This window comes from Dunckerocampus dactyliophorus, chromosome 13 (genome assembly GCF_027744805.1).
Source record: "Dunckerocampus dactyliophorus isolate RoL2022-P2 chromosome 13, RoL_Ddac_1.1, whole genome shotgun sequence".
Taxonomy (NCBI): domain Eukaryota; kingdom Metazoa; phylum Chordata; class Actinopteri; order Syngnathiformes; family Syngnathidae; genus Dunckerocampus; species Dunckerocampus dactyliophorus.
In genome coordinates this window covers 19550865-19695043 of record NC_072831.1, presented here as the reverse complement: position 1 = coordinate 19695043, position 144179 = coordinate 19550865, and the positions used below count along the sequence as shown (strand labels likewise).

General features: G+C 40.0%; 5 protein-coding genes and 2 long non-coding RNA genes across 17 annotated transcripts in view; 1 reads left to right on the top strand and 6 right to left on the bottom strand.

The window, feature by feature from the left end:
- LOC129192012 (uncharacterized) overlaps window positions 1–5433 on the top strand; it is a 7569-nt gene extending 2136 nt beyond the window's left edge. The window contains exon 3 of the long non-coding RNA XR_008573303.1: window positions 1–5433. This exon is cut by the window's left edge and continues 59 nt beyond it. This is a non-coding gene — a long non-coding RNA (uncharacterized LOC129192012).
- rab3gap2 (RAB3 GTPase activating protein subunit 2 (non-catalytic)) overlaps window positions 1–9444 on the bottom strand; it is an 18412-nt gene extending 8968 nt beyond the window's left edge. For all 4 annotated transcript variants that reach the window (XM_054795403.1, XM_054795405.1, XM_054795404.1 and 1 more), the window contains exons 1-19: window positions 9054–9444; window positions 8780–8859; window positions 8445–8559; window positions 8299–8380; window positions 7125–7172; window positions 6955–7030; window positions 6705–6806; window positions 6451–6550; window positions 6006–6104; window positions 3462–3610; window positions 2952–3031; window positions 2602–2694; window positions 2341–2480; window positions 1570–1771; window positions 818–961; window positions 497–579; window positions 320–384; window positions 157–247; window positions 1–58 (exon numbers count right to left, since the gene is read on the bottom strand). The exon at window positions 1–58 is cut by the window's left edge and continues 61 nt beyond it. In XM_054795403.1, the coding sequence (XP_054651378.1) occupies window positions 1–58; window positions 157–247; window positions 320–384; window positions 497–579; window positions 818–961; window positions 1570–1771; window positions 2341–2480; window positions 2602–2694; window positions 2952–3031; window positions 3462–3610; window positions 6006–6104; window positions 6451–6550; window positions 6705–6806; window positions 6955–7030; window positions 7125–7172; window positions 8299–8380; window positions 8445–8559; window positions 8780–8859; window positions 9054–9159 (1913 nt within the window). In that variant the 5' untranslated portion in view covers window positions 9160–9444. The remainder of the gene's footprint in view (window positions 59–156; window positions 248–319; window positions 385–496; window positions 580–817; window positions 962–1569; window positions 1772–2340; window positions 2481–2601; window positions 2695–2951; window positions 3032–3461; window positions 3611–6005; window positions 6105–6450; window positions 6551–6704; window positions 6807–6954; window positions 7031–7124; window positions 7173–8298; window positions 8381–8444; window positions 8560–8779; window positions 8860–9053) is intronic.
- Window positions 9445–14630: 5186 nt separating this feature from the next.
- Window positions 14631–30303, bottom strand: kcnk5a (potassium channel, subfamily K, member 5a). The gene is made up of 5 exons (XM_054797558.1): window positions 29871–30303; window positions 20311–20422; window positions 19833–19999; window positions 19576–19744; window positions 14631–18030 (listed from the first exon to the last, which is right to left on the bottom strand). The coding sequence occupies exons 1-5, from the start codon at window positions 30054–30056 to the stop codon at window positions 17093–17095; spliced, it is 1572 nt and encodes a 523-aa protein (XP_054653533.1). The 5' UTR covers window positions 30057–30303; the 3' UTR covers window positions 14631–17092.
- Window positions 30304–58714: 28411 nt separating this feature from the next.
- On the bottom strand, window positions 58715–67372 carry kcnk17 (potassium channel, subfamily K, member 17). The gene is made up of 5 exons (XM_054797375.1): window positions 67157–67372; window positions 61967–62081; window positions 59298–59464; window positions 59049–59217; window positions 58715–58965 (listed from the first exon to the last, which is right to left on the bottom strand). Exons 1-5 carry the CDS (start codon window positions 67370–67372, stop codon window positions 58715–58717), a joined length of 918 nt encoding a protein of 305 aa, XP_054653350.1.
- A 3144-nt stretch (window positions 67373–70516) lies between these two features.
- On the bottom strand, window positions 70517–75148 carry LOC129192660 (potassium channel subfamily K member 16-like). Its single transcript, XM_054796905.1, has 5 exons — window positions 74921–75148; window positions 74277–74391; window positions 74030–74196; window positions 73777–73933; window positions 70517–71112 (listed from the first exon to the last, which is right to left on the bottom strand). Exons 1-5 carry the CDS (start codon window positions 75131–75133, stop codon window positions 70904–70906), a joined length of 861 nt encoding a protein of 286 aa, XP_054652880.1. The 5' UTR covers window positions 75134–75148; the 3' UTR covers window positions 70517–70903.
- Window positions 75149–78737: 3589 nt separating this feature from the next.
- On the bottom strand, window positions 78738–138293 carry kif6 (kinesin family member 6). Of its 8 annotated transcripts, none has more exons than XM_054796472.1 (22): window positions 138152–138293; window positions 135399–135508; window positions 132455–132529; window positions 126893–127040; window positions 125358–125467; window positions 121886–122015; window positions 117772–117978; window positions 117170–117313; window positions 116532–116618; window positions 111354–111457; window positions 108307–108412; window positions 106180–106336; window positions 103887–104084; window positions 95946–96048; window positions 95626–95681; window positions 86786–86836; window positions 85657–85744; window positions 85421–85556; window positions 84629–84705; window positions 83629–83718; window positions 82125–82240; window positions 78738–80692 (listed from the first exon to the last, which is right to left on the bottom strand). In XM_054796472.1, the coding sequence occupies exons 1-22, from the start codon at window positions 138209–138211 to the stop codon at window positions 80676–80678; spliced, it is 2370 nt and encodes a 789-aa protein (XP_054652447.1). In that variant the 5' UTR covers window positions 138212–138293; the 3' UTR covers window positions 78738–80675. The 8 variants fall into 8 exon arrangements, 6 of the variants coding, with proteins under 6 accessions (XP_054652447.1, XP_054652452.1, XP_054652451.1 ...); XM_054796473.1 differs by lacking the exon at window positions 78738–80692 and adding an exon at window positions 83462–83543; XM_054796477.1 differs by lacking the exons at window positions 132455–132529; window positions 135399–135508; window positions 138152–138293 and adding exons at window positions 126495–126564; window positions 129559–129636.
- Window positions 138294–139515: 1222 nt separating this feature from the next.
- LOC129193107 (uncharacterized) lies at window positions 139516–142241 on the bottom strand. Its single transcript, XR_008573546.1, has 3 exons — window positions 142126–142241; window positions 140026–140145; window positions 139516–139918 (listed from the first exon to the last, which is right to left on the bottom strand). It is a non-coding gene; the product is annotated as an uncharacterized LOC129193107 (long non-coding RNA).
- Window positions 142242–144179: the final 1938 nt, after the last annotated feature.

Sequence of the window (144179 nt, the reverse complement as noted above, 5' to 3'; positions counted from 1 at the left end):
AGCAGTTTCAGCTGGGAGGAGCATTGCTGCAGTAAAACTGGATCCACTTGTTGAGGGTCTAGTACACAAACATTTGGCACACAAAAACAACCAAATCAAAACATGATGTTCTCTTCAGTAAACATGGTGTCTTTTAGTTGTAGAAAGTTGTTCCACCTTGCTGCCGCAGAGCACTGAATAAAGCGCATATGATGTTTTTGAGACACAAGACGGGAATGTTCTTACTGGACAGCAGGGACTCTAAAGCCTAAAAGTAAAACTAGAATTAGAAACGGTATGAGTGTGAGTGTTGTTATTTGTAAGACATTTGTGATCGTACCTCTTTTTTAATGGAGGAGTGTTTGATATCCAGCAGCACGCTTTTGGCTTCATTCTCTAAAATATCTGAAAGGAGAAGAAAGCATGCATGAGGACATATCGTCAAACCAAATAATACCGATATTATATGTTAAAGATTAAAGCAGCACAATGAGTCATATGGTTTTTGGTCTCTTACCAGGTTCCAACTCTGTGGTCTTGAGTATTGTTGTTAGTCTCTTTAATAAATGCATATCTTTCGCTCCTTCACTTTTTTTGTCACTGAAATGAAGATGACCATAAGGTAAGGTTTGGTCAATGGTCAAGGTCAATCTTAATTTGTTTTATGTAATACACATGTCATCCATACACCTGAGTAAGACATATTTCTGTGACTTCTTAGTGAGAATATTATGTATGATTGTTAGAATATAATAAATGAGGCAATCCTCAAGTACCAGTTACATATTACAAAATGAAGAAGTGATCAGTGTATGCAAATGAAACTCTGTGGGACAACCTGAGAGCCAGATGGAAGGGAACAGTCACAGTCCTCAGTGCTCCTGTGATGGGATCTAGCAAACACACTTGTTGGGTGTGGAGCTGCCAGCCCTGACTGGTCACACTGTTCACCCCTAGCAGACGGTAGCCAGCATACAGCAACCTGGAGGTAAACACATATACAAATTGTAGGATCTTAAACAAAGTGTTAGCTGCGGTGTCCGTGAAATGCTATTTGGTTTTAGACTGTTAAACTGGGTTTATACTTGCACGCATTTTGTCCTCACAGTGGCACTCAATTTTGTGTGCTAGTGGCTTGCCCGTAAACAGGTGTGATACATGTGTAAACTGTGCAGGGGTTGCGTGACAGTGTGCAAAGAAAATATTGAAATGTTCAATATTTGTGGCATGCATGATTTCCATTGTAAACGCACCGTGAACGCACCGCAACGTATGCCTAAATAATGCAGGCAGTGCGTATCAAAACATGTCTCATTCAGATGAATGCGCTTCGAGGTGTAACAAAGTTGTGCGGTATCGAGGTTATTTTGTGCCAATGTGCAACATTTTCCGTCACGAACTGCGTGCCAAATGCGTAATTTATGCGTCAACAGAACGCAAACAGTGTGCAAACTAGTCTTCACGCTTTTCAGGCGTGCCACAAGATAAGTAAATAAATGACACGCATTGCCACTGCAAATTGCGGGACAATGCCGAAGCAAAATGAGTGCAAGTGTAAACATTGCCTTAGTCATGGCTTTGTGTGTGTACCTGCAGTGTTTTCCAACAGTGAAGGCACCAACTCGAGGCCCATGCTGCATTGCCCATATCTCCAGGATCCCCCTGCGGGGGGCATAGATGACCAAGAACAGCGCATGGCGTCTGGGGAGGGAAGCTGAGGCTGAGGTTGAGCTTTCCCGACTAATTCGCTCCTCTGGAACATGCAGCCAACCCAGCTGGGCATCTCTGTAACCTTTCAGTAAATACACAGATATACTTGCATGAAAAAAAAAAAACAGTCAAAGTTATCAAGCGGGGCGGGAAAATTATGAATGAGTCAATTTCCCCTGGACACAACAGCTCCAGCCACTGTCATCTGGCAGGCACTACCAGGAAAAACAAACACTAAATTCAACATCACGCTCTTAAAACAGATGACTCATCTGAACATTATGTTCCTTTATCCCCATTTTGAACAGTAATGTTTGTATCAGTTACTATAACTCAGTTGCTGTTTTTCTACTGACCTATAACACTTGGTACTTGATACTTGTTGTTAAGATGTTTTTGAACGTTTATAAATCATGTCTTAGTGTTTATGTAGCACATATTGTACTCAATGAACTAGTACGGGAGTGACACATTTGGAAACAAATTGTATACTTAAAAAATATACTTGGCCAAAAATATGATTCTGATTGCAGTAATTTTCAAGAATGTTATTCAATAATAGGTAACTCCAATGCTGTTTATCAAATGTTTGTAGCTTGAAACTATGGTATTAACTACATTTTACCATGTTTGGCCTTGCTTTCTCCTCACCTTTCCACATGCGAATGGCAATCCCTCTGGTCAAGTCCAGCAATGTAACTCGACCAAAGTCATCAGTCACTCCAGCCAGTGTGTTGCAAGGGGACAGGCAAATGGATTCACCATGCCGACGAGAATCTGGGAGACCAAACCTGAAGAGGGGTGAAGATGAAAATCGGATATCAACTAGGTCATGTTAATATTCCAGTATTAATCAAGCCAAAAATGCGAGTGCGACTTTTCTTTTCTTTTGCGTTATATTATGATTGGCACCTGATCCCCAAGGGTGTTGCAGGTTCCACCTTGGGCCTGTGTTTCTGGACAGTCTCATCTTCATTTTTACTCTTGCTCCATCCTAGCCACCCACTGGGGACAAAGACAACAAGGACAAAATTCAGAAAGTGAGAGAAGTCACACGCTAAAGAATAAAATGGTACCCACAGTTGCTTCAGTTTTTGTGTTTAGTACAACAGAGGAGTACTGCAAGCAGAATTATTCCACAGTATATCTGTATAAGCAGACATTCGTGCAATGTTATATTGCTCATTCAGGCAACCTTTTTTCCAATTAAGTTCTTTGATTTACTTTTCTTTGTTGTCATATGCATGGAAAGGCATTCACACCTGGCTGCACTAAACAGTGCTGATGTAAGTTTACTGGCCACGGCAAGCGCCACATGGGAGAGAAGAGGCTGGGAGCTTCCCTGGGGTAAAAAAAAAAAAAAGGATAATTATGAGATGAAAATTTTAAAAATACCTTAAATTCCGATGTATATGCCACACAAGCTTGGGTTGACCAGCTCGTTTTGAGTGCACTGATAGCTTGTGATTGGCTCCTGCCAAAGAAAGAGCTACTGTTTCCTCACTGACTCGTGAGCGGCACAGTATTTAAACAATTAGTAGTAGTTCTCAAGTATAGAAGATGTCACGAGATTAGAATTTAACCATAGATCAGCCGCAACGCTGTATAAGCCGCAGGGTTCAAAGTTTAAGAAAAAATTAGTGGCCTATACACCCGAATTTACAGTATGTTCATCTCAGTCAAGTCGTAAATATTTTCCACACTTGTATAATGCATTGATCCTTGTGTCTTGACTGCCAGTTCAGTCTGTGTGACAGTTCTCACAAGCTCACCTCGACTGCATAGTAAAACCCAGTGTACGGGCCACCTCCTACGGTGACGTACTGGCTCATGGCAGGGGGGCTGCCTTTGACTGAAGCTTTGAACCCCCCCAAAATGGAGGCATTCTTCATCTGATCAAACACGTTCAGTGTCATGACACCTACAGAGGGAGAGGGGTGGACAAAAACAGAGTAGTAATGTAGAGTAAGTAATGTCACTGTGTAATGTCAAACATTTTTATTTACAGCAATTAACAATCACCATGTTTCTTTAGGGTGCAATTTTCATTGAGGCTGTTGTAAAGGTCATTCTATCACAGGAATCCATCCTTTGGGAGTTGTGAATGCCCATTTAATATACAATTCTTTCAGAGGTCTTTTTAGTGTCACTTTTCAAGCGTACTCTACACAAAAATTACACAAACCCACATCCCTACCCCCAGTCAACGTGGGTATTTGACATAAATGTCCCAGGGTATCTTCAACAGCTAAAAAAAAAAAAATAATAATAATTAACTTTAAGTTTAAGTTCAGTCTGACAATGATGCAGCCGTAATGTCTTGATCAATAAGAATCAACATCACCTTGCAACTTAAATTCAGATATTGATTCAGATGGGAGCAGCATGATCAGCACTGGAATGTCCTTATAAAATAAATAAATAACTACATAAATAATAATGGCAGCCAGACTAAACTCTGTTTAAGGAAATTCAAAAATGATATGAAAACGCAGTTGAAGTGCAAAGACAATGTAGGATTCCATTGCTTCGTGTTGTCAGCAGTGTCTGGACCAGAACGGACGTCAGTTTGAGAACAGGTGGTGACAAAGCAATAAAATTATAATTCTAATTCTATTAGATTTTGAAATTGAATGAACTACAATAAAGACCTAGTTAACAATTATTAAAGTGTGAATATGCTTATACACACACACATACATACAAACCTGATGAAAATCGAATTTGCATTTTGCACATTTGGATCTTAATGAGGTTTTAAGTATAGCTACACTATGCAAAAACAAGAAGGGGGAGTGAGACAAAAAACATTTGGAACATGTAATTTAAACAAACAAAAAAAAAACTGAAATAGGTTGGTTATCACCTAATCAAAAGTTTAAGACCACAGGCTATAAAAGCCAAAATCTGCTTCACACTGCCATGCCCTCCTGATGGCTAAAGCTAAGAAGCTTTCTCAATCACTAGGTTTGGAATGTAGGTTTGGAATTTTTTCCTCCCTTATTAATGAAAAGTTTCAAAAGTGCATTTGTGTTTAGTTGTGTTGTCAATGACTAATATTTACATTTGTTTGATGGTCTGAAACATTTAAGTCTGACAAACCTGCAAAAAAAAAAAAAAAAAATCAGGAAGGGGCAAACCCCTTTTTCACACCACTGTATGTAAAAGCCTCATAGAAGTACTAGAGGCAATGTTGTGTGGATTTTCAAAGCAATACATTTAACAAATGAGATCATCTGATAATCACAAGCTTACATGACTGGAAGTAATATTCTCCTTTGAAAATAGTTCATTATTTCAAAGACCAACATGTCTTTCCCGTGTGTGGCTAAAAACACGGGACATTCCTTGTTATTTTTAGTCATTAATAAAGCATCTCCAGCTCACTTGTTAATAATAAATAAAATATTAATAAAAGGTGTGTTGCAAATTTCATTTGCTTAAACTTCTCAGAGATTATTCTTTCATCCAAGCAAGAACCTCAGACAATATTCACCCAGGTTTCCTGGTAAAAGCAGTCAGGTTCTATGGCATTGTGATTGTGTTGGGTGCGGTCCCGTCAGGTCACGCCACAGATTTTATATTGTATTTAGGTGTCAACTATGCTGAGAAATGTCTAAATCTTCATGTGATAATGCAATTCTTACGTTGATTTGGATTTATGCTTGGGGACATTGTCATGGTGGAAGGAAAATTCTGCTTCATTCTAAGCTTTCTGATGGTTTGGAGCCAACATGGATTGGTATTTGGAATTGTTTGTAAGTCCCTTCACCATAACAACTACTTTCAATTGAAGACAAATAACCCTCTCTCTACTCTCTCTCTCTTCTCTCTTTACCACACAGGCTGGATGACAAGAGGGTCCACCCTGCATTTTTCTGGGCGTGTTGGGTTCTCTATTGGAATCATTTTTATTTAAGTGCAATTGTTGCTAAAAGAGACAGAGTCCATTTTATTTTCATTGGGGATTTTTTAGTCTTTTTTTTGTTTAATTTATTATGTTGTTTAATTTATTTTACTGAAAAAGCTCTTGACATTCCAATTACAATGTTAAATGCTCTTGAGAAGTTGAAGTTTATTGCTTTTGATACGACGTACTCGTATTATGTCAGATAATCATTCAATTATTAGGCTTTTTCTCTGACAGTGAAATAATAATCAGTGAAAGTTTCATAAGTACAAAACTGGGCCCAGTAGGGAGCTGGAAATTTTGTGAAAGTACTCATTTGGGATGTGGTGGGTGTAGCCAAGTCTTGTGTAGCTTATTCCACTAGTTTTCTTGATTTGATATGTTTGTATTCCTGTGATTAACTTACCCACACTGCAGTGGTCTACAATAGTGTCCATTTCCTGCAGACCCCACTTCTTGTAGGCCAGAGGAGGAGGCTGAACCACATCACTACCTGCAGCTGCAGCTAGATGCACAAGAATACAAAAAGGACTTCAAAGAAGGATGGTGTTATCTCTGATATCCAATGACGTAGGAAAGACATTTCATGAAAGATAGCTTTAAAAGAATTTGAAACAGTGATTTCATTATCCATTTAGCCAAGAGGCATGACTTGTATTTAAACTGTCAGTAAAGCTGAAATCCTTGAATGCATGCAGTAAAACCCCCACACACAGCACTGAAGAAGCTGAACTGTAGTGGTTAACACCGTCTCCCTGACTAGCCAGAAAAAAACTCAATTCACCAAAACACAACGTAACCCCATGCTACTGAACTTTCCAACTACAGAAGAGTGGCACATGCAGCAGTACCTCTTGCCACCTGGTTACGGCAAGCACGCAGAGACTGAAAGAGGCTGAAGCCATCTATGGTAACCAGAGCAGCAGGGTACAGGATGCTCAACTCTTCATGCTGTGATAAAAAAAAAAAAATGATAATGGTGATGTGTGCAATGAAGAATGTTTTATTATCCATCCATCCATTTTCTATTCCACTTGTCCTCACTAGAGTTGCGAGAATGTTTCATTATTTCAAAGTAAATACAAATATTTTACTCATCTGCTACCTGCTCAGTTACACCAGGATGACGAGGGATCTCATATGTGCGACACTTCAGCCTTAAAACTGGGTCCTCGTGAAGCAGCTGGGCCAGAAGAAGAACCCCATTCTAATGAAAAACGGCATCATAATGTTTATTAATTCCATAATAAAAATTAAAAAACACAAATCCATGGAAAAACTACATTTATTTCCATGCATGTAATAGTTTCGCAGTGCAGCTAGAGATACTGAATGAAGATAAGCCTGAGAAGTACCTCTGTATAAAAGCGGACAGTACCAGAAGTGAAACCCACAACAACACACGTCCAGTCGGGCCGTCCTGTGGAGCTCCTAAAAATATAAACACAAAACCATGCTGTTTAAGACACTTTTCATTACTCGTATACAAGAAATTAGCAATTCTTAAGAACTCAAACAAACTCACCTTTTCTGACTTGCCAGTGGTACACAGATGGCGCTGCTCACACACTCTCTGCAGGAATTTACAGACAAACATTGTATCTTTTAATTACGTTCAGTATTTCTACTATATTCTGTCACAATATCACTAACGTACTATCACTATTCCACAATGATTTTGTACAATTTTAAACCAGATTTCACTGTAGACCTACAGTACATGTAGCCCACTGACTTACTCAATAGACTCAAATGCACAGAATTTGATTAAAACATTTGGGGGGGAAATAGATGTTTAAAATAGCACAAAGCATATGAGATCAAACCACTGCTGTGGAAAACATAATGTCAGCAAATCTCACAAGTCCTCAGCACAGCAAGCATCAATGGACTGATCATACAAAGTTAAAAAAAAATCCCTGTGAAGTAGGTTAATAATCAAGGTTTTAAGATTGGCAACATTTTCACCTTCCTATACCATTAATGCCCATTAAGTCATTGTTTTTCTTAAAACTCCAACCTATCAACAGGTCCCGGCATAGACTCTGTTCCATTGAAATTCTACAGCCCTGATTCACATGTCAATGTTTTCACTAACATCATATTAATTTAAGTTGATTGTATTTTTTTACAGCGCCATATCACGAGTTAAGTCATTAAATGATGCTGTAACAGTCTGGTTGTGTTGTACGAATACTGGCGTTCAAGAATACACCTTGGCGTGAGTGGGTATTTGGTGGATAAGGATGAAGTGTGGTTGCTGATGGAGTTGAGAGCTGCGTGCAAGCCTGCAAATATGGCGTTGGAATAGAACACTGCTGTTGGCGTGTTAAGGTTGGCAATAAAGCTTTAAAAGAGCATCGATATCTCAATGTGTCTCAGTCAGGATGCTACAATACCTTCTTTGCTGTTTTATTCATCAAATTAAATATCTTATTCACATGATGACAGCATGTCATTTCAGTCTTTACATGATTTGATCGCATTAATTAAATGGCATGTCTTAATTCTGACTTTGTGGACTCATTTGGAGTCTTTGTAGTGCTTTCTATCATGAGAGTTTGTGAAGTTTGTGTGTGGAGGAGATTGCAATACAGTTGGCTACACATGTACACACACGTGCAGGTGCTCGAGCCCCCTCAAAGCTGTCAACTTAGGGGAAACACTGTATGAATGCCTGTTTTTGTTGTCAAACTCACCCTTCATCCGTGCTGAGCGTTCCACTCCATGACACATCCAAGGTCATCTCATCTTTGCCACCACTATCTGTTCGCCACTTAGCTGTAAGAATCAGGAGTTTAAACAGTGAAATACAACTAATCTGTTTACTGTGTCCACATCTGACCGGAAAGAAAGACAGCCTTTTGTTCGTGGGCCACCACCAGCAGGTCTGAGCAGGGTGACAGAGACACAACGCAGTCTTGCAGCCAGGGTCCACTTAACTCTGTGGCCTCCTCCACCTGTAGGTGTGTTACATAGGTATCTTCAATAATAAACTAACACAAGTTCATGTGAATAGCCACATAAAAATTCAATTGCCGCTAGGTATTTAATCAAACTGACAAATATGCGTAATTGTCAAATTTAATCAACTCAAATTTCATAAACTTAGTGCATCTGCTGCTAAATTTGGCAGGGACCATAATCTGATTCAAAAATAATGCAAGACGTCTGACAAACCGATGAGGCTTCTTGCTCTTTGCTGTTGTCACCTTCCCATGCTGACTCCCAATCAGAGGTGTCCCATGACAACTCATTTTCTGCCAGAGGAGGAAGAGAAATTCCAGTGGACTGAGCACTCATACTGACAGCTATAAAAAGCAGTTTGTATGTACAGTACGTACGCATGTATGTATGTATGTATGTAAGCATAAAGTCAAGAAAATACATCTGTTATTTAGGTTTTCCATGCCCGTGCAAACAGGGATTTGCCATGTCTGTCGATGATGGTTACCTGTTTGATTCTTCTGCTGCAAGGGCTCAGTCTGACCGCGGAACAAATAGTCCCTGACCGTCTTGAGCTCTTGGAGACGACAAAACTCCAACAAGCCACAGGACATGTCGTTCCCGTCCCGCCAAGACCCAAACTAACATCAAAAGTCTCCAGTTAGCTTGCCTGCTAACAGTCCACTTGTAGAAGACCAACGTAGCCTAGCAGTTCGAGGTTCTTACTTCTGCTGTCGCGCTAACGTTATGCCAGTACGTGTACAGTACCACTTTATTGTTATTAGCGTAAGAAGATATGTACTGAACAAAAACTAATACGAGTCTATCACCCGATATTTGCTGTTCAGGTGTGTCGATGTCAATTCACTAGCATAACATTGGTTTGCTTCCGGGTTACGTTGCAGTCGGATTTTTCAAAATAAAAGCCAAAGGTCGCTGAACCGTTAGGAAACACTATAAATAACGGGAGTAAAGTCAAGTTGAAGCTGAATGTAGCCACGCTATAGCCATTTCTCAATTAGTAGGCAAAATTGGCCAATGATTTATTGCATCAATAAACGCAATAAAAAAGCACACACTCTATGCTGGTAAAATAAGTGGAACAGGTAAAAAAAAAACAGAATTCTAAAAAATGTAAATGGGAAAAACAGAATTTGGGAAAAAAATAATACCAATTTTTTATGGCCCTACATTACCATAGTCAGCGTCTTTCTTTCCATCCTTTCATCCAGCAGGCACGCTACCAGTGTACATTCTGAATCTTCACTAACAATTATACCACAACTTACTGTACTGCAAAAAAGATCGGTGAAGATACTTCATAATGCCAAGTATAGAGAACATACAAACCCTTTATTTTTTTTAAAGCACAGATATCTTCACTAGCAATTATACCACAACCTTCATCCAAAGCACACACAAGCGCACAGTACAGTGAGTGTGCATATAAATAAACATCTACAAATTGTCCTCTGGGGACTGCCCAAAAGTTTCTGCAGTTGATAAGACCTCAAACACTTACAGGCTTGTTTTCTTCTGGGGGTGTTTAGCCTTGTTAACCATTTATGGAAATTATTCAATTATGTTAGAAGCCATTTAATGCCACATCTATTTCTATTCGACTGGATTCCACTACATGCATAAAAGGAATTTAGCCCCCGCTGTGTGTACATTTATATACAGTTATGTTGGGAAAGTAAATGTACAGAGCACTGCCATGTGATTTTACCATCTGAAAGGACTTTGGGGGCATAATCTCTTCACAGGTACACACTATCCCTGTGCAACACAAACTGTCAAAACGTACTGCAGTGTGAAAACCCACGGTGGGTTTAAGCACTAACTGTAAAGTCTTCATGTCCATATAAACCTTTTATGGGCCACATTACCATATTTAATATTTAAGTCAATAAGCATGTACTCTCCTCCAGACAGTCAACAAAGAAATAGTAAAAAAAAATAGTAAAAAAAAAAAAAAAAATCACCAAAAAGCAAGTATTAAACTGATATTTTTGGATAATACATACTTTCTAAAGATAATGTTAATGTACATTTTTAATGTTTAATCTTCAAGTATCTCTATACACCATAAAGGGTTAAGCATTCCAAGCTTCTACTGTATAATGGAAGTATAGTGTAGGAAAGAGGAGGGGTAGGTGAGATGAGAGGTGGGTAGGTGTTGCATCCAAGTGAACAAAAATAAATTAAATCAATTTCTCTATCATCTCTTTTTTTATGGTCAAATCTTTACCTTTGTCCCATGATTTTCACCATTCAGCATATCTGTGTAAAATTTCAGCAGCTCATCACACCAAGGGTCCATTTTCCACGGATATTCTTTACAGTCAACAGAGATCACAACACTTTTATATAATTTTCTGTACATATTGTCAGTTTGTACATGTACAATGTGTATACATAATAATGGTCCCTTCATTGTTCATTGAGGGTCATAAAGAAACATTAAAATGTATTAAACTGAAGATGCTAATCACAAGTCTACCTTGACAAAGATAATAATGTTCAATTTAGAGAGTTATAAATGTATGTACTGTATGTCTTATGCGTATATTTTTAGTTTGTGGTGTCAAACTACTCTGCATCATTGTGAGATCTGTTTCTAATATTTTGTTCGCCTTATTTATATTGGTGATAGGGTCAAAGTATGGAAACATACCAACATACTTTTTAAAATGATCCATCCATCCATTTTCTATGCTGCTAATTAGGGTCGCGGGGTATGCTGGAGTCTATCCTGAGAGGCGGGGTACACCAGCCAATGGCAGGGCACGTATAGGCAAACAACCATTCACACTCACATTCATACCTATGGACTATATAGAGCTGCCAATTAATGCATGTTTTTGTGGGTGGAAAGCGGAGTACCCACACACGCACGGGGAGAACATGCAAACTCCCCTCAGAGATGCCCAAGCGGAGATTCGAACCGAGGTCTTCCACCGTGCAGGCTTTTTAAAATGATATATTTTGCATTTCGAACCACACAACAACATCTGTAAGACCTAGTATGGATCCAAACAAAAAACGGCCCTGACAAATATAATGTTTTTTTCTGTTGCTCGGTGATCAACAGCAAATACATATTCTTATTAAAGACTGGCATAACGCTTTCGTTGTTCAAAAATGGAACAGTTGGGTATATGTAAAGTACAAAATCGGCACACTTTCCTGAGGGTCTCTTGATCTCTTATCCACATCTGATCTCATGTTGGCCTTCAAATTTCCCAGCTATAGAAAATCATCAGTGCTTTCATTATGGTAAAGTTTAAATGGTGTGAAACCAAAGGCACAAGACTTTCTTCTCTTCACGTACCTGCGACCATTGATAAATGAGCATGAGGCTAAAACCATGAAACAAGTGCTTACTGTTGCCGCCATCTTAGAACTAAACAGCAGGCAAGATTGGTTCGGAATTGTCACTTTGACAATCACAGAAGGAAGTCAGATCTCAAACACTAGTGGTTCACACATTGTCTCCCTGAATGGAATTATTTTGAAAATGAGGGCTTTCATTTGTCCTTTATAGTTTTAGCTCAGATTGAGACGCTGTTCACCCTTGAAGGCAAATAATGTTCAAAGAAGATGTTCCCAAGCGCAGTAATTGATCCAGTTCCTCAAGTAACATCTAAGGTCAAACACAATCCTGCAACTTGTTCATATTTTCAAGCATTTTTCCAGTAGGAAATAATGTAAAAACTATTTTCAGATCAAACCATCTGCGCCAAAAATGAATAACTTGAAATGCATGTACCGTAATTTCCGGTGTATAAACTGCTACGTTTTTCAACCTTGAACCCTGCATCTTATACAGCAGTGCAGCTAATTTATGGCTAAATTCTAATCTGGTGACATCTCGTTTACTTCAGAACTACTACGAATTGTTTTAATACCGTGCTGTACTGTGCTAAACTCATCACACAGCAGCTTAATACTCAAAAAGTATACCGGAGAAATATACAAACATGTACCAATTTGTTTTTAAATTGAAGTAAAAAACAACTCTTTTAAAGTTTTCCCGTAATGCATTGCGACTGAGCAATACATTTATTGGTGCCTGCCGGGGCACTGCAATGATGTCAGGCTGTTATATTGAATAATGACCTTCTGCTATTTCCAACGGGTTGACAAGCTTGTCGTGAGTTTTTTCATAGTTTGTGATTGGCTCCTGTCAAACAAACAGCTGCCTGGTCCTCACGGACTCGTGCACGCCACAATATGCAATTTTATGACGTGGACATGTGCGTCATATAGTCCGGTGTGGCTTATATATGTACAAATCTGTTTTTTCATCTAAATTTAGTAGGTGTGGCTTATACACCGGTGCAGCCTATACACCAGAATAACAGTTTCTAAAGGCCTGCTACTTTGGTTGGATTCCCGTGATGAGGAACGTACTTCTGCTTAGTTGCTGGGTCATTTAAGTAGAGGGTTTCGCTTCTCAAAACAATATGCGTTCAAAAGTAATAATACATTTGCATCATAAAAATGCCTGCTCAAAAAAATCAGACCTTACAAATCGCTTGGTGTTATATTTGTCTCCTGCCGTGTCCATGCGCACCGTCGCAACTAAGCAGAACTATGTTCCTCGTCGCGGAAATCTGACCAGAACTGGACTCGCAGGACCAAATGGGTGGGTAAGTCACTGTTGATATAGTCCCCTGCTGATAGGGGTGTCATACAACTTCGTGTCAAAAAATCCAAACTATCCCTTTAAAAACATGAGCTAATTACAAGCATTATAAGCCATCAGTGGCATCTTGTTTGACTCTGTGCTACACTCATCACACCATGGTGACCCATGACTTCCTTATTCAAGCATCACAAGCTGGAAGTGCGGCTCAGGTGGAGGTGTAGTCAGCTGAAAAGGTACTACGTATAACATCTCCAGGACCTCGTTCAATTGCTCGCTAATGCTCAACATCTTATAACTACAGATGACTTTCTGTACTCAGTCACCTGTACAACCTGTATTTATAAGGCAAGGACCTTGAAGATGTAAACAGATTGTGTTGTGCATGGAATCCCACATCAACAGGAGACTGTTTTCCACATGGTTCAGCACATTTTCAACCATCATGAAGCCTCAGCATGGAACATTTATGTAGGCAAAGGCGTCACTCTTACTTTTTTGTATGCAAATTTAAGCAAATGTTATGTATTTTTCGCCTAAATTAAGCATTTTCAAGGATAAAAATGGCTAAACAAACTAGAATACAAATGCAAGGCATCAAGAGGACACATTCAATATACAATATTCTACACTGGTCACTCAGTGTCAATAGGCGATACATACAAACACTATACTTGATTGCCGCAACAACAACTTTTATTGCAGGTTTGAATTATGTCCCAACAGGCACAATAACAACATAATACTAATCAGAATAATAACACGACCTACTGTTGTGGCTGTAATCCAGCTCTGAACCCTCAACATCACTTCCTGTCTACAGGAGTACATTTATTGCAACACAGATGGGCACAAGTTTTATTTACTGTATATCTACTACATTATGTAATTTATATTATGTAACACATGGCTGTTATTTCTTTTCAAGTGGCTTCTAATTAATGTCAAAACCTGTATTTAGAAGGTTGTAAACATTCACTGTGAAAATATTCCATATATAAAGAAGTTTTAATTAACCGCAATAAACGAGGGATTACTGTCCTGTAGTATAGTATCTGAATACTTGATTGTTAACTGTGACTGTAGTTGGATTATGAAACAAAAATGACCATGGAATTTACCACGAGGTGTTGCATCCTTTCAGACTGAATACAGTCATTTCATTGTTTTGGGATTTGATTCCATCCATCTTCAACCTAAATATCTAATTACGTATGCTTGAAAAGGCGTCAAAGAGCCGAACAATAAATCTGTCGTGATAAAATTACAGACCGCTCATTGTGAAGAATGTTGTTGCCTGCAGAAGGGGATCCACTGCAAAAATTTGTTGCACAGCAAAACACAGGAAAGAGATGGCAGGAGCCTACGGGGCCTCTGAAAAGACATTAGTCTTTGTTACAGAACAAAAATGTTTGCATAAGTAGCAAGAAGTACAAGAAGTATAATCATCAAGCCAAGTTTCAATGTTTATTTTACATGAAGTATACAGTATCGTTTGGTATTCATATACAAACATTTGCAAGCAATAACTTAATCATAAAAAAGTTAATACATGGCCATAGTGGAGTTCTTACACGATGGAAAATGTAGACCGATGGGTTTAACCTGAAAGAAGTACCGTAAATAATGTCAGGACATGTACTTGGACTGCATGACAACGCTGCACTAAACATCCACCATAATTATGAAAAGGACAAATGCACATAAAATGCTACCCAGAAATGTTGAGGGAAAAAAACGTACATATAAAAAGACCTTGTGTGAAACATTTCACAATTTGAGTGAATTACTACAATGCGAAACTGTGCTGTACATTGTTTCTTCAACGATGCAGTAAATTTAAGGCAGTAAAAGGCAGAAGGTGATCCATGTGCCACAAAAACTTCAAACATTACCCAATATTTATCATACATTAACTTGAAATAACTTGAGACTTCAAAATCGACAACAAACCCTGTGTGGCACTGCGATCGCAGGTATTTTCCTATTCATAGTAACACTGTTTCAAGTTTTTCAAGGTGTGTGCGCATGTTAGCGAGTGCAAAAGGCAGTAGGTGAGCAAGTAAAGGCCGTTGACAGGAGTTTTAACTGCTCCACTCAACAGTTTCGATTTACGTGAACAGAGAGGAGTATTTCTGCTGACTTTGGCTCAGGGCTGATACACACACGTCACGAGAGCATTGATCTGCTGCATGTTAACCTTGCTGGCTGTCATTTGCAGTACTACAGTCATTTGTGTCAATGTGAGCCCCCAAAGGCAAACAAGTAGCAAGGCCGTGCCCTCGAGAGAGGTGTGTTTGTGGCTCCTGATGGGCTTTCCGCCAATATTTACACGATAAACACAATGCAATGAATTGGGGCTGGAGAGAAAAAAGTAAAAATATCTTCGTGAAATGTCAAATCATTTTGCCACATTAAAAGGGCCCAAAAAGTTCCACTTGATGGTGTCAGCAACATAACATACTAAACAAATAAAGTGACTAACTTTTAATATCACATTCTGTTGTCTCCTCAGGTGGATATTTCCATTAGTGATGTGTGAAATAATGATACTCCCGATACCACACGTTCACGCTCTAAAATCGATGCTCAAAGCAAACATAGATACTTTTGATACTTCTGTCATTTGAGGCCATGTTTGTCTGAAACTTTGTCTGTTGAAGCCATGACTGATGACAGAGCCATGCGTGAATTGTGAATACATTCTTCCTTCTTATGTAGTTCTTAGTAATTAATCATTTATTTGAATGGTTTTATTATTTTATTTATTTGTTTTTTTGTGTTTACAACACCCTTTTCACATATTTGATATGATTTTGTCCTGTTTTTTCTGTTGTTGTATATTTGCTTGGCTACATTGTAAATCACCCTGCAGCCCTGCAGGGTTTAAAATAAGTAACTTCAATTATTACATTATGAATTTATTTTAATTCATCATTTAAATTAATTTATTTATTAAATAAATGACGTAAATATCTTGTATTCTTTATGGTATGGTATGAAATACACACACTTTTCATATTTTACCAGACACATTAGGTGAATTTGCACAAAGTATCGGTATCACATCAGTATCGCTGATACCAGCCTGAATTTTATTCGGTATGGGAAACGAAATCAGTGGTATCGCACATCACTAATTTCCATTAACCAGCAATGCTTTCCTGCTCACGTGTTTTTTCTCCTTTAACATTGTACCTCGGGCTGACTGTAGGTCTTTATAAGTCACTAGTGTAGACTTGCTGACCTTAGGGGAGCCGCTTGTTCGTTGTGTATAGTCAAAACAGAAAGCAATCTCCGAATAGACAGCTATTCATCAAGGACTGAGGAACCAAAGGGGAAAAAAAGGTTGCCCTAAGGACAAATGTTTGGTACAGGTTAAAAAATAACAACAATCTGCACTGGAATGGACTTTGCTCTGTCCTCATTGGGTGGAATTGTGCAATGAGAGACACATAAACCCACACCAGCTACTGAAGACTACCATGCCCATCTTCTTAAATATTGTAACACCAATATGGTGTGTGTGAAAGCTAATATGTTTCAACATACATATGATCCCAGATTAGACTACGCACAGAAAAGAATAGGAAATCATCAATTTCATCATGATTTAGGTATTTGGAAAACATCTCTACAAAGGACATAAATAGAGCTGATAATGAAACATTGAGTTCATAGGAAGTGAGGTGGTAAGAAAACATGATTCCAGGAAGCACCACTAGCTCAAACGATAGATTTTCATTTGTCACAAAAGAAAGGAAACAATCATTCTGCTAGGCCTTTTTTCCTTTTCCTACCCCAAAGTGCAATGGGCTGTCCAGTTTTTCGAAGACTTCACATTAGAAAAACTTCAACACCGTCACAGTTAATAAGGGAGTCCGTTTTGACTTCTTTCAAGGTTCTGTATTGTCTTCCTTTGCATATTCCTCTACAAGCTTCTCATAAGAGTGGCTGTGTTCAGAAACATCACTGCTAAAAACAGAGTCGTCCGACACTGAACACTCTTCCTCCTTGGAGTTGGTTTCAATGTTTTCATCACAAGTTGTTATCGACAGTTTTGCTTTGGAATCATCATCCTCGTCCTCCTCCAGATTATTACTAAGAAAGTTTTCCTCATCAATGAAGGTAATGTTTGCATTTTGGAACATAAGGGGATGGTAGTCTTTAGAATCCCACGTCCTTCGACCACTTCTTCCACAATCTCCCAATCCTGGATTCTCCAGGTCCACATCTTTGTCAAGCTGGTTCTCATATATTTGGCTTTGGTCAAGTTCGGCGTCCCTGTCAACATGATCCTCTGTTAGCAGCAAACCGTTGTCAGAGCCCAGGAGGTAGTTCTTCGACTTTGAGAAAGCAACAGTGACACGGTCACTGAAGCTGTATCGTCTCTTGTGCCGTGGTGAACGCTCTAAACTGAGAATAGTGTGGCCATTAAACATGGGAGTATCATTGCAGCTCTTGGACCGAGACTTGTCTTTGGTACTGCTGATGACCTTCCCCGCGCTGCCGTTGTCTCGCTCATCGCTTTTCGTGCCAATCTGCTTGATGAGGTCATTGTAGCCTTCTTGCTTCTTAGACAGGAAGCTGAAGATGTTGACATCCTTGGGAGTGGGCGGCATGTGAAGTGCAGCTTTGTGAGACTCTTTGTAGTGCCGCAGCTCATCTAGAGATAGTTTGCGGAGCTTGCGTCGTTTCTTCAGCGCTTTGTGGGCTTCGATCACCATTCGCACTTTCCAGTTGAAGAACAAGGAAAGCCAGGCCAACCCGAGATAAATCCAAACCTCCACAAAGTAACGGTATAGAGTGGGGTAATCTTTGTTGGGTTCCACACCTAACAGGGCAAAACAATACAGTTTATATGAACATTATGACTTTTAAATCCAATCAATGCTTTAATGAAACTGGGTATGCTGGGCCTTACTATATCTACCATGTCTTGTTCTTTAAAAAGGTACTGCCTGCCTAGGTACTGCACGGGGGCGCTAACACTCCAGTGGTACACCCCCGCCCTCTTCCTGCTCTGCCATTGAAAGCTATACCCCATGTAACACACATGCACGCGCATTAGTTATGTTTCATTAAAATGTATAGCTTATCATAGCAACACATTGACTCGAAATTGTCGGTGGCTTCTCTGTGACTGTTTGTGTACAGTATGTGCACGTGCTAAACGCAAGTATGTGAATACCAGACAGTGGCGAATGAAAGCCTTGAACGCGAGACATCTTATTCGAGCCGCAAAACAATTGAGTTATTTTACAAAGTTTAAATTTGAATTGTGACAAATAGACATTTGTTTGTTCAATCTCTTCCTTTAAACCACTACTGGTAACATATGCTAGCCGGTGGTGGTGTTTTTATTTAAAAAGATGTACTTTGGAGCTGAAGAGGGACAGCACCTTCAACTATGATGTCAAGCCTGACGATATTATATCGTTGCTGTCTAACGTCAAGGTTTTTTTTCCACAATAAATTATTCAAGTTCGGTTGTCCCTCGTTACATCACTCTATCATGGCTTTTCAAAAATGTTTGAATTAATAAATGAGCCCTGTTTCGTGGTCGAATATGGGCTATTATTAGTTTTTAAAAAAAGCAAATTTCAAGTATTCTTGGCCTAAATAAAGCCTTTTGAAGCATAAAAATGGTTAAATGAACGAAAATACAAATACATGGCGTTCAGAAGACATGAAGAAGTGTAATATCTGTGACTTTTTGTGTGCGTCTTTAAGGAGCGGGGCCTGGGAAGTGACGTGTGACGTCAGCTAGCTAGATTTGACTGTGTTTAGCAAAACGTTTAGCTAAGTGTTAGCCGTGTGGAGAGCGTAGTGACTGGTGTGAGTTGTGGCCGTCAGCAGCTCCTGTGTGAATATTCACTTCATGTGTTCTCTGCTTGTTAATAAAGCGATTGAAGTGCATCTTGAGTCTCTTCTTAACCACAAACAGTATTCTACACTGGTCACTAGGTGTCAGTCACGTTACAGTGATGGAACAGTAGCCACTGCAGAAGTATGCTGCAAATTCTAACATGAGTTATGTCCTATTCATGTCTAAGATGTCATATTTTCTATTATTATGTCTTTAAAGTATTTATAAGGTCATAAACAGGTTTTTATGCTCTAACTACAAAAGTATTCCATTTATGAAGAAGGAATCCTACTTCGCGGAGACTGACCTATCGCGGTTGGGTCTGGAACCATTTAAACAGTTGAACAGGATAGGCTTCATTATGCTCCAGCACAGTCACTAGGCTGGCCCTTTGAAGGTATCGTGATCGAAAAACAATAGGGGGAGTGTTTTCCTGAGAGCAAGCAAACACAACTCTCATCGATTTTCTAATCAGAAGTAATTAAAACAAGTTCCCCCCCCACAATTTACCTGCTACCAAGTCACCAAAACCAATTGTCGTCAAGGTGACAAAGGAGAAGTACAAGCCTTCGACGTATGTCCAACCCTCCTGGGACATAAAAACAAAAGGTGGAAGGACTAAATGGATCAGCACCCCCCAGAGAAGAAAAATAGCTGTGCAGGTAAACTGAGCCTTTCTCTGAAATAGAAAAAACAAAACATCAGTTCAGATGAGTTTTTGTCCATTCTTTCCTCCCAACATCGTAATGAAGCCAATATGAAATTACCAGTGAAAATCCTTTCTTGGTTAGATATTGGCCAAAGTGCTTGGCTCGTCCACCAAAGAACTTCCCAAGCTCGCTGATCCAGGTAAGACACAAAGGCACACCAAAGAGCCCATAGAAGATACAAAATACACGTCCAGTTGATGTTTTGGGGGCAATGTTTCCATATCCTTAAAAACAAGAGTAAAAGAAGGTGAACAAACCACTCATCTCAACTTGACAGTGTGGATTCATTATCTCAGTTGAAACCCTTTATAGCAGGGGTCCCCAACCACTAAGCTAGGAAACTTTCAAATACACATACAAAATATACATATAAATGTGTAAAATGCTATAAGTAAATTTGTAAATAACCATATCAAATTTTATGTAAGGCCTGCGGAGGTTTGTGAGAACACGAGCTGGTCCGTGGGTCCAAAAAGGTTGACCACTGCTTTATGGTATTCTCCAATCAAATGACAGTCACCTCTAAAGTACTTACCAATAGTAGTTATGACAGTAGCAGCAAAGATGACAGCATTTGGCCAGTTCCAGTTGTTGAAGGTCTTGTTGCCTGTGATGGTGACTCCTTGGCCAGCAGCATCGGAGACTATCTGAAATCAACCAAGACGGAAAGATCTAAGGCAGGGGTGTCAAACTCAATCGCACAGGGGAGCAAAACTCAAAGTCTACTTTAGGTTGTGGGGTGAACTGGACATGACCCCCCACCCACATGGACATTTTATTACATCAGAGTGGGGGAAATGTGCATTTTTTGTGCCCATTCATTCCTGCTTGAAATGTCTACTTTCTGACAGTTTGCGGATAAACGACTATGGTTGTTTTGGTGTAGTTCATTTCAATAAACTGACTGTTGATTGACCACCTCTTCATCATTCTCTCAATGCCTGGCAAAAGCTACAGTATTTTATATCAACACAAAAACCCGGAAGGGTTTGTATCTGTGGAATGGGCAGAGTACGCATTGCCCAGCATGTGTTGCTGTATACTTTTACTTGTTGTTTTGTTTTTTCTATTTATTTAGACCACACATACACACACAATAGACATTTCTGTGATGTCCAGAGTGTTCCTGAATGCACCTTGCGGTCGTCTAGAGCAGTGGTCCCCAACCCCCGGGCCGCGGCCCAGTACCGGGCCGTGGATCATTTGGTACCGGGCCACACAGAAACAAAAAATAATTTCCATTATTTAATTTTTTAAATGTTTTATTTTGAAAAGTGGCCGGATTCTCTCTGTTACATCCGTCTGACTTGACGCATGTCCATTGTGGGTGTGCTAACTTTATCTCATGCCACACAGATAGACTACTACTGTATTTTTACCATTTTTCTTTCACCTCATATTTGGTGTCAAATGCTGATACTATGTGGGAATGCATAAAGATAAGTTTTGATGACTTATTGAGTGCTAATGTGCACATTTGTCTCAAGTTAATTCATGCTAGCACACTTTCTTTTACCACACACGTCAAACAGCCATGTAATCATCTCTCTGGAAACACTTGGCTGGAACTTGAACTGGTGTGGTGGGTCGGCATTCATTTTGTGCTTTTAATTTGATGTTACGAACCCACCTCATGTGGGAATGTGCCCAAAGAAAATGGAATTGCTTTGAAAAAAGCTTCCACTAGGAAGAAAGTGTATAATAAAATGAGTACTTTACAAACTGGAAAGCTTGCGTTTGTATGAAAGCAGATGGTTATGGTACGTTCTTTTGTCATATAAAACCCCCAAACCTCCTTCGCAGCTGAATTAAGAACATTTACACTGCTTAGTAGGTCAGCTTGCCGGGGTCTGAGGTTAACAATACCATGAACGGTGACAACCTTCCCTTTATAGGGAAGACATGAATTGCACATAGAGAAAGGGATTCATTTGAAGAAAGACAAAAACACTGATTCAGAGGAATATATTGTGGGGGTAGAGTACAAGCAAAATCATGCAGGTAGGTGTTGACCTCTAAGAGGCTGTCCACACGTAGGTCAACAGTATTTGAAGTATTTTAACGTTTCAGCCTTTCATCCACAGGCAAATGGTGTCCTGGGTGCCCTGAAACTGTATTTTTTGAAAAGTGCTTCCAGAATGGGAAACTCTGAAAACCCCGGCTTGTCGTTGCCATGTAAACAAGCAAGACACCGCTTTCTGAAAATGATGATGCACCCACCCCGTTGCCGTCACGTGACCAGAAGTGACAAGCTGACAAAATATCTGATGAATAAAACAAAATATCTACTTTGACTCGCACGACTTCGTCGTCAGTCTAGACAAGCCTTGGAAAGCAGACTTTATGTGCATGCGGTTTCTTCTTCTTCTATGGTTCTGGTGTCACATGGTTCTGTCTGCATGTCTGTTCACAGCGCCACAGGTAGGCGTGCCTTATGTGTTACATCATTTTCACCCAGTGATACATTCCCGTCTGGATGCAACTATTTACAAATTCGACACAGTGTGGACTTTTCTGTGTGGACATGGCTAAATGTCAGTGCGATAAACGGGACAAGGGCTACAACCTTATGATAGAAGACAGAGGTCAATACACTCAGATAGTACTTATCGTGACCACTAATCTTGACCATCACATTCTACAGGAAGCTTTCCCGAAAAGCACCAAGTACACAAACCGGTGAACAGAGGAGTGATCAGACTCTGCAATGTACTGTGAAAAGTCTTTAAAAAAACAATCAGGTCAAGTCATGGTGGCCTGAGTTCACAAATGACCTTGAGAACAAAGCAATAAACACAAGCAGAGGGAATCAGATGGTAATAGACACTTGGTGAAAACAAGGGGAGTTGCCAAACTGGCTTGTCTAAGGCGCTTTCACAACATAGATTGTGGGAGAACTGGATTTTCCAATCAAAGCAAGGAGTATGGATGCACGACAGCTTGATCATTAAAAATGAATCAAGATCACTTCACCAAGTCACGTACATAAACATTACAGAGCGACTGAAAAATGGATTAATCCATCACTCGTTTATGGGAGCATGCTGTATCACAGAGACAAAATATTTTAGTCAAATGTTGAATTTATTTACATATTTTCAAATGTAAGTTTTTATTTGTTGTGGTCCACCACAATTAATTTTGGACCATTTTTATTTTATTTTATTTTTTTAGATTTGGCACCATCTGCTCCCCCTCACATCATAATGATGTGAATGAATGGCTTGTCGTTTCTAACTCCATCCAGTAGATGGCATTGTAAGTCTGCATTAGGCCGGTCACGATAACAAATTTTGCTGGTGGATAATTGTACTACAAATTATCAACAATATTCAATATTATTGCAACATTTTCTAGACTATTTTTTCCATTCATTGTAGTCATGAGATGTCATTCACATTTGAACCACTAGATGGTATTCAAGTGTAGTGTACACAGGTGTACCTGTGTGAGCCACATTAGCTTGACACAGAAGTTGCCTGTATGTATGTTTTTGCAATGTAACCGGTGACACTGTCTACTCTGCGGGCGCGCACCATTTTGAACGGTTTTGAACGGCTCAGTAAGCGCTGACTGTTGGGACGAAGGCTCCGCTGCCCGAGCACCTCCAACAGTGTCTTTTTTCCCAGTTGAGAAAACTGTTTGTGTCGGTCGTCGGTGTTCATGCGCTCACCGTGTTCATTGTGTTTAAAACCGAAATATTCCCACACTGGGGCTGTGGTATTCGCTTTTGTACTGTCATTCATGTTAGCGTATGCCGCCTCACGGAGCTAACTGCAGCTGGGGTAGTAGTCACAGTTGTGTGCCATATACAACACCTAGTCACACAGGATCTGTGCATGAAGCAGCGTCATGCATCTATGTTCACATCTTACCTTGTTGCTCCTGCCATATTCTACATGCTAAAGCTTATCTACAAACATCTTATTTAAAAAAAAAAGTGAAATGTAAAACATGATGTGATGTATTTTGTGACGTGATGTATGAGTAAAAAAAACATTAACATAAAAAAACAAAATTGCAAAGAAAAGATTCCTTTTTCCTTTTGAAAAAGTGAAAACATTGCCAAAGTGCAGGTTTAGCAGTCTGCCGTTACAGCGCTGATAACCAGAGAACTGTAAAAACCACAATGACAAACTCCAACTGTTATCTGGACAGCTGGCAGCTAAGCACGCTACTCCATTCCGAGGTATTTTTCCACTTGCAGTGTATGAGCACGGCATGGCCAAGGAGCAACAGCTGCATGTGGGCAACCTCATGGTCTCACTTCATTTTGCATTGATTTCTGGTTCAGTGGTGGGTGGATTGCAAACAACGTAAAGAGCAAGAGACGTCTGTGTCTGTGAAAATACTTCCAGGCCAAAATGTGGTTAAAAACATCAGAGATGGAAAATTTAGGAGAGCTGTGGGTATGTGTTGCTTCATTTATTCCAACACCAGCAAGTTGCTTCTTAACCGAAATATAAAAAGAAACTCTCGGTACTAAGATAAAAAGAAACAGGCAACATTATGTCATCTTTACAGCTTTGTTTCTATGTGTGATAAAGTCGTAAAAAAGGGGATAGGCAGTTTAAAAAAGGCAGAACGTATTACACCATAAACATGTTTGCAAGTGGCTACTTTAAAGTTCCTTGTTAAAATTTCATGAGATAACAACACTTGGCTAATTAACACCACATACGGAGTAGCTTTTCTTCTTGTTAATCCTTTGTTCAGTTGATTAACATTACAATACTTGAAGCATGGCTACCAGCAGGCTAGACCCACATTAAAACTGGCTGGACCACCACTAGCAGATGTGCTACAGTATATCCTTCTATTATTCCTATGCAGTTTTGTATCTTATTCCCCTCCTTATATTATTAAATATGTGCAAGAAACGCTGTGCTTGCAACACACACAGGGGATGGGCATGAATGATTGATGATTCACAGATAATCGTACAAAAAATCCTTAATTATTAACAATGCAAGATATGTAACTCTTCAGAAAAGGTTCTGTTACACTGTGGATGCTGTAGGTAGCGATCAGGCAGGAGCACTGTGAATTAGGGCTGCAACTAACGATTATTTTCTTATTCGATGAATCTGAAAGTTGTTGCTTTATTCATCGAGTAACCGGTTAGGCCCTTGACAGACCAAACCAATATGAACCAAACACAAACAGTCAGTGGTTTGGTCCACAACATATCAGAAAGGAGACCAAAATGTCGACCACCCTTTTCCAAGTGTGATTATTTAGTTTTGCCTAAAACACAAAGATAATCGGTCCACTTTGATAATGATGGATGACTGAGGAAATGTTTTAAAAAGGAGACTGAAATCAAAAGATATTTATGTTTTTAAATCCAAAAACGATGATTCGTATACAGTACCAAGATAGTTGTTTATTGTATAATCGATTCATTATCAATTAATCGATTAATTTTTGCAGCTCTACTATGAATTTGGGCCCAACTAGCTTGCTGCCTCAAAGGGCTGCAGAGTAAATGAAAGCTCATAAGGCAACGTCTGGCAAGGGATTATTTCCAAATAGAAAACCAAAAGGTGACTGGAAACATTGTACTGCAAGTACTTAAGGTTGTTAGTGCATCGATACGTGTGCCTTCCCACAACCTTTGTGTTTTCAGCATTTGCATCGTACCCTCTTTGAATTTGACAAAGTTGAGAGCCTCTGGCTGAATATGAAAAATAACATTGTTCCTGATGATACTTAACAGGCTATATGCTGTCACACAACGTGGGAGTTTCTCATGCTATGCAAATGTTTCAGACAGCGCGGGTTGTTTGAGGTCTGTTTCTCTGTCTCTGTGGTCTTGCAAAAATCCTGATGCTGTTTTTTTGTGATTTTGCTACAAATGTGTGATGAATTTGGTCATATTAAACTTCCTCGGTTCTGTGCCACCACGGGAAACTTGTGCGTGACAAGTTTTACACTGAGCTACAATGTCTTTTTGGACTATAATGAAAAACACTGCCACACAGCCGACATCACTGCCACTCCTTGCTACTTTGTTAGCACACACTGTTGTTGTGATCACGTCGGCTCTGCATTTTGGATCTGGGTGCTGCTGGATAGAGGTGCTGGAGCGGCATCTGAAATAGACTGCTTGCAACGGTGTGCATATATCAGGGATATCGGACCGGTATCTGATATCAATATCGGATCAGGACACCCCTATCTGTGAGCAAACACAACTTTCAACTTTCCTTCAACTATTTACTTTGTTAGCTTCCCTTCACGAGTGAATGATGGTAATTAAGGAGACAAGGGGAGTGTTATTGCAGCTGGAACTAATCGATGCGTGACAATAGTCAATAGATCCAAATTTGGACAAGAAGGCGTTCACCGAGGTGGGCTGGCCACCCTCTGAATGATTCGTATGCACAGGACATAATGTACTACAAGCTGACAAATCACAGGATTTTTTGGTGCAGGTGCACATCCTGCTACACGCAGAGACTGATAAAGGAAACCGGCGAAATGCAACAAAATGCATAGCCAAGAGCAGCAAAGCGTACAAGGGTGAAAAAGTGTGCCGTGTACAAAAAATGCGTACATGTTGACAGATCTGTATTTTGATTTATCCTTTAATTTTTTCATTGTACCACTACGAGTTTCTACACATTTCCTAAAATGATTCATAATGAAAGTCCCTTGCTATTTATGCCATTTAGGAGAAGTACAGAGAGCATGACAGAAAATGAAGGTTGAAACACAGTATCAGTTATCAGCAACTATTCTAATAAAAGGGAAGAAAGAAAGTGATTGAAAGTCAGTCTTTCAAGCTACATAGTCTGAACTGCACCATCAGCACATGACCAAAGTTAGCGCGCACAGAAAACAGTGTGCTACTTCATTTAATGGAGAGGTTTAATTCTGACCTGGGGCCACGTTTCATTATGAGACGATGGCATTGATAACCACATCTACTTTTTTCAGACCCTTCGCTTGCGCAAACGTGAGCCAATGGTCATGTGCGACCACACCACCCAAACGCTTTTAGGGTCAAATGGTGGAAAAGGTCACTGTTTGGTACAATTGTTTAAAATTGAACACTGTTTCAGATGTAGTGTCATAACTTGGTGGGAGATTCTCACAGTCTTGCAAAATCACATATCTTCCCTTTTCCTAGAACATGCTTCTCCATTTCATATGAACATGGTTCTCAATCCTTTTTTTTTGTAATCTCGGTCATAAACAACTGCAAAGTATGTCGACAAACTATGTGCTGTATGCCATCTGTTGCTATATAGTGCATGGGGCTCTTATAGTCTGATGAACAGTGGCGCCATTGTTGTGTATCCCATGTCATTGCTCAAATGTATTCCATTTAAACACGTCGCTTTTCTATAATGAAACGACCTTCAGTGTTTTAGTGGTTGAACAATCTTAGAACCACCAAATAAATTATGGCAAATTCCTTTTTTTCCTTTCCAAAAAGTGTGTTTTCTATGCCTTTTGAATTTTTTTGACTGAACTGCAACAACGTGGATGCTTGAACAATGAATAATTCGCGAGAGAGATAACGAATACCCCGCCTTTCAGAATTTTTATGACGCCTTCTCAAGTGTTTACTTTGATGGGCCATAAAAAAAAAAAAAAATCTAATAACCGTGACCACTTCAAGGAAACTTCAGTTAATGATAAACTTGTAGTTAATAAAAAAGAAAACTAACTTTTACAAGTGGTGCTGTCTCTCGTTAAACATATTTATACAGTATATATATTTTTGAGTGTTAACATGCTGGGAAAAGTTTCTCTCGTGAAACGCTGAAATAATTGACCTCAAAGGCAAACAGGATTGATAAAAACAGGCCATGGGAATTATAAGGAGTATAGTGAAACCTCGGCTATGGCTCGTCTTGTCGTGTTGTTAATACACTATGTGAATCCAACTGTGTTCTTAATGATTTTTTTTTTTATTACAAAACGTTGTTCCTTGTTAGCATCTTATTAGCTAGCTAAACAAAGTGGCAACCAGAACCAGAAGTCATCCCGTATATGTTCTCATCAGCAGTTGACGGAAAAATGTTAACACAAAACACGTTTTTAAAGTTTTACAATTATAGCTTTACATGCGTAAAACAATTATAAATGTACATAAATGACGAATGAAAGGGGTTAAATGAACATTTATGGTTAGTTTTACCTTCATTGAAGACGTGACTGCTCCCAAAGACACGATGTGGCAGCGAGTTCAACCTTTCAGTCACATCAAGAATCACTTCTTCAATGAAGGTAAAAGTAACCTTAAATGTTAATTTATCCCTTTCATTCATCATTCATAGGTATTTATTTACATTTTGAATTGCTTTTTGCACGTAAAACTCTAACTGTAAATCTGTAAAAATGCGCTTTGTGTTAACACATTTAGCTTTCTGGAACAAATGAATTGGGTTGACATTATTTTTTATGAGAAAAATTAATTTGGTTAATGTCCGTTTTGGAGTCAGACCTTCTGGAACAAATTAATGACGCTAAGCAAGCCAATCCAAACACCTCTGCAGCAGGTGTCTTTTCAGAGGAAGAAACAAGACGACACATTTAAGTCTGAATTTTGATGTTCAAGGGACTGTCTGCAACTCCCTCCTAATGACATTTTTTAAAAAAGAAATATGAGACCACCACCACCGGCTAGGATATGTCACCAACAGTGGTTTTAAAAAACAGATTGTACAAAAATGTTTTTTCACAATTATGAATTAAACTGCAAAACAATTGTCAAAAATGTTCGCTCGGCCTGAATAAAATAGCTGCCGTTCATGGCTATCACTTACGGCTTTAAAAAGAACTCAGCTGCTTATTCAGCTGGTGCAGACAAGGCTTAAATTACAATTCTGAAGTGTCTATACTCTTAATATGCTAAAAATGAGGCCATTGTGGGGATTCAGCTGTTACTGACGGGCAATGAATGGGGGGAGGCTCATGGGCATATCCCTTTCAGTCCCCCAAACACAAAAAGGAGAGGCAAAGAAAAAGGAGGGGGAAGGAAGGGTAATAAATCTCCCAAATACTGATGTGAGGCCAAAATGGGGGACACGTTGAGACATGCCTCCTGTCTGCCTTAAAAGTGCAAAAAAGTGAAACAAAATAGAACCCAAAAGTCAAAGACTGAGGATTCTCTGTCATACACATGCTGAATAGACATGTAAAAACATATATGTCTGAGACAGAGGGCCCACATTCAAATGGAAAGAATGAAAGAAGTGGAAAAGTATTATGGGAAAAACACCTGTGGAATAGGAATGTTAGCCTTATTATGCACTCATTGGCGGGAGGCGGTGAAACCGCAGGTCAGCTGTGCTGGCCAAGCGGTTTTGGCAATGCCAACTTTTGACATCGCAATAGAACACCATGTACTGCAGACTTTTAAAACTGAGATTACAGAGGGTGACTTCCTCTACAGACACTATCGCAACTGCTGACCCATGCTTTTATACAGACGCTCAGGTTTACAACAGTGAAGTGTGGAAATAAACTCATGGACTCAGGCGCCAACAGCACAGATAATCTGAAAGGCTACTAACAAATAGGGATAAGCATTGTATGAGGCATAATACAGTATGTGTCCAAATGCAGGCCCAGGGGATGCTAATGCATTATTGTTTTCCAGCAAAGTACCCCCGAACCTGAGAAAAGTATTTTGGGTTGAAAAAAAGAAGTATAACACTATGCTGTAGCATCAGTAACTGATTTATTACTGTCCAAAACAGTGCTCATCTGTCGTGATCTTGTTTGAAACGTGCAGAAATAATAAATACATAGAAAGCAACTTCAATAAGAAACTTAATAATGAATAAAGCATTTTGCACATACAATAACCATCAACTTAAAGCGCCCTCCAATATACAAAATATGTGTTCTTATATAAATTCATTCATATAAACTAAATTTAACGGTTTTGTCTGGATTTTCTTTCTCTTTCAGTTAAAATAAACCTAGTGTATGCAGAAGTATGCAGCATTTGTAATGACTGTGTTGACTACACAGGACCAACTGACATGACAGCTCATTCCTCAGCAGATTTGTTTGAGCTATTTAATCCCGTCTGTGTCACAAGGCATAGTAAAAGGGTGAGTGACATAATCATACCTGTAATATTTTGTCCAAATCATCTTTCGTCAGACAGGGATAGTCCTTAAGTATTTTTTCCTTCTGGAGTTTGTACTGCTTTGCAGCCAGCTTCCAATTGGGCTCCTCCAGGACTTGAAAAATGGCTGCCCCAATGGACAGGTAGAAAATAACAGCAGATGTCAACAAGGGGCCTTTATCTACCATAATGGTGTGCTGGGACTCAAATTGGAGAGAGCGGGATTAGGGGGAAAAAAAAGAGGAGCAAAGTGGAAGGGGAGGCTGCCAAGACTGGAACTCAAGCGGGAGTCATTGTCGGATAATGTTGTAGTTTGCTAAGAGCTCCTTGCTTGTCGATTCGCGCCACAGGTGATAGCGTTTGTCGTCGCGACATAGCCAAGACGCTAAGCAGCTGCAAAGACGCTCTTCTCGTGTCCCCACGTGCGCAGCCGGAGAAATAGTGTGAAGTGGGAGTAGTGCAAGAGTTCACAGGATACGCCCAGAGAGACGGGGGTGGGGGGGGGCACACAATGCTAGACAACCACAACGCCCAAGAGTAGAGGGGGTGTCAACTTCTGCTTTGCTTTTTTCTTGTTTGTTTTTTTACTGTTTGACGGCAGGTGTGCACACGTGTACGAGTTTATTTTTTTCTCTGGGTTGGGCGATACTGTATATTTTGGTATCAATTTGATATCAAGTACATAAAGCGCCACTATTACCGATGATGACGATAGATAACGATACCGAGACTTTACTTTAAATCAGTGGTTCTCAAACTTTTTATAGTCGCTTTCCCCTTCAGACGTTTGACCTGAAGCCATGTACCCCCTACTCCTGCACATTGAAAAAAAACATAAACCTTTTAGTCTTAATTCATTTGAATTATTGAACATATTGAATTGGTTAATTAATTTTATAGTAATTCCGGGTCAAAAACGAGTATTTTGCATGGTCACGTTTTGATCAAGTTTCACATGAGCACTGAAAAATAGATAAGTAATCAACCTACATATATTTTATTCTAGTTTGATGTTGGCATTCCGTTTTAATGGATTGAAGTTGAGCTTCACTTTTTTGTCCACTTACGATGGCTATGGTTAAGTTTGCACATTAATTTAATACCAAATTGAAGGGAAAGTTAAACAATTACAATAAAGCAGTATCCGAAGTACAAAAATACTCACAAGCAACGCCAAAGCCCCAATCACAGTGACAGCTAGGTTTTCACTGCTGCGCCGTGTGGTGATTGGAATACCAATATCAATGAAATATTCAAGATGAAACACTCTTTATGCACAAAATAATCATCAAATGTACTTATTTGTTCTTATGATGCACACACAGCAATGGACTATTTCACGCTCTGTCTCCTTGCTGCTCCGTTCTCATTGCGCCGTGACGCGTTCAGGCACACTCGTAGGTGAGAGCGTTAGGCGCTAATTGTTTTACATTTTTATTCAGGTTACCCCTATGACAGTTTGTTTGCTGTGTTCCTACAGAACCCGTGTAAGATTTTGATGTTGGCCTTTTGGGTCTACATCATAGAAGGATGAGGAGCTCTGAGCAACAGTGCCAGGAAGGCATTTGGAAACGTGTTTTACTTAGTTTCCTAGCAAAAAAGAACAATTAACAATTCTTTCATTTTTAATTGAAAATAGAAGCTCTATGTTTCTGACTGATGATGCGAGTTATTTATACGTGTTGGCTTTTCAATAAACTGAAGCCTACTGAAAATATCTGTTAAATGTTTCCATTTTTTCTCTCTAACTGTAACGTCTGTCATGTGTCAGCCCTGTGATTGACAGTTCTCCCTCTAATGTAGTTTGTTGTGGTGTAGAACTACATTGTGTCATGCTAAGAGCTGTTTACCCATTTTGACCCCCTCATGAATGAGTGAATTTGTGCACAGAGGAAGCTCATTGGTTTTTGCTTGCTGATTTGATTTTCTGTTTCAAAACACCATTTAGGCTGATTTACTTTTCTTTGTGATTTTGTTCAGTGCAGACAAAACTGAGTAGAGTGTTGCCACTGCATTTTCTATCATGCGTGTGTTTCTAATTGAACTGATCTATCATTGCATCGCATACAAAGGGCTGCAAGAATATACAACAATGTTTAGTTACAATCTCATGATCATTGCTGTCACAAGGCTTCACCATATGCTTGTGGTGTGAGTGCGCAAGTGAGCGTCTCTGCAGGAATTTTTGGCATGCAAGACAACCAGAGATTGCATCATGAGTCCTGCTTTTTAATATGCCAGCCGTGCTGCAAACTACTTATTTAAAAATAAATGTTCTTTCTGGAAATTGCACTCTGGCAGGTTTTTATTTTACTTTGTTCAGTAAAAAGCTTGCATAGTGATGTCCTTCCATGAAATAAATCACGCCCTATCTAAACTTGCAGTCATCTTCAACGCACACGTTAAAAGGCATTTTTAAATTTTGTTTCTCCCTTGTTTGTCATTTGTTTATGACCTTCAATAAAACAAAGTGACACTAACATCATGCCAGACAACACCCTTGGCACACGTTTCCCTGCACGGCAGATGGCACAGACACAGTTGTGTTTCCCAACATGAAAATATTTAGATCAGCTTTAAATTGTGCTTGCAGAGCTCACTTTGACCTCGGCTGACTCTTTGTGGCTTTCACATGACTTAAATAAGGTATAATGTACACATCATCAGGCTGTCAATCGATTAAAATATTTAATCGCAGATAGAAATTCAATTCAAAAAATAATATACACCTAGAAATCCCCCAACTTTTGAATGTTTAATGTAATTTGTCCCACTTTTTTGAACGTTCCTTCTAACATTCTCCCACGCCGCACAGATAGACTACTATACTGTATCTTCTCCTTTTTTCTTTCACCTCATATTTGGTCCCAAATGCTGGTACTATGTGGGAATGCATAAAGGTAAGATTTTATGACTTTAGTGAGTGCTAATGTGCATATTTGTGGTACACAACCTTTTCTGTAAAACAAAGTCCAGGCTCGTACTTGTGGATGGTGGCTCTGTATTCATTTCATGCTTTTAATTTGATGTTGTTTTACACAATACACAATAAATAAGAAAAATTAGATCACTTTAATGTACGTATGTTTGGCTCATGTGATGAAAATCTTTCCCGGTGACTAGCTAGGGTGCTGTTAATGCTAGCACTGCTAATGCTATTTACATCCATTCTCGACTTCAGGCATGGTCACATTGACACAAGCGCCAAAATAGGTGTTCTCAGCTCGCCTGCCTGTAAATAGCAGCTCGTAACCCCAATTTTAGCTAGCAGTTCAAAGCAAAAAAGAATCAGCCACGAGACGGCTCTCATCTAAAAAACAGTCGTTAGTTGGGACACTTGTATGTCAGGATACCACTGCATGAATGACAATAAAAAATACTGGCAGTGCTCCAGTAACTTCTCGCTTCTCTCTGGCAGGCGACGTAATCTGTGACTACTCAAATCACAGCGACGGTAGATACAAATAACTTTGGTCTTGTTGTGAGAGCCAATCAAAATACCCTTTTCCTTGTTCATTTTTGCTCAATATTTGTTCCCGCTTGTGGCTCCACATTCACCGCTTAACTTAACGTTAACTTTGACAGCCCTAATAAATAAATCAGGTATCCATTTTTACGCTGGACACTCGATTGATACCAACCCAGTTGTATGAGAAATAAACAATTGTGAGTTACATCCCGACGTACGTGTTACCACATGCACGGGCTCTGTAATTTTTGGGAAATTAGTTGGCCATGGCCAGCACGTACAGGAAGTAGGGTATCAGAGGGGTTGCAAGTGTGTCGTACTTAGGGTACAAGTGTTTCGTCACACCGACGTGCTTGCCACTCGCCCTCCGTTGGTAGCTTTTAGATTGTGAGTGCAGTGTGCGACTTGTGCACGCTAGGTGTGCTTCATGTCGAATACATCATGTGAGCAGCCGCCGTGCGTCCACGGAGCCCATTTTTGTATGTAGCCAGCATGTTGGAGCACGTACGTCGGGATGTAACTCCCCCTTTAGCAGTGGAATTTGAAGAGTAACTACTCTAGATATGTGATAAATATTAAAAGAACAGTAGCAGCAGGTATTTTTAAAAATATATATAAAAATGGTCTCTGATCAAGTGTTAACGCTTCAGTTTGAAGCATATTGCACATCAAACTGCAAATCAGCGTTTTTTTTGCAGGCAGACCAAGGGTGCTTTCACACTTCTAGTTGTGCGGCATGAAAAATTCCAAGTGAACCAAAGTGGGTCACAAGAAACCACGTGACAGTGTTCTCTTCTCATATGAGTACAAAATGTGAGTGTAAATTATATAAAGTGGAGCAAAACTGATATTTATTGATGAAATCTAGCAGGCTACAGTCCACCTGAAATTGCGCAGGTATCTCTAAAGGGTAAGTTGTGATGAAATCATCCTTTCCCAGGATGCTACCAGTTGACATCCTAACTAACACAGTGACGTTGGTCAGGCAGAGCCTCACCAATCATGATGAAAAATAAAAAAACGAATAATGATAACATAACACACTAAACTATATTGTGCATGCGTTTTCATGTATTTTTAAACATGCCACGAAAAATGTCTCGCCGTGGTGGCACGTTAAAAAGCTTTAATTTGGTACGTCACGTTGGGGGTGGGCACTTGGCAGTGTGTGGTGAGTTTTCGAGGCCCGCGGTGTGATCATCGGTTAAGTGGCGGCTAATGTAGCCAAAAACATTGGACACTGGGCCATGTGTGCGTGGCAGTCGGAGGTGTAAGGCGGATAGCCCGAAAAGCGGTTGGATTCGTCGGACTGGAGGAAACTGGAGGTTTGCCTGGGGATCCTGCTGGAGCGCCATCAAGCTTCTCTCGCATCCAAATTCTCCTTAAAGAAAGCGCCCAAAGTTTCACCAGTGATTTTGAAAAAATAAATCAAATATGTGTTTGTCTAAATTTTATGGCTCCCCTTCCACATCATATAACCCAGGGGTCACCAACGTGCATGGTGCCCACGGGCACCAGGGAGTCCCCCATGACCACATGAGACGCCTGCAAGCCTGCTCTTCATTCAGGTTTTCAGTTAACAATGTGAGAACACCAGAAATAAATGCATTCTGAAATATAAAATGTGAGTTGTGGAGACCAGCATTTTCGTAATGTTCTGGTAAAACAAGCACATTCGGTTTGTTTGGGTTGAAATAAGCTCTGAAAATAAATGTTGCAAAAATGAGTCTCTCTTGGCCATTTTCATTCTGAAAAAGTAGCTCCCACAAGAAAAAACGCTGGTGACGAGCGAGCTGGGTGGCGGCCGAAGGTGGGAACCTGGGAGGTCTGATCTTTGGCTGAGAAAGCTAGCTCTTGGCACGTGGAACGTCACTTCTCTGGTGGGGAAGGAGCGTGAGCTGGTGCGCAAGGTGGAGAAGTTATGGCTAGATATAGTCAGACTCACCATCACGAACAGCAAGGGCTCTGGAACCAGTCCTCTCAAGAGGGGCTGGACTTTATTCCAGTCTGGCATTGCCAGCAGTGAGAGGCGACGGGCAGGGGTGGCAATTGTTGTTACCCCCGGCTCAGGGCCTGTACGTTGGAGTTTTACAGGTGAATGAGAGGGTAGTTTGCCTCTGCCTTCGGGTGGGTGCACGGGTCCTGACTGTTGTTTGCACTTATGCACCAAACAGCAGTTCAGGATACCCGTCCTTTTTGGAGTCCTTAAAGGGAGTACTGGAGAGTGCTCCCTCAGAGGATTGCCTTGTTCTGCTGGGGGACTTCAACGATCATGGTGGCGGCAGCAGTGGAACCCGGAAAGGCGTGATTGGGAGGAACGGTCCCCCTGATGTGAACCCAAGCGGTGTTTTGTTATTGGACTTCTGTGCTTGTCACAGATTGTCCATAACAAACAGCATGTTCAAGCATAAGGGTGTCCACATGTGAACTTGGTCACCAGGTCACCCTGAGCCGCAGTTCAATGATTGACTTTGTGGTTGTGTCGTCGGACTTGCGGCTACATGTTTTGGACACTCAGGTGAAGAGAGGGGTGGAGCTGTCAATCGATCACCACCTGGTGGTGAGTTGGCTCAAATGGTGGAAGAGGATACCGGTCGGAACTGGCAGGCCCAAACGCATTGTGAGGGTCTGCTGGGAACATCTGGCAGAGTCCCCTGTCAGAAGGAGTTTCAACTCCTACCTCCAGGAGAGCTTAAATGTTCATCACTGCTGTAAAGACACACTCAATGTTTGCTAATGATATATACAGCAAATTCTATATATACAGATAAAAGGGAAGACATAAATGTTTTCCAGTTAATTAATAAATAAATAAATAAATGGGACTAAGAGGTATTTGAAAAAAATTGAAGACTTTTTTAAACAAAACTTAATTATTCTCTTCATTTTCTTGTTATCCTCTTCATGAGCAACCGTATTACAGTTTTTCTCCATTGGTTTGGCTCATTTCTTGAAACAGAAATAACATTCTCAAAACGCTAAGATCATTTGGTCAAACTGTCTTACAGTTCAGCTGGGGCTAGGTGATATAGGGATATTTTTTAAATATCTATATTTACTTTAAGCACGATATCAAAACCAACCATATCGCTGATATCGATATACACTGGATTTGCGCTGTATCTCCCGCATTCCTGCATGCAGGCGGAGGGAGGAGGGGCGGAGCAGAACCCGGTGGCTCACAGTCGAAGCGACAGCGTCTGCAGTGGAAGAATTAGTCAGCAAGGAATAAGCGGTACCTCAGTATTGTGGCGGTGAATAGAATTCAGAGCATACATTTTTTTTTCACCACTTTAAAACTTGGCACAAACTCCAGTGCGAGGAATATGTGAAGCTGCGCACTCCTGTTGCACAGCTTCACATAAATAAAACTCCTCACCCTTCCTCTCCTGGCGACCATCCTCATTCTCCTGAGTGTCCTCACACTGCTGTCTGTCTGGTCACAGATTGTCACCAACATTACAGCACACGTTCTAGTCTTACCTGACGGTCAAATAATCAATTTATCCAATGTTCCAAGAGATTCACATACAGAATCCACGGTATTACAGTACTGTATATTGCAGCCTATTTTTAACAGTTGAGCAGACTATTGTGCATCTGATGACTTATACAATGAAATGGGGCCGACATGTTTCAGAGAGAACAAACATTAGACCTGAGAATCCACAATCAGTTTAGATCAGGGATGGGCAAACTACGGCCCAGGGGCTACATACGGCCCTCCAACGTTTGAATCCGGCCCGCCAGTTGCTTCCAAAGTATTTAATTTAAAGTGTTAACATACAAGAGTCAAAGTAGCTTTTCACATGCAGCCATCCAGACAACTACCCCAACCATGGTGCCAAACAAACACAAGTCAACAAATACTGTATGTGACACACAAATTAACCTACCCACTGCACTGTCTGGGACGTAAAAAAAGAAGGACATTCACATACTATTTAATAGTCCTTGTTTTATCCTTCATAGTTCATATTGTACATCGAACATCCATTATTCATGTACATTCTGGGTGTCTCACTTACACAAGCAGATTGTATGACACTTTTACAAATAAAATAAGGCAAATAATTAATTCCAGTTGGACGGTTGGAATTATAAGCTTAAACTAGTGTATTCAATATATAGTCTGGCCCCCCGGCCAATTTTGTTAACTCAATGTGGTCCCCGAATCAAAAAGTTTGCCCACCCCTGGTTTAGATGAGCAAGATCTATTCAACTGGACATGTAAATGTAGGTTCACTGTGCTAACTGTAGCTACCTCTGCTTACCCGGTAATCATTTGCAAAGATGTACTACAGACATTGACAAATGTACTGTACATTTGCAATGTGCTGAAATGAATGACAAATTCAATTCAGTTCTGTTCAGCAGTTACCAGGTTGTTTAAGAAATGAGCCAAAACGATGGAGAAAAACTGTAACATAAAAAAAACCCTCCAAAAGAGTCAGTGGCTCACCTGCCGTGAACACCAACACGTGTTGCTACTTATACATGATCAACCCTAAGGGGTCTTCCATGTACTACCTGTACTTGCATCAGCATTATGTTATTTAGGGCAAACACTCTGCCAAAAGAATTGGATCAAGGTGTTTTCTATTCTCAGCTGAACTGTGCGAAGCTTATTTGCTCAGCACCTCTTCTAGACTGACAAACTCAGTTCATGTCGTTGTTTTATGAAACAAACACGCCAAGGTGCCGAGAGCAATGCACAGAGTGAACTCTCTTCCTATCTGTTTGGAGGCGGGAGACAAGGAAAACAGCATTGTATTTTCATTTACTGTGTAATTAATGAATTCATATATTACCGGCCCAGGCCTAGTGCCCACGTGACATTTTTTTTCTGAACAAGAAATATTGTCACATTTTAATGTCGGGAGATCTTGTGACACAAGCTCTTGTGACACTCCTAGTAAAAAGCCAAGGCAGATCCCATTTATGCACGCACTAATACGTCACCGACTGCATGTAAAGGTCAAAAATCCTTTTGACCATTTGGCTTGTCCCAGTTTTCTACAAGCTTGTCCTTCCTTATTGACAAATGCACAGCTGAAGAGAGCATCATCGCCACCTGGCTTTGGGGAGGAAAGCAGTTTGGCCAGTGGCTTAAGTCCAGTGCATGTAAACTGGGATTCCACAAAGAATTGTGAGAAGGAACTACTGTATGTTAGTAATCTGGTGGTTGTGTGCATGTAAACGGGCATGCAAACTGCAACAGAGTTCACTCGCCATGGTTTGGATGGTTCCATTCACACTTAAAGGGATAGTTCGGATTTTTTGACATGCAGTTGTATGACATCACCATCAGCATTGTAGTCCATGAACAACGACTTACCCCCACCTTGGTCTCCTCAGTGCAGTTCTGGTAGGATTTTGATCGGTGATGAAGACCGTAGTTCCGCTTAGTTGCTGGGGACATTTAATTAAAGAGTTTGGCTTCTCCAAACATTGTACGTTCAAAAGAGTAATACATTCGCATCACAAAAATGCCTTCTCAAAAAAACCTGTGCATTCATGCATATGGGTTGAACACACTCGTGGTAATACCACACTTCTTCCGTGACGGAGCTTCTTTACGTATGTGTTCCACAGGGGAAGAAGATGCGAGTATCCTCATCACACACACACATGAATACACGGGCAACAGTGGGCAGGGATACGGCATATGTGTAAAGACTTGCTATGTATGGTATATCTGAGGAGCTGAATGAGAGCGGCTGGACTTGAGAGGTGAAACATCTTTACGAAATCAAGCAAGTCCAGTTGCTGTGATTCAGCTCCTCAGATAAACAAAAAGTACAACATCGGTAGTATTAGTAATAAGTAAATACTCCAAATGTACTTTTTTAAAATTAACTAAGCAGTTTAATAATATTAGGAGGTCACCCTTCTGCCTGGGTCAGTAGATGGAACTGGGCATGAATTGATGGAACTGGGTATGAAACTGTAGCTACGAGTCTCCACCCTAGGCGGACTTTCCCCGTGGAACACAACGTGAGCTGGAGCTTTGAGATGCTCATCTCCAGCAGATAAAAGGGTGATCTAGCTGTGTGTTGGACGGACGACAAGTTACGTTCACACTCGATGCCTTTCCCCTCCTGCTCAAGCTTGGCCATGTCGCCCATAAACGTGGCACGCACCTAGTGTTGGTGTGGGAAGTAAACAACACAGACGTGAAGTGCATTCACGAACATCGGGTCATTACACAATTTCTTTTTGGCAACACCGACGACCCACTGAAAACAGCTCTGCAAATTGCTCAATAGTATACTGTTGCAGATAACAGAAGGTGCTACCTTGTCATAGTTTGTGTCTCTTTCGAAGCGGCATTGCCAACTACTGGCACGGCATGCATGTACAATAAGTCTTTTGTGCAGGTCTATGTGAACAGGGATTATTGTCTTGGCCATTCTTATGTAACTAATGAACAAAACCAGCAGGAACTTCTCTCCTCTCTTTCCACTTGACAGAAGTAATTTTTAAAATGAATAAAATTTATGCAATCAGGCAAAATTGCTCCTAGCAACATGTTTCTGTTTGCTGTCTGTCCTTACTTTTCCAAGTTCCTGTATAAAAATCATATCTGTCATATCACCAAGTTAAGTAACCACCTACGACATGTTCAAATAGACGTGAGGCGAATGTCGTAGAACCTGCTTTGGTTGCTTTGGAGTTAATTATACTTCTGCAGATCTTTTACCTGAACAAGTACAGGCAAACAACCACACAAAGTTTGGTATACAGGTGCACTGCGTCATACATCACTCTAAAATTAAACAATAATAAACATATTGTTCAAGTAATACTTCTCTGTGTGAGCTGTTAAGATTGGTGTTAAGCCAGTGGTTGGACCCCAAAGCAGAAACAAAGAAGGCAAAGAAAAAAGGTTTAATAACAAAAGGTGCACTCGAACGGAGTGGAAAAATACAAAGTAGAAGAACAAAGTACAGCATAAAATCCAAGCCACACATAAAATTGACACGGGTATTGACGCCCTTATGAAAAATTGTGCGCGGGCCAACCTCGTCATATCCTCTTTCGGTGGCCAGCACTCTAAAGTCAATGTAATATGCTGCTACCGAGCGTCCTCTCTGTTTGAAGTCAAGTAGGTGACCACCTGCCTCCCTCCCCCTTACTCAGTGGTCAAACACCTTCTTCTTCTACTCAAGAACAGGGGTAGCGAGGTGCAAATGGCAGGGCGAGCCTTGCAAACTGCCACGGCCCAGGCGGCCACCTTGTCGGAGTGTAAGCTCATTATGAACGCCACTCTAGGTTGGTCAGAAGAATAGGTACAGGGCTGCTGGTCATAAATGAGCGAGCACTTGTGTAAAAATTGCTCACAGGACACAGACTCACCGGAAAAATGCTGTGAGGAATGCTCGGTCTTAGATGGGAGGCTGCAGCAACGGCTGGCGCCAGCGATGTGCTACTGGCAACCACGCTGGGGGATGGAGCAGAGCTCCCCTGGGTGAGGTGAGCACACGCCATTTCCAGGTGTTGGTCAAGTGACCCCACGTTTGCTGTCAAGGTGGTAATGGCCTCCATGATGTCCCCCAGCGACTTATCATGGCTGCCAACTAATTGGCCCTGGTGTCATAATGCCGAGTGGAAATGTTCCGCCTCTGCGGGGTCCATGTTTGGGCAGATTGTTCTGTTAAGATTGTCGTTAAAGCAGTGGTTGGACCCCAAAGCAGACACAACAAAGAAGGCAAAGAAAAAAGATTTAATAACAAAAGTCGCACTCAGATACAAAGTAGAAAAACAAAGTACAACATAAAATCCAGGCAAAGTCACACATAAAAACTAAAACAAGGACGCCTGCTGAAAAATGCTAAGCAGAACTAGCCGTAGTTCTGATAAATATACAAAGGGAAGTAAATGTCCATTGAGCAAGAAACATGCAGGGTAGCACAACACGAGGACATGGTTGAGCAGGAAGAGAGCGTAGACGTTGCAACAATCTGGCAGCATGTGAGTGTCCAAGCATGGCTTATGAAGGCCTGATTACAAGTTCTCCAAGCAGTGCACTGCAATAGAGAGCAGGTAGGCGGCAGCAGAGCAGCTCCAGCAGAACATGACATGAGCATGATTATCTTTTCAAAAGCAGAATTTTCGTCATCCCTTGCTACTTCATGCTTTGAATTTTGCTTCTCTCTATCCTGGTTTTCCAATCTATAGTAATTAATAAATCATGTAGCTTCATGGCTGAATATGTATTGATATTACAGTGATAAGTGATAAGTGAATTTCCGCGAAGTAGGATTCCTTATTTAGAAATGGAATATTTTCATAGTTAGAGCGCAGAAAACCTGTTTACGACTTTCTAAATACATCTTTACATTATTAGACTCCTCTACACATGAAATAACACCCCTACAGTCAACTTTACACTCATATTACCCAATATAGTAGACATAATCAGATAAAATAAGACATAAATAAGACTTGTGCTCGTGTGCATTGCAATTAATGTGTTCCTGACGTGTGGATCACAGGAAGTGATGTCGGGGGTTTAGAGTTGAGTTTTAGCTTGAAGTGGATTATGGTCGCAACATCTTCTGAATACCTTATATTTGTATTTTACGTCATTTAGCAATTTACATGCTTGAAAATGCTTAATTTAGGCAAAAATTAAGTAAAAAAAAGTCCACACGGGAACATTCCTGGGATTCTTTTTTTGGCAGGTTCAAAAAAAGTTGCGTCCACACTGTGCCAGATGCGTAAATAGTTGCATCTATACGGGAACACATCACTGGGGTGAAAACCATGTAATACACAAGGCACACCTACGTGCGGTGCTGTGACACACCAAATTGTAGAAGAAGAGTGGCCTCCCGCTGCACGCTAACAAAAACAACAAGAAGGAGATGGCGAGTGCGCTTTAACCTCATTATCTGACGCGTTGGCATCGTTTAACACGAGAATACAACATTGTAACATTGTAACATTTATAGGTCAAAAAAGAGGAACATCATAATAGGGTCTCTTTAAAGACAGAAATGTGATGCTGCAGGGCCAAACTGCTATGCCATCTCCTGCTGCACAGCCAAGTGGACAAGATGGCGCCCGCATGTACAGTCACATGCAAGCACCCGTACCTCACAGAACCCCGCATACATGCACACCCCACACCACCCTAGACATAAGTGTGCGATATACACCAGTACATGCCACCCCACATGCACCAACTTCTCAGGACTGCAACTTTCTCAGGATAGCACTGCTGTGGGAGGACAACAACATCATGGAGTCTTTGTGAACACACAATATATACAGTATATATATATATACACAGTATATATATATATATACTGCTCCAAAAATAAAGACAACAAGAAAATAACACATTTTAGGCCTAAATGAATGAAATATTCTGATTAAATACTTTGTTCTTTACATAGCTGAATGTGCTGACAACAAAATCACACAAAAATGATCAACGGAAATCTAATTTATTATTATTATTGGGGGTGTCTTGCTGTCCACCTGTTGTCTATTCCATTTGCACAAACTTATGCTAAACTGAGTTCAGCTGAAGGGGAATACTTGATTACGTAATGTAAAATTAAAGGTGAGTGCGGGGAAATTCCTAAAGAGTTAAGGAGAAACAAGGTTACAACATTTCAAAAATCTAAAATATGTGTTTCGAAAAAACCCTCCCGGGAAAACAAACGGCCGTTTTGAAACAGTTATTAGCAGTTTTGCTTTCGAAACATCTGCCACGCGCTCATGTTCAGTTCACGCGGAGACATGTTTGAACTGGAGAGTGTATCGAAGCCGTGGAGTAAAACTTGGGATATGGGGAACGCTTTCGGTTATAACGATGTTATGGAATATAAGCACCACCAGGACCAGATTTGACCGTGCATTCATTCAGCGAGAGGTGCAGAGGTTGCATCATAAAACGTAATCACATCAAAAAGCACTACGATACCCACACACACATGCAATTTGACTTTTACTTTCTGACCAGTCATCAGACAGCATGTCACACGTCGTCATTGTCCTTGCCCTTTATCCTGGGACAGACAGCAGCCTGACGACCACACCCTTATGTTGGCATTATCTTCTTTTTACATCTTTAACAGTTTTTCTCTTAACACTAAACTTATTCTGCATCTTTGAAAGAAATCACATGTTATGAAAGAATGTTTACGCAATGGCATCACTTTTACTCTTGTCAGTATGTCGTACGTCATAATTGAACCAACAGACAATCAATTTTGTATCTTCTAAACAATAACTTCTTTCATTTCAGATGTGCAGTTGTCTAGTTATGTATACCATATCCAATAAAGCAGTTTGTTATGGTTTTGACAATGCGCCTTCATCAATAGGCACTTTATTATTTTAGATTTTTTGACTTGGAGTGACAATGAGACCTTTCTCTATTACATAAAACGCTGCAGGCTGCTAACTTTAAAGTGTGCAGGGCATGGTGTTTGTGCATCACACACAAACTGTGCCAAAGCCATTTTCCTACAGAAACACTGAGTCTTGTGACACTTTCAGTCAATATTTTTAGCAGCCTTGAATAGTCTATTTCAATGCAAATTTAGAAAAACTATTTTAATTGTACACAGTGGTAGCTTGGGTCTGTAAAACCGTAGTGTATGAAAACACAATTTTTCCCAAATAATGTAACATTACAAGTAAAAAAAAGGATCTTGCTATATAGTTTTGCATGCAGAAAACAATGTGAAATGCACATGAATCACGAAGGAAATGAACATTGACTGTCACCTTTACTTTGGTTGAACAATCTTGTTGGCAAGGACCAACAAGATTGTGATGGGTATGTGATTCAAGACGGCTGCATAAACAAGCGATGCTGGGAGAAGTCCCACATCTCTATGAACACAACAAGATTCAATGTACCGAAGGGGAGACTAGAAGATTGTTATGCGCAATGTTGTATGATAACTGACACAGTGTATGAAAACCAAGGTAACATTTCGACAAACATTTTCCTCGAAAAAATGAATCATACTTAAACTTGGGTGTTCGAAAACAAAGGTTCTGGGGCCCCAGGCTGCTAGGGGCCTCAAAAAATAGGTCATTATTAAAAACTAAAAAGGAGGGGCCCAACGTGATTTTTTTTTTTTTCATGGTGTCCAGAATTCCTGACGGCACCCTCGTTCCGAGGATAGCCCTGATTTTAAAAAGGCTTATCAAATAAATCTGCTCTTGAATGTGCCTTCAGCTCTTCCATGATACTTTTAGGGATTCTGGGAACCACAAGTTCACGTGAACTCTTGGAGGATAGCACTGTCACAGCGTGATCAGATGCTACAGTCTCATCAAGACACGTTGCTCCTTGACTATTCAGTACTTTGTAGCTACGGAGAAGGGTTTTCACAGGAGCCAGTGCAGTGACTCTAGTACAGGATATCAACGTTTGCATTTGAAAATGTGGGAACTTTTCTGAAAAATAAGGGAACTAATTTTCTTGCTTAGGGGTGTCCTCGCCAATTGCAGTTGCTCCCGTCACCTCCCGTCACCATAAATATACATTTTTTGATTATAGTTGCAGGAAAAATACAGAACATTTTCTGGGAAAATTGGGAGGGTTGACAGGTATGATGATCTCTTCCGCACTCGAGAAGCAGCGTTTTACAATCTGTGGGTACTTGAGGATGATTTGGGTGTCTAAATCTGCACTAACATCTAAGATCACTTATTAGCCTACTGTATATACAACTTTGGAACAGACTGGGACTGCTCATGCTGTGTTAGCAGCTAATGTTACTGGTTTGTAGGGTGACCAGGAAAATGTTCTGTTTTGACATCCCGTTGTGGGTTTTTTTTTTTTTTAGAAAGTGATGAAGATATCCTGGTTTTCATTGTTTTTCATTGGGCCTTTAAATTTTGAACTTTCGCTGCATGTGACGTAATCCCTGACGTCTGTCGAGTTGAAGTTTCGTAAAATTGGAGACACCATGCACAACGGCGGTTCAAATTCCCAAGTTCTTGTGAATATAGAAGGCAAATTTTTCCCCAAAATATTGGTTACAAAAGAAAACAAGCATCGTTCTGTTTTTGGAATCATTTTCATGCTGTTTTTTTAATGTTCTTCCTTTGGAATTTGTGTCTTTGATTGTACAGTACATCCATCCATCCATTTTCTATGCTGCTTCTCCTCATGAGGGTCGCGGGGGCATGCTGGAGGCATTCGGGCAACAGGTGGGGTACATCCTGTACTGGTGGCCAGCCAATGGCAGGGCACATATAGACAAACAACCATTCACACTCACATTCATACCTATGGACAATTTAGAGTCTCCAATGAACCTAACATGCATGATTTTGGAATGTGGGAGGAAACCGGAGTACCCGGAGAAAACCCACACACACACGAGAAGAACATGCAAACTCCTTACAGAGATGCCCAAGGGAGAATCGAACCCAGGTCTTCCCAACTGTGACTGTGTGGCCAACATGCTAACCACTAGCCCTATACAGTAGATAGTATTTTGTAATATAACAACTTTCTATCCATACTGAGGAGGCATACTTTAAATGTATTGAGATGATAAAGCATCTTTGTGTAAACATCGGCAATGTGTCCTGGTTTTTGGTCATCAAAATATGGTCGCCCTGCTGTTGTGCGTCGCGCTTGTACAAACTTCGGCGCAGTGTTTAGACAAGTCCTGTCAAACAGCTCACACAAAAGCACAGCTGCCACACATAAACACTCACTAAGTGGGTGCATAGCAGGTCCTGTCTGGTAATTAAAGTCCAATCGCAGTACAGAGGGGATTTCTCTTTATTCCCATAATATTTGGACTTATTCCCATAATATTACAACTTTCTCAACAACTTATAATTTTACAACTTTATTTTGTTTTGTTTGTTTCTCATAATATTACAACTTTAAAATGATAGTTTTTTTAAATGAATGTTTTTTAATGAATGTTTTTTAAATATGAATTTTGTCTTTAATATTTAAACTCTGTGCTACTAAAATTACATTATTGTTCCTCGTAAAATTAAGTTTATTCTCGTAAAATTTTGACTTTTTTTCTCGTTGGAATATGACTTTTTTATCGTAATATTTTGACTTTATTCTTGTGAAAACACAGCTGTTTTTTCCCATTTCTGATTTAGATTTTTTTTTTATTTCAACTTTGTTCTTGTAAAGTTTCTTCTTGTAATTATGAATTTATTCCCATAATATTTTAACTTTATTGTAGTAACGTTATAACTTTTTCTGCAACCCAGTTTGACAAAAAATACAACTTTATTTGTTGTTTTGTTTGGTTTTCATAATATTAGGCTTTAAAAAATATTTTTTTTTCTTTACTATTTCAACTTCATGCTAAAAAAATGATGGCTTTTTTTTCATAACATTACAATGTAACTTTTTTCTCTTAATATTTTGATGTTATTCTTGTAAAATTACATATTTACTCATTTTTTTCCCAAGTTTTCTTGTCCTGAAATTATATTTTCAGAATGCACTGCGAGCCAATAAAAAAACATCCGTGTACCGCAAAAAAACTCTGTGGTGGCCTCAGCCATCTTCTATGCTGTGGGCTGCTGGAGAGGGGGCAGCACGGACAGGGACAGGAGCAGGATAAATAGACTGATCAGGCGAGCTAGCTCTGTCCTGGACGGTCCTCTGGACTCCGTAGAGGAAGTGGGGGAGAGAAGGATGTTGGCTAAGCTGACATCCATCATGAACAACACCTCTCACCCGCTACATGACACTGTTGTTTCCCTGAGCAGCTCCTTCAGCACCAGACTGTTACACCCACGGTGTAAGAAGGAGAGGTTCCGCAGGTCCTTCATACCGACCGCTGTCAGGCTCTACAACACCTGCACCACCTGAACCATGTTGTAGACACTATGCTTTCTTTACACTGTTCTCTTTACTTGTCTTGCTGCTGTAACAAGTAAATTTCCCCGCTGTGGGATAAATAAAGTACATACAATACAATACAATACAATACAAATAGCCCCACTTTGGACACCTCTGAGCTATTTTAAATGATGTACATTTTTCATAGGAAATAGAAATGATCTGTTCTCAAGTCACCATAATAAAAGCTTTATTAAGTGTACATGCTATATTTTAAGTAACATTTAAACATTGCAAACCGATGGCACTGTCGCTCACCTGCCACAACATGACCTGTCATTTAATTCATGCGACTGCTGCTCTAGCAAAAACGAATGACTTGTACAAAATAAATAATCAGGACCACCTCATATAAGACTAGAAATATTCCACAAAGTCTGAGAAATTGCAGTAATAGAGCAGAATAGAACGTGTCATTGAATCAGTGCGATTACCCTTTAAGTAATTCACGACAGCAGCAACCTTTTGCAAAAGAAATAATCGGAACGACTCCAAATAAGACTGGAAATAGTCCACTAAGTTAAATAAATTGCAATAATACAGCAGTCTAGAAGTGATGGGAATATCAACCCTGAAGTGGCGCTAAATCTGCATCTGGGTTATCTGCAAATGGATAAACAAAACAAACCACTGTTTCCCCTCAGTTAACCCAGAAATGTTGGAATTTATGCTTGTTGCCCAATAGGTCAAGTCAAGATCACTTTTTCTGCTCTGCACCCTGACAGACAGTGTTAGACGTGGGAGTAGCAAATGCAGCATTTTCCCCTCCCTACATAAAGAGGCAAAACACTTCTTGGAAATGTTGGGAAAAAACAAACCGCTGCATGACAAACCGCAGCAGCTGCACCACAGCTGATGAGATGCCTCGGGTACGTTGAGAAAACAGGACAGGAGACTGTTGGCATCGATCTGCAATTATTAAAATGCTCACGTGCGGTAGCTCACGTTAATCATACACAGGAATAAATTTGAATGATTATTGCTGTAATTAGAGAACAGCACATGCGATCCACCCACGCTACCTTCGATATCTACCGGTAGAGCACGATCAATGTAATGGGCGCCCCCGTGTTATTGGTACTCGGCGGTAAGCCAGCAAGACAAAGGAGATGATCATTAACTTCCAGAGGAAAACATCCCATTTCACACCGGTGAACATCCAGGGAGCGGACCTAGAGTTGGTAGACAGCTACAAATTTCTGGGTGTTCACCTTAACAACAAACTGGACTGGTCCGTCAACACCCACGCCCTCTACAAGAAGGGCCAGAGGAGACCTGCTGAGGAGACTGAGGTCCTTTGGTGTGTGCAGGACTCTTTTACGGACCTTTTATGACTCTGTGGTGGCCTCAGCCATCTTCTATGCTGTGGGCTGCTGGAGAGGGGGCAGCACGGACAGGGACAGGAGCAGGATCAATAGGCTGATCAGGAGAGGGAGATCTGTCCTGGACTGTCCTCTGGACTCCGTGGAGGAAGTGGGGGAGAGAAGGATGTTGGCTAAGCTGACATCCATCATGGACAACACCTCTCACCCGCTACATGACACTGTGGGTTCCCTTAGCAGCTCCTTCAGCAGCAGACTGTTACACCCACGGGGTAAGAAGGAGAGGTTCCGCAGGTCCTTCATACCGACCGCTGTCAGGCTCTACAACACCTGCACCACCTGAACCATGTTGTAGTCACTATGTAATGTATTCTTTACACTGTATTCTTTACTTGCGCATCTTGCTTGCTGCTGTAACAAGTGAATTTCCCCGCTGTGGGATAAATAAAGTACAAATACAAATATAAAATATTATATAGAATATCTTTTTTTTTTTTTTTGCCGATATCGGTGCGCGAGTGAGACCTCGTCGATCTGCACCGTGCTCCACACAGCAACAAGCTTGCTATCTCAGTATGTCTGTGGTCTGGAATTATGTTCAAGATTCACCTCACATACTTTATGTGTAGTAATACACAACAGACACACGTTCTTCTACGTGCTATTGGGCACTGTGCATGCTTAGGCGTCTCAGTCCAGTAAACAGCTAAACTTATCTCTCCTTCCTCCGTGTCTTATTCATTACAATCCAAGACGTAAGGTGCTGAGACACAACAAAGTATTAGTCTTAGGGGATGTCCACATGGAAACGTTTTCAGGTCAAAACAGCCAAGTATTTTTTAGTTTCAGCTTAAGTTTCAGCCTGTCATCCACATGGAAACGGTGTTCTGGGTGACCTGAAACGGTATTTTTTTAAAATGGCTTTTCCAAAACGATGACATCACTGACCCATCGCCATCACGTGACCAGAAGTGAGCTTTGACGACAAACCAACACAATACCTGTATATTTAGATGTACATGGCTCACCCCGGTCGACGACAGGCTAATGCGCATGCGTTCGTTCTTCTTCTACACGTCAGTGTGTCACGTGGTTCAGTCTGCATGTCTTCTTACAGCGCCACAAGCAGGTGTGCATTGTGTACTGCGTCGCTTTCATGCAAGGATCCGTGCCCATCTGGATGCCAAGAATCTTCCTGTGTGGGTGGGGCCTGAGAGAGAGACATCCTCGTGGAGGCCACAACAAGAGCCATAAAACTGGCAAAAAAAAACCTGTCACACCACTGTCTTAACATACTGTCACTGTCAAAACATACACTGGAGAGAAAGAGCATCCTAAAGGAAATGAAAGTGACAGTTATGCACAAAGAAAACCCAAAGGAGCTGAACCTGTATGTACTGAAAAACGGAGCTCGACCACTGCTGGGTCGTGGGTGGCTTCAAAAACTCCATTTGGATCGGCACGCGACCAAGGCCTGGTTGGAGTGAGTGAAAGGACGCTATGATGCTGCACCAGAAAGACTGTCACAAGTATTAGCTGCCTTCAATTACTTTTTTGGGAAGGACAGAGTGAAACTTTAGGGAATGAAAGCAAGGATAGAAATTAAGGAGAAAGTGCAATCTAAATTTAGACACATCCCGTATGCCATCTGCCCCATAGTGGAGGCAGAGCTGCAGTCAGGCGTCCTGTCTAAGATGGAATGAAGTGAATGGGCCACACCTTCTGTACCAGTGTTGAAGAACAAGCAAAACCCAGAGGCTCCTAGCAAGGTCCGTAAATGTGGAGTGACTGTTAATCCTGTCCTGCACAAGGCGGTATATCCTCTACCTCGTATTGACGACATCTTTGCTACCCTGTCAGGGGGGTAACGTTTCTCAAAAACGGATTTGGCCCAGGCTTATCTATAATGGAAATCAATGATGCAGCCAATAAATACCTGACCATTAACACACACAAAGGGCTCTACCAGTATAACAAGTTGTTGTTTGGAGTCGCATCAGCTCATGCAACCTGGCAAAGAGCAATGGACAGAATACACACAATGCTACCTAGATGATAATATTACTGTCACCAGATATTGCTAATCTGAAATAAATGCTCACCAGATTATAAGAGGGTGGATTTAGAGCCAATAGGGAGAAGTGTGAGTTCTTCAAAGACCAGATCTCATACTGTGGACATGTGATTATTATCGTAAAGATGGCTTACACATGGCCCAGGGCAAGATTTAAGCAGTGGTAAAGGCACCACCTCCAGAAAATGCTTCCCAAACGAGAGCATACCTTGGATTGGTGAACAACAACCATAAATTCCTGCCTAGCCTGTCTACTGTCTTACACCTTCTCAATGCAACGCAATAAAAAGGAACACCATGGACTTCTTGTGCACTATGACCCTGCCTTACCATTAACACCAGCCTGTGATGCCTCACCTAATGGAAGAGAAGCTGTGTTATCACACAAGTTCAAGTCCAATAGCATTTGCATCTAGAACATTGAAAGAAGTGGAACACAACTATGCCCAGATCGATAGGGACGCCCTAAGCCTTGTGTGGGGGTCCAAAAAGTAAATCATTACTTTATTACATTAGGACGAAAGTTTACCCTGTTGACTGACCATAAGCCATCAGTTATTCTGTACATCTTACAGCTAGGGGCCTACTTCATGTGTAGTATTACAGAATAGACAGGTTACTGAATGATACGGAGCGTAACGGATGCTGTTTGTTAAGGAATACTTTCTAATACGCCTCTGCCTTGGGGGGCTGTGTGTCTGTAAGTAATGTGCAGCTATAATTCTATGATACCTGTGTGGATTGAGAAATGTTGTGTTTTAGACAGCAGTGTTGTTTGATGAGGACACTAATGATGTCTAGCTTGGAGACTGTAGCTGCTGTGTCAGTCACTGACTGAATACACATGTATTTCAATTTATCTTAATTCGTTTGTAGTGGACGCTATCAAAGGTTCCACTGTACTCGTAATGTCATAGCCTGAAAAGTACCCTGTTTCTGTAGGTTGGTTGAAATACTTTGTCAAACAACCACAAATTCTAATGAGCTAAACATGATAACAATGGATTCATTAATGTACAGTATGTGGACCTAATAGAGGACCCTTGACCCTCTCCAAGCATTGCCTTTGAGGTGATGCCTTTCATTTGAACACGCTTCGCCATCAAATACCATAAAGCTGTGTTAATAGGTCGTGGTCATTTCACGAGTCCCTGTTAAATCGGCTTGCGGAAGCGTGATACATAGTTGTACCTGACATTTTGGACCATTTTAAAAACTGAGAGCTGACCGGTTCCCAAAGGCCTGGCTTTGACTTCTCTGTATGTACTGTATTTGGACGTGTGTACTATGGAGGAGTAGTCCGAGCAGAACAGGAACTTTTTGAGGCATTTGTAGGGCAGGTTGCTGTGGCCTGGTAGTGTTGTGTGTCTGCAGAGATGCCTGTGTGAAACCTTCGGGAAGTTCATGTCTTTATCCTAGTATGTTTTGTACATAACATAGGCGTGCTGACGTTTAAGATAAACACAGATCAGCAGAGGAGCACCCCCGACAAACAGGCAGGTAAACACATGACTCAGCGCACGTGTTAGTTCAGTTAGACGACCTCATCATAACATCTAAACATACATTTTCACGTGGCTGTGAAAAAGGATAGCAGAAGACTAAAGGGACTGGATTGACCATGGTTGCTGGACCATTCAAAAACTACATTAGGGAGCGTGACAGCAGATATGACAATGCACATTTAGGCGAGCCAATGTTCGGTTGGTTGTGATTGAATGGCAACCAGCCCAGGAATTCGACCAAAGTCAGCTGGGATAGGCTCCAGCTCACCTGTGATGGATAGTAGAAGAAAACAGATGGAAGATGGGATTATTTGACAGGAGCCTGGTAGAGAGATTTTAGCACAATAGCATATATGCCAGCACAGAGTCTCTACTTTCTGCACAGGTTTTTACAACTTTTGGGTCAAAATCACTGAAATGAACCCTGATTTGCAAAAATATACCATGAACGGAAACACAGCAAACACTGAATTTCACCTCAGAGATAAAAATGAGTACAGCCATCCCTCGCTAAATCGCGGTTTCAACATCGCTCCCACACTGTATTGCATTTTTTCGAAAATGAATTAAATGATGGCTGTTTTGAGGTTGACTATGGACTATTATGAGTCAAAAAATATTGAAAGACTGGTTATATGTAGACCGCACAGTGGCCTAGTGGTTAGCATGTTGGACACAAAGTCAGGAGATCAGGAAGATCTGTCTTTGAATCTCCCTTTGGGCATTTCTGTGTGGAGTTTGCATGTTCTTCCCGTGGGTGCGTGGTTTTTTTCTGGGTATTCTAGTTTCGTCCCAGATTCCAAAAACATGCATGTTAGGTTAATTGGAGACTCTAAATTGTCCATAGGTATGAATGTGAGTGTGAATGCTTGTTTGTCTATATGTGCCCTGCGATTAGCTGGCGACCACTCCAGGGTTTACAATCCCGATCCCGATCTCCAGACTGTTACTGTGTTGGCCAACATGCTAACCACTAGACCACCGTGCGGCCCTATGTCTGACATGATAAGAGTGAAAAATGTTATGCTTGAGCCACTCTGCTGCCGCATTTCTGCGCTGCGTTACAGTGCACCTGATGGGCGCATCTGAGGCGAAGCCATCTGGTCATACCTGGGAGCAATCTTCTTCATTAGGCCTTTATAAGCCATGCTCGGACTCATTTTAGTCACCAGACTGTTGCATCCCCTATGCCTGTTTCTAGCATAAATTCCTATTCTTGTGTTGCTGTTCTTTTTTTTTAGGCAGAATGAACAGAATAACAATTTCATTGCATAGTATAACTACCTGTTTTACTGTGCCTATGACAATAAAAACTCTTGAATCTTGCTGTTATTTGTGTAGTTGCACCTTTGATCCTGGACTGTTGTGAGTACTTTTGTTAACTTAAGCTATTCTTACCTTTTGCTCCCTTTGTTTCCTTTTACCTGTGGCTTCGCCCGATTTTTGGGTTGTAACTCAGTGTATTTTTTGACTATTTTCCACTCAGTTTGAGTGTGCTTTTTGTTAATAATTTTTTGTATACACTTCCTTGTTGTCTCTGCTTTGGGGTCCAATTCCAGCTTCCAGCCTTTTCTCAACAAAAAAAGTTCCCCACCCATTCTGTGTGGAAGTGGTAAGTTTTTGGCTTCTTAGCTTGTCCTCCTTCCCCACTCTATTTGAAACACTTTCTTACGTTTAGAACAAATAAATTGGAGGCTAACTAGTTAGCTTGGTAGCTTGCTATATGCTATGAGCGGCTGCCGTCTTTTATGTCCTGTAGCCTATGCATTAGTGTTGAGCAATGTGATCAAATATATAGGGGGTATTATTATAGGGGTGTTATTTAATGTCTACAGGGCTCTAATAATGGTAAAAAACGTAGTTTTAGAAATTTTGTGTACTTGTAGTACAAAAATATTCAGTTTATTATTATTATTGAATCCTACTTTGCGGAAATTTATTTATTGTGGTCGTGTCTGGAACCAATGAATGACTGTCTCTTTTAATAGAACATTTCAATTAACCATGTTATGAGAAATGAGGGATTGCATTCAAAGACACCACGCAATTGAAGTTGAATTCACATGTTTTTAGTGTATTTTCTGGGCTTTCCAAGTACACTTAAGTGCTGATAAGAATATCCATGTATTGTTCTCAGTGTCACAAGTCAATTCACGCCAGGCACGGTGTTGGGTAGCTGCATGTTTTGTAAGTATAAAACTGTGTGCCTTTTTAATTGTTTCTGAATTTGTATAACTGAATTTAAAATGTGTTTAGTAAGTGTGAGCACATTTTAGGGTTTAGAGCAGTGGTTCTCAACTGGGGGGTCAGGGGGTCATCCTGGGTGGGTGCATACAACTAGTCAAAAATGATATTAAAATATATACTTTCACATTCCTTTTTATGCTGTCTGCAACACCAAAAATACAAAACCAACTTTTTTTAAGGTTCAAGGGACACTAGAAGGCCTGGTAAACCCCTGATCAATGAAAGAATAAATTAGGACATCTGTCATAGGTTTATTGTTCATCTATTCTTCGCATGAGAAGTCATCCATTCACTTTGGCCTGACACCCTCACGCTCGTCTCTGTGGCGTGACTGTGGCAATACTGTATATGCAACACTGTTGCCAACTCAGCATTGCCTGATTGCAGTCATCAGCTGATGCCAGTAAAACACAGGTTGAAAAAGAGTGAGTCACTGGCGGGGGAGGTTAAGTAGGGTCATCATGCAGAATTAAGTGTACCAGAGAGGAGGAAAATAATGCACAGAGATTTTGGAGGCAGGATGTGTGTTTTGTCGTCCTATTGGCTCACAAGGCAGGGCTGAGGTCCAATGAATGGGTTTGGAGAGGGCCACGCATAAGACAAACAGATCAGTTGATTAAATGTGAAAGAAGACCTTGGGTCAAAAGACTAAAAAAAAAAATATCAAAGCATCTCCGAGATGGCATCTAAGGATGTGCTTGTGATGATGACGCTTTATTAGTTGTTCAGTTCAACCACACAGCAGTTTGAACTCACAATAACCGGCCTGGTTGCTTTTGCCCGCCTTGACACTGCTTCGTTCTGTTACCAGTAGTTTGATTGTGTTAGGTATCACACTGGCATCATTCTTTCTTTTTCCTCCTTACAGCAGACATTCTTCAAGAAACCACAGCTGAAAACGAGCATTGGCTTCAAACCTCAAATTCATATTCAGCACTTTGGAATACACATTTAAGGAGACTGGAGATACTCTCCCTTTTTGTAGCATTAATACCTTTTTTAAGAGCATAATCTGTGAGAACAGATAGCAGTGGTCCGCATACAGTGCGTCACAAGCAAAATGAAGCAAGCAAACAACCAGAGACTACTCAGGTAGTGTAGAAAAACATCACAATGTGTGGCATTACAGAATTGAGGATGAATACCATCATGAATAAAGCAAGACATGCAGTTAACCCTTTATCTTGCAATACATTAGAAACTCATTTGTTTATATAACGCACACAGAACGACGAACAACACCGTGTCTGTCTCCGTACATGTCGGAACAGTTTGGAACTGCACTGTTCATGTGATGGGGCGTTGAAGTGCACTGCGTGAAGTGAACTCTGAGTGTTAGCTATAGGCTTTTCAGACATCAACCAATCAGAGGGCATCTCTATCCTACCTTTTATCTGGATACTCATCAACATTTAATGAATTCTGCCTTTGTCCGTGTGCCACCCCTTATGAATAGTTTTTACACTTGAAAATCCATCCATCCATCCATTTTCATCCTCATCCGCTTCATCCTCATTAGGGTCGCGGGGGCATGCTGGAGCCTATCCCAGCTGACTTCGGGCAGCATGCGGGGTACACCCTGGACTGGTCGCCAGCCAATCACAGGGCACATATAGACAAACAACCATTCACACTCACATTCATACCTATGGACAATTTAGAGTCGCCAATTAACCTCACCTGCATGTTTTTGGGAATGTGGGAAGCCGGAGTACCCGGAGAAAACCCACGCGCACACGGGGAGAACATGCAACCTCCACACAGAAATGCCCAGGGGAGAATCGAACCCAGGTCTTCCCGATCTCCAGGCTGTTCCTGTATTGGCCAACATGCTAACCACTAGACCACCGTGCGGCCACACTTGAAAATAATTACTTAAAAATATTACTATATTTTCTAAATTTGGTCCAAAGCGTGTTTGATCTAAAAGAGCCAGGGTTAGTGGGTCATGTAAGAAACAAAAATGAAGAAGCAGCATCGCCCAAAGCAGAATTGAACACAGTGTCTTTGTCTGAGTACCTGATGTAAGAATATACATACTGGAATACAGTCGTCCCTCGCTACATCACGGTTCGAACATACAGTAGCTGCCTCACTCTATGAATTCAGTGATCGCTATTGAAAGTTATACGTGGTGTTCTGGTCAGTAGGCGCCAGTAGTGTTACATTGATGAGACAGGAAGTTACATTACATTACCTTCACGCTGCGTGTACTCAGCCATTGCATGTTCAACATGATTGAGTGAAAAAAGTTCTCCTTCCATTCTGTGTGCAAGTGGCAAGTTTTTGTCTTCTGACTTTGTCCTTCCCCAATCCGTTTGAACACTTTCTTAAGTTTAGAATAAATAAATCAGAGAGGTGAACTAATTAGCTCGGTAGCTTGCTATGCTAGCAGCAACCATCTCCTATAGTATGTCCCTGCCGTGATTCCGTAGCCTGTGCAATGTGGTGTAAACAAAGAATAAAAGGAGGGTAAAGGTAGCAATGGGGGGTATTTAATGTCTACAGGGCTGTAATAATGGTAAAGAATGTATTTAGAAAGTGGTAAACATCTGTTTTGCTAGCTATGAAAATATTCAGTTTTATTCATGTTGAATCCTAGTTCAATTCACTTATCATGGTGAGGTCTGGAACCAATTAACCGCGATAAACGAGGGATGACTGTAATATGCTAGAAATGTGCCATGAGAATGTTCCAAAAGCTTCCCTTCAAATCAGAGGCCAGACCAGTCACAGTCCGTCACGCATGATGAGTCTTCACCGAACCGTGGCCGAGCATGCATGCAAGTTTTTTGTTCTTGTTCAATGGCCACAAGCACGAGGAAAAAAAGGGGGGGGGAAAATGCCATGTCTGTCTTTTTCTGCTGTTTGGAACTTTTGCACTTTCCCTCATATTTCTCCCATTATTCTTTCCCCTTGACTTTGGCAAATTGTCATTTTCCATTCTGTTGTTCTCTCTGCCATCAAGTGTCTTTAACATTGCTCCTCCTCATTGAGTTGCTTTCAGCTACACAAACCAGAGATGTTAGTCCCTTGGAAGGCCCACAGTGACCTGTGGGAGCATCCAACAACACGGCAACAGATTTACTTTTTACACACGGGCCAGCATTAACATCATTGCATAGTGACGGCTTTTAACGTGATATTCATTTAGAATGCATTTGAAGTCAGACGCAGAGGTAAATCTATCTAGTCTATTCATGTCTCTGCACGTGTTAACCTGTGTAGAAAAACCAAGTCAGACCTTGTTGCATTGTTTCCGTTAGGTGTTGTTGGTACACTAGCACTACCTAGTGGTCACACACCGTATTACATCACGGATGAGCAATCAAGAAATGATGTCTGGAAAAAACGGGGAAAGTAAATTATTTATATATATATAACGGGCCAAGAACAGAATAAAATGTAAAAGTGGAAAAAAGTTGTAATTTTGTGATTATAACGTCTTCTCATAGGGTGTATTACTTTATTTGATTTATTCTTCTAAATATATAATTTTTAATTATAAAATTCTAAAATTTAATAGAGTTTATCCATAGCCAGTAATGACGAATAAATAAAGGGGTAAGATTGACAGAAACATTGTTTTAGTAAATAAATACAGGGTATTTGATTTATTCTTCTAAATATATCATTTTTAATTATAAAATTATATAATTTAATAGAGTTTATCCATATCCAGTAATGAACAATAAATAAAGGGGTAAGATTGACAGAAACATTGTTTTAGTAAATAAATACAGGGTATTTGATTTATTCTTCTAAATATATCTTTTTTAAAAACCTACAATTCAAAAAAATCTAAATTTTTATTTATTTTTGCATTACAGGTATTTCCCTATTTTTTGTTTGTAATATGACAGCCTATTTTCTGTGGCCCAACTAAATCTTAATTGTAAATAACGGCCCCCGTCTTAACACTGATACATACCGTAAGTTCAAAACACACCTTCTTTTTCTCATAACGGCAAGGCTTTATTCTTCCAAATTCATTTTTTGTAAAATCAACATTTTCCCCGTTTTAATGTTACTTAATTCTCCTAGTTTTTTTGGGGGGGGGATTTAATATTCATTTAGTGTTCTGACTAAAATATAACTATATATACTATCTGTATAATAATATGTACAATAAATAGAAACATCATTCGTTGTCAGAGTTGGTTATGTTATAATATATTTTTCAAAACTTTAGAAAGATTTGAAATCGACTAAATATGTATTTGAAAACTTCAAAAGCATTGTTTTTCTGGTTAAATGTTAAAGAGGTTAAATGTGTGAAGGTCAAAGTGAGTGTTAACCAGTTTGTAATCTCTCATGTGGACACCGCCTGTCAAGTATAAATAAGCAGCTCAAATTGATTGTACTTTACTGCTTTGAAGGTGGCCGATTGACCTCCTCTTGCTCCTCCACGTGTGAGTCAGGGTTGTCGCTCCCCACACCACCTGACTGTTCCTCCTGCTCATGCCCCCCCCACCACTGTTTGAGGTGCATGTTGAGCCGCTCCAGCATGTCAATGGAGTGGTTGATGACGAGTGCCAGCCAGGCCAGGCCGAAGAAGATCCAGGAGGCCATGAGGACGCTGTACCACTCTGGGTACACTTGGTCTGGGTTATTGTCTGCAAAGGAAGACCCGATGATGCCTGTAGATGACGACGACGATAACAAAGTTCAAATGTGCGTCAGTGTAATTCAACGGTACCGGCCACCAAGTCTCCAAAGCCGATGGTGCTTAGGGTGATGAAGCAGTAGTAGATGGCTTGTGAGTAGGTCCAACCTTCATGGAGCTGGAACACGATCATGGGTACAAATAAAAAGAGGAGCGCTCCAGACAGGTAGGACACCAGGTGGACGAAGAAGCGTGTGCATGTCTACGTGAAGACACAAGGGGATAAGGGAAACATTTCACTTTGGTGGACAGGAGCGGAATGATCAGCATTCTTTTCCTCACCCGTCTGCCAGTCTTCCCTTCCAGGTAGTTGGAGATGTTTCTCTCCATTACAAGCATGTACTTGCCCACCCTGTTGAGCACCACCATGTTGAGCGGGATGCCAAAAAGGGCGAAGAACACACAGAAGATCTGACCAGCAGTGGAGCTGGGACTCATGTTTCCGTAACCTGGAAAACACAAACAAGCAATAAAATAACATCTCCAAGTTGTCACAATTCCAAATGTCCGAAAAGGAGTAGGAAGAAGCAGAGCTTATTTAATCCTTCTCTCAGCAGTTACTGATAGTATGTTCATTCATGTTCACATATGACCATTTTCTTATAGGGGAAAAAGGACAAAAATGCATACTAGTCAAGTTAATAGAGTTCATCCATAGCCTATCCAGTAATGATGAATAAATAAAGGAGTAAGATTGACAGAAACATTGTTTTAGTAAATAAATACAGGGTATATAAACAATATGAAAAACTAAGCATAGGAGCTGCCATGAATACATAAAACTAACAGAAAAGCTGTAACAGATGTATAAAAGGATCAATAATATCCTTGTTGTCAGTGTTCTGTTTCTTCCATATACTGCATCTTGCTATGTGGCTGTACTGTTTATTAAATTGGCTGATACTGCTACAATGTTTGAGTCCCTTGCTCAAGCTGTCCTGCAATTTTACTCTACATATTGATACAAAAACGTTCTTAGAGCTGTGTGCGTGTATGTGTGTGTGTGAAATATTAGAAGCATTCCCTGCGGTCATATTTTCTAATGTACGGAAGCGTATATTGTTTTATTATGTCGTAGCCGATTTAGAGCACCCTTGAATCTGTAAGATTCACTTCCAAGAAGATGCCACATTGTTATAACACACATTCCATTTCAGGTCAGGTCAGGGGTGTCCAAAATGAGGCCTGGGGGCCATTTGCGGCCCGCAGCTCTTTTATTTATTGGCCAGCGGCACACTGTAGAAATTAAATTTAAAAACAATAGCATCAATGGCATAAGAGCAAAAAGATGTGATGTAACAAGGAAAAGCTGAAATGTTGCTACTAATAATTAGTAATAATATAATTTGTCACCAATAACACAAAACACAAACGTATTGTCTTTACAATTTAAAGATAAACTTATTTAAAGTTTAAATCCATTTTTTCAGCCTTTTTGCAAAATAAAAATATCAAAATAGCCCCCACATCTTTTGACTTTTCCATATGTGGCCCTTGCAGGAAAAACCTTGGACACCCCAATATAGGCAGGACTTTGTTGTTTACTTGGAGTTTGGTTTATTTTTACTCCTCCTCTTCATTATGAATTTTATTTAGATAATAGTATTTTACCAGGGCGGGCTGGCTTATTAGGCTATATACGCAAACGCTATGGGCACCGTGGCCTCCAAAATTCACCTTCAATATAATTACAGTCGTCCGTCGCCACTTCGTGCTTCGAATGTTGCGCCTTCACCCTACCACAGTTTTTCAAAAATATATTAATAAATCATGCTGTTTTGTGGCTGCATACAGCCTATTATTAGTCAAAAAATATGCACATTTAAGCAAATTGTACACCTTTTTTTGCCTAAATTGAGAATTTTCAAGCAGAAAAATGGCTACAAGAACTAAAATACAAATATAAGGCATTCAGAAGACGCATTCAAAGACACTGTGATTATATATAGTATTCTACACTGGTCACTAGGTGTCAGTAATGTTACTGTAATGTTCGGTGAGACACATACACAAGCACCAGACTTGATCGCCTGAACAACAGGCTTGTATTGCAGGTTTGATTATTTCACAACAGGCACAATAATCCCTAACACAGGCTACTTTTGCACCCGTGACCCACGCCAAGGCTAAAACTCAACTCAAAACCCTCAATGTCACTTTCTGTCTGTGCCACCCGAAAACATTTACAGTACAGCAACAAAAGCATGTGCAAGTCTTAAACGGATTATTTTTGGTTATTATGTCGACTTTATTGGGTAATATGAATGTAAAGTTGACTATAGGGGTGCTGTTTCATGTGTAGACGGCATTTAGAAGGTTGTAAACAATGTTTTCTATGCTCTATGACAATATTCCATTTATAAAGAAGGAATTTGACTTCGCGGAAATTCACAGTAGGGTCTGGACCCAATTAGCCGTGATAAACAAGGGATTATGCTACCGTAACTCTTAAAATGTTCATATTGATTCAAATGATGATAAATGAGTATCCCCCCATTTTTGTCTAGTTTTGCATGTATTTGTATATGGCTATTTTATAGAGCTTTTGTATGTAGTTATCATAGTTCATCATTCTTTGTGTATCGTTTTGCATAGTGTAAATGTAACATATTTATAGAGTTATTGTGTGTGATCTGTATGTGAATTGTATGATTATTGTATTCCTTTTTTTTTTTTACAAGGTATTTAATTATGTGGTAAGATTTTTTGGGGGACACGTTATCTTACAAACGAAAAACAATGGTAAAAACAAAGCCATTCAGTATCTTCTGCAAGCGTATGTAAATCGCCGATGGAGGGTGCCCATATACGAGCTCTCCTAGGGTGCCATTTTGAGCAGGGCTGGCTGTGTATCTTACTCTAGACTCTGGGACATAATTATGTACAGTGAATGATAAAACAACAAAGGTAGCACTGAGACACAGTAGTGCCTGCACGCCTCTGGTACTAACCTATCGTTGTGACCACGGTGGCGGCAAACACAGCTGAGCTGGTGAATTTCCAGAATCCATCTGTGGTGCTGTTGGCTTTCAAACTCAGGCCGGCTTTTGATGAATCTTGGACAACCTGACAAACAAAGCAAAGCCACAAAAGACACACTTTAGCGTGGACATTTGTGGTTTTGGGGGTGAGGGCTCAGAAAGTATGTCAGTGCGTCTGTGACATAACGTTCAGGAGGTCATCGTCTGTGTGGGAAAGACCAGACCGTCTGTGATGCAACAAAACCTCCTCCCTTCTTCTCAAGGTTTACAGTATATGGACAAAGGTCTTGGGACATTGACTCATCAATCAATGATGGCTTTGGCTACACCCCCGAATCCTAATAATTTTGTGAGAAGCGTACCTTTTGACCTTATGAATGTTGAAAGAGTCCCACCAACACGCTAACATCTTGTAATCCCAAAAGAGAGGAATCTGTCACGTTTGCATTTTTCCTTTGTTCAACAATTATCCATAACATTTTACACTATTATCCAGAAATCATTTTCTGTATGGTACGGTTGATTTGTTTCAGACATGCTTACATTTGCACAATTCAACTTGTTCAAAAAGGAGTAGGAAGAAGCCGAGCTTATTTAACCCGAACCCTTCTTTTACTGTCTTTTACTGATAATTCATTCACACCATAACTTTTACATGTTGACACTGACAATGAATATTTCATTTGATTACATTCTATCATTTTCATTTTGTTCACAGTGTTCACTTCTTGTGTGAAAAGAAAGAAGGCAATGTAAGATTCAATTTAATATAAATAATAAAATAGGAACACATTGTTTTCATATTCAAATAAATGTAGAAAAAATATATAAACATTTTAAAAATGCAACAAGTGGGGATATTAAATAATGACAAGTAAAGCAAGATATTGAGAATACTGTATAATATATAAATACTGGAGTTGGACTGAATTGCACAATTTCTGGACATACATGAAGTAATAACTGATTGGTTATGTTTAATGAATGAAATGTACTGCTTCATATTGTTGAATTTGCCATAATCTATGTTATTGTAGCGTTGATGGTTTATTGTTTCAACTCCATCAAGTCTTTTGTCCGGTTCCTTGATGTCTTGATGTCTTGATGTACTTGTCTTCCTCCGGTCCTCCATTTAACTTTGTATAGATTTTGCAGTTGGCGCTCTAAGTACCTTTCATTTTCCCCTGCTTCCTTAAGTCGGGTGCTTTCATGGTGACGTCAGCATTGTGTTTTGTCAGATACTCGTTGATGTAGACGTTTGTTCCTATCAGCTTGATGTCTGCCTCGGTAGTGCCACCCTGTGTTTTTATTGTTGGTGAATGTTACAATGCTGATAGGTTTGATGGTGTTATAGTTGTCAGACACTGGAATTCATGTATTTATGCTGTTAACGTCCACATTCACTCCCTTCCACTGCAACCTGTTGCTCTGTTGAAGCAACATCGTGTTCCCTATCCTGCTGTTCTGGATTAAGACCTGTCTGTAATGTGAAGCCCAGTCACAATCATATAGTTTATGCATCTAGCCAGGGGTGTCAAACTCGTGCCATGGAGGGCCGAGACACTGCAGGTTTTCTTTCCAGCCAGTCACTAAAGCAGGTGATTTTTATGATCAGCACCTTCAATTTGAGGGAAGGAGCTCATCAATTAAATCACCTGCTGGAGAAACTGGTTGGAGATAAAAACCTGCAGTGTCTCGGCCCTCCATTGCACGAGTTTGACACCCCTGATCTAGACTGTTCCGAAACATCCATTCTGCATCATCATTTTGCCCATCAATTTGTTTACGAAGTGCTGTAGTATCATTCTTCACTTCCTTAATGTGTTTTGTGAAGTACTTCATGTCACATTATCTCTCCTTTCGTTCAGCCTGTCTCCCATGTCAAAGGTGAACATTCCTCAGGTCTGGCTCCCGTGCTACCTGGCTAACTTCCGTTTTGCTCCGTGAAAGTGCAGCATTTCTCTCATGCGTTTTTTTTTTTTTTTTGAGTTTGTGTGTGTTTTTGACATTTGCAACTTATTTTTTGTCAACCTAACCTCTTGAATATTGCTTAAATGATGCCCCGTCTTTAACTTTCCCCAAATAGGAAGTTGATCCCGCAAACGGAATCGGATGTGACTATTAAAATGTCACAATGAAATATGCCTCTTACATGCATTTATCTTGGCAAGAGCTGTTAGTTTGGCCACTATTGTGAGTGAAAGCTTAAAATTGAGAGCGTGCCCGTGACACACGGTTATTCTAGCTGTCATCTTCACCAAAGCAAGTTTCCTTTGGCGAGAACGTGTGGTGAATAGAAGTCGAGGATGTGGTGTACATTTGGAAGTGAATGATGGGTCAAATGTGACCCGAGGGTCCAACTCTGAATTGGACATGGTTAGAACTTTGGCCTGCTTGTCAGAAAAAGTCACACTTTCCACTATGTATGACTGTAAATAATAACTTGAACATCTGAGTCATAATTACGTGCATACATTGCAAATGAATGTGCTTCCACAGTAACCTACACACAAATAAAGCATGGCAAACATTATACAAGCTGTGGAATCAGAGCAACAAAAAATGACATTGTTAATTTAATACTCATATTTATTTGTCTATACTGATACTTAGCATCCAACATCTGTTCAAGTATTTTAAGGAGGAGACATGCAGTCTGACAGTAAAGTGTAAAAACAGGATGCAAGCATGCTGATGTGGTGAGATGGAAATCAGATGGTCCCGCATTTAAAGCATTTAAAGCCACAGGGTGACAGCTACTCTCAATGAAGAGACTGCAATGCACAAACACTTAAGAGGGAAATCCTTTGATAGCTTTTGCATGATGCAAGTGAAAAACTTGTCTATGGAAAACATTATAGCAGCAGGTAACAGAAAATAATATTTTATTGCTTAAAGTAGAACCGATTTTCCATCTCAAAGTGTTACATTGTATTTTTATTTATATTTCGGCCTTAAGAGTACATAATTACATATTACACCAAAGCTACTATAGGAGTGAGGTGTTACCAGTTTTCAAAGTACCCAAGACGGTACATGAAAAAAAGTGGTGCTGCTTTGAAACTTTTTTGAATCCTATTTTTTATTTTAATTGCTTTTTTTTCTCTCTTCAGTAGCAAATACTGTATAAAAAAAAGCCGACCCTCCAAAAATATTGTGGCACTTTATAACATTTTCTGTTTTTACTTTTGCAACTATTTAATAAAAACGTATCATTTTATGATGTATAAAAATGACATACCAGTAGTGGTTTGTCAGCATTCTTCATTGATTGGCTTTGGGAAAAACGTTCAGTGACCAAATACTGTCACCTGTTAAAACAATATCCCAAGCTCTAGGTCCCAAAGTGGGGTACGTGTACCCTTAGGGTTTTCATGATTAAAATTAAAAACGGCTTGACTATATCAGCGCCGAACACAGAGATTTACATAACGCGCCCGAACGTCTCATGTGAACAGCCACAGCAGGTCCTGCAGTGTAGATGAAAGGTGACAGCATGAAGTTGTTCATTGTTGTGTGTGTGTGTGTGTGCACTTTGTTCAGCGGTCCTTGAACACACCATGTGTGAAGCAGATTGAGACTTACGTGTATGACTTTCTCCGACGCTGCACAGACAAACGTGTCTTTCCTATTCTTCCTTTCACCTCGTCCTTGTTCACAAATGTTAATGCTGTGCGTAAATGCACAGAAGTGAGCTTTAATAATGTTAGCTCTGTGCTGCTGTGCATTTTTGCTTGGTGCATCACCTCAGCGACTTCTAGGTTAGCCAATAGCTGCTTTTCTTACTGAGGTTGTCAACAGTGCGCTGCATGGACACTGGAGCCGAGCCGGCATGCCGTGGATGAGATGGAGTGGTAAAAAAGGTTCTCCTCTCATTCTGTGTGGAAGTGGTAAGTTTTTGTATTCTTTGTCGTCCTTCCTCACACATTTGAAACACTTAAGAATAAGAAAATTGGAGAGGCTAACTAGTTCGCTCGGTAGCTTGCTATGCTAGCGCCGGCCATCTTTTATGTCCCTGCACAGATCCTGTAGCTTGAGTAATGTGATGTAAACACAGAATAATAAGCCCGTAAATGTGACTATTGGGGTGCTATTTCATGTTGACAGGGTTGTAATAATGTTAAAACCCATATTTAGAAAGCAGGTTTTCTACAATCAAACTACACAAATATTCCATTTACTAACATTGATATCGCGGAAATTGATTTATCACGATTGGGTATGGAACCAATGAACCGCGATAGACGATAAACTGCTGTAATGTCATAATATATAACATAGTTAATAATATATCAAAGATGTTTCATTGTGTGGTTTATGTTATTTCAGTGTGCAGCAGGACTGACATGACTTCCATGTCTGAAGGGGTACGTGACTGTGAAAAGTTTGGGAACCACTTTCCTAAGTCATATTTTAAGTTGGTTATTATTTTAAATTCTTTTTTTGTGAAATATTTTACTTTATTTTCAGAACAGTCCCATATTAATGTAATTTTATAAAATATTTAAGTTTAAGAACAGTCCCATTGCTTTGTGAAATTTATGAGGTGTTTTATGAAATATTGAAGTTTATTTTTTCAATTGATTTGTGAAAATGCTTACATTTTATTGCATGAAATATTGAAGTTTATTTTAAAAACACTCCCAGTGATTTGTGAAAATTCTTAAATGTTATTTTATGAAGTATTTAAAGTATACTATACTATTTTTTGTATTTATTTTTGGGAATTTTGCCCATCATCCACAATCCACGCGTTTTTCTCTTTTCTGTGCATTCTAAGGATATAAAAAGAGATAAAAAGAGGCAGCTCATTGCTGCACGTAATGGGACACACACCTACGCCGCCTACAAAGACCGCGATTAAAACACCTTAAAAAGCCCCAACAAGGTTGTATGGTTTTATATACATGCTGTAACCATGTAGTAAAAGGTACATTCATGATAAGACGTAATACAGTATTTTGCCGTACTTTGGTCCTTTTAAGTATTACCGGAACGTCCTTCCTGTGGGCATTGATTTCACATAGCAACACCTGCACCTAGCATGAACTTTTACAAACTCAAAAACAGAAACACAGCAGCAGTAGCGACAGCTCCAATATGTATCGTTACCTTTTGGTACTGGCCTGAGGTATTGTGTGTGGTGAAGCTAGTCCTCACCTGAGCCACTTTCTCAAGGCCATCCTGGTCCAGACACGTGTACGTCGACAACACCTTTTGTTTGCTCAACAACAAAAGACTGATGTCCTTTTGTCCGAGATCTCCCTCCAGCTTCCAAAACACCACCCCGCCGATCAGGACGTAGAGCACATAAACCAAGCCGAGCATGAGGATGGAGGGCACTCGGGCCAAATGGAATATGTCCTTGAGTCCCATCCGGAAGAATTTTAGGGTAAACTCCAGGTGAATGGAACAGCTCTCCTGCTGTGGACAGCAAAGCGTAAGAGTTGACTTGACAATAGAAAGGCAACTAAAACTCACATCTGAGCTCCTCTTTATGTCACATCAGAGGCCTGCCATGCAAATGTGGTGCAGAGAAATGAGAAGGGGGGTGTGGGGGAGAGGCTGGGTGTGACCAGTGTAAAGAATAGAATGCAGAAAGGTCAAATGCTCACGTGACAGGTACCGGTGCCTTGCCCCTTACCTGCACATTAGGGGTTGGGGGCGGAGGGACATCTGGTCTGTAGAGGCGACATGACCGGTCAGGTGCTGGGTGGACTGTCCACCGGAGTCCGCACGTGTGTGTGGCTGGGTGCTGGGGGCCTGCATGTGTCAGCTCTTGAGGGGCACTAGCTGGCAGGGCCTGCGCTGCCCTCTGAGGTGCGGGGTCGATGTTGCACCCCCGGGATTTACCAGCAATGGTTCCAAGTTATCACATTCAATCTCTCACACACACACACACACACACACACTTTACTCGTCCCGTGGCTTAGTTTGACTTATATTATCATTGTCATCAATATTCTTATATTACTACTTTTATTACTAACATGACCCTCACTATTATTATTTCTATTAGTATTATGGCTGTCATAGTTGCTTAAATTGGCTAGCAGGCAAAGATACTATTGCAACAGTTGTTGCTATATCTGTCTGTTTGGTCCGTCCCCATCTCTCCATGTCCATTCCCAGGTTGAACTGCCAGGTTCTCCAATCCGACTCCATGACTAGATCCTTGCTATTCCTGCACCTCATGTTTATCTGGCCTTTCCAGCGCCAAAGAGGCGATGAAATGGACGCACTCACCATCAGTTGCTCACAAGTGACAAGGTAAAAGCCACTTTTCTCCTTTTTTGCCCCCTCGGATTACCTCTGCGCCTAATGTGCTCTCAGGCTACCTCACATGCTGATTAATGTGTTTGTTTTAGATAGCCCAAACATGCTCAGTTTGCTGGGGTTTCCCGTTAGCACACAAACACAGATGTTGGCGTCCGGATATACAGTATGCTCACTGGCTACAAGGTTATGTACACCTGCTAAATTGGATGACATCCATTAAAAGAGAGCTTAGCTTTAACAAAGATAATGATGCTGAGTTTTCATTGGCACTATCAGAGAGGTATTAACAATACTGTATATATCACGGTGGGTGTGCACGGCATCATACTGACAGGTAATATTTTGTCTGTTTTTATGCCATGAGATGGAGGTGCATGAAGTGTCCATTACATGTACATTACACAAACACAAACTCAACTTTCTCACTTCATATCTTACAACAAATACACACACAAGTGTATAAAACAACAAATATTACAAGATTCCACCCTTTCTTTGGCTTGAGCGTTTATACCAGAGGTGTCCAAAGTGCGGCCTGGGGGCCAGTTGCTTTTTATTGGCCCTTGGCATATTCTAAAACTAAAATGAATTAATTGTTAGTCAAATATAGTTGTCCCTCGCCACATCACGCTTCAAATTTCGCAGCTTCACTTTTTCTAAACATATTAATAAATCATGGTGACTTACTAGTTACAAATATGCATAATTATTCAAGCTTAAAAGTGGCTAAATAAACAAATACAAATATAAGGCAGGCAGAGAACGCATTCAAAGACATGTATGTAGTATTCTACACTGGTCACGAGGCGTCAGTAATGTTACGTTGTGTTACACTGAAGAGAAAATATCCACAAGAAGTATGAATCTGGAAGTAAAAAAGGAACAGCAACAAGGAACGCTCCTAATGCTAACGTTTGAGTTTATATTATGTCTTATTTTCTCTCATTGTGTCTACTATATTGGGTAATACGAGTGTAAAGGTGACTATACGGGTGTTATTTCATGTCTACAGGGCTCTAATGTTAAAAAACATATTGGTCATAAAAAGATTTTATATGCTAACATTCTATTTATAAATAAAGAATCCTACTTCGTGGATATTCAGTTATCACAGTTGGGGCTGAAACCGATTAACCGTGATCAGGGATGATTTTACAGTGGAATCTCGGTTAGCATGTTTTTGGTGAACGTCGAAAATTTATGCCCCAATTTTGCTTCGGTTTGTGTATTCACCGGTTAGCGTACAATATTGTTAATAAACTATAGTGTTATTAATACACTGAGCCCATCTGCTTTCTTAATATATATATATTTATCAGAAAACATCCTTCCTTGTTAGCATCCTATTACCTAGTGAACAAAATGGCAACCGGAACCGCAAGTCAGCTACGTTGCGTCGCCAGTCTACAATATCATCAGCGGTTGACTTTCAAAAATGTTAATGCATGGATTAATGTAAAATGCATATAAATGACAGATGAGAGGGATAAATGTTTGAAGGTTACTTTTACCTTCATTGAAGACTACTTTTGCCAACGACACAATATGGCAGCTCGACGCAACACGGACACCATCTTCCTGTGAGTTATTAGAATTGTGTCACCTTTTTTTGTCTCCTTTTTTTTTAAATCAAAATGCTGGTACTTGCACTTCATTTGGCTCAATTTTGGGTTACAGTATTGAGGTGAGAAACACTAGTGAATTCCAAAAACAACTCATGTCAAAACAGGGAGGTGATGTTGGTTGATCTTTCTGCCACATTGTGTCTTTGGCGACAGTCACGTCAAGAATCAATTGAAGGTAAAAGTAACCTTAAATGTTCATTTATCCCTTTTATTCGTCATGTATATGTATTTCAGTTTGTTTTCTGCATGTCAAACTATAATTGTACAGCTATAAAAACATGTTTTGTGATAACATCTTTGGCTTTCTGGAAGGTATTAAGTGGATGGACATTATTTCTTGGGGGAAAAATTGATTCGGTTAGTGTCCGTTTCTTTTGGAATCAGACCTTCTGGAATGAATTAATGACACTAACCAACAGTATGACAGTATTGGATGTTCCACTAATGTGGTTTGTCACCTACAACACAAAGATAAGGCCTCCATGTTTTGTTCAGATAGCTTAGACTATATGACTATATGCAATGTCAGGTTTCTTCACACTTGCTATGTTCTCACAGACTGTGAAGACCAAATAAGCAATAATGCACATGACAAACTTCAAACTTGTGTCCAACTGTCAAAAAATGTCAAAAATGTATCAAAGTGGCCCCTGCACCCTTCACTTTTTCTGTATGCAGCCCTCGATGGACACCCCTGGTTTTTACAGTGTGTGCTGACTCTTACTGGATGTATTGAGGTAGTCTTATAGTGTTTTTTTTGTTTTTTTTAGCAACGCAACACACAAATAATACATCCATATGGGCAAATGTACAACATTAATGACAAAAATGGTGAAAGATTTTTTTGTGGTGTAATGCTGGACTGGTCGCTCGTCAACCACAAGGCACATAAAGACAAACACTCACAGTCAATGAGCGGGAATCAATCTCCTGCTGGCTATAGTCAGCTGTGTGTACCACTACACTGCCTGTGACCTAAAATGAAAGGATTTCACATCATGTATCAGATCTTTGAGGTGTCCTCCCGTTTATTGGATGACACATCCTCATCCTCCTCTTGTTTCTTAAAACCTGGGTGTGTCAGGCCAATTATATACGCCATTATCCTGGCTCCCATGCTGAGGATAAGAGCAAGCCAGGCCAAAGCAAATATGATCCATATGCCTGCCAGGCTACGGTACAGAGATATGTACTCCTTGCCTGGGTCAGTACCTGCAAGTAAAAAAAAAAATCTTAGTCGGGTATTTTATAGAAACATTTTACTATAGCAGAAGAGGTGTTGATACTTACAGTAAGTGACAATATAGAACAGGAATCACCTACGATACAGTATATAGTAATCTCGTTTATCACGATTAATTGGTTCCAGACCCGACTGTGGTAAATGAATTTCCATGAAGTAGGATTCCTTATTTATAAATGGACCATTTTTGTAGTTAGACCATAGAAAACCTGATTCCGCCTTTTAAATAAATGTTTAAACAGTATTAGAGCCCTCTGGACATGAACTACCCTGTCGTCACCTATGAGTATTACCCAATATAGTAGACATAATAAGAGCAAATAAGCCATTAAGACATGACTATGACTCGTGCTTGTGTGCGCTGCTATAAATGTGTTCCCTATTGGAGGAGAGTGGCGGACAGGAAGTTAGAGGGGTTCAGAGTTGAGGGTCAGCTTGCCATGGGTTACTGGGTGTTTTTATTAGGGATTATTGTGCATGTTATGAGATAATGCCAACCTGTAATGAAAGCATGCTGTTCCAGCGATCCAGTCTGGTGCTTGTGTGTCTCACCAAACATTACATTAGCATTACTGACACCTAGTGACTAGCATAGAATACTAAGTCAACGTCTTTGAATGCGTACTTCAAATGCCTTATATTTTCATTTTAGTTCATTTAGCCATTTTTATGGAAATGCTTAATGTGGGCAAAAAGTACATAACATTTAAATATGCACGTTTTGGCTAATAATATTCAACCACAAAAGAGCATGAATTATTAATTAATATATTTCTGAAAAAACGTGATAGCGTGAAGCTACGAAATTTGAACTCTGATGTGGCGAGGGAACCCTGTACCACTAAGCCAAGACTCAGCATTAGGAGCAGTGCTCCCACTAGATGGCTCTGTTTTTGCTTCTTTCCAAATTGTATTTAATGCACAGTACTGCGTCAAATGCAAAATGAATGTGTACAAGTACCTGTACTTATCACAATCTTTATAATGCTGCTTTTGGAATATTGACACTTTTCCCACTCTGCTTGGCTCTAGTCAGGGGTGGTCGGTTTTTCTACTTGCAAATAATTTTGCTCGCGCTTTGAACGCATCTGAACAAGTCAGACAAACAATAACAACAGCATGTGACTGATAGTAAGGTGACCCTTCTTTCAAGAGAAGACTGAGGGCAGCAAGAAAACATACCAGTGCAGTAAAGTGTATACTGAGTGTATACAACTGCAGAGTCGAGAGTACTAAAAATAGTTTTGTCAGTTGAAGAGCCATGCCCTGCCAAGTAGGTACCGCCCAGTGGAAAAGGGGCATAAATTACTTCCTGTTGGCTTTCCAGCAGAGTCAAGGCGTCACCGATAGTTTGCTATTGGAACAACCTTGTAGTGGACATGACTGGCATGTACCAATTCTTTCATTGGTCCATGGGGCAAAAATAATCATGAGCAACAAATTCTGTGACAAAATATTGTGCCCCCAAAAAATAAATGGTGTTGCTCTGTTGCTGTTTTTATATGTTACATAAGTTTTATTATGAACATTAACTGACTATAGTACAATGTTTATTTCAAGTTATGATGATAACTTCTTCTGATAATAAAATGGGTTTTGGCAGCAAGGTGGTGTAGTGGTTGCTTCACAGTCAGGAGGTCCATGTTTGAATCTCCTTTGGAACATCTCTGTGCGGAGTTTGCATGTTCTCCCTGTGCGTGTGCGACTTACTCTGGTTTCCTCCCACATTCCAAAAACATGCATGTTAGGTTAATTGGAGACACTATAAATTGTCCATAGGTATGAATGTTAGCTTCTCTATATGTACCCTGTGATTGGCTAGTGACAAGTCCAGGGTGTACTCTGCTTAACACCTGTCAGCTGGGATAGCCCCAGATAACCTGTGACCCTAATGAGGAGAAGCGCTATAGAAAATGGACGGATGGGTTTTGTTTTATGTTTAGCGTGTACATTAACATGTCTGTTGGTAAATACATTGCAGATTTATTGCTAATGAAACCCATCAATTCATTCATCCTTTTGTTATATGGCTTGTTTTGGTCAGGGTTGCACTGAAGCTTGAACCTATCCCAGCTGAATTAGTTGCAATTGTGAATGTCAGCGTGTGACCCACAACATCGCCCGTGGCCAAATTGGGGACAAAGCAGATTTTTATTTGAAAAAAATCACATTGGGCCTCCCCGGGCAGCTGCGATCACTGCATATCTAGAAACTAACTGATCCATTAAAGCTTATTTATACTATTTGACTTGGACCTGTATTTAGTTACATGCATGTTTTGGAGTAGTACAAATACAAGACAAACAAATTCTTCCAAAAGTTATTTTTAGTACAAAAAAAAACAAACAAAAAAACTGTCAGGCACAGACATGTGCCCTCTGCCTTAAAAGGCAGCAGCTGTACCATTACACTACCTGTGACTGACAGGTGAGCGGCCCTGACTTGGTGATCTATGCTTCATTACAACGATGCACATCCATTGAGCATTTGCCAAGAATGCGCCCCCTGCAAAATGGGGCCCCCATGTACAGTATCATGGAGCCCTACGCACAGCACATTTTCTGCGTGTAGGGTGTACACTTCCAACACCCTCCTTTCCTCACATATAGTACTTGTTTATGCTGTCTACTCACCCACCACATAATCTCCAAACCCAATGGTGCTGAGAGTAATGAAAGCGAAGTAGAAGCCTTCGCCAAACGTCCAACCTTCCACGTAACTGAACAGAAGAGGAGGGATGACCAGAAACAGCAGGCTACCCGTGACGAAGAATGAGATGACTGCCAAAGCCTCAAGCACAGGAAACACATTGTTTAAAAAGTCAGCAAAACAAATATAGTTCAAAGCATCATCATATGTCATAAAACTGCTTTATAGATGCATTACCTTATGTGGGACCACAGAGACCATCCCTCTCTCCAGGCGACCTAGGTGAAGAGTGAGACACTTGCCCAGTTGTTTGAGGAAGGCCAGGTTGAGTGGGATCCCACACAGGGCATAGAACACACAGAACACCTGGCCACACACAGTGCTGGGAGAGAGGTTGCCATAGCCTGTGAATTATGGGAGGATAGGCCATTCAGCATACATCAAGACATACATTTGAAAAATTAACCCAGTTCAAGGCTCTCACCTATAGTTGTGACCACAGTGCCGGCAAAAAAGAAGGAGCTGCTGAAATCCCAATTACTGGGGTTAGTGGAGTTGCCCGAGGGATTCACACCCCTTTCCCATGCGTCTAAGATCACCTATGAATGTACCAGCACAGTCTTTTAATGATTCCTCATATAGTAATCCTTTTACCAAACTAAAAAGCCAAACAAAGAACAGAGCTGACTATAATGTACAGTATGTTGTACGATATGCATATCATAGCAAGAAGCCCCTGATAGGCTGTGAGCGGCAAAGGAGCTGATATCAGAATGAAAGCTTTTAATCGAATTAATGAAAAGCATTTAGCATCAAAAAAATAAACGCATGACTCTCAGCATTCCCACGTGATAACAATTAGTACACAGTAGATTCTGATATGATTGATTCGTCATTTATTAAACCAGGCAGTTAACCACTTAACACTTTATGAGTATGGACAGTACTTTGCCTTCTAATAAAATAGATTGTTCCACGTTTCCCTTACTCCTTTTACTTCATATTTACTGAGTGATTAACACGATATTGCATTGACAAGCTGTCAGGGTTACAACTACACTGACTAAGCTTTCTGTCCATTATCACATTCATGGCAGTTTAACAGACAAGAACAAACACAAGCCAGACCTGAACAAACTTCTCCAAGGCTGGTCCATCCAAGCAGGTGTAATTAGCCAAGAAATTCAACTTCTCCAGTTGGAAGTGGTTTCGGTTGTTTCTCTCAGCCTCTCGCTCCAGGACCTGGAAGATGATGGCGCCAAATAACAGGTACGTGAGGTGGGCCAGAGCCAAAAGTACTGTCCAGCTCACTTTGACACGGACCAGCTGGAACCTCGCCATCAAAAATTTGCCCCAAAGCAACAGTGGTCTTGCAGGTTTGTGCTCAGATTGAGGTTTAGCAGTGGAAAAAAGCCTTAAAGACATTAGGAGCTTTGGAGAAATGCTTTGATCTTTTGACAGATTCCGAGCAAAGTGCTGCCATTATTGCTGAGCCTGATGAAGAAAATCCCAAGGATGACACTTAATATCTTTATCTTTTAGTTGTAAAAATGCAAGTGTTGTTCTTTTGTAAAGCCTTGTCTCGTGATAGCTGGATTGTGCTCCAAAGGTAGAGCATCCCTACTCACTGCTCTTCCTCTGATTGGTCAGCCAGGGCCAGTATCTGCCAGGCTGTGATTTATGGGTCGCTTGTGTGATGACTAAACACCTCTTCTCCATTAGGGCGACATCTGGACACACACGCACACACTGTGTTAACGGTGTCCACTAATAAAGAAGCATCTTGTCTGCAGAACAAAAGTTAATGTTTCACCTGACTGCTTTCGGTTGGTTAAGTAGTCCAGCAGAGTTGTACATTGCAACGACAGGTTTTCTAACACAAAGACACCTGTTTGAATAATATATATATATATATTTTTACCAGATTGGGAAGTCGTTAATGTTTACGGTCATGGGGGGAGAAAACATTTGACTTTTTATGACACTAGCATTGAGCGGCACTTGACTGCAGGCTATAAAAAAATGAGTTGAAAGACATCTCTAGAGAGAATCTGATGGATTTCTATGGCTATTGTGTTTACAAAGCATGAGAACAATCACAGAGTAGATGCCAACAACAACAGCAGCTTTGATCATTCAGTATTGGGACAGATACCCCCAAGAATCGGACTGCTCTTTTGTGAAGGAATTTCCCTTTCCATATTGACTAATCATATAGTAATAAACTGCATAACCTATCTAACGGAATCCAATACATGCAATGTATATTTCCTAGGAACCTTTTGAAAGTTAAGTTGCTTTGTGATGAGTTTAATGTTGTTTGTAAGCTGACACTGTGAGTCAGACTGTTATATTGAGTAATGACCTCCTTCAGTTTCCAATCAGTGCTGCCAACTTGACGATGTTGTTGTCGCTGGGTCTGGGGACATTCCAACCCCCTCCCCCGCCCCTCCCAAGGGGCAGTCACAAGCCGGCAATGTACAGTAAACTTCAGCAGCACACTACCTGGATAAAATGGGAGAATGTGTTTATATTTTATTGTAGTCTATTGCTGCTCTTTATTTGTAAAATGAAGTGATTTATCTTACAATTCTTGGGGTAAATGTAAGTAATTGATAAACCAGTCGCTATTACATACACTCACCAGAAGAGTATGCTACTCACAAACAACACTTGAGTCATGTTAATGTGAGCCATAGAATAAACATAGCGCAATGTTATTTGTTAAAAAAGTTCTTAATAGCCATTTTAATTAAGCTGTTTTTACTCACTTTTTTGCCTCTCCTACGAAGTTATGCTTTTTTCCTACAGCATTTTACATCATATGCAAATTAGACGATGGCTTATTCTAGACTTCTAAAACAGCCAATAGCTATTTTTCTTACTGAAAACTTGGCAACAGTGTTTCCAATGGGTTGGAAAGCTCGTTGTGAGTTTTTTTGCAGCTCATGATTGGATCCCATCAAATAAAGAGTTGCCTGGTCCTCAAAGGCTCGTCCTGTGTGCCACAATGTCATTTTTATGACGTGGACACGTGTGGCTCATATATGAACAAATCCGTTTTTTTCGAAATTTAGTGGGTGCGGCTTATACACCGGAATTTTTGGTATGTATTATTTAGGCTGTAGTTGCAATATTGCAAAACTGCCATGCATAATGAAATGAAGTGTTAATAATAATAATAATAATAATAATAAGGTACGGTACTGCAAATACAATCAGCTCTTGGGATGATGCAGTGCAAAGCTACACCACAAAAATAAACATACATTATTGTCTCTCTTACATGGATAACATAAGTGTTCAGTGTTCCCCGATCAGTTTTCAATGGGGGCCATATTTTGCTGGTCCAAAATGTACCAGTAAACCATGAGTTATCAAAAGTTTTGAGAATGACATAAGTATTGGTTTTCACAAAGTTTGCTGCTACTGTAACGGATGCCAGCCTGTGAGGCTGTGCGAGTGTACGTTGGTAAACCTCACTCCTTCTGCCTCAAGAGCTGCACTGAACACGTGGCCGTCAGTCCGGGCTTTTAGTCGCGTGGTCAGCGCCCTCGCCTCCCATTAGGAAGGTATTGCGTTCGACCCCCGGTGCCAAATAGGGCGGGTTACACTACATTGTGAATGGATCTTCTTGTCTGAAGTTACTATGTTGTTCCCTTGAGCCACTTAGTTAGGACTTTTGCCTTTGGAAAAGGCATTGTTCGTTACTAAACTGCTCTTGGATGGTTGGAAGATGCTGTTTTGGTTCCATTCATGCCTGTGTTCTATGGCAAAATTGTGAGTGAGCCCACTCCCTTGGCTGAGAAAACCCCCACACATGAATGATTTCAGGATGCTTTACAGTTGGCATGACACAGGGCTGATGGTAGCACTCACCTTTTCTTCTCTGGACAAGCTTTCTTCTGGATGCCTCAAACAATCAGAAAGGAGATTCTTAAGAGAAAATAGTTTTGCCCCAGTCTTCAGGAGTGTAATAACTGTATCTTTTGCAGAATACCAGTCTGTCCCTGATCTTTTTCTTGGGCAGACGTGGCTTCTCTGCTGCCTTCTTGACACCAGGCCATCTTCCAAAAGTCTTTGCCTCACTGTGTGAGCAGATGCACTTAGACCTGCCTGCTGCCATTCCTGGTGCCCCGATCCCGCAGATAAATCAACTTTTGGAGACAGTCCAGATGCTTAATGGACTTTCTTTCTTCTTTCCTGTCTGAAGCCTTCTTCACAACAATTGAGCCTCTCTCCTTGAAGTTCTTAATGATCTGATAAATGCTTTCTTTAGGTGCCGTCCTAGTAGTAGCAATATCCTTGCCAGTGAAGCCCTTTTTGTGCCAAGCAATAGTGACTGCATGTGTTTCCTTGCAGGTATCCATGGTTAAGAGGAAAAACAAAGATTTCAAGCACCAACCCCCTTTTTAAAGCTTCCAGTCTGTTAGTCTCACACAGTCAGGATGACACGAGTCATCTCCAGCCTTTGTCCATAAAAACTGAGGCAGCAGACTTTGTTCAAATTAAGATTTGTACAAATACACTTAATGGGGTTGATTGCTCTCTCCCAGAATCATGTGATTGATGTGAAGCATTTCATTAGCATAGCTGGCTGTAGGACAAGGGATCATATTTGGCAATTTAAAGGTAAATCAAAATGGACCTTTCACAACAAATGATTTCTACCAACCAATCAGTGAAGATCGGTAATGACAAGACTGAAATGGCCAAATAAATACAATGAAAGAAATGTTGGTTATTATTATACAAAAATAACACAATTGATTAAAAAAATAGCATTAATATTATGGGGTTAACATTTTTATTTGGCAGCTATTTTGATAATTGAACCATAAAGAGGATGTGATGCAGTGCTTAACAAATACAGCCCCAATATTAACAGCATTGATCTTTACCAAAATATGTTTCTGTAATGTTTTACACAGCGTTTTCACCAAAAGATTCAATGTAACTTTCATTGCTATAGATGCATTTTCCAATAATTAAAAAAAAAGGTAAAGCACACGATTATTTATTGAATTAAATGTCAAATTATAGTTATTCACTTGCATGCCTGCACAGAAAGTAGTTTTAGTGGATGAAAGTTATTCTGGATTAATTTGTGAGGCCTCGTGATGCAGCCACGTGATCTCATAAATTGAAGTACTGTACTATATACTGTATTGTCTGATAACGTGAAATGTATGCAGTATTTTTACAACTCCTTCACAAATGTTGCTTAAAACACTCGCGTCTTAAAGAAAGCCATCAAAAGAATTAAACAGATGCCTTGACTTACTTGAAGAAGACTCAAGACTTTCTCCAAGGCAACTCTGGCAGGATGCAAATTGTGCAGCTGCTTGTCACCTGTCAAACAAATCAATGCAAAGCCAGGCAAATATGTTGCACATGTTCATTCTTTTGGAGGTGGGCGTGCAGTAATGGCTCTGAAGAGACAGGATAGTTCGAATTGATGACCTGCAGATGCTGACAGATGCAGATCAGCTCTGAGACAGCAGCATGGGATGGCTCTGCATTGGGGGCACAGGGTTTGCATTAATGCAGTAAAGTGACCGGATAAGTAGCACGACTGGGTGTTCATACCCGTCCGTTCACTTTGAGGTGCACAAACATAGTGTAGTTCCAGTTCTTCTTCCAGGCCTCTATAAGCACTTGCTAATGAAGACATTCAACTCAATATGCTCTTATATGCAAAGACAAAGACATCTTTGGAGCCAGACATAAAGGGACCGATTGCAAAGGATTCCTCCTCCTGCCTACAGAGCGCTCATGTTCGAACAAACTGCTAAGCATTATATCCCACCCTCTTCCTGCTTTGAGTATGCCTGACGTAACATGCACATAGGCACTAGTTATGTTGGTTGTCAGCTAATGATAGACATTTGGCAAAGTTTAGCTCATAACGTTAGCTATCATTGCATATTTTGCCTATAACAACTACATGACTGCAAATTGTTGATCACCCATCTGAGACTGCTTTTGTGTGTGTGGATACACAAATCTTTATGAATACCAGACAGCGATGAGTGACCAATCATCTTATTTGGGCCGAAAGACAATTTATGCCAGTTTTTATGAAGTTTAATTTGTCATTTTGAATTGAATTGAAAAATATTTTACAATCTGTTCCGTGAAACTACTATTAGTAACATACGCTAGCCTGTGGTGATGTTCTTATACACTACCAGTCAAAAGTTTGGACACGAAACTGTGTCCAAACTTTTGACTGGCCGTGTATTTTTTGGTAAAAAAAAAAAAGTGGCCCAGTGAAGCCCGCCACTGGAAATTAAGTAAGGTAGCCACGGCCGCGGTGACATTGCCGCAACTACAATTTTACCAATGTAAATCCCCTTATCTTCAGATACACAGTCTCCAATACACCTGACATGCATTACTGCTAATAACTTGGAGTTGGTGCCGAATATCCACCTGTACACCCGTGCTTGTAAACATGGCGGGCCAAATGTGACGACCATAAATAGAACAGCTCGGTGATTAAAGGTTTGACAGTTTGCCACATGTAAAATGGTCAAATCACACGGTAAAATGAAATGCATTCATGTTTGAGCACATCAGCTTTGAAGAAGATGACTCACGACAAGAGGAGCCAGCTGGCTTCCTCTTGTTGTCCTGCCCCTGATATCTTGAAACAACATTTGTTCAGTTCAAATGGATGACACAGTTTGATTTATACCAGGCTGCTGCTGCTCATTATTACAGAGGCAGCATCTCTGGCAGGATGTGTGTTGGCACAAGACCGTAATGTGGTTTGGATCCAGTTGTTTTTCTTTCATCCTGATCACCTGTGTAAAATGTCCAATATGTGTACACTGTACAGGTATGGCAACAGCATATGCACTGTAAGGGCCCATTGACGTTACTGCTGAGGAGCACCTGTAACACACAGAAAACACAGGTTACACCCTTTTTTGGGAAATCATTAAAAATTCTAAACAAATTGAGAGCAAAACTTGACATGTCATTTTCACTTAAAGGAAAACTGCACTTTTTTTTTTAAAATTTTGCTCATCATCCACAATCCTTACGTGAGGCATGAACACATGTCTTTCTCTTTTCTGTGCATTCTAAACATATAAAAACTGATAAAAAGAGGCAGCTAAGAATGTACATAATGGGACACACCTATTCTGCCTACAAAGCCCGCTATTAAAACACCTCCAAAAAGGTTCTTTGGTTTTATATACAAGTACATGCTGCGATCATGCAGTAACAGATACATGTAATACTTATAGTGTTTTGCCGTACTTTGGTCATTTTAAGCATTACCGGAACGGCCTTCCTGGGCGCATTGATTTCACATAGCAACGTAGAAACAAACGCTACACCTACACATCCAAACTCAAAAATAAAAACACAGCAGCATCTCCAATACGTAGCGTTACCTTTGGAAATGGCCTGACGCATTGTGAGCAGGCGCTGTGAGCGAAGTGTGGTGAAGTCGCCAGCTGGGTAGTAGCTAGCCGGTGTGGCGAAGTGTCACTACGCTAGTAATGTAGTTCTTCGGCGTAACAACGTTAACAACAATAATAATAACAATTTTGCTGTAGGTTGGTTAATATGCAGGTCACGTTATGTAAATGGAGCATTTTTGGAGTTTTTTTCAGAAGGCTTTATAGCTGGAATAGGAGCATCCCGTTACGTGCATTCTTAGCTGTCTCTCTTTTTATATCTTTAGAACGCAAAGAAAACAGGGAGACATGTGTTCATGTGTCACATAAGGACTGTGGATGATGAAAATTCCCAAAACAGTGCAGTTTTCCTTTAAGAGGTTCTGTCATAGCACAATCACCATCCAGCCTTGCAGTACAGAGCTAAAGCGGCATGAAATGATCCATCCACAAAATAAATGGATAGCGGAAGGACATGCACAAACATCTGATAGCAAATATCTTGCTAAATGTGTTTTTTTGTCTGATGTCCTTGCACAGTGGGCCACCACTCTTTCTGTTTATATGAGCTCAGCCTTTCTGCTGCCACAAGACATGCAAATCCACTTTAACATCTGCCAAAGCAAGCAGCTAGACAAAGGTCAGTGTGGGGGACGGTGCGGCGACAACACAAAGTTAGAAAGATATGCACGGCTTGAAATCCATGCACCATCTGATCTGCCAGAATAAGATACATTTTATATTAGTATCATATAATCTGACTTCTAGATTGCAGGGTACATATTGTATTTACCATTTACAAAAAGGACATCAGCTATAATGGGGAGTCATACCTGATACCACTAGAGGGCAGTGTTGACTAATATAAATATGGTGCAAAACGTCAACTTCTGTATTATTTGTACAGTACGTGCTACCTGTCCTGCTGAGGAGGTTTTGCCTGGCTCTGATGAAGGCCAGGATGTCTGCGTCAGCCTGATGGTCTCCAGTCAGTGGGATAGAAGAAGGTGACAGTGAAGATGTGGAAAGAGCTCTGAAACAAAAGCCCATAATTAATGCAGCTTGACAAACGCATTTAGTTGATTCTTTATAGAGAATGTGGCATACATCCAGTAATTCATTACTTTGTAAGTGTGTATGTTTTTTCTTCTTTTTACTCACTATTGTTCTTGTTCCAAATGTTTGAAAGTGTATATATAACAGCATTTCTATAGAAACAATAGTGTCTTTCTTTAATTTTAAAGTACTATAGAAGTGAAATTAATGGCTACCACAAACATATGTGACATATTACAGCAGGCACTGTTTTCACCAAGACAGTTTCCATGGTTGCGGTAAGTATCACCCCGTACAGCATGGCTTTGAATGCAAAGTGGCTTTCTAGTGACTGTAAGCACTTGTAGCAACACAATGAACTTGTAGTTTCTCCTGATATGCTGATTGGCACTTTGCATGCCAGTTGAGTGTGTTTAAGTGCCTGCATGATGATCGTCCGTGAATTTACATTGCCAAGCACTCTTATCATTGCTGTGATGTATAAATTCATCACGACAATGAAATCAGAGATGATTACGCACTGATAAAGTGAATCTAAGAATATGTAATTGTAACATAATTAAGCATGTGATAAAATAAAAATAAAAACAAACTTTGTCTCTTGACATGAATATATTACGTTTTGAATTTGTCTACATTTGCTCAAAATACAAGTCATTTAGATTTTTTCCCTTAACAAGTTACTGAATATGTAAGTTGCTCAACAAAAGCTGTGAATTCTGTGTAATTCCTGCCAACCCGTTGAAACCACCTGAGCTCTGGCAAAAGGAGACATTTGAAACTGGACTTTAAGGGAACAGTTTGGATTTTTTTGACATGAAGTTGTATGACATCCCATCAGCAACAGGGATTTACCCCCACTTGGTCCCCTAAGTCCACTTCTGGTTGGATTTCGGTGATGAAGAACGTAGTTCCAGGTAGTCTGTGGGGCTACGCAAGGGAGGACTTTGGCTTATCAACACAATATGTGTTCCAAATACACACACAGTCACGGTCACCATTAATTAATTAATTATTTGTCTAAAAACGTGATAGAACGAGGGAGTGATGTTCCAACCACAATATAGTGAGGGACGACTGTACAGTATTTTAAAAAGCTTTGTCTTATGTTTATTTGATTACCATTAAAAAATAAAAGACTACACAAGTAATACAATAAAAAATACAAGTTTAATTGCCAGGTTGGTGCCTCTTTTACCTCCACTCTGATGAAGGTGTGACTTCAGACACTTGCTCCTCTTGTGTCTTAATGGGTTGAAGCTGTCTTGCGAATGACGATTCTAAAATGGAAAGTGGCTAAGCTAAGCATAAGCTAAACCGTACACAAGCACCAGTCTTAGTCAGACTTCAGAGATGGTGACTGACCTGAAGTCCTGACATGAAGAACTTGAACAGGCCCTGTCTGTTGGGTCAGGTTTAACAGTGGCCTGCACACCAGGTCTGGCTGGCATATATCTGTTTGAACCACAAGAGGGCACAAAAATGCAAATATGTTTACTCAAATGAATGCTGCACAATTGTCTTGGGCCTGAGATGTTCCAACAAGGCTGGATGGATACTGAACCAAGTGAACAGTTGGGAGAGGAAATCTGACCCTCTTTAACTGATTGGATGGTTTCAAGACAATGAACTGTCACAACACAACCGCAAAATATTTTAAACTAAATACAGGAAAACATTTTGAAATGTGAAACAATTGCAAACACACTCTTTTGGCATAACCATCGCAGTGTCACTACAAGTGGAAATGAGAGGCAATTAACAAGACAGCCCCTAATAAGGAATGGTTTTGCAGGTGGTGGTCACAGACCATTTCGCTCTGGTCATTCCTTCTGGCTAATTTTGCATTTTTTCAGTGTCCTGACCTCTTGTAGCCTGAAGTGGTATCCACATAATCCTACACAAGTTGCTCAGGAAGACTAGCGCCTTCAGGATGGCACATTCGTATGCACAGTGTCCACAAGGTTTACTCTGTGTCCCATGTCAACAACACGGAGGAGAGGTGGTGGGGGCAGTAGGAGGGCATCGATATCGAGGATGAGTGTTTTACGTGATCCTTTTATCTCTGAGCAGCGTACGAACTGATAGTAGATACATGTGTAACAGAAAATTGCTCCTAACATGTCATGTTTCTTTATTCCCAGGCAGCGCTTTGAAAGGATAGCTTGTGGGACAAAGTGTGGTTTCTCTCCGGGACTTATAAAGTTATATCAAGCATTGCCATAATACTGTACAATAATAAAGCATGCAAAAGATTTTAATTTATTTCGCCATGCCTGAACCAAAAGGCCGTGTTCCAAGAAATTGTGTGCCTGCTTGACAAGCTTACAGCCTTGCTGTAGAAGTGCATACATATTGGACTTACTCAAAACCTGGACTACAAGGTGAGGATGGCTGTAAGGTTCCACACGGAGATCTTGTTTGACTTCTGGCTTCTGTTTCCTACACAGTACAGTACACATCATATGTCACACAGAGAATTTGAAGAGTAATGTCACGGCTTCCATTTGTCATTGTCTTTGTCATTGCTTAAATCAATGGCATGTGTACAAATTCCAAAAAAACAAGGTGCCCTGTTACTGGCAAGGACAATGTCACATCTCTATGACTTCATTTTTTCATTTGTTTTTTGATAATAAATTAAACAAGTCAGCAGCGTCTGCTAGCCAGATGTGGCGTCTTAACATCCTCTGCTGTTGGGAAAGAGACTCCTGTATTATAATGTTAAATTGAAAACCTTATTCTTCACTCCACTGTTAAACATATTGGGGACAATCATCATATATTATTGAATAAAAAAAAACACTTACTGCGCACATTTCTTATTGTGTTACTGTGAATCCTAACTACAGTACTTGATAGTACTACTTTCCTCCTACAAGTGTTCCCAACAGGACCCTTCCTATGTGATGTGAAACAGAGGCGGCAGGGGTCACACTGGCGCCGTAAAGGTTTCCAGTCAGGCGCATATGTGTATCAACGCACTGTACATGCACTTACTCTATGTAACTTATGTAAACCTCAATCAACAACAAGACAATTTAAACGTCCAGACTATTTCAGATTTAACACTCAAACATTGACAGGAGAGTCTTGTAATGGTTACATGAAGGTGGTCTTTCAACACGGGTCAATAGGGATGGATGAGGTCAATCACCTGCACATTGGAAGCCTCCTCACTCCACCACTTTTGGAAGTCCTTCTGGAGTTTGACCTTTGCCCTCTCCAACAACAGCTGGAGGTGCTCAATCTCTGTTTTCAGTGCTTTCAGGTGTCCAACAGTGTTTTTGTAACTGATAGAAGACATTAGCAGCACAACACCGTTAGCTCATGTCAGCTGATATGCGATTGGTTCATTGTTAAACTCCTTGAAGCAAGTTTAATGACTCTTACGTTTTCTTTTCTTGCTCAATATTTTTGCGCAGGTTTTCCTCCACTAGGTCTTGTTCCTCATCAACATTTTGATGATTTCCTGTCACGCCTGCAGTAGAAAAGAGTAATTAGTTAATTTAGTATTACTGAAAGGAAAACTGCACCTATGGGGAATTTTGCCCATCATCCACAATTCTTCTGTGAGACTTCAACACGTCTTCTCTTTCTGTGCATTCTAAAGATATAAAAAGAGCTAAAAAGTGACAGCTAAGAATGCATGTAATGGAATGCAACTATTCCACCTATAAAGCCTGCTGCAAAAAATACCATTTGCATAATGTTACCTGCATATTAACCAAGCTACAGCCACATTGTCATTATTATTGTTGTTAACATCGTTACGTGAAAGAACTACTTTACTGGCGTAGTGACACCTCGCCACCCCACACCGGCTAGCTACTAGCCAGCTAGCGACTAGCTTCACCACACATTCTCTCACAGTGCATAAGCGCAGTGCTCACAATGAATCAGGCCACTACCGTAAGGTAACGTTTCATAACACTGTGGCCACTGCTGCTGTGTTTTTGTTTTTGAGTTTGGAAAAGTTAACGCTAGGTGGAGCATTATTTTCTATGTTGCAATGTTAAATCAAGGTGCCCAGGAAGAAAGTTCCAGGAATGCGTAAAACCACCAACGTAAAACACTGTAAGTATTACATGTTATCATGAATATACCTATTACTACATGGTTACAGCATGGCTATATAATGATAAAACAGTTTTAAAGGTGTTTTAATTGCGGGCTTTCTCGGCGGAATAGGCGTGTCCCATTACGTGCATTGAGCAGCCTCTTTTCATCGTTTTTTATATCTTTACAACGCACACAAAAACGAAACACGTGTGTTCATGTCTCATGTAAGGATTGCGGATGATGTTCATTGTTCTTTTCTTAAAAGTAATGTTAAAATCTCATCTCATCTCGTTCTCGTAGACCCAATCTTGTAGTGTTTTGTGACACCCTTACTGAGAAGTCACAATTAATAGAGTAATAATATATAGCAGTAATAAATTATATTGAATTGTGATCGTGATTAATTTAGAGCGATCCTGAGATGAATCTGATAAAAAAAAAATGTAATCCTTTAACTTACCATAAACTGCTCTCTGTCTCCGATGTATTTCTATCTGCTTCTTAAACTCATCTAACAAAGTGAGACGATAAGAAACTGTAAATATTTCAACATCATACATGAATACAAGGAAAAGAAGGAACTTTGCAGCAGGCTAGCGCAGAAAAAAAGGAGGACTGAATGACAATTATTAGATGCAATGTCAAACCAGTCACATTCTTATTTGCATTTATTAATTAAATGTGTCCTTCAAGCCATTCATAAAAGCGGAGGGTGTGCACAGAGGTCTCATATAGCTCAGGTGAATAGACATGAACTACGTCTATTCAGTGGTACTTAAGGGAGACCGACTACTGGCTACTACTGGTTAAGGGTACTCATTCAGGAGAATGCTTCTGAAACTAATTCTGTCACTTTCACGAGCATGCATGCTCTTCATGATGGATTACGTGTTTTGACAAGTTCTGTACAACTGGGCTGAACCTAAAAATGTATGCCTCAAAATACTATTTTCTATAAGCACCCAGTGCTAAACATTACTTTGGAGGTTGCTCGTGTCATTTGTATAGATTTGACAAAAGTACATATTACATCAAGAAAACTGGAGAGCCATGGCGTTGCCAGTTGCTGTCGCTCAACAGCACATTTCAGAATTAATTTGAATATATTTGTATGTCAGGAGCCAGACAGATGAGAGTATGATTGCTTGCCCAAGCCACACATGGAGTTCTTTCTGAATACAGAGACTCTCAGCCCCCGACCTAGTTGGAACACACTCTGCATAAGGACAAGAGGTAGTGGGATGAAATCATAATCCTTTAGAGATGGCTTAGAAGTACTGTGCGTACCTGTACACTGCAAATTTTGGAAAATGATGACTATAAAGCTTGAGCTATAGCGCAAGCCTTATTCTGACAGCTTGGTTCCTCAGGTCCAGACAACCTTGAAGTAGCACAGTAGCTCACGTCTGTAAGGACTTGGCTTTAGGAGCGGAAGGTCTCAAGTTCAAGACCTGCCATGGACCAACAAAATGGAAAATCGGACCATTTGCTGGAGAGGTGCAATTTAACTGCTTCCCCCATTTATGCAAAGACACGTCTGCAGTATTTTAAACCACTTATGATTGAAAATCCAGCACTAAAAGCCCAACTGTATGGCATAGGTGGTGACCTTACTCTGCTCTGGGCAAATAGGTCTAGAGTAAAAACGTCTCACTCTCTAAATCCACCTGGGAATTGCTTATTGGGTCTGCCAGACTAATCTGCAGCAGAACCATGAAGCAAATTGCCTTTCCTGCTTGCCACTGTCATTCCATCACAATTACTCCCCAGACTCAGTACCAGATACCCCCATTGCTGTCTCCACACGTTTGACCACATTTTGCCGGTTACTGATGTCTGCTAAATTTGTCCAGAGCTACGTGAGCTGCACACCTATAAAACATAACCAAAGGATGTCATGGAGAGATGACCAGCCAGATCACCAGCCTGGTAACAATGTGTTAGTACAAGAGCCAGTTATTTTCAAGGATGAGTCATGGATTAGCGGTGCCAATTAGTGATGGAAATTTCGTCTCTTTTTAGAGAGACGGTTCTTTTGACTCAGCTCACTAAAAAAACTTTCGTCTCCCAAATGGCTCCTCAGATTTTTTTCTTATATTATAATATAATGTTATATTATAAAATACAAAAACAAAGACCCATCTCATTAGACAAATTAGGTCAAATCTCTTCATGCAAATTTCTCACAATGGAAGCACCACAGCATGTTTAACCCCGCCCCTCCCCTGCTCAGTGTGGACACAGCGACACCGCCGCACATCTTGACCAATAACATTCGTCTTTAACAGAAAAAAAGATGAGGAAAAAAAAAAATCAGCTCCCAATGACGCGAACTGGCTCCTGTCGTTCATTTAAAAAAAAACCTTCGAGCCGATTTGTTCGCGACCAACACATCACTAGTGCCAATAAATCTATGCTTCTACACGGAAGCACATGAGCACCAGACATTGTCTGCTTAGAGACCTGGACTCGTGGAGGCCATCGATAGAGTATATGAGTTCAAGCTACCATTCAGGCAAAACTGTGTGCTTCTCTAATATGAGTGGCAAAACAGTAAGAGGAACAAGATACAGTATCTTAACACTTAAAATGGTGCTTGAAGAAAGGATCTCAACGGAAAACTTATGTCATGGTTTTCCTTCAAGTCAATAGTGCTACACCACATGCAACCACAGGAACATCATCCCTCCAGTTCACGTATGGAAGAAAGATGAGAACTGAGTTCTCTATCCAGCCAAGGCTCACCACTGCCCAGCATCATGAACTGTGCCCCGTCAGCAGAATGACACACATAATAAGTCGCAGATGAAAATACGGTACACTGATGATAGGAAGAATGCCAAAGTTCTTACACTGGATCCTTGTATTTACGTAAGGAATCATTTTCATGCTAAGAAATTGAACAATGCAAAGAATTTCTGACAATGAGACAAGAAAAATAAATTGAAAATTGAACCAAATCAGCTCATGTCACTTGATGGTTTTCATAATAATGTAGGCATTTTACATTGAAGAGGAAATGTGAATGGGATGCAAAGTAAAGGCTATCATGAAAATCTCCTAGCTTTTGCAAGTAAAGCAGGGTTGACATATGGATAACTCATCTTTTCATCAGACTCTGCTCTGTGCTCTTTTGCCAATAATTAAAAGATTGAATTCCCCAATTGAAAATATTGAATTTCATATGTGTGCAATTTCTAGCAGCCACAAATGTTGAGTGAATGTTAAACAATTTGAAAAAACTGAATTCTGAAGGGGGAACATTCAGGTATAAACAGTATTTACCAAAGAGGAAGCAATTTCAGCTACCGATCAAATTAAATGGACAATATATCAGATAGTAAGACAAGTAAATTACTGTGGCAATCATGCGTAGGAGTGGAGCTATTCAACATACTGGATGGCTGGATCTGCTGTGGTGAGTTTCCATTACAATCCCCTAGGTCTCGTACATGTCCAGACTGTGCTCTGTTATGGCACCGTAAAGTGATCCTACAGCCAGTTAAAGGTTTAAAAGTCAACCTTTGAAATCCTAAAATGGAAATGGAGGGTGTTTTGTGGTTGGACTTCCCTACCTTAACATACAACAGGTGCCATCACACAGTTGGGTTAGTGCTATGTCTTGAACAAAGACGAAATGAAGACACTGAAAATGCAATACATTATGCATTATTACTTAAATTATTAATACTATGATTATTATTATTTATATTAATACGGTGAATGCCCCTGAGAACGTACATATGATCAACATGTATATAAGACGTCAGTGTACTTCCTGAGACCTCAGTATAGTGAGCTTGTTTTTCTTTTTGAGACACTTGTTTCAAAAGATAGACTGCCATCACTGATAATACCACAGCAATCAACAAATCACATGAAACCTCTCTGATGGCTCTTTGCAGCATTTTACAGGATTTCTGAGTGAACAAGGCTAATATAATTTGCATGCCAGGAGAATACCATGCACATGCACACCAACTGCTTGTTTGTCCTTTTATACTATAATAATATAGTATTTGGGTAGGGAATTTGACTTATTACAGTGCCTCAGCTGTATACAGTAAATGTACAGTTTGCAGGAGCAGGTTTATCCAGCTCATTATCTTACATACAACACCATGTCCGCCGATGATTTTGAATGTGATGTACACAGCATGTACACGATCGCCATTATTGTAGACAAGCGCATTCCAGTGTTTAAACAGGAATGAAAAGAACCTGCACTTTTCAAAAGTTTGTATTTTAATTTCAAAACATCATTGTTGTATCAACTCTGCAGGGAGGTGGGCCACACACAACTCTATCCAACACGTTCCCCATCTTATTTCTTTCATCATCTTGATAAAGTAGAAAAATTGAGAAACCTGCTTGACATGTTGAGTTAACAGTGTCAATATCATATGGTATATGTGTGGTTTACATCAGTCACTTTGGGAGACTTTAAAGCCCAAAGCGGGCCAGCAGGTCACACTTATGAATACGAGCTTCCATACGCATCAGGGTATTAGTATGATGAATTCATTCACTTACATCCATGAAATGCAAGAATAACAATGACGGCATACTTTAAAGACAGCAATTTGGCATTATTTTTAACTGATTTTCTGACATGAAGAAAATCCTTAAAAGATGAATACACCACTGTTTGAAGTAATAAAGTTCTATGCTTCATTACACCTCAGTCAACTCATCCCACCTCTCCAGGACATGTCTGTGGGCTCGATACCAAGCTTGTGCAGGTTCCAACCCCCACATTTAGTCAGAAGGCATGTCGTCGTTATAAAGCACTGGTTTCAAGCTACAGGCCACAATAAATATTTGTGGCCTGGAGGTTAAACTTGTTATGCCGCATAATTACCACGGTAAGTTGAAGATCCAAGGATCATAAATGCTATCCTGTGTCGGTGTATGTGTTGATTCAAGAGTTATTGAAACACAAATAGCCTGTTAAGTCAACATATGAAGTAGTATGAACTCTTAAACACAACAATTTAAGTGATCAAATGTCATTAGACACAATAAGTACATTTTCCATGCAAGATTTTTGTGCTAGAAATGGATATAAGGAAACATACAAATTGTTATTTTTACAGTGTTTTAACTGGACTGCTGGGTGAAAATGTTAGCCCTATCGGTATCTCACAGGCAATGCTTATAAAAGAACAGATGCTGTATTCCTGTGATGGTGTTTTCAAAACCTTTTATACAGTATCCACAGCAACCATTTTATTATAGCTGCTCAAGGAACAATACAATAGAAATGAAACTTTCAGTCAGTGTACAGCTTGGAAAGCAGTATAAATGAACTGTCTTCTGAAAATTACTCAACTCATAGCCACTATTGTCTGAATGGTGGATAAGCAAGTACAAGTGAGCACGCTTGAACAAGTTCAATCTTGGGGGGTTGTTTGGGAGTAGCTGAAACTGCCACGTGGCCCAGTTTCCGAACTGAGCTGAATCATGTTCTGCTTTAGAATATCACAGTACCTGTTGGAATTCATTGTTTTCACTCAATGAACCACGCCCAAGTACCGGCAGCACTCATGCAGCTCGAGATCATGTTACCACCCCAATGCTTGACTGTAGGTAAGACACAATTATCTTGGTCCTCACTTGAGCTGCCAGCAATTTAGACAGTGGCTTTGTGTGGTGGATAGTAAATCTATACTGCTGTCCGGGCTGTACACTGACCACTCTAAAGGGCATCAAAGTATCATTTTTATAATATTTGTCCCTTGAGGAGATATACTGTAATAAAAATCGTTTGCGAGGGATGTACGCTTTTGTGAGATACTGTATTTGTGCCATTAAAGACAAGAAAGGGAGTGTAGTGCATAAATCATCCAGTGTGTGGCCAGAAATTAAAATTCCTGTTCATATACTGCTGTAGGCCGCACGGTGGCCAAGTGGTTAGCATGTTGGCCACACAGTCAGGAGATCTGGAAGATCTGGGTACGAATCTCTGTTGGGCATCTCTGTGTGGAGTTTGCATGTTCTCCCCGTGCGTGGGTTTTCTCCGGGTACTCCGGTTTCCTCCCACATTCCAAAAACATGTATGTTAGGTTAATTGGCGACTCTAAATTGTCCATAGGTATGAATGTGAGTGTGAATGGTTGTTTGTCTATATGTGCCCTGTGTTTGGCCAGGTTGTATCCCACCTCTCGCCCGAAGTCAGCTGGGACAGCCTCCAGCATACCCGCGACCCTAGTGAGGATAAGCGCATAGAAAATGGATGGATGGATGTGCTGCTGTATCCATGTGTCAATCAGAGTTCAAGATGTACACCAATGCTCTTTTAAAATAAATATATGTCCTTGCACTTTTTGCACATAAGGGCTCAGAACAGATGCTCCTCCAGTGGGTTTCGATTCCATGACCATATGATATTGCCAAGAATAATCCTATAAACCAAGGAAACCTTTGGACAAAGGTCTGCAAAAGCTGCTCTTTCTTGCTTTGATTGTGAGCCCAATGCTGGAAAGATTCAAGAGATAAAATAAAAGGCCTCTATCTACTGTATATTGTGCTCTTTCTACATTCTACATCAACCAAGAGACAAATATTGCATTTAGTTTCCAAGCAGAGCTTCCAAGATGGCAGGCAAGCACACCAAGCATAATATTACAGCAACAGTTTCCTGCCAGAAGAGGCAGCCACCGTCCACTAAAAACACTCCTCATCTAGGAGGAATGCATCAAGACATTTGATGAGTCTTTTTCCTATATCAAGCAATGGTAATGGTTTAATTTATTTTGAACATGCTTAAAGTTACACGAAGGAACATAATATGGCTACACATGCTTGAAAAGGAGTAGGAAGAGCTTAATTCTACCCTTCCCCAATGTCTCAGCAATTACTAAAAGTCTGTTTGTTTTTTCAAAAATGTATTAATAAATGATCGCTGTTTCGTGGTTGAATACGGCCTGTTATTAGTAAAAAACACACAAATTGAAGCAAACTGTATGTCTTCTTGGCCAAACTCAGGGGTCGACCTCTTCAACCTCCTCGTTGTGGCTCCCTAAGTGATGCTTGAATATTTTTTTTAGCACCCAAGTGGGAAAATGCGCATCTTTGAAAAGAGTTCAAAACATCTGACTTTCTGAATGCCTCATGGATGCGTTCTGACTGGGGACTGGATGAGCGAGAGGAAGGGAGGGGGAAGCCGGTGTTTGCCCGCTGGCGTTCATTTAGACATGACAGAGATGTCTTTTCACCCCGCGGTAAGCTAACCATTAACATATCCCCCCCAAAAAGAAACGTCTTCGAAGAAAAAGATTCCTTTGTGTTCGCTGCCAACGATGCTGGCTTACCTACTGTATATGCTTTATACGTGGTGAGAAACAACAAAAAATGTTGAAAGATATTGTCAAAACAAGCACCCATTTTCTGAAAAGTACATTTATTTCAAAGTAGACCTACACGTGTAACAGTAGCCCGGCAACCACCAAAGTCCACTGATTAAGTCAAGTAGTTAGCCAGGGAGCTGGAAGGAGCAGGCTGTCAATTATTATTATTATTATTAGGTCTGACCTACAGGATCAAGATTCAGGTGGATTGCTCATATTGGGCTATGAGGCCGCTTATTTTCTGGGACCTCAGTTTAGACCCAAGTGGGTATGTTTGGTCAAACACTTTATGCTTTGTCTCAAAGTGGTGTTTCACATTGCCACTTTTTATGACTGCCTCAGTTTCTGAACATATGAGACAAGCTTATTTTGTGCTGAAAATACACGAGTATTCTGGGCTGAAAGCTCATTTTTCGCTGTCCACTTTTCTCTAAGAGGACCTAATGTGTATTCATTTTTCTGCTCTCTCCGGTTTATTCATCTCACTGTCCTCTCACTCCATATCTCTCACTATGTGTCTCATTTATTTCCTCCTCTGTCACTATTCTCTCTGTGCTCTCTGTCCTTATCTCTCATTCAGGATATCTTATTTCCTCGTGCGTCACTTGTCTCTCCGTCCTCTCACTGCGTATCTCTCAGTCTTATTTCCTCTTATGTCACTTGTCTCTCTGTCCTCTCTCTCCGTATGTCTCACTCGTTTCTCTCTCCTTTCCCCGCATTTCACTTGTTCTTCTGTGTCGCTTGCTTTGCTTCTCTCCTCTATCATCTGTCTCTGTAATTAGAGATGCAATTTTTAGAGCCAATGCACAGATTTTATTGGCCGAGTAGAAACACTTATTATACATCATATCTTTCTACAGCCCGTGAAATGTCTTTAACGCAAGCGTGACATCATCATAAAAGCACAATGAAAGTCATGTCATACGGGAGTCACTTGCTGCAGCGTGAAGGGTTCAGGCGTGCATGAGCTGGAAGGTGCTTGTCACTACCGTACTTCCACAGATGAAAAGACAGCTTTGTTTTACAGCAGCAGCACTAGCTAGCATAGAGTCAAATGAAAGAAAGACTGCAAAGATGGATGATTATATACCCAAGCTCACCAGGAGGTCATCAGCCTTTTGCAACAAAGTATCATAACTTTGAAAGAAAGGCTGCATGTATTTCATATACAGATAAAAGGTAAGAACATGAATTTTTTCCAGTTAATAAAATAAGAAATAAATGGGACTAAGAAGTATTTGAATACAATTTGAAGACTTTTTTTTTCCAAACAAAAGTGAATTATTCTCTTCTTTTTCTTGTTATCCTCTCCATCCAGAAGAGCCAGTGTCTCACCAGCCAAGAACCTCACCGCGTGCCACCGACATGATCTCAATTTTGTTCTATTGTGTCATTTTTAAGAGCACTGATATTCAACAATAATTTTTATAAGTTCAATAATGTTGAAGTTAAAATACAGAATGTAGATTACAATTACAAAACAACCGATTTTTAAGTGAGCTTATGAATGATTCCAAACCATTAGGTGTGGTCAGCTACAGAAGGTACAACCTATTCTTCTTTGCAATCAAATATACAGTATAACAACGTTAGCTGACAAGCTACTTACTAGTAATTGTCACTCATATTGTTCAGAGGAGCAAATGCCTCTTTTTCCAATGCAAAGCACTGACACTACTCAGTCGGCAGTTTTAGTATGAACAAAAACCATGCCACATTGAATGCATCTTTGGAAATGAAATAAGCTAGCAAACAACAATGGACGAGAATGTGACACGTGGCTGTGGCCCACTGTGAGGAGATACATTTCATTTGAAAGGAGACTGAGTAAAGCAAGAAAGTGGACTTCCATCCAGTATCCCGTATCCAGACATCCGGTATCCTATCATAATCATTGAACTCTTCCAAATTAGCACTAAGCATGAAATGATTGCATCCACAGAGAACTTACTGATTTTTTGTTTGGCGTCATGAAGTTGTTCCCCAAGTTTTCTGGCCTCTGCTGACCTGTGATAACAAATGTGTTAACGATTTACTTATTACAAATAGCATCTCATATACTGTATTATAAAATATTTGCCAAACATCTTTAGAGATTATTTAAAAACACAGTGATTTGCAAACAGTAGACTAATCATCCCTGAAAGCTTGAGGGTCGGCATGAAAATGTGACAAGTAGACAACAAACCTTTGCAAACAAAGCTTTTGACTTCAGATGCCCTGCCCATATTGTTTCTTGTTTCTGATATCATTCAACTTAATCATGTTTACCTCTGTTTGAGCAGGCTCCTGTTGTCTTCAATGATGACATGATCCTCGTGGTCCGTAATAAAGCTCTCAAAGGCCTCTTGCTTACCCACTGACAGCAGCGGCCCTATCAACAATACAAATCCAGTGTGAATACTCACGGCAGACACACATGAACTGCTGCACAGTCATGGACAATAGGTTTGAGAATGATGCAAGTATTGGTTTTCACAAGTTTGCTTCTTTAGTGTTTTGATATTTTTGTCAGATGTTACTATGACATGAAGTATACTTACAAGCATTTCATACGTGTCAAAGGCAGTTACATTAAGTTAATATTTGCAGTGTTGACCCTTCTTTTTCAATTCACCATGGCATGCTGTCAATTCGCTTCTGGGCCACATCCTTACTTATGGCAGCCCATTCTTGCATAATCAATGCTTGGAGTTTGTCAGAATTTGCAAGTTTCTGTTTGTCACCCCTCTTGAAAACTAGCTAAAGGTTTGCCTTATGGCAAGGTGCTCCATCATGCTGGAAAAAACATCGGTTGTCACCAAACTGTTGCATGTTTGGGAAAAGTTGCTCTCAAGAGGATATTTTGGTACCATTCTTTATTCATGCCTGTGTTATCTGGCAAAATTGTGAGTGAGCCCACTCCCTTGGCTGAGAAGCAACCCCACACATGAATGATTTCAGGATGCTTTACTGTTGGCATGACACAGGACTGATGATAGTGCTCACCTTTTTGTCTTCGCCTCACTGTGTGAGCAGATGCACTCACACCTGCCTACTGCCATTCCTGAGCAAGCACTGCACTGGTAGTGCCCTGATCCCACAGATAGATCAACTTTTGGAGACAGCCCTGCCACTTGCTGGACTTTCTTGGGCACCCTGAAGCCTTCTTCTCAACCATTGAAGCTCACTCCTTGAACTTCATACCGATCTGACAAATATCCTTGCCTGTGTAGCTCTTTGTGCTAAGCAATGATGACTGCACCTGTTTACTTGCAGGTAGCCAGAGCCCCCCCCCCAACAATTTCAGGCACAACCCTCCTTTTAAAGCTTCCAGTGTTATCCTTGTTATTCTAACTCAATCAGCATGATAGAGTCATCTTCAGCCAACACGCTCACCTATGTTAACCAGCGAATCACTAACAAGCTGGTTCTTTTGTGGCAGGGCTGAAATGCAGTGGAAATTGTGTGTTGGGATTAAGTTCTTTTTAATTACCATTCATCTTATCACTTCTCATAACATTCTGGAGATACAAATTACCATTACAAAAGGCAGCAAACTTTGTGGAAATTAATATCTGTGTCATTCTCAAAACTTTTGGTAATGACTGCATACCCTCCGGCCACCCAGGCTATTGCTTTGCACCCTTTACCCATAAATTTGTCAACTATGAAGCCTCAGCAAGTTGTAATTTGTTTCCACATCCATAGGTATACCCAATTCCTGTCTGGCTTCCAGATGTGAGCTAGAACCCCACTGACATTGTCGACCTCCCACTTAAACCTAATTACAAAAATGAAGGACATTCATGTCTTCCAGTAAACACAGACACAACTACACACACACATACAGTATATCGTAAGCATCTATCTAGAACATGTCAGCATTATATGGAAGGCTTCCCTCCCCCCAACTTTGGCAATTTACCACATGTAAGGAAAGGGCATCAGTTTGGACTGAACCTCCTGCTGCCAGTTGCTTTTTAATGAGCTCATAATATGGTTTAACAACTACTTCAAAAAGTTTATGCTTACAAAAAAAAAATCCATTGTTTTACTTAAATGTATACTGTAATCTAAGTAGAAAGGAATTTGTAAATACCATGCAAAATATTATTTTATTTTGTAATTGTCTCATTCTATAGATAAATAAAAAATAGTCACCTTTTTGTACTTTGCATGAAAAGTACAAAAACATCGCTTATTGTAAAAAAATCATTTATTATGCTATATTTACTATATGCAAGACTGCAATACATACAGTACATACACAGTATGAATAATAATAGTTGGAAGGCATTCAGTAGAGTGCAGACCTCTGCCAAGGAGAAATTTAAAAACAACAATTATATATACAGTATATAAATAATTCTATTCACTGTTACATGAATAGAAGTCAAAATGGCCCACACTTGAGATAAAGCAAGGGTGCAAAGTTTAGATTTGTCTTGGATTTTCTCTAATTTACACAAGGTGAAAATTATAAATACTAATTTAATTTTAGTTTTGATGAAACTTGCAACTTTTTTTTAAATTCCTGAAGATGTACATTGCATAATTGTTCCACCCTGGACAAAAACAGTTCAACTAAATCATTAATGCAATTAATGCAGTATAACATTAATGACCATAGCGAGTGCATGTAAAACATCTGAACATCCGCAAGGTGTTGGTTATCATTAATAACTGGCGGGAGCAGGAATTGTATTGACAAGCCAATGTAGGGCGGAACCATGCTGTTGCTTGTGTATTAGTAAACCCTATATGAATGACCAAGTGAGACAGTACCAACCTTAATACAGCTCATCACTAAAGTGTGCTAATAATGAATTCTTCCATGATACAAGCACCTCCCCAAACCTACATGAAGTCCATTTGAACAGTGTGGCAGGACATAAGTAACTAACAGCGAAGAAAAAAAAAACACAACCTTGTTTGTGCACTTGGCGGAGATAATAATAATTCCTGCAATGACACAATCCCTGACAGTGTAGTGGTTCGCTCGGCTAACTTCTGTGAATCCATCACGAGCTTTACAGTAGGCTATCTACCCTGTGAAAGTGTGGCCCGTCTTTCGTCTAAAGTCAGCCCTGTAACACAGAACAGAATAGATGGTTGAATGCGGATAGATGGATGGATGCAATGACATCGTATTATTTGGCACCATTCCTAGTGCCACAAAAGACTTTCACACATGATTTTTGATAGAGTCCATGCCCTGTGTGGACTTCTGCGACAAACCAGACATGGAGAGGACAGTTACTCATGTGGGATTAGGACAGTGGGGAATTCAGTCTTGTTATTTTTGGAAAGTTCTGATCGAAACCAGCTGGGATCTCACAGGCATCTGTTGCAAGAGCCAACCTCAACAAATGAATCTGTGGGTTTCTTGAGGGAAATGCACTTCATTCGACTTTTAAAGAGCAACATTCCGGAAATATTTTCAAGCGATATGACGTCTTTTAATGTCGTACTAACAGAATTTGTGGGGTAATGAGATCACACGGCTCAATGTCCCAATTCTCGTCTAACTTTTTTCCGTGCCCCAAGTGGTGACATACCACAGAAGAGGAATGTGTTTGGACTTTGTTGAGTTTTTTTCAACATTTTTACACACCTTTACAAGATAAAAGACAGCATTGTGAAGTATGGTGAATCCATTCCCTCATATGTAACACTTTTCATTGTGTGCAAAGAGCAAGAACCTGCTTAATAGACTGAAAAGGAGACATCATTTGGTGTATGTTTCTATTGTGGTCGTCTGACAGGGAGATTGCGATGTAAGATGCTGCCGAGTTCACAGACACGTGCAGAAGGCCTGGTAGACCCATCAGCATCTCATTACATGCTAGTAGAGTTTACAGTAAGATGTAAGTCTTGACATCTCAAGTCTGCTGTCAGCCCTAATAAGCCTAATACAAGTCATCACCGGCCTGAATTACTACAAGAACACCTTGTAAATTCATTAGCTGTAAAAACAATCTGAAGCACATTGAGAGCAGACATCAATCAGTACATGCTAGACACAAAAATAAATCAACCTGAAAGGAAACTAGTTCAGTCTGCAAAGTACAGGGGACACAATAGAAATGTAGTTCTGATATCACAATTTTGTAATGAGTGCAGATTACTTTCAATGAAAATGAACTCCATTCTGGCCGTGTTTTATATATTGGCAAAGTTAGGAGCTGGGTTTAGAATGATGTCTATGGAAAGAGGTGAATTATTGCAGGAATGGTTTCCATGGAAAGGTCATCATCATTACATTTACAGTTTTTCAATAGGGGACATCTGTTACACTCACAGTAACAATGGGGGGCTTGTGGATGCAGCATGAAATGTTCATTCAGAAAAAACCATCCAAAGACCCACTGAGGTTGGAAAAAAGATCTGTGCAATGTGTTTGCTTTGAATTAGCACAACGTAATGAACAATGATCTAACGTGCATACAAAATGGTTCCTAGTCTCCAAGTGGGTCACGGCATTCCAGATGTGAAATATGTATTGTATCACAAAGTCACATAAAACAATAGTGTCAGACGGATTTTTTTTAAAATTGAGTTTGAACATTGTAAGGCTTAAAGAGAAAGCCAAAGCATAATTAAATATGACACAATCCCTGACAAGATGACTCCACCTTGAAAAATGCAGACTTGAACTTCTTAGCATTCTAAAAAAAAAAGAGTTGCTTTGAATATTGTCAAAGTTCTTTTCAGTGCACTATTAACAAAACATGAAAAAACGTGAAGTGTGAGAAAACTAGATGAAAATTCCCAAGTGGACATGTAATGGCTAAAGAGGCACTGAGAGTTCCTTAACAGGTAGCAACTAAAGCAAAACTAACAACAATACACAACGCTGTAGGAAAACAGGACAGAACAGTCTTTCTATAGTCTGTGATTAGGAGTAACGTCATGCTGGATCAAAAATCCAATATAACGACAAAAGCCTAATAATCATGCAGGTTACCTGTAGCGTAATCGCATACTGATACTATGATCGGTCAATTCATATTTTAGGTAACTAGCCGTAGAAGAAAAGGGTGTTCCTAAATGGTGGTACTGTATTCATCATGCTTAAATTGAATGGATTGCTTAAATCGTTTCTGAATGTTTGCAGGGGTAATATGCGATGAGCCACTATGGTTGGATGATGAAGTGAAATTCATACATTAGGCGCTAAAGTTTCAACTGATGACAAAACTTGATTAAACCGATTCTCCACAACAACCCATATGCTCTGGAATTTATGTGTCAACCAAATGTTCTATCCTCATAAACGTAATGTGGTAGAAAACGTTTACTTGGTTTTGCCTTAGGTGTAATAGAAGCTCCCACTATTCTGGGAAGAGTATCAACAGGACTTTGAAGTGTGATTAATAATTAGGGAGTCTGGCCAACCCCTGAATGATCCATTTTGTTGCTCTGTTGAGGCCATTACCCATTCTGGTCTAAATCAAAATTAAAGAGAGTGAACCGTAAGAAGCATTCTTTAATCAAGTGTAAATAGTAATTAGTTATTAGTGTGTGTCAAGTTTGTTTGGTCCATTTTCCCACCTGATATTTATTTATGTTTTTTCAATAAAAGGGATCCATCATTAAAATATAAGCTACTGATAAGAAAATCTTATTTGAAGCCAGACGTTCTACATTTTGAGGAGCCTTAGCCAAAACTACTTACTCACTCACTTATTATGGTTGGAAAGTAAAAGACTCTTCTCAATGCATGGTGTTCTGGAGAATGACAGGAGTGACCTGAGTGAACTAATTTGATTATGGAGCAGCTGGATCATTTACATGGACTTTTATGTACGTCTCATGTTGAGTAGGTACAGTGTATTTATGTAAGTGGACCAATACTGGATTGTAGATATTTTCTGATGAAGACCAGAACAGGATCATTGCAATAAAAGCAGTATGACATGGGCTGTAAACAAAATGTATAGAAGACAAAGATTCATATTTGTGACTTTTCTGAAGAATTTGGCACAGTCACAACGTATAAAACCACATTCCGACAGCTTTATCAAATAGGCAAGACCATTGTATGAGATTTAGTGGTTGGAGAGCAGCAGATGCTTCACTTCCTTAGGTCATCAAGTGGAAGTGGTTGCATTGGGGGACATTATGTACCATGAAATAAGGCAAAGGCGAGTAATGCCAGGTGAAGGTGAAATCAACTAAGACGTTTGTACTGTATTAGATCATCCACCACCCTAAAAGGCAAATATGCGACATGATCGCTCCACTATATCCTTCACAATGTTCCACATTGTCCATTACCAGAATGAGTGATTTGCCTAACTTTATCTGTCTGGACTAGATTCAAATGTGTGTTTATTTTCCTAAGAGGCTCATCTTTCAGACGCACTGTTAGCAATTACCCCTCAGCTGGCCCTTTCACCACACTGGGCAGAGATACACAAAAACGAGAGGATGGGGGGATTGTGGTTAAAGCAGACAGGAGTACAGCCTTAGTGAGATGAGTTTCTGGTTCATAAGAATCCACTGCCCAGTGGCTACGACTGAGCTCGTTATGACTCGGACTCGGGTTTATCATCATCCATTTAGACAAAATCAGGCAGGAAAAGCCAAATAAATGCTGCCGCCGGCTAGGAAGCGTGCCTCAATGCTGAAATGGCTTAACTCTCAATAACCTCGGCATTCCTGTTGCATTTAAGGTAAGGTTAAAATTACACTGACTGGCCCACAAGAAGTTAGGACTGGTTGTTGAATGTGGACTTTTTTCCATTCAGATTAGAATCTAAACCTCTAGAAATATGTGGCATTGTAATGATGTTCTACTTGCAGGACACAAGGACACATATGGGAGGAATCTGTCACAAAGAGATGAGAAAAAAACAGACTTCTGCTGAACAAAATTATATTTTAAATGCTTTATGTATACAGTATATTCAATAAAAGTAGCATAGTAAATAGCTTACAGTGTTTTTATTTTGTGTATTAAAAACGCCACTTATTGTAGCACTAGTGTTCAGTATTTGGCAGTTCGGAGTGGAAATGTGGAGGTTTGGTCCAGGTCACTTGTCCAGGTCTCGTGTTCACATATTGGAATTTTTGGTCACGTTTTCTGCTTCACGTTCCACAAAGTATCAGAGTTTATATTAATCACCAACAATAATAATAATAATAATAATGATAGGTTTAATATACAAGCTGTACTAACTGCAACAGGAAACTCAGATGTCCATGTAACCTCACTGATGACATTGTTTGGAGATAAGGCACCAAAAGGTATACCAGGCTCCATTTCCATTCTCCAAAAATCACGGCTTTGTCATGCTCCAAAGACAACTTTACCAGACACACATCGGCCTGGGCTGCCCACATTCCAAGGGAGGGAAATCACCTGGCTGCGCTCTCAGCATCTAATTCATCACAAATTCTCTGTCTCCTCCAGCTAAGAAAAACTGACCGTCAGCTTTACAAGACACAACATCTGCTAAACATTTACTCAATCCATAAACTGCTTTGTTAGTCGGATCCATTTGTCTCATTCTCACTATTTCACAGCAGTGAGCAGTCGCAAAGCGGTGCTGGAAAGATGAAGTGATGATGTTTTCATGATGTTTGATTGCTTTTGTAAGGAAGAGGAAATCAGTTTAAATATGTTTACTCCACATTAAAACTTCCTACCTGGCGCTGATTAGGGTCAAACAGAGAACTTTTTGTTGGCTGTTGTAATGTTGCTGAAAAGCTCTGCCCTAACATTTTTATGGACTCCTTCTGGCCAACGCTTCGCTCCTTCCAAGTTTGACGGAATTTGTACACCAAGAAGGATATTGCAGGAGACGTGACCCTTTCAAGAGATTTATCACAGTGTGATCTATTCAGTTTGTGAACAGCTAACTAGTGGGACAAAATGTGGCAAAACTTACCTGCCAAATAAAAAAGCAGCAGTGTTGTCGGATATGTATTTTGAATTAGAAGATTATGTAAAGTGTCCACATAAAAATAAATTGTTCATAGAAACTCATCTCAACTTTATGCATTGAACATTGGACTGCATTGAACATATATGTAGTAATCTCCCTTGCAGAGGTAAAACAAATGTTGTGCATTACACTCAAAGTAGCACTATCAGAATCAGAAAAGTGGTACTGGGCCATTCCTACAGGAAATGTAACATGTTGGGTAACGAAAAAAATCCAAAGAACACATCTTCAAAGTGTGTTGCAGCTGAGAACACAAAACAAGATTAGAAATTTGTACCTCTTTTCATGTACAGTACAGCTCGTCCTCCAGGAGTATTCGAGGAAGGTTCGTTGTTTCCGTCTTTCAACTGTGGCATTGCTGACAAACTGGAGTCACTCATGATGGCATGCTTCTGTCTGTTGGTGATACTGGTGAGCTGAAGTATGGCATCATTTGCCCTTTTTTTCTCCTTCTTCAAAAGCTTAACCAGGATACCTGAAGGCAATGAGTTATAGACCAAATTTGTCTTTTGTTTGAGCAGTCAAAACAATTAATTGAGTCATTATGCTTGAGATGACAAAACATGCTGCACCTGAATGCCTGGCCTGAAAGCCAGACTGATGAATAAGTGCACTTTTATACAGAATTTCCATAGAGTAAGCCAAAAATGACAACAAAAGAAAAGGGCTGTATGCACATTAATTTCCTCACGGCAGCACAATAGTGGGCTTTTAATAATGGCAGATTGCTGACATGTGCTCCCTGTCAGACATTACAGACTTGGGGAGATGTCATGGTCTGGGATGAATCAGTAGAGAGAAGGGGAGCCAGCGAGACTGCAGAGGACTTGCCAAGATTCCACAAAATCTTCTCTAATGATGAGATTGTATGTGTTTGTCTACTTGAGTCCAAGTGTCGATATGCTTGTGAGGCCGAGTGCACTGCGTGAGTATGACAGAGAATCATTGGCTGGCTACCACAGAAGGATGAAACATAAGACCTGCCACTGTGATACTGTTCACAGTTTAGCTGCCATGACTTTTCACTTTTCCATATGCTATGTCTCCATGCATTAGGACAATAATTGCGTCCTTTCACTCCATATACTGACTACAGTTTTGACTGCTTTGTGCATCCAGATTGCATTTCTTTCTAATATTGATGACAACGGAATTGCACATACTGTATGTTTTGGTTATTAAATTGACGGCAGGTCACCATTGGTACACTTGACAAGAAAATACTGACTAGAGTGATGTAGGATTTTTTTCCTGCTAATATAGCTGCTGACAGATGGTAATAATTACAAATTTATTGTTCAACGCTGTTGGAAATATTTCCAACAGAATGCCACCAAAGAATAAGAGTATTACGCTTGTTTTGAGCCTCCCATTGTTATACATACTCCTAGTGTTACCCATACAAGTATATACAGTACAGTATACATATGCTATATATAGAAGTATATTAATAAAAGATTGTGCTCTCATTAAATATTGATGGAGCTTCTGGTCTCTCTTCTTGCTCTCCCACTTAAACTGGAAGTCCTGCACATTTAATAACACACATTTGTATATTCCTCATGCATGGTCTTGTCATGGCATTAGCACATGTCTAGTTGCGGACGGACATCACCGCTAAACTTGTAGTGATCAGGAGATAATTGAGGACGTTCAGGACACAAAACAGAGGAAATGGCATTATTTTAGATGATAAATGAAGGACCTGGCGAGGATCATTTATATTCCCGTCAACCAAAAAATGGGAACAACAGCATAAGGGAAATGTATCTCCAATTAGCATCTCCGATGACAGAGACTCTGCCAAGTTTTAAAGCCAACACAATTTTGTTTAACCTATTGTGGCCAGCAATTACAGCAAAAAGAAAATATACTTTAGCTGTGGGTTCCATGTCATTGTTTCATATAGATTCTTACTTATAACTGATGTCCAACAGGTTTTTCCATCACGGAGATGTGTAGCATCTGATATCTTCATTTATACTGAACATGACCATATAGGCTTCAAGTGTAGGGTGAAAATATTTCTTGGTGGGGCTCCACATTGGATCAGTGGGCTGCCTAGAAAGCTGTTCACTCCAAATATTGTGGTCACACTCAACTCATGATGTTCATTCAATCTCTCCTCCCCATCTGTCTTGTCACTTTCTGTTAAGCTGTCCAATAAAGCAGACATCACAGGATATATGGAATCTGCCTTTCAAAAGACAGGAGCTGGGAAGGAAAAACACTAATCTCAAGGACCATAAGTTGCTCCAATTTCAACTGACCACATAATGAGCACCAACATAAGACAAAGTCTTTTTGTCATTGTCATTAAGATACGCTTGCACTGTTAGATGAATATGGTAATGCAGCAAGCGGCCTATTGGTCTGATTTCCTTTTGGCACACGAACCTGAAGCAGCACCATCTAAGAAAGGTCTTCAAACAACACCTCAAAAATGATTGGCGTCATCATTGTCACGAGAATCGTTCTTAAATGGGTCGGACATAAACTGTTGTCTACTGACAAAATGTGGCACTCTAATTACAGCAAAAGTAAGTGGACTGCATCATGACAAAGGATACTGATCTCATTGTTGCGTTGCATCAACATCTCCTTGAGTTTGGCGACTTCTTCTGCACTGTGGTGCTCACAAATGTCTTTTTCCTCTGGTATGACTGCTGGTGATGCCTGTATATCACAGTTACTGCTGCGTCCAATTCTACTGGCCAGAACCATTGTCTGCATGAAAAAATATGACAGGAGTATTACAAGAAAGGTCTGGTGCTGTGGGGGATAAGGTTAGGACAGAGGGTGGACAATATCTCTACAACATTTGACAGCTATACTAAACAAACAAAAGGAAGCAGAGACTGACTTGGACATTTCCACATGAGCGCAAGGATGTTAGAAGGAAAACCTGCAGTCATGCACAGCAGACACATCAGGACACAATCATTAGAGCTGGTCAGCAAAACAAATAAAAGAAGAAATAAACTGTACGGGATCCAATCTTAGAGGATATGGAAATTGAACAGGAGATGATTCACGGATAATAAACAAAGGAGACATAAACAGACAGTCAAATGGCATCTGTTAAAGGTTCTTGTGGCTGCTCTGACTCCAGTCACCGTGTATTTTCCCTGTGCTCACCAACATTTTGACTTGTTAATGTTTTTTCTTTTATTTGTCTGATCAACTCATCCCTGGTTTGTTACTAATATTACACTGACAATGCACACTGATATTTTAGACTAAATGAACATTTTCAGTAGTTACACCTCAGTGATGTGCGGTTATGGGAGGCAGGTGAGGCAAAGTAAAGCTAAAATAATGCTATTTGGTAATAGCAGAAAAACACACACGCGTAAATACAAATTGATGGTGTGGACATTGAAAGGGTGAACGAAAATACATTTTTGGGGAACATAATAGATGAAAAAAAGCTTATCCTAATTAGGGTCACGGGGTTATGCTGGAGCCTATCCCAGCTGACTTCGGGCGGGAAGCGGTGTACACCCTGGACTGGTGGCCATCCAATGGCAGGGCACATATAGACAAACAACCATTCACACTCACATTCATACCTATGGACAATTTAGAGTCGCCAATTAACTGAACATGCATGTTTTTGGAATGTGGGAAGAAGCTATTACAGCTGCAAAGGGGAGAACAACTCAACATCTTCAATATTTCGTTACTGAAACATGAGTTACACTTGACCATATTGTGCACAATTGCATTAACACATTGTTAATATTATACTTCTCTGCCAGTTCAATCAAAACTGAGCGTTATTTGTAAATATAGGATTTTGTATTAGATCCCAGCTGATGGTGCAGCTGTATGCAATGTTATGCGTACAGTAGAAATGAATAGGTTGGTCTCTCTCTTTCTCTCTTATCCAAACACACGGCATGGGCGCATGTCAACACAGCACCTTCCAGCTAATTAGATGACAGAAAACTGAAAAAACAGTGTCTAGACATAAGTCTGGGTAGGGGAAGAAGAGCATTACTTTGCCAGGCAGTCAGGCTACCCCTCTTCTTGAATAAATGATTAGCACTGTTTGAGTGTTTGCAGATGCAATCTTGTACAGTATATAAGTTCAATTAGATTGCCAACAATACTGTACAATTCATAGGTGGGCACCTGACTCTGACAACTGGGGATATCCTAAATGTACAGCATACCAGCAGTCTGAGCAGAGTTTCCATGTTTTAGCTCAGCTCTCTGTTCACCATGACAGCCACACAGCAACTGCACAATGTGCCTGTCAGTCTCTAGCTCTATGCTTTCTCCTTGTGAGCAAGACCCAGGGGCTGGGCCAAGAAATTCTGTCCAAAAATCAGTCCAAAGACTAATGAACAGAACTGGTAGAAGAGGGCAATCTTGGTGGAGTCAGATGAGCTACTGCTCTAATTGTGCAGGAATTAATAGCAATTGGTTAAGGGTGTGCATTCGTGGAGCAAACAGCATAAAACAAGTTCATTGTCAAATGTCTTTGTTAAGTCCACAGAGCACATGTGGACAAATTCCCATGCATTCTCCAGTATCATAATAAGGTAAAGGGCTGGTACAGTGTTCAATCACCAGCATGAAAACGCCATTGTTCCTCCACAATAGCAACGATAGCTGTACAGACAAAAGACAGATATACACAGAACATATGGGCACTTTTATAAATATTTCTAAATATATCTATATATTACCTTTAACAGAGAGAAGCAGTACTGGATTTTTCTCATGTCTGGTCCCAAAGACAGTGTTACATCTGGACCAGGATCATCTAGAAAGGCCTTGACCAATTCCTCCAACCTAATCACAAATACAGAAATTAAACAGTCATACCCAGCGTTGACTCAATCGACACTAAAACGGTTGATGTATATTTAAGGAGCGCTCTCGTGCTTAGAGTGTGGTTCTGTCAAAGACAATTATTTACTTAAATTCGTGCTACAGCTCCACTGGGCCAGTCAGTTGATAAACTATGTCTGGATGATTGTCCAAACATTGGTTCCCCAAGTTTTGGAAGACTAGAAAGAAAAGAAGGAAACCGTCCAAGCGGATCTAAAGTAGGCAGAAAATGTGCAGTCTTTCTTTTTTCTCGCAAACATGTTTGGTGTCGATACGTTCTAGGTTTACATGATGGAGGACTCAAAACAAATGTGGTGACTCAAAACAAACTTGGCATTCTCATTTTGGTATTCTGTGACATTGGTGGTTTTGAGATCAATCAGTGTTTGGATATGCTATGCCGTGCACAATTGCCTGAGCCTATAAACAAAAGGGATTGCTTTTCTTAGGTGTGAAGAGACATGTTATGAAAACTGGTTGACAGCAGTTCAGTGGTACACAGAGGGCTACAGATATTGTAGCATGTCCATGTAGCATATGGAATGACCAAAATCTATAGGCGTGAGGATACAGTGAATTAATTTGGAGGGCAAACAGAAAAATAATGAAAAACATAAAAGCAGACAATTACCGTATCTTCCGGACTTTAAGTATCTACAGAGTATAAGTTCCATCAGTCAAAATGCGTCATGACAAGGAAACAAAACACATATAAGTTGCACTGGACTATAAGTCGCATTAACCGGTATTTTTGATTGAGCTATCATCAGAGTGAGCATTTTCTAGGAGTGTCAAATTGCTGCTCCTATAGTAAATTCACAAGAGCAGAAGACAAAGCCAGAGGGAGGGGGAAATGTTTACACCAACAAGGAAACAAACTAAAGCCACGAAAGCTGAAATAAGTCATTTTTTTAAAAAGTATATGGATAACATGAAGCCGTACCTGTTGAATAAATGTCAGAATGTTCTAAAGAACATTTGTAATTGAATACGTGACATGACACCGGTGTGTAGAGACATATCGTATTTGAACACCAACAACTGAATTACAATAGACTGTAAGTCATACGTGTGCATTTGGGTAGTGACTGACACAGCAGCTACAATCTCCAAGCTAGAGATAATTAGTGTCCTAATTAAACAACACTGCTGTTCAAAATATGACACTCCTCAATCCACACAGGTATCATGTTATTATAGTTGCACATTACGTACAGACACACAGTCTACAACAGTGGTCCACAACCTTTTTGGACCAATGCACGGCCCAGCTCGTGTTCCCACAAATCTCCGCGGACCAGGGAGGTGGTGGTGATAGGGGTCGTATCGCGATGCAATTTATCTTATTTAGTATGTATTGTGTAAAACTACGACAGGAACAACATCAAGTTAAAAGCACAAAGTGAATCCAGACCCACCATCCACCACTATAAACTTGGAGTTTGTTTTTCAGAGAGAGGATTATAGCGCCGCTGCTTAAGGTGTGTGCTAACAGGCAGTGTGCTAGCATGAATTAACTCCAAGCTGTGCACACAACAAATATACACATTAGCACTCAATAACGTAATCAAACTTTACCTTTATGAATTCCCACAGAGTATCAGCATTTGAGAGCAAATATGAATTGAAAAAACCCAATAAAAATACAGCATAGTTGACAAGCTGTGCAGAGTGGGCGAAGGCTAGCGCACGTATAATGGTGCGTTCAAGGACTGTCAAACAAAGTGGGACACTCACAACAAATAACATAAACGTGCAAAAACTTCAAACTATATTATTTTTTGAATAAAATAATGTGTGTCTATTTTTTTAAATCATTGCACCTGAAAGGTTTCCTCGGCCCAGTTCGGCCCCGCCCATGGGCCGGTACTTGGCCCAGGCCCGGTGGTTGGGGACCCCTGGTCCACAAGGCAGAAGTGTATTAGAAAATATTCAGTTACAAAAAGTGTCTGGTATGCTCTGTATCATCCATTTTCTGTGCCTAACAAGCTCAACTCAATTAATTACTGCAGCCCCTAGGTGTCGCCACAAAACCAACCACCAACCCTAAATTAAATATTTTCATAGTTAGAGCACAGAAAACCTGTTTCCGACTGTCTAAATACATTATTTTAACGTTACTAGAACACTATAGTCACCCTTACACTTGTATTACCAAATATAGTAGACATAATCAGAGAAAATAAGCCATTTAAGACATAAATAAAACTTGTGCTCATGTGTGTGGCAATAAATGCGTTCCGGACATGTAGAGGACAGGAAGTGACGTTGGGAGTTGACAGTTGAGTGGATTATGGCAACAGTAGCCCGTGTTATTATTAAGATTATTATTATTATTAAGATTAACTAATAATAGGTTGTACTAAACCACAAAACAGCCTGATTCTGTGACGATCTCCTGCTTTTGTGCTTTGTGGCGCTCGCTCTCCTTCTCTCTCCTCCTACAGTTGGGCGCTCAGCTGGATCCAGAACAGCTGGACACACCTGCTCCTAATCAGGCCGCCCACGACTCAGGCTGAGTGGAGGTGGCTGGGAGACGCTGGTTCTTCTCCTTTTGCACCGAAAGCCGACCCATGCAGCATTCAGTTTGCTACCTTCAAGCTATCTCATCGTTCTCCTGTATTCTCCTGTACCTCTGGAGCCGTGTCTTCCCCTCATCTGGGAAGAGTCCAGCTGTACCTGCTTCCCTAGCCAGAGGACTTTTTACACTGTCAGTACCTACCCTGGTGTGCAGCCAGCTGCTGCCGCCGGCGCCTTTATTTAAACATTTTTGTTACTCACCACTGCTTCAAGGTGTCTAGTAACAAGGAAACAATCTCAGCTTTGAATGACTGGGTTCTTTGGGTAACAAAGAAACCAGTGTCGCAAAGCAAAGTCGCCATTAACAAGATAAAATGCATACTTCTGGATCTCCTCCATGGTAAGCTGGCCATCTCTCTCCTCTCCTGTCAGCATGAACAGCTCCTCCTTCAGAGATTGAACCTCCTGCTTCAGGCGAGCTATCAACTAATAAGTAGAGAAAAGTAGTAAGAGGTTAACATGATGTGTATGTACACATAATATCATACAGACCGCTTTTATACACATTTCCATACACAACACAAACTAAGCACCCCACAATTTACTCACAAATCCAGGTCATGTCAGTGCTGCCAAGTGATGAGACAATCTTGTGGTTTATCACATTGATGCATATTGAGGAACATTTAAGTGATTCCAGACAACTGGTCGCAGCAGCAAGAAAATGCAGGATGCCAAACACAAACCTTCTGCTTCTCGCTCTTGGCACACATTAGGACTCTGCATATTTATACTGTCTGATAATGTTTGACTCAGTAAGCTTTTTTTATATATATAAATGATGGAAGTAACGAGAAGGCTCTGTGCCTCAAGAGGTTAGCCTCAATGTTTTCACATCATTTTTGGTAGAAATGATTTGGCATCAAGAAACAAAACATCCGGGATTGATTAGTACAGAGAACAGAAATGAGTGATATGCAGTATATGAGTGATATACTGTATAACCTTGCTCAACAACTGGATATGCATGACAGTTAATTACAAGTTGAGTTGCTGTCTTATAGAGGTAAATGTCTTTCTTAGTTCTCATAATTGGTGCACAATGGGATTAAAACCCATTTTGTCATTTGTAGCTTTTCAACAAAGTAACAGCTATTCAACAAAACCATTGGTGTAATTTGATGACAAATGAGCCAACTTGGTTAATCACCTTTATTTGGAAACAACTTCAACAGCATGCTTCTTGTATCGACGAGATTGGATAATAAAACAGTGACGTCTCACTTAGGAAAGTGCGATACCAGCAAAAGAGTACAGAGTATGAAAAAGAGTACAGTACTATATTATCATCTATCTCTTCCAATATCAACATTATAAAGCAGCTCTATAACCTCAATGAAAGTATTTAGTACAGCAATGTTCTGGTGAATGTTTCTATTTGTGTAGTTACTTGTTGGTAAGAGCTCGATTATGAATGCCCCAGGCAACAAGAGCTGGACAAAGAGCCAACGCTAGCAGCAAATCTGAGAAATTTACTATAAGGATAACACTAAAGATTTTGAGAGGGGTTTAGATAAACCTTAAGATTACAAATGAATCCCTACTCTGCGATGTACTGTAATAAAAACAGGCTAAAAACAATTCTGTAACTAAACTACAAAGCAAGTTAATCACAGCCAACCTCTTTCCTGAACACTGCTTTCTACTAAGTACTAAAGCAAGCTGCAATGGCGACTTTCTGCTGACATGGAAATTTTGTTAGTCACAAAATAGTCCCCCTGACACAAAGTTGCAAAAGCTCAGACTGGCTTCTCCATGTTATCAATGTCTATTCTACACACGATGTAGAAACCTTACCTTATTTCAAGCTGCTCAAGACTCAACAGGCCTGACCTGTGGTTTTGGGCAGGTGCCATTAGGCTGAAAGAATAGTCATCTTATATGATATATTTCTTTAACAGCAAATACCAGAGCTAACCATTGCAGTCCAGAGCTGCACCCTGTACCGCTTTTTGGAACCTGTGGTCTGATGTAACAATCCCAGCTGCATCCTCAAAGGCTGACCACCAGTGGTCGGTCAGCAGAATCAGCGGTCGTCTATTTCAGCAAGCGAAGCCCACGCTGGTACCACAGCGTCATGGCAGAATTTCAAATAGTTTGAAAAATATCTTTACTAAGAGATGATGTCAGTATGGTCTATAACAGGGGTCCTCAATAGGCCTCTGGACCGCCAAAGCTTTTTTGCAAATATGCAAAATATCAACTCTTAAAAAAAAAAAAGTTTGGCTTCTTACTGTGTCCTTGGTAGAAAAGGGCCGGCCATCTATTGTGTCCTTGCGGTGATCCCATAGCCTATGTGTAAAATTCAATTATCGCAGTCTAGAACCAACTAACCATGATAATCGAGGGACGACCATATATGCATTTCCATAAAAGTCCTTTTTTTTTAAACGGTACCATCTAGCCCTCACAGTCACTACGTTTAGGTGCAGTCAATATTCAGGTTAAGGTCAATATTCCGCTTTCAGAAACATTCAGAATAACCCGTTTACATGCGTGACGTGAAAAAAACCCAGCACGGACAATCTCTCGATGCATGGAAAACGTCATGACGCAACGTGCGTCATTTCTGCTTCTTCTTCCTGAAAAAAACAACAACAACACCGGCACGGCGGATAACGCCTTTGTTTGGTACTGACCCACCGCCAGTACTTGACACTATTCTGTCTCACTTTCTTTATTAATGGAAGGCGAGAACGTGAAGAAATAGGAAATGGAGCCGGAGCTGTGCCATCCACATCCATGCTACATCCATCAGAGCCCCCCGGACACTAAAGATGAAGATGCGTTCGTACAAACCCTGCTTCGCATAACTTCTCGCTCACCTTCTGATAGATTTGGCTATTGCTGTACTTTCTACCGTCTGTAAACGACATAATAATGTTCCTGTCTTTCACCACACTATCGAGGTGGCTTGTTACCCCCTCGCTCCAAAAGTGGGGGGTTTTGCGTGTCGTCATGTTTGCAAGTATTTCCTGGCAAAGACACAAGATTCCTTTCGATTAGAACATGCGCAGAACACGAATTAATGTTCCTTTTGATCGGGATATCCTGATAGGCGTATACATGACACAATTTTCGGGTTAGAAAAGGAGTAACGAAGGGGTAATTTTCAGGTTTTTAAAAAGCGGCATATGAGCATATTCGGGTTTTTCCAAAGGGTTATTGGTGTTTACATGGCCGTGCGCAACCGGGTTATTGCTAATATTCCGGTTATGATGGGGTTATTTGACTGCATGCAAATGTACTCAGTGTCTGCTGAGAAAAATGACGGCCCTTGGACAGACGTAACTGAGTACCGGTGTTCTGCAGCAGTCCCTCTTATTATGTGCAAATGACAAATGGCATGTTACAAACTGAAAGAAGAAACTTACAAAAACAGTCTTGACTTAAACAGACCAACATCATTTTTGCAAACAAACTATTCTGTGCACAAAACCACCCACAGTAAACTGTAAGAACTCCTGTATAACCACAGGTTAGAGCTTAAATTCACGTCTATTACGTAGTTTGCCACACACAAACATGCTGCAATTATGGGGCCCTGTTTTATAAAGGAAACAGGGGCATGTTTTCTCACTCCATCTAAACACAGGCTTTTGTTTACCCACAACAAAATTATAACATATGGACATGAATAGGGGGCACTTCACAGCTACACAGCAGTACAATTTTAAAAAAAGGCTAATTATCACAAGGTGCTTGAGGAAAGGCAGTGATGTCAAATATCCACAGCAATGAATATTACCCCTAAACATTATTTTGCAGTTATTTGTAGCTAATCGGAGGTGTATACATAAGTAAAATATCATGTGCAGTTGCAGGAATGAGGTTCTGGTGTGTCATTCATTGTTTTAAATGAATTGTTTGGACATTTTAAACAGGCGTCCCAAATGAGATCAACTCAATATATTATCAATATTGCTTTGCATCTTGGGGCATAACATTTTAAAGTGGAGGTCGTGGTTGCTTCGGGGGAGAAACAAGACTAAATTGAAGTTAAATGTAGGGTTGGGACAACACTTTCCACTCTTGAGGAAACCATCCATGAGGAGACGTCACAGCGTCATTCCACACTTGATTCATTTTCCCATCAAAACTGAATGCAGCTGTTTGTTTTGCCTGATTTCCTGTTTCCTTGCCATTGCTGCAAATAAATTACGTATATGTGTAGCAAGATTTGGTGTCGGTCCACTGCCTCCATAAAAGATTCCTGTGAAGCTCTGCAGATCATAGTTCTCAATTGGTCTTGTCCAAGCATGCAGTAATTATTCATGTACATCTAAACAAGCAAATCATTCATTTAGAATGATACCTAACTCAAAATGGTCCATCTGACGAATCTTTTAATGTGAATGGGTATCTGACACATGACGGCATGATCAAATCACTGGTCCAAATGTTCAACTTTTACTTTATATAATTTCCTCACTAATTGCTTTTCAGAGACCGTACACTATAATCTGCAAATGTTTTGCAACTTGTTAGCTACTGCACTGACACTAGCGGAACAAATCAGAGCTGGGATGGTGGCGGGGCAAATGATCCAGCCCTTTAAACCCAAATAATAAATCTCATCCTACCTCTGGGCCTGCATAAGAGTGCCGCCCTCCCGGCGCCCCCTGAAGCCCCGCCAGTGTGCACTGGGACTTTATAATGTACCAAACAATGACTACAAGTCAGCTCCACATTTTTAAATGAAGTACTATTGCTACCAAGTGTGATTGTTCAAGAGTCTTTAGATGAAAAGCAAGGAAAGCCAAACAAAACTGTGATATGTTGACATAATTCTTTTTTTCTCTGGGATAGAGCGTGAGGTAGAACCAGAGACACACACTCAAGTAACATTGATTCCACTGAAGAGCTGAAAAGCTAAAGTTGCCAGATACACAGTTCATACACAAAACCGGGCTGGCGCGCAGAGACTCTTAAAAATACATTTTCATGGTTTCAAATGTGCCAGGCAAATGTTATGTCTTGTATGAGCTCGTGTATGTATAAGGTCTATGCTGCAACTTGTTAAGGGCATTTCAAATAGCATTAATCTCCTGAATTTCTTTTGGGACAAGAATTGCAGCAATGCAATGCAATGCAAGTGTACAATTTGGACTTTCTTGGATGTTTATGTGCAATGTGCAAAGTACATACTGTACATACAGAACACTACCCAACTTAATGCTTTCTCAAGATATTGTGAGGCCCTGGGCTAAAATATGCCAAAACAGGATTGGAGGCATGTAAACAAGAAGACCAAGTTGATATATAGCAGCACCAAAAAAAAGTCATTATTTTAGAAGAAATGACTGACATTGGAAAAACGTGGTTTTGGAAGGAGGACATTTAAACACATGATTGAAGCTGAAATTTTATTTCAACTCATTCAAAGATCAAATTGAGTCTTGGAAGTCATGTAAAAGATCTGGCTGTAGTGACAGACGTGGTGTGATGTTGTGCCTGAGTTACAAGTGGTGAGGTAGTGAGGCGTGTGTGGCTGTCTCACCAGGGTAGGATCAAGTTCTTCATTCAATACGGCCTCGTTCTTGATGATAGCCACCCGCTGAGCAAAGCGGCATGTAGAGATGGATTCCTGGAAAGATGGATTTTTTAAAATGACAAATTCAACTTCAGTGGAATACAATACTTTAGCAATACTTTAATGATCACAAACAAGATTTCACTTAGTAGAGTGCTGACATCCACCAAGACTGATTTGTTAACAAAACTGAAAAAAAAACATACTATTTATTATTAGTATTAGCATGAGTATTTGTGTTTGTTTTTCCAACTGTTTGTTTGTTAACACACTACTTATTGGTTCATGGAGGAGCATTCCTTTGATGCCACAGTGACTCAAACGTTTGTAATGAATTCCTGTATCAACCGTGTTGTCCAGAACCTCACCAAAACGTAAAGGTTCTGCCTTCATGAATGTGCCACCCCTCAACAAAGTTAGATACAAATCCATTTGGTAATTTTAGTGCAATCCTGTTTTATGTCTGTTCTTCTATTTACGGCCACTGTGTCTAAATGCTTGCTGTGAAAAAGGTCATTAATACAATACAATTAGTGATGGCCAAAGACTTGCACAGTATAGCAGCAAAGCCAAGGTTTGCGCTTCATCAAATATGCGTGTCTTACATCTAGGTTAGTCTTGTCAACTGCTACAGTGGCAATCATAGTGGTCATACAGTTGCCTCCAAGACTATCTCTCAGCACAGAGGTCAGCATGGAGTTCCTGTACGGAATATGGAAGCGATTCCTCTCTGATAGAGCAATAATCACCTGGAAGAGTGAAAAGGGGCAAATATGTAAGTGAAGACAGACCAGCAAACAGGCAGCTCAGGAAATTACTTAATCTTACTTAATCTTAATATAATGAAATCTGCATGTTAAATCAATTAGTTTGCCAGTGTGGGTCATTATTACTACTATTTGCCTGAGGAAGTCCATTCATCAACTTCAAATGTCTGGTATAAAATTAAACATAATGAAGGTACTAAACTCTTTGGACAAAAGGAATGGGCACTTGGCAAATAAGAACAGTTGGAGATAAATCTGAACAAAAGATGGAATGGTAATTAAAAAAAAGATGGAATCAGCATCATCAGAGTATGAAAGAGGGGAATTAACAGTTTACATGAGATAATTCAATTATACTGAAATACACATAGAGACACTTTGAGGAAGTCATATTATATTCTGCAAAGTTAAACAATAAGACATTTTATTTGGGGAACTACCTGCTCTAGGTAATGAAGGGACAGGTTGATGTATTTGGCTTCAGTGAGCAACTGCCCATTTAGGCCTGTCTTGCTAACTCGATCTGACCCGGCAAGGTCTACCAGGTGAAGTTTGGAGCGCCGCAGAGTATCAGAGCCTGGCTCACGCCTACACAAGTGCACTGTGAAAATACAGTGGGAACGTGTGGAAGCCTGGTTCATGGGAGTCTGGAAATGAAACAAGAAAGGACAGTGAGCAAAGAAAATCATCTTTTTTTTTTTTTTTTAATCAAAGACAGTCCAGTAAGAAAAAGAACATTTCATTTCCATCTGTGATTGATTCAGTTCCTTTTCATCCTTATTTTTGCCCTGCTTCTGCTGATTAAAACATCAGTTGCATTATAAACAGAGCATAGCATAGCAGTAAACAGATGGTGGCAGCTTTACAAAAGCTGTGGTGGATTTTCAGATGGCTATTTATGTAGCAAACGTTAGGCTGAGAAGACAAAACAAACAGTGTAGGCGGCAGAGACTTCATAAGGTACTTACTTTTAATTATAATTGATTTATGATCAAAATGAAGGTGTAGTACTGATGCTGTGATTTCTACCACAGTGCAACATTTTTGTTTTTTCCAACACCGTCCTTTCTTTTCACACAATGTAAGCAAATGAAATATAATCTACATGTAAAAGATACGGCGTGAATGAATTACTAGTAATAGACATGGAGAAAGGGTAGGGGCACCATATCAACATCTGCACCAAAAATTCTCAAATCAGCCTCTGACTCCGGCTTGTGCAGAACAAGTTTTGCACCCAGCTGCAACGTCTTTTTCGTACTTTGACAGAAATGACACGTTTGACATCACTCCTCTTCCTTGCTACTGTGTTAACATGTTAGCACACACTGTTGTTGTGATGCCGTGAATGATACTCATTTTTTAATCTGATATCGGCCAGATATCCAATATCAATATTTGACAGAGACACCCCTATTTGATATAGTGACAAAGTCGCTAAGTTGGCAACACGAATCCCTCCTGCTACATCTTATTTTTCAGCACTGGCTGCTCGTTGAGAAGAGTGGTGCGTACTTTTATGTTCTAACAGTGTTCAACAAGGCCAGAAAAAATCAGATTCTAAATCGATCTGCATACTTGCTGAATATATAGTCACAAAGTGGCGAAAATTGTCCAGTCAGGGCCAGCAAAGCCTTCTCTGCTGGCCTAAACACTACCAGAAGCTCTGACATTGTCACGATCTGCGTCATTGCCTGCGTGACAGCTCATTTTTATGCCTTAGTTCCTGTTTGATGTTTTTATTATGTTGTCCATCCTGTTTTGCCACGGTCTGTGTGTTTTTCTGCTTATCTTTTCTCCTATCAATCGCACCTGCAGCTAATTTGAGTTACTTTTGTATTTCTCCTTTGTCAGTTGGAGCATTGTCATCTACAGTTCATTTGGGGATCCTGCCGCTGCATAGCAGCCATAATAATTAAAAAAAAAAGACCTTTTACCTGCACATTGGTTCTCATCTCTCACATCCTGGAGTGCCACAAGACCACAATGCCAAGATGTGACAGACATACATGTACAAGTTCAATTATAGTATTTGTTCCATGAAATTGTATTCATTGTATTCACTGTCTTCAAATCACTTTTGTTCTCAGTGGGCCACATGTTGATGTTAAATGTTGGCCACACATTGTATTACATTGGATCAGTTGCTACAATCCCTTGACTCGGGAAACATTGGGATTCATTTAAATTCACCACAGTTCCCCATAAGGTGAAGTAAGGACTGGAAGGCTGATAGGATGCAGAAGGAAGGGTTGAAGATCATGCTCTACACCCTCACATTAAGAAAGGATACCAGGAACACAGAGGAAAAAAACAGATGAGAAGTTTCCTGATGAGGTCAAAGGAAAGGTGAGAAGTAGAAAAGGTGACTTTTATTTCCAGTAAAACTGTAGAGTGGATTGTCAAGTCTCGAAATGAATGAGCTCATATTCCGTTGAGTGCGGCCAGCGGGAGAGAATAGATCTTTTATCCGTATGGCTGGGATCAAAAGAGACGCTTTTGTGCAAATGTGTTGGATTTCTATACAGAGCTGAGACCTCTGGGATCAATTTGGCAGTGACAAATTGACAATGTGAATGGTTGTTTGTTCGCTTCAGGCTCAAGTGAAAGTTTCTTGTCAAGAGGTCTCTGTGAGGATGAGTTCACAAAAGTGTGTGTGTGGGTGGCTGCTGGGGGCTCCCTAACAACAAACCCTGGGCCGCTTGATCAAAACACACATGTATAAACAGAGCTTTTTTTTTTCCACTGATAATTTCCCCAACCCATCCTGAAATGGACAGAAACGATATGACCTCAAGCTAAATGAAAAGCAAATGTATTATTGTTCAACATGTGCAGCACTTTTGTAAAACTAGACAATAGCTACATTTAGGGCAACTGCTTGCTTCTAAACTCACTCAGCTCTTTAAAAAAATACATATTTTTGATGATACATTTTTAGCTTCAGTTCATAATCCAAAGATAACAACGGCGCAATCACCCAATTCACATGTATTCATTAGTATTATTTGTCATTTGTTATTATTTATTATTCATTGTTTTCTTCCTGTTTTCAACCTGGACAGAGGCAGTGGTGGATTACATTTTTGGACTTTTCATGCACCGGTAACACCATCCAGCCTCAACTCCGCAGGGACAAACTGACACAGATGGCATGGATCACATCTGGTGGCATGGATCACTGACCACCTGACTGGCAGACCTCAGTACGTGCGACTGTGGAACTGCAGGTCCATCACTGTGGCAGGCAGCAGCACAGGAGCACCGCATGGAACTGTGCTACCTTCTGTTCTGTTTACCCTGTACACGTCCGACTTTCAGTACTCTGAGCTCTGCCATGTACAGAAGTATGCGGTCGCCATCGTGGGATGTATCAGGAATAGACAGGTGGATGAGTACAGGAAACTGATCCAGGACTTTGTCAGTTGGTGCGATGCAAGGAACAAATAGGACATGCCCACAACCTGTTCTCATTAAAGGTGATGGTGGAGGTGGTTCACACCTACAAACCTTGGAGTACATCTGGATGATAAACTGGGCTGGACTGCCAACATAGATGCTCTGTGCAGGAAAGGGCAGAGCCGTCTGAACTTCCTCAGAAGTGGCTGGCGTCCTTCAACATATGCAAGAAGCTGCTACAGATCTTCTACCAGACTGTGGTAGCTAGTGCTCTCCTGTACACAGTAGTGTGCTAGGGGAGCAGGCTCATGAAGAACACCACCCGCCTGAACAGGCTGGTGAGGAAGGCAGGCTCTGTCATTGGCACTGAGCTGGACAGACATCTGTGGCAGAACAAAGACATTGAGGAGGCTCCTTTCCATCATGGACAACCAGCATCATCCAATACACAGCATCATCTCCCGACAGAAGAGCAGTTTCAATGGCAGATTACTATCACTGCCCTGCTCCACTGAAAGACTGAGCAGATCATTCCTCCCCCACGTCATGTGGCTTTTCAACACAACAGAGGCTCAGCGATAAAAACACACAAAGGACTGAATTTACTAACTTATTATGTATTATTATTATGTATTATTATTTATTATGTATTATTGCGCTACAAATTTTACATGATCTGTTCTGTATTTATTTATTCATTCTTATTCTATTTTCTTATTTTTCTTATCTCTTGCCTTATTTGTTTTATTTTGTGATTAAGTTCATGATGACATTTTTGCGGAGCTGCTGGACATGTGAATTTCTCTTGGAGATGAATCAAGTATCTGTCATCATCATCTATCAACAAGGGTCAGCAAGAGACATCTCTTGGTGCCTGCAAACTGTGGTTTGTTTTGCAAAACCTCAGCCACCACAGTATCATCAGCATGTGTACAACGGCTGTCTCTTTGAGTCAACAAGGCAAAAGCCAACGTGCATTAAATAAAAAACAAAGTCAATGGTTGCCTTAACTGAATAAATTAAATGGGGCCACAAAAGTGGCTCTCCCTGAAAAACACAATGTTTGCGTTAGTGGATGAAAAAGGAACATGCACTATTAATTAGTGAGTATGATGTCTCATGCAACATTTGGCCACACCCGCACCCTCCTCTTACTTCTGCAATCATTCGATTGGTGTCGCCCAAAAACAAGAGATTGAGAGCCTCCTCTTCATTTGCAGACTGCTGCAATGAAAGATTCCTGAGATGGATGTTCTGCTCAGGATCTTCCATGATAATTACTTTTCTGGCAACGAAAAGGAACATGCTGTTGTTAAATACCAGAATTATAATTCCACTTCCAATGAACACAACACAACAAAGCATGACAAACATTGACAAAGCCAGATGAAAGTAAGGGCACAATATTTAGGACAGAATTAAGTTGGTCTCATTCGGCTCATAATCCAAAAAGAGTGAGTGTTGAAAGCAAATTATAGTGCATTGTGATGTATTCATGTGCTACGTCTACAGCCTAGGTTCCCAAAGTGGGTACGAGTAACCTCAGGGGTACGGCAATTGTCATAGGGGTACTTGAATAAAAATTAAAAACAATTAGCACCTCATTGGGATTACAGGGTGCCTGAACACCTCACAGTGCAAGGAGAACAGACCAGAAAGGAGATTGAGCATGAAGATGTTCATTGCAGGTCAGAATATATTTATTAAAGAGATTGTGTGACTCAGTGGGGATGCTACTGAGGCTCCGTCTGCCGTCATAAACAGAGAGGTGTGGCTTGAAAAGATGCCCATGCATTAATGACACCAAAAATGTTGATGTAATTAATTAAATAAATTTGTTACCGCCGTTATTGTGGTGTTTTTGACAACCCTAGTATAAACACATTAGAAACATTTGAGTTATCCTGTTACAGTGAAATACATGTGAAACTTTGTCAAAATGTGACCATGTAAAATACCCATTTTTGACCCAGAATTACTATAAAATTAATTAACCAACCAATTAACTATGTTTAATATTTCAAGTTAATTCAGATAAAAAGGTTTATGTTTTTTAAGTGTGCAGGAGTAGGAGGTACATGGCTTCTGGTCAAATGTCTGAAGGGGTACGCCACAGTAAAAAGTTTGACAACCACTGGTCGACAGTATGTAAGGGTCCATAAAACGATAACAGACATCCATCCATCTTCTATACCACGTGTCCTCATTAGGATCACAAGTCACACATCCAATGGAAAACTGTGATCTGTCCACATAATTTCATTCGAGCCATTCTGGGGACTTAGCACTTAGTTAGGTTTAGAAGTATTTGGACAGTGTCCGTGTGTTTTATGATTTTGCCTTTATACACCAGCACATAATGGATTTCAAATAAAACAATCATGATCTCATTTAAGTAGAGACTTTCAGCTTTAATTTCAAACTTGTATTTCAGGAATGACAGCCATTTTATGTAGATTATGTATAGTCTCAAGATCTTTTGGATAGTCGAAAGAGATGGAAGTTTATGAGTTTTCCTCCCTGCAGATGCTTTGCCAGGACTTCACTACGGCCACCTTCACTTGCTACTTGTTTGTTGCCTTTTTCCTGGCTGCCTTACTTTTATCTTGACTGAAACAAAAGCATGCTTTATTGGCTTGAGATCAGGCCACAGACTTGGCCATTGAGTAGTATTCCATTTCTTCAAAATGTTGAAATGTAAAAGGCTAAATTGATGTGGAACATCTTAAATTGAAACTAGACTTTGATCATTTCTTAATTGTTTTATTTCCAATCCATTGCGTCGATATGTCAGGCAAAGTTATAAAATCTCTGTCCTATTTTTGTAGGTAATGTATTTGGGGGGCATAAATAAAAGAACACTAATGTTAACTGATTTTATGAAATTTCCAGGCATACTTAAATGCAGCAAATTGTACTTCCGCCGTAAGAGCTCCATTAGTGAGAAATGAGAATATCCACTTACTGTTTTCTTTCTCTTTATGTAGACCACACATACACGCATAATAAAGACGTTGTTGTGATTTTTGGAGTGTCAGTGAATGTACCTCGCTGTTGTCTCGTGACAATGAGGAAGTGTCGTTCCTAGGACGAGCTGACTAGAGGTGTTTTGTTAGTTTAAAATACATCCATAGTGTTCAGGTCAGAATATATTTATTAAAGAGACTGTGTGACTCAGTGGAGATGCTACTGAGGCTCCGTCTGCCGTCATAACAGAGAGGTGTGGCTTGAAAAGATGCCCATGCATCAATGACACCAAAAATGTTGATGTAATTAATGAAATAAATTAGTTACAACCCTTTGACAACCCTAGTATAAACACATTAGAAACATTTGAGTTATCCTGTTACAGTGAAATACTGGCACACACAGAGAGGGGTATACAGACCACATAAATCAATTACAATATCATGCAAAAGGTATTTGATTAAAGGAGTTCAATTAGCAGTAAAACAAGAGACTAATTACAGGCTCAGGATGTTTTTGCCGTTTATTAATTCATTACAGCATGAACCAGTATTTACAATATTGACTTTTTGACAATTTTTAAAGTGTTATTAGGTACTAAATTTGGGGGGTTTATTTGCTGTAAGCTATAACTATCAAAATTATTAAGAAATATATAACTGAACGCAACTGAAATCAATTAAAAATAAATTTCAAAAACATTGATTGAGAAGCGCCGGTCAGAGAGAGTGCTGAGGGATGGGAAGCGGAAGAAAGAGCAGACCAGTAGTGCCACAGCTACTTCTTGAATCAGCAAGTGTAGCCACAGCATGGTTAAAGACGGGCACTGTCTATTTCCAGAACACTATGATTTGTGGGTATCTGAAACCTTCGTCAGAATCATCTGCAAAATGCCTTGAAAGGAAATGCTACCAGAAAATACAGCACAAACACCAAATGGATGCTGTGCCTGGAAGTCTAATATCTATTTTGATGATGTATTGCATGGGACAAAAAAAGATCAGAGACTGACAAACCTCCAAACAGATGGGAGAGATGAAAGACACAGGGAGAGGCAGAGAGTCAAGCAACAAAAGACAAGGAAAATAAGAAGTGGCTGAAGACAAAAGAATACATTTCCCTAGATCAAAAACAGTGCCAGTAACATGCACTGAAAAAAATCCCTTCACATGATCCTTTTTCTTCGCTCTGGTGGCAGAATCTACCACCAGTTAGACCACATTCATCGCTATCCAACAGTGTTATTATGCCTGTTGGCAGTTTGTATTTGGGTGGTAAATATTACAGTCTCCATATTTCACCACACAGTAGATTCCAGGCTGAGAAGTGGTGGTGTGGGAATAAGGCTCAGTTACACCAACACATGCTTCATACAATGATGGAATTATTGATCATTTCTATCCAGTGTTAAAAATAATTGCCATGGAAGTGACTTTTTTGTTTTATTTTTCCAACTCTCAGAAAAAAACCTGACATACTAGTTCCCTTACTTTTACACGGCCTTAACCTTATCAGATCTATACCAATCCTGCAATGTGATTGTATCCGTTCAAGTTCTTTACTCGCCTTCAAGAAAAGTCAAGGGTATCTAGTACGTTGTAACAGTGTAAAATGTTCATGGATATGTGTAGTCATAAAGAGTTCTGAAAAGCACACTCACGGTAGGTCCTCCAATCGAGATGCTTCTTGTCTGGAATCCAGAAGGTCATAGCCCATTTCATTGTAAATCTCCAGGTAGGAGATGTGTGTCGTATACATAGTGCTGCTGTCCTGTGGAGCAGAATATACAGTGGAACCTTGGTTAGAGTCATTAATTTCTTCCAGAATGTCCGACTCTAACCAAAATGGATGTTAACCGAATAAATTTTTGCCATAGGAAATAAGGAAAATCTTGTTAATCTGTTCCAGAAAGGCAAAAATGTTAACACAAAACACGTTTTTATAGATTTACTATTAGTTTACAATGCCGAAAATAATTTGAAATGCATAAAAAAACATATAAATGATGAATGAAAGGGATAACTGAACATTTTAGGTTATTTTTACGTTCACTGAAAACGTGATTGTTGACATGACTGTTCCCAAGATCAATCACCACCATCTTCCTGTTTTGCTATGAGTTATTTCTGGAATTCTTTTCACCTTGAGTTTCTCACCTCAATAACCCAAAATAAAACCAAAGAAAGTTCCAAGTGCCAGCATTTTGACAAAGGAGGTGAGAAACAGTATTGAATTCAAGAAATAACTCATGGGAAAACAGGAAGGTGGTGGTGGTTGATCTTGCTGCCAAATCGTGTCTTCGGGAACAGTCACGTCTTCAGTGAAGGTAAAAGTAACCTTAAATGTTAATTTATCCCTTCCATTCATCGATAAAGTAAAACCTTAATTGTAAAAGTATAAAAACGTGTTTTGTGTTAACATTTTTGAGAGTCAACTCCTGATGACATTAAAGATGAGCAATGTAACATAGCTGACTTCAGCTAATAGGAAGGACGTTTTGTGATAAAAAAAAAAAAGTACATTAAAAACAAACTGGACTCATGCAGTGTATTAATAACATGACAAGACACGTGCCATAACCGAAGAAAGGACACAAACGGAGGCAAAATATTGGCGTAAATTTTCAACGTTACCGAAAAAACACACTAACCGGGGCGGACACTAATCGAGGTTCCACTATATATACAAAGATAAACTAAGGTGATGGGTCAACTAAGTTGAAAACTAAGGTGAAAAGATCACTGTTATAATCTGATGTAAAGTAACGTAACTAAAAAACTAGGTACTGGGTACTGACCAACAACAAGCACCGACTTGAAGATTGACCTCAGCTGCCTCTCAACATCTTGGGTCTGCCATCCATTAAGCTGAATAGGGTAAACAACACTCCCTGAATGTTTGAAGAAGATCATTTGGAAATTTAGCAGTGCTAAAAATGAATACACGCTGGCTTGAGCTCTGTAACCCTGGCCACCATGTGTAAGATATCATTCATTATTTAAAATGGAATAAAAATCCTTGAAACTTTGATGATTGCTCCAATACTGCAACCAGTAGAGCAGTGGCATGGCTAAGAACTGGCTAAGGCACATTTTCCAAGGCTATAAAAATAAATATTGACTTAGTCATGAAATATGTATTTTAAAAAGAATGTGAGCTCTGTTGTAATTATAGACGAGATGATAGTGTTCTTACCAGACTGAAGCACTCATAGAGGTATGACAGTGTACGAGGAATAATGCCACGGTCGCTGAAGCGCTCTGCCCCTCCTGTGATGGTAAAGGTCTTCCCACTGCCTGTCTGGCCATAGGCAAAGATGGTGCCGTTGTAGCCTGCCAATACACTGCAGAGACCACGCACACATATCAATGAAAGCCAACACCAGCAAAATGAACAGGTTAGAACTTGCATAATGCAATGACAGGTGGATCGTGCATGCAAAATCAGCCTTGGAACGTCCCATATTGGTGATGCTAGCCTCTGTACTAAGAGTGATATTAATAGTTGTGTCAATATCAGGATGTGAGGTTATAATAAGTCTGTACTTTGTTCAGGTTAGCAAGTCTATTAATTGGAGTAGCTTCTTTAGCTTCTGTCAGTAGTCTGTGTTTACCACAAGGACTTGACAATCCACACCTCTCGCCTGTCGGGGGAGCCCCGAAGAAATCACATGAATATAAAGAAAACTGTTTAATATGTTACTCAGTAAAGCACAGCTTACAGGGCGAAGGATATTGTTTCACGTCAGTCTCGTAGATGGCAGTCATGCACATTACAAAGTGGGTACCACACACAGTAAACCTTTTTTAACTGCCGCTCTATTTTCTGAATCTGGGAGGTCACTACACCCTCTGGCCCCAATGTGAGCAGATTATACCGTAAAAGTGAAAACAAATTCCTCAATCTGTACCTTCATCAAGACAATGTCCTCAAAGTTTCATGGAAATTGGTCTTGCAGTTTTCTGATTATCGGAACTAACTAACAAATCAAGCAATTAACGATGATTACAATATCACCTCTTGCATCAAACAGTTTGTGCTTGACAACTATAACAAACCATTCCTATTGGCTAATTCCTAAAGCATTTACATTCACAAAAATTCAACACTAGTCCTGGTCATTTGCATCCTCCTCTATTGTAATGCAGCTTTCATTTAATGCAGCCAGCCACGTCAGGCACCATCAATCTGAGCAAATTGATTGTGACAATATCAAGTCACTGGAAAATATGGATGTCCTGTAAGTGGAGAGACATAATGGCGACAGACATCTAATGATAAAAGGGGAATGTCTTCAAGTGTGAGTGAAAGAAAAGGTCCAAACCCACTAAACTGGTGCTGGTACATTTGGTTTGGCTCTGAACGCAGGACAATGGAAACCAATAGTATTTAGGTGTAATGAAGGGAAACAAACTGAAGGAGCATCTGAATGACACCAATCTGTAGTTACAGTATATAGTAATGTCTTTGTTTAAGATTTTTTTCATAGCATAGTCATTTTGACATACTAAAACAAGTAATAGTAGGACAGAGAAGGTTAGCGTGTTTACACAAAAGGTACGATCATCCTTCATGAAACTAGTCTAGTAACTAACGAACCGATGAACCAGCAAACAACCTTGGCAAAAGTCTGTGCACCTCTGAACGACAATCTAGTTATACATGGTCATTACAGCATTTGCTAAACCTACAAATCTAATGCTGGCCCAGTTTGAACAAATGAAATCATTTAAGACCTGACTTAATATAAACGGATAAACTCTACTTGACCACTCTCATGATGTTTTCCAGCTCCACACCCTACATGAGAAGGGTAACGGAAAAAACTTCACAACAGTTTATTAAAAAAAACTTCAAACACTTATGAAGATGCCAGTTGGCTAGTCTGACATTGGTGTCTTTGAGTCTTGCATGATTCACTGCTTTGATTGGCAACCAGGAGAATATGCAAGGGCACAGTATTTTTGTTTAACGTCACTGCTAATGATGCGGCCTGGAATCTGCCTTTGAGGCTTGGGCTTTTCCCAATGCTTATTCCTGTTTACACCTCAGTTTTCCTAGAGATTAGCGTCACACTATCCAAAAAATGGTTTACTCTTTTTGGTAGAATCGGTATGTTCAAGACCCCTTTAAATTTGGCATACAGGTTTCACAGCAATGTGAATCAGTCTCCAAACCAACATCATTACACTGGCTTTTCCTCTCATGAAGCTATTGATGATGGTTTGTTTTTTTTCAACTACTGTGCTTTAGCTGAGACGTGTGCACTAATACAGTAAACCTAATCGAACTATTGGTCAAAGTATGAAAGACTACCAATCTAAACCCCAGCCTTAGTGTTAGTACTAGATAAGAGGTGTGCATGTATTCTATGCATGTTTGAAATAGTGAGTTTCATGATGGTGAAGATGGTGAATACTGTTCATCAACATTTGATTCTTTTAGTGATTAGTTACCAGGCATGCTTTGGAAATATAAAAACGAGCTACATGGTTTAAAATTTGGAACCTGGTTTTATGACTGCTGGTCTATGGTAAAGTGCCGTTTACCCCCTTACAGCTTTCTAGTAAAGTACACTCAACAAAACTATAAACGCAACATTTTTGTTTTTGCTCCCATCTTTCATTAGGCGAACTCAAGGAACTTTTTCTATGGACACAAAAGTCCTATCTCTCTCAGACAATGTTCACAAATCTGTCTTAATCTGTGTTAGTGAGCACGTCTTCTGTGCCAAGATAATTCATCCACCTCACAGGTGTGGCATATCGCGATGCTGATTACACAGTATGATTATTGCACATCATTTTGCCTGTTTCCATATATCGCTATGTGCATGCGCGTCTGTTTTCCTCATCTCTCACCTCCAAACAGGCAGGAAGAGAGTTCACTCGGCGCATTGGTTCAGCACCGGGACGCTTCATAGAACAACCGTGTTTCACACAACAACGGCGAACAGAATGAGACTTCTTGTCAGTCGTACAGTTGCTTTGTCTCTGTAAGAGAGGCGGTGCTGCTAGCATACACACAGCGAAAGAGTGGAGCCTCTTGAGGAGTAGAAATTAGGAGGGAAAAAGATGCCTGGAAAGCTTGTGTGAGAATGTTAATGAGCAAGGTGAGCCCAGCAACACAACAAGAAGTACTGCTCTATACAGTTGAAAATGCAAACATTTGACAGTATGAATTGCCTGTGAGAAAATACATGTCACAAGCTCCAATTCCACAACTTCACAGAGTGAAAGATTACATATTAAAGGATATATTGCATTATTATGATGTATTATTATTATTTATTGTCATAACAGTTCTCAAAAATGTTGACAATAGTAACATTTCAAAACGCACCTTCATTGTATTGTGACTCGGTTAAATAAAAAGGTTTGTTTGTCCAGTTGTCCTATTTTTTCATTGTACTTTCTTAGAATTAATGTTAAAATGTCATCTCATTCTTGTGGACCCAATCTTGTGCATCGGGGGTATACTGCAAAACGGGTTTAGTGGTTTAGCGAGGTGTGTTGAGTGTAAAGCCAAGGTAGCTCTCTTTTAAGCATCTTCATCACTGTGGCAAGGCTAAACTCAATGTCCAGACTTTCAGCTTAAAATATGGCTACGAGAGCACCCCATTTCACTGTTCAACCAATTTGGAGATGGCGTCACCATTTATTGAGAACCTGGTGGACCCGGGAGCAACAATAATTCGAGCAGCACTGCAACAGGAGCATCTTTTTCAAGATTGTGCTGATCCGCTAGCGTTCTCTGATGAAATTATCCATCTATAAGCGAGATAGATTTTCAGCCGAGGGAATACGCTAGATATGCTCACTTTTTGAGCCGAGCGTCAGGAATAAAATGCAATATGAAATATGAATCGGCCAATGTTAGCAGATGTATATATCCCGGGCAACATATATCCATCTAACGTTGCTTAAAAAGTAATCAATTGATTGCGTCGATACTAGGAAATAAAGCATTGGATTTAAGCACAACAGGCTTTATATGTGGATGTGTGTTTTTGTTTAGCACTTTTAATGATAAAGACGTTAAGCATTACTCGATTCAGCCTACCTGTCTGTGATGTCATCACCACGTGCCAGCAGACAACTAAACGTAGAATAGCGGATGGCAGAGCACGTGAAAGGTGAATGTTGGTTACTTGTTTGTATATATCCATAATTAATTTATACCTGATTCCCTTCCAAAAAACAACCGGAATCTACGAAAGTTCACCTGCACTGTCCAGTATCCAGCTGTTTATTTCATAGTCACACTGGTGGAATTGTTGGCTGAAAAGTTACCGAATCGATAGAAAGTAGCTAAATTGTTTTGGATCACATCGTTCTAAATGAACCAATATCATGCTTGAATCATATCGGCAACCACAAATCATGCTACAAATCGAATTGTTATTAAAACTAATTGTTACGTCCCTAATGACAGGAAATGCAGAGCAGTCATGTCATAGCCTTTGAAAACTGAGCCAGAAGAAAGAGTTCAGTGAGGAAAATAGGAAACACCTTTTTGCACAACAAGACAGCATTTAATCACAGGAAATTCCATGGAAATTCTCTCTTGGTTGTTTTCCCTTTCTGGAGAGCCATTTGCAAATTTGGCAGGCATTGAAGCAAGGACTGACAATTTGATAAGTTTGCCGCTGGAGTTTGGGGTGGAGAGGTTGTTTGGAGGTAAAAATGTAACTTTTTTCTGCCTGGTGTGGAAATAAAGGTTTCTAATCGGTTAGTACTGTATTTTCGAAAGAAGGCTAAATCAGTCATTTCACACAAAAAAATTGTGTTTCAAGTCAAAGAATTGCATGAAACTGATGCTTGCAAGCAATCATATCCATTACTTAAGTACAATAACCCCTGAAGGGGATTGTGCTAAAAAGGAAAGTGTAATTTTCCCACCTAAAGCACCTTGGATCGGCTAGGTTTCTTAATTTTTAACTTAACAGTGATACTTGACTCACAAAAGGGTTCACTCCGTTCATGCTGTTGTTCTATGTAACAAATGTGCCAAGGTGCTGAAGCCAATGCACAGAGTGAACTCTCTTCCTCCCTTTTTTGGAGGCGAGAGACAAGGAAAACAGACGCATGCACGTGGTAATATATTGAGCCCGGCAAAATGATTGAGTTCATTTTCATTGATTGTGTGAGTCATTCATTTATTATCATCCCAGGCCTTGTGCCCACCAGACATTTTTTTTCTGAATGAGAAATCTTGCAAGAGCTTGTGACACAAGAGCTTGTGACGCCCCTAGTACACAGTATACATTAGAAACATACACTACATGGACATCGACTGTTTATTGTGTATTTTTAGAGCTCACAATGCTGCTGTTTAAAGCCGAGTGGCAGATACTTCCACAGGTTTGTCTGAATTGTGTAGAATGCGGAAAAGGAGCAAGCAGAAGAGCTCAGTGTCCCTCTGTGCTGTGGCTTGTTAAAGTTCTGACACTCACAATGGCAGAACTTTCCATCTTGCCTGCCAGCTCAGTCCACTTAGTGGTTTAAGTATGTCAAGTACACCAAAAATCAGGCACCCCGCATTTGCATCTTAAAAAAGGCTGAGCTTAACTGGCTTCCTGTTAAGAGTGGAGCTGGATGAAGTTATGGACGTGGCTGGACTTCACCCTGGATAAGCACTGCTGGCCACAGCGGGAAGTCGTGTGCATTTGATAATTTGCTGATTACATATGAAAAAATGCTAAAATAAAAGCCTGTAGCTCTGGTGGTTTAAAGTAACAGTGTCATGATGACTTACCTGTCTGCGACGGGTTTGGCGATGTCTTCAAATATCCTTTCTTGTTTGGTTGCCTGATCAAACACCTTTTGGAACCTGGACAAAAGTGGAAACTGTGTTTTCCAAATTTGTTTACTACTACACCAAAACATAGAAATCTAAGTTGGGCACACGTCACAGTTAACCACAGATTTCTACTTTTTAAGTTTTGTTTGGTATTTAATTTCCAAAATGGATTAAGAAGTCATTATGTTTGCTAAAAAAAGTTTCAAATCTTGCCTTAACCCACAAAAAACGATGAGGAACGCGAGTGGAATCCACCCAGGAGGGTTGTTAAATGTGGAAATTGTATTTGTACAAGGGCATGAGGGAACCTCCACAAGCTATTATAAGACTGTGGTTTGCAGAGACTCTCTTTGTCCACTACTGTCTGACTCCCTAACTGTGAATTTAGGGCTTGGAAGCGTGGCATGAGCCCTGCCTAGAGGGTATATAAGGCTGCAGCTTTCACCACCAGATGTTCTGGCTCGGCAGTGGCAGAGCTGGTAGATGAATTATTTCTGCATTTTATATGCAACCTGGCTTGCAACACGTCTGATTTTTTGTTTCAACAAATCTGGATTTGCATTATTTAAAAACTGGATGGGTGGAGGGAACACCCTTGCCAATATTTACCTTAAGACAAAGTGTAATATTATTCTATGACCCGACTGTAACATCTGAAGCTCTGCTAGTGTTGTTCTTTTTGGTTAAATGCAATCACTATCTTTCCGTCCCTGGTACATTCCAAACAAGTAGACCAAGACGGAGACGACTTGAAGAGGTCTGCTTACAAACCAAGTTGGTGAAGAAAACTCAGCAGAGCCTAATTTTTTAGGATCCTGAGGAAAAATAACATCACTCAACTGCTGGTGGCCTTTTATCACTGCTCTACTGCAAGCGTCCTCACCTGCTGTCTCTGTGTGTGTGTTACTCGGGCGGCGCAGTAGCCCAGAGGAAAGCACTCCAGGGGGTCATTAAACTTGCCCAGAAGATAGTTGGCTACCCCCGACCCTCCCTGGAAGAACTGTACAGCTCACGCTGCATCAACGGGGCGGTGAAAATAACTAAATAACTAAATAATAACGACACATCACACCCTGGTCACAGTCTGTTTGAACTGCTGCCATCAGGCAGACGGTCCAGTCAATAAAAACAAAACTAGGAGACTGACAAACTGTTTTATTCCTGCCACTGTGAACCAGCTAAATTCTGCTAACATCCTCTAACAATCAATTTTGAAATTGTGACACTGCCAAACGTCTTGGTTCTGTGTAATACTGGCTCTTTTTCATCAATGCAATGTCCTTGAATATGGGAGTGTGTACGTGTGGGTGACTGTTGTTTTTATGACCATTATTCATCTATTGGGCTTTGTGTTTTTTTATTGTACTCCACTGATAGATGCCACATAATTTCACCGTGACAATAACAATATACATTCCATTCTATTCTATTCAAGAAAGCGTAGGAAAATCATGAATATCACATGTCTTTGTGGCGTATCTCCAAGTACTTTCAATTTTAGATGCATTTGATAATAATATAATGAATAAAAAATAGCACCATATAAAACACGCATATGTAACCTAACAGACAGCATTATTGTTTTAAAAGTTGGAGTTGTGTCATACAATATGTTACAAACGCAGCCAATCGGATTGTTGGTTATGAACTTCATGTTTTTCGCGAGGCAACTTTTTGTCATGAGATTCAAAATGCAGCAGGTGCTTTTCTCCAGATCAAAGTACTGACGCATAACCAATCACAGTCATGTTTGGGCTTCTTTCTTTCGATGTCCTGCACTAAAATGATTAGCCATATGTATTCATCCAATTCATCCATTTTCTATATCGCTGGTGCTCATTAGGATCACGTGTGAGCTGGAGCCTGTAGCTGACTTTGGGTGAAATACGGGGTACACCCTGGACTGGCCGCCAGTAAATTACAGGTCAGCTATGGACAAACCACCATTCACGCTCACACTGACACACATGGACAATCGAGAGCCAAACCTTTCCCAAATCTTTCCCAGGTGAACTGACAAATCAAACAACTTTGATATTTTACATTTTTAAACCAACCGAAGTGTTTAACAGTCTAACTTTATATGCACATACATATGTTTTACCCTGGTATACATCACATACAGTATTACAATCGGAAATTCCACATGTCCCAAAGGAGTAGGAAGAAGCTAAGCTTATTCGATACTACCCCTCTTTGTTTCCCATCAATGGCTAATATTTATTCACTTCCTATTCAACATGTGCCCTCGCCAGTTCCGAAACAACATAAGAAAATTATAAAACAATACAACAATGTGTTACGATGAAGTTGAGGTTTGTAATCAATAAAATCGCTTTTCTTCTGCACGCAAAGCGATTCAATGACCACAATCGCTCCCTGGCGTTCGTAGTGGCGTAGTTCACCGCAGAAAAGTTCGCTTCACTTTCATTTGGAGTTTGTATTACAGTGCTTCAATTTGTAAAATATTATACCTTTTTTATTTTTACCCCATCCTCGTTTAATTCTCTGTTTGAAACATATTTGTCGTCCATGAACACGCATAACATCATTTTTTCCAAATTTTTTACATCGGTATTCTCTATCATCACAGGTAGCGACAGTTAAGCCCCCACAGAGAAGCCCAAGGGGACATTCCAACCCAGGACTTTCCGATCTCCTGACTGTGTGGCCAACATGCTAACCACTCGGCCACCGTGAGGTCAAATGTGCTACTTGATTAAGTTAATTAGCATCCATCCATTTTCTACACCGCTTATCCACATTAGGGTCATAGGTGAGCTGGAGCCTATCCCAGCTGACTTCTGAATAGTGGGAGAGCTGCAGTATAACACATTAAAATTCGATGGGATCAAGTGAGACGTTTTACATAAACAAACTAATCTCTAAGAAAAGGCACCTGAATTTGAAGCACTCCCTCTTGTTGTTGACAAAACCATCAGCTGTGTCCTTCGGCACCACAAACTCCAAAGAAGCGCTCGCCTGCTCTTCGCTGCTGACGGAGTACACCTGAGGGAGCCAGAGAGACAACAGCACTGTCAGTCCAGCAGGAACCATAGTCACTCTACATACCGTTTAGTACCAACTGAAAAAAAAAAAGTTTCAAGATTGTCTGATCTTCTAGAATGGATTTTGTAAGCGAACAGTTATTTTTTTTTGGTGGAGGCACTGTACATGAAGTCCAAGTTAAACACTAAGACGTATACTGCAAATTTAGCTTCTTGTGGTGTGCACTGTCTCGTCCAAAAGGAAAAGCTGGAATTAAAGAACCATGTGGAACACTATATATATGAACACGGAATCATAGTCGCATAGTATAGAGAAGTTGTACTTGAGAAGTCCAAAGCCATGCCTCAGGGGACACAAGGAAAATGATGGAACGTGCAACCAATGAAGACGGAATTCAAGCAGTGGATGGCATTTTAAGTGAGGTCAGCCAGGTCAACATGAACGCCCCCACCCTTTGTTTTCGATCTCTGACATATGTGCTGGCATATGTCTCCAATAGACACTGATGAAATTACAAACCCAAAGCGATTAGAAGGAAAAAAGATACAAAACTAGTAACTGGATTGTTTTCATGTCGCCCTGACCACCCTTGGTTTCTTGTGTTCTTGCAGACGTGCAGAATCTGAAAAGGCCCTACGGATGTGGCTGTTGTCATTTCATTGTGGCAGATATTGTCAGTGCAACCTGAACTGCTGCAGAAACCATCTGTGTGATTTGATTATTCCTCCCATCAGCAGGACTGCACAGACAATAAACTGGATTTCAGGAAGAAGTGAATGCATTGCCGGTGGCATTATTAATGCAAGCTGGCCTTGTTAACATGTAAACCCAATGGAAGCTGAACTTATCTAATCATGTGTAAACATGAATTTACATGTATACAAGATATAAACAGTTTTGCAATTCTAATGTCACGGTCGTGCCTGAGTTGTTTCAACTTCATGACTCTGACGTAATTTCTTGTATATCTTTTAGTTTGGGGCCTTTTTGTGAAGTGAGGTTTCATTCAAGATTCAAAAGTCTTTATTGTCAATTCACCATGTATCCAAGACACACGGGACATGGAAAATCCATTTACCTCAAGCCACAGGACGATTACAATAAACAGTAGAGAAAGAGAATTTTAAAATGTAAAAAAAGTTAAGTTTGCATATTTTGTGTTACTGTGTGAGTTCTCTAGCACAAACACATGTACTGGTGCATTTCTATAAATTATCATACTGTATATTAGTATTATTATTAGATTAATTATGGTAATATCATCCAGCCATTCATTTTCTATGCCATGTCATTAGGGTCGCAGATGTCGGCAGGAGGCGGGGTATACCCTGGACTGGTCACCAGCCAATTGCAGGGCATATGGTAATATCTTGCAAAAGTTATTTGATTTCAGGAGTTCAATTCAGGCTAAGATACCAATTAAAGCAGGGGCGTCCAAAGTCCCCATTTGTGTCCCACGGGTCATTTTTTGTGCCCGTAGGACATTACAGAAGTAAAATTAAACAACAAAGAAACAGCAAAATGGGAAAAATAGAGCAAAAAGGCACAGTGTAAACAGAAAAAGTTAAAATATTGATAACCAATAATAACACAAGGTTTTGTCTTTACACATATATATAAATACAGTGTATATATATATATATATATATATATATATATATATATATATATATATATATATATGATAATGGTAATGGTTTAATTGATTCGAACATGCTTACAAGTTACAGTGGAATACATCACATTAAATTTGCAGTTCCACAAGTCCAAAAGGAGTAGGAAGTAGCAAAGCTGATTTAACCCTACCCCTTGTCCATTTCACATCAAATGCAATACTCACTTCCTATATTCCGATGTAGTCAGTGTAGTGTACAACATTTTTGGGCAGCGGGTTATTGTTTGCTTAATGCATAATTTTAGCCATTTGAAAATTTACTAGATCAGCAAATTTTAATATTTGTGATTTTAGTTCCTCACTGAACTTTTTTTCAGTACATTTATCGAATAAACATTACTTTTATAGTTATTACTCCATATCTCCACACAATAAGTTAGATATATGGTATAAACAACAGTAAAGAGTATGGAGTGATTTTTGAATATTTGAGGTATATATATATATATATATATATATATATATATATATATATATATATATGGCCCTCCACAAATCAGTAGTGTTTGACATTTAATTTTTTCAAATTTCACGACATACTGAATTTGGGGTTTTATTAGCTGTAAGCTATAGTCACCAAAATGATTGCAAAATTTTAAAATACACTGTGTGTAGTGAATCTACTGATTGTTTGTGAGTTTCACGTTTGGACTCTATTGACGTAATTATTGAAGTATTTTCTATTGAACTAAATGGATTCTAATGCGATGCACCTGTATGTTCGGTTAACAGACTCGTGCCATAGCATGTGTAAATTCCTGGATTCCTGGACAACACAGGCAGGGTATTAATGAATTTATCGAATTACTAATTACTAAGGTGACTTTTTTCACAGAAGAATTTGACAGACACTTCGTGTGCACTTATTTGGAAATGTGAACGGTAAGAATGGAGGCAAGTATGTCCAGACATATTGAAATGACTGCAGCTGCAGGATTGCATTGTAAGAATAGTAGGCGTCAACTTACCGCGGTGTTTTTTTTAGTGGGCTTGATACGAGCAAATATCTGAATTGTCTGTTTCACCATGTTTTTTCCTCTAGAAACCTATTGTTTACTCTACGATTTTGTGCGCTGACTGCCGGTCTTGCATTGAGTTCGTGTGTGTTGCCGTTGCCAGGTGATGAAGGTGGAACCGATGCCAAAGATCGTGTGTGATGAGAAGATGATCTCCTCGGACGGAAAACAATACTGTACAATGTATGTATTGTCTTCCTGTCAGTCGCTTCCTACCAGTTGAGAAAGGGTGTTTATTTTAAGTGCGTGTGAATATATGTGTGGGCCTCAGGGGCTGCTAAAGAGTCATTCAAGTCTATATGATGCTCTAATATCCATCAACCTTTGTCAGGTAGGTGTTTTTGTGTGTTCAAGACAAAAGATCACCTCTGACTTAGTGAGTCGCCCAGCAGGCTTTCTGACCAATGCTGCCAGGTCTCGCGAGAGAACCAATCACAAAATAACAGGGCAATAAGCATACTTCATAAATGTAATATGTTGGGAGGTTATTTTAAGAGTGACTCTAGTTAAATGACTTCGTAAGCATGGGGATGTTTCTGTCGTCTTATGACATCCACCAAGCTACTAAAAACTTGCGCAATACACGTGCGCAGACGTCATATCCGGTTACGTGACACCCTTAAATATATAGAACAAAACACACAAAATGCAGTGATATGTCAATGTAAACAACCATAAGCAGAGTGCGATGATAAATTATAAATTGTCCACTTGCACCATGGATATGATATGAGGAAAAAAAAGATTGATTATGTTGTTATTCCTCAAATTTCTATCTATCTTAATAACGTTTTTGGGAGTGGAGGGGAGACGTATATTGCTTGCTGCCGTAAAATAGATAGCCGGATGGTGTAGATTACACATGCCTAACACGTGACTGCCAAAAAGAGGCCGACCGGATGTAGACGCATTCTGCACATGCGTAGAACCCAGTTGCACCGATTGCATTCCGGGTACGTATCGCGCAGTGACATGCACACCTGCCAACATGTATGAATTTGTCATACTCGGCGTGCAATTTTACATTTGTATGCTTCACTGCTCTCCGTTTGTGGCATTTCGCTGGTTTCCGTTTCGTGTTCAGTCTGTAGAGTACAAATAAATAAATATAGATGATCAGTTTCTCAATAGTATTTCAGATCAACACAATTATTTGGTACTAACTGAACAACATATAAATACAACAGTATAAGACAATGTAACAGTGTCAACAAAATAATACATTTTTTCCCGTATTCACTTTTATGACATACTGTGGCGCTCACGAGTCGATGAGGAAGAGGAAGAGGTAACTCTTTATTTGGCAAAAAGAGTCTCAAACTACAAGAGAGGTCACAGTGAACTTGTCAACCCACTGGAAATCTCAGGAGGCCATTAGTCAACACAGTGTAACAATCTGGCTCACAGTGTCATAAAAGAAAGAAGCTAAAAAAACACACAGCAGCGCATCAGGTAGATGACAAACAGACAAGACACTACCACTACTGGCGGAGAACAATAAACAACAACTATGTTAAATCTAACGATGTAACTTAGCAGCTATTTACAAAACAGTCAAGCAAAACATGCTGGGAAGCAGGAAATTCTCCCAGCGACGCCACAGTACAATTGTTTGAGCAACATAAAGTCAATGATACAAAATAACTAAACAAAAGCAAAACTACTATTCTCTCACTCCAATCCAGAGGACATATTCCCAGGGGTTACTTCTTGTCAGAACTGTATAACAACATACAAATATAACAGTAAGAACAACACAAACATAAAAAACATACCATTTGCAAAAAGAAACATAGTCGTAAACTGAAAAAAATGGATCTCTTAACTGTAGTATCATCCATCAATCCATTTTCTTCCGCTTATTCGGGTCCGGGTCGCAGGGCCAGCAGTCTCAGTAGGGAAGTCCAGATTTCTCGGCCTCCAGCCACCTCTTCCAGTACTGAATACTGCAGTATCAATCCAACACAATATCAACATTCGGATTGATCTACCCTTCCCTGCAGTACAGACAGGACTGCGAACACCAAGCCAATGTCATTTACTCATAATGGGAATACTTTGTGTAACCACATCTGTCACCATTGACACATTTGAATGAGGACGAGTGTCAAAGAAAACAACTGTTTGTATGTGTGATCAACTAGACGCAGTGCAGGTTTTACGTTGAAACTGTCAAATAGAACGACACGCACACTAAACAATCCTAATTTAGATCAAACCCAAATTATGCTCCAGCTGGACAAAGTTTAGCCCACAACTATGGCACGGACCCTGCGGCGGCGTAACAAGCGAATAGCACAAACAAGACATTTACATGGGGTCATTATGTATCTATTCATTTTGGGTCCCGACCCACCAGTTGAAAATCAATTTATATTTAATCTCTTATTTATTTTAGGTTATTTTTTATGTATTTATTTATCTTTTTTTTACATTTTGTTATTTATGTGTCATTTACTTACTTATTGATATGTTATATTCATGTACAGATTTAGTGCAAATGTAAACATGTCATATTGTAACTTGTTATGCGTGTCTAAAACATATAAAACATTACCATTAGCATGAATAAATATTTAAATATACAACATGCAGTATGTCAGGGGTATCCAAACTATTTCCACTAAGTGCTGCATACTGAAAAATCAAAAGATGCGGGGGCCACTTTTACTTTTTTTTTTTTTTAAACCAACCCAAACTAAATATTATATTATTAATAATGTATATATATATTTACACATATAAATTATATTTATTCATTTTATCAGTGATGAAGCGTATTATTATTATGGACTGTTTCTCCTTAGATTACTTTGTGGCTGTTTTTTTTTTTTTTAATGTTTACAAATATTTCAACGTTGTACTTATTATCATAAAATTATAGTATTTACCCAACCTAATTTTATTACAATTTAAACTTAATTCTTCGTTTGGTTTGTTTCTTATATGACAACTTTTTTTCCTATAATATTTCAACTATTTTTTCTGTTACTATAATGACTTTACTCCCTTAATATTTTGTCTTCATTCTTTTTTCGTATTTTAAGAATGTGCCGAGGGCCAATAAAATGCCTTTGCGGGACGTAAATGGCTCTCAGGCCGCACTTTGGACAACCCTGCCGTATGTCATGAAAATAATGAAATTGAAGACAAACTGAGCCGCATATATTTGGCGTATTCCTCAAGGAACATATGTCTTGTGTTTCTGAATTGGGGGGAGGTATAGAGGTATCCAATTTCAGCGTATGCATGTCATGCTGTTTCTGCTGTTTCACCTGAGCACTGGACGTCTGCCAAATATAGCCGAGCAGGAGGTCTTCTTCAAAGTGGACCAGACAGTGAACCAGGAAGCGTGTGTGGTTTCTAGTTGGCGTCTCTGTAGTACGTCCTTAGTGTACTAACGATACTGTAGTGTATGTTTTTTGTGGTGTTGTGCTTGACTACTCACCAATGTCAACACATTTAGGCACAATGCAAAAGACCGTGGTACTCCTTGAATTTGCCAACATGAGCGTAAATTGGGAGAAAAGGTTAACATACAGATGAACTAATGAGAGCAACCTGAATAGAGCCCACTAAGGCAGTGGTCCACAACCTTTTTGGACCCATGGCCCGGCTCGTGTTCCCACAGATCTCCATCGTATAGTATGTATGTATGTATGTATGTATGTATGTATGTATGTATGTATTGTGTATTAGTATGTATTGCGTAAAACTACAACAGGAACAACATCAAATTAAAAGCACAAAGTGAATCCAGACCCACCATCCACCACTATAAACTTGGAGTTTGTTTTTCAGAGAGAAGATTATAGTGCCGCTGCTTAAGGTGTGTGCTAACAGGCAGTGTGCTAGCATGAATTAACTCCAAGCTGTGCACACAACAAATATACACATTAGCACTCAAGAACGTAATCAAACTTTACCTTTATGAATTCCCACAGAGTATCAGCATTTGAGAGCAAATATGAAGTGAAAAAGAAACCCGATAAAAATACAGCATAGTTGACAATCTGTGCAGAGTCGGCGAAGGCTAGCGCACGTACAATGGTGCGTTCAAGGACTGTCAAACAAAGTGGGACACTGGCAACAAACAAGATAAACGTGCAAAAACTTCAAACTATATTATCTTTTGAATAAAATAATGGCCCATATTTCCAAAATTGATATGCATTTACTTAAAACTGTATTTAGTTATTTACAAATGTATTTTTTTTGTGTGTGTATTTTTTTTTTCATTGCGCCTGAAAGGTTTCCTCAGCCCAGTTCGGCCCCACCCACAGACCGGTACTGGGCCCCGGCCCGGTGGTTGGGGACCCCTGCACTAAGGGATGGATATTGCTGAGAGGACTGTGTAGATAACCAAATGGACAGAATGTGTTTCACAATGGTGATAGGCAGAGCCCTGAATTCCTTCGTGCTGCACTTTGTTTTTGGGGGATATTTTGTATTATGCAAGAGACAATGGCTCTCTGAGGAGACAGTGCAGCCTTTCAGTGGACTATTGCTGACATGTTGCTGCTCACATGCAGATGAGCGCATGGCTGAACAAAAGATGTGCAGCTGGAATCCTGGGCCAGAGGTAACTTGAAAGAAACACACTTTTGTAACAATACTGACAACTTTTTGCTAACAGCAACTATTTACAATAAATGGTTCAGTTATAGTCACATCATGAATTATTTTTAGATCGATATTTGCTTTTCCAGACAGGTTCAAAAGCACTTCCTGGTGCAAGATGATGAAACTGCATCAACAGGCTCCACTTGCACACGAACCCAAACTTGTAAAACAATAAAATCCTTGTCAGTATTGTTGTTTGTTAGTTTTTTTGTGCTTTGCTTAGTGGTGTCATTGGAGAATGCTTCGGTTTTGCTGATTGACAGAGGTTTTAAAGGGGTTAACACACGATGTGGTATTTTAGCAAAGTTTCTGCTCCAGCATTGGAATGACTGTATTTTTAGTGCTAAACCTTCATCTTCATAACATCTGCAATTCGCTCAGGCATACCAACGTTTGAAAAACAAATAACACGAAAACTGAAGCGGCAAAGCAACATTTGACTATATTTGCTTCTGTATTTTAGACTTAAGGCAAAACTGGCAGTACTTTGAAGTCAAAAGCAAAACAAATAGTGTGGCAGACATGTAGGCTATTCTGGAAATGCGTATTCCTTTTGATTAAATGGGTTATGCATAAATAAATGATTCAGGTTATATTACTCAGAAACTGGTATAAAGGTTGTGCTTTGTATATTCCAAAATGCAAAACCGAATCCTGGTTCCTGCACATCATGGATCATGTGCATTCCAGTGGGATTGAAACAAATATGTAGAATATTTTCCCATTTTTGTATTGGACACATAGTTACATTCTATCCAATAAAAGCCATTACATGTCCTATCAGAAAAAAACATTGCAGATGTTTATGTCGTGCTATATGTGGTTTGAGTTTACAAAATGCCGCCTCCTCCAAAAGCGACAGTGGCTTGAAGAAAGGAGCCACCACATCCACTTTCTATAAGGGACTTTTAGAGCATTTAGAGCAAGACAATTTCAGACAGGCACAAAAAAAAGCAATAACACAAACCATGGGCTGAACATGTTGGGGAACTGTGAACACTTATTTTAAATATCATCTGAAATAGCTGAGGTTTCACTCCAAAGGGAAAAGAAAAACTTTGAGACAGATGGGTTCTGAAATGTGGCAGCAAGCGTCAACACTGAAAGGATGGTGAGCATTTGAGCACGTAACACATACAAAAGGAACTATAGTAGAATAATAAACCACAGCTATGTTAACTCTAAGCATGTACTCGGAGAAACTGTTTACAAAAATGTGCCGCAAGGCATTACTACCGTAGCTGGGAGTGTTTCTGGCTTCCCAGCATGCTTTGCAGCACTTGTTTTCTCAAAAGTTGGTGAAGTTACGTGTTTAGAGTTAACAGAGTTGTTGTTTATTATTCCCCATAGTAGAAAT

Bases quoted from the DNA above. Each gene is read 5' to 3' on its own strand.
- kcnk5a (XM_054797558.1), bottom strand. From the start codon at position 30,056: ATGGTAGATAAAGGCCCCTTGTTGACATCTGCTGTTATTTTCTACCTG. The intron at 20,423-29,870 runs GTATGATTATGT...GGTTGATTTCAG, and splicing joins ATTTGGACAAAATATTACAG to ATAGTCTCCGATGCTGCTGG. The intron at 19,745-19,832 runs GTAATTTCATAT...TTTCTATTTCAG, and splicing joins CCAAGAAAGGATTTTCACTG to AGAAAGGCTCAGTTTACCTG.
- kif6 (XM_054796472.1), bottom strand. From the start codon at position 138,211: ATGGTGAAACAGACAATTCAGATATTTGCTCGTATCAAGCCCACTAAA. The intron at 108,413-111,353 runs GTATGCATTTTA...ATTTGTGATTAG, and splicing joins ACCATGGAGGAGATCCAGAA to GTTGGAGGAATTGGTCAAGG. The intron at 85,557-85,656 runs GTAAGAGTCATT...GTCTTCTATCAG, and splicing joins ATTGAGCAAGAAAAGAAAAC to TTACAAAAACACTGTTGGAC.
- LOC129192660 (XM_054796905.1), bottom strand. From the start codon at position 75,133: ATGGCGAGGTTCCAGCTGGTCCGTGTCAAAGTGAGCTGGACAGTACTT. The intron at 74,197-74,276 runs GTGAGAGCCTTG...CATAATTCACAG, and splicing joins CACTGTGGTCACAACTATAG to GCTATGGCAACCTCTCTCCC. The intron at 71,113-73,776 runs GTGAGTAGACAG...TTTTACTTGCAG, and splicing joins GTTTGGAGATTATGTGGTGG to GTACTGACCCAGGCAAGGAG.
- kcnk17 (XM_054797375.1), bottom strand. From the start codon at position 67,372: ATGGGACTCAAGGACATATTCCATTTGGCCCGAGTGCCCTCCATCCTC. The intron at 62,082-67,156 runs GTGAGGACTAGC...TTTGTTTGTCAG, and splicing joins GCCTTGAGAAAGTGGCTCAG to GTTGTCCAAGATTCATCAAA. The intron at 58,966-59,048 runs GTACCGTTGAAT...CTTCCTTTGCAG, and splicing joins CTTTGGAGACTTGGTGGCCG to ACAATAACCCAGACCAAGTG.